Consider the following 116568-nt stretch of genomic DNA (forward strand, 5'->3'; position numbering starts at 1 on the left):
ATGTCCAACAGCACACATTCAATGACCGTGATGCTCGTACATTAGTGCAATATGTAAGGAAACACAAAAACATCAGGTGACAAAGAAAGTCAATGTAGGACAGTCCATTGACAATTACATAGAGAGGGATATTATAATAGGGTTGCAGTGCATAAACCTCTCATTACAAAGATACACATTTAAGACTTCAGTGATGCAAAACCCAAAAGCAGTGGTCCACAGAGATGTGGAAAAAAGTGATACCAGATGAGTCATAATTCACCTTATTCTCAACAAGTGGGTGAGTGCGTATGTGGCATACACAGAGAGAACTGTACAGGCCTGTATGCTTGAACCCCTTTACAGCCCCTTACGTTGCCTCTGTTATGCTGTGGGGGGCATTTTGCTGGCATGGTTTGGGCCCTTAGATGAGAGGGTCACTACAATTAATACAAAGTTGTTCTGAGTGATCACCTTTATCCTATGATGAAACAGTGTTGTCTTTCAGTATGACAATGCCCCCATCCATCCCAAATGAGAGAACATATTTTGGAATAATGGTGTTAATAGCTCCAGTAGAGTTCAGACATTGTACAATCAATACCAAAGTGCATTGAAGCTGTTCTGGCAGCATGTGGCGGCCCAACACCATGCTAAGACACTTTATACTGGTTTTTCCTTTAATTTGTCACCCATCTGTACTATGCACACTACAGGAGAGGACATCCCAAACCTGACATTTAACCACACTATTATTCAGGTCATTGCAGTTTACTAATATTGCTTTGGGATGCTGTACAGATGAATGAATCTGTGGCAATACGTGGAAGCATCAGTTACCCTAATCTGCTGGTATTATGGTGGAAAGATGTTCTACCCAAATAATATTAGCTACTGCTAATAAAATCACTTTTATGAATTGAGTATATCTCCACCAATGCAACAAGAGCTTAGCACAACACACTGAGGCTTTTTATGGTGACCACTGGTATCCCCTCCTCCCTCCACCAGCACACAAGTCCCTACCTCCATCTGTGTATCCATCAATCAAGCCATTCATAAGATTTGCCTTTCCTACTGTCAGGAGCGGTGTGCCCTTCAGTTGAGGTCAGAAAGCCTTTCATTGTCCATCCCGAGCAAGGGATAAAATATGATGTCATATAGGGGACATGATAAAGAAAATGTATGAGGGGCCATTTCATCAGTGCTCACCTACATCATTGCCTTATCCAACTGTTTCACCAACAGAAGGGTCACTATCAGGGAACGGTCTCTGTCCATGGTGCTGAAAAGGCTTGACAGGTTTAGTGCTCTGTCCCAACAGACCAATCACATGCTGCTTCATATGGCCTGAAGGCCACAGCAAGATTGCTGCAATGAAGGTCTGTCTCTTCACTCAGTGTACACATTTTTCCTCACTGTAACATATTAATCTAAGATCCATACAGTAAATCACGTTCAGTTCTCTTTCAGTCCTGAGTGCTGTCCTTGGTATTAAACGCTATCACTCGTGTAGGTTTTATCTTTTTCATTTAAATGATGATGGTTCAACATTATTGGGATTACTGCTCCAGTCCTGGGAATCGCCACTGCATTTTAAGTGGACGATACAGCCCCCAAGGGTCTATGATCCATCCAGTGACCCACTCACAACCCTCTCCCTCTCCACCCATTCACCCACTGTTTCTTTTTCACTCATTCAACCACTAATGTATTAATTAGAGACCTCATTCAGAGACCTCACAATTTAAAGATCCCCTCCAGACATGTTTTAAGATGTATATAAAATAGTCTGCTTTGAATAATAATTTGTGTCTGATGTGGTTTTTTCTGCAAAAAAAAAATCTTTAAAATAACATCAGGTCCTTCTTCCTCATTAAAAAAACAGAATCTAGAAATACACAAAAATATTTCATTTAAGAAGTTTAACTGCTGCCTACTTCACTATAAAGTCTGTGTAATTCTCTGTGTTTCCACATCACACTGGTGTGAGTTGAATATTGGACCAGAATTGACTACAAAACTACTTGTGATGTCACAAATCCTGCTTGTAGGCCCACCCCTTTAAAATCAGATTTTTAATGAGCACAGAGAAACTTTCTACTTTTATCAGATGAATGTGAAAACAGCTTCTAGTGTCAAACTCTGCACATACATCATTCTGCACGGTGAGCCTCAACCATCAAAATGTAGGAGAATAACAACAATAAAAACAGATTTTCTGAGCGGAATGGGACTTTAAGAATTTCCAAATTAGCCATGAAAGCAAATAAATCATTTGTTAGCAATGTGAAAGGGAGTAAAAACTGATTCCTGCTGACTAATCTGAATACGACTGCCATCAATCAGAAGGTCTGTATTATGTAAAGTATCAGCATGGCAGCAGAGTGTTGATGAGGTCACTTGAACTGGCTTCTTATGATACACTTGTTGTTCTCTCTCCCTTGTCTCAGTGGCAAAGTTGTCCTTTTTTAGTGTAAGTTATTATACAGAACGTATTTTTGGAATCTGTTTGAGATGTCTTCTTTAGAGTCATATTTCCCTACATCACCAGCAATACTCGTGACCAAAGTCTGTTCGTTGTACTTTATTGTTTTACAGTCTTCAGTTTGAACACATCCCTAAAAAAGTGTGTAAAAACTACATACAGATGACTTACTGTTTAAAGTTTACACATAAAGCATGGATAGCATTTTCCAGACTTGGTCTTTTGGTAGCAATAATATTCTGAAGCTGTCCAATCCCATTAAGCCCTTATCATATCTAACACCCATCAATTTTCCCACATCATTCTTCTTCTTGAGGTCTGCTCCGCCCCTCTGGGGCTATGAATGCCACTGCTGCTAAAACCTCATAACTTGACCTGAGACATTTGTCATACCTTTAACAGTGAGGCTCAGAAAATCTTCCAAGAAGATGATCAAGTGCTAAAATGATATACATTGGGTAATAGGCAATAATAACTCATGTCACAGGTATTGTAAATTGTATAATTACACCACAAATACATTTCAGTTTCATTCTAATGTTGAAGCCACAATTTGCATGATTTTCTAACACCTATAGATATTCAATGGCTGTATCTCACAAGTCCTAAGATTCACATAGATGTATGTCAAGTTATACATCTTTATCTTCCAGACAAGGTGATGACAATATGAGTTTTCTCGTTAGATAATAAGCTTTTGCTTTACAGTGATTAAGGCCTCAAGGCCATCAACAGCTTCCCATTGAAATGCAAAGACACAAGTAAGTCTAGTCACAAGGTAATGATTCATGATGCTTCACAGTATAGCAGCCCCCTCCCTCAGACTCCCACACAACCATCATCTACTGTTCATTCAGAAATTTCTTTCTAGCCCTGCTCTCTCTGTCTCTCTTCCTGCAGAGGGATGGTCTGGGTTCGCTGTCCATGGTGCTGAAAAACCCAAACAACTGTCCGTGGTGCTGAAAACCCAAAACCCAGTACCTTTCAGGTATGACTTTTGTTCCACTTCTGCCTCTCATTGATTTTAGACAGTGTGCAGAAACGTGTGATTTACTTTATTTAAATATGAAAAACAGCCTATCTATCTATCTATCTATCTATCTATCTATCTATCTATCTATCTATCTATCTGTCTATCTGTCTGTCTATCTGTCTATCTATCTATCCGTCTAACTATCTATCTAGGTTGATTTCAGTACTGCAGTGTTTTATAGGATCACATGGGTGGGGGTTAACTTCCACTTGCAATATACGGATATACTAAGGGGCTGAAGTGAAATTTCTGTGAAACGTTGCAAAAACACTGCGTGCGTCTTGAACGCAGCCTGCTCGGAGTACTACAGTAGCAGCAAACTACAGTTACTTTCATTTTTTCATCCTCTTCTCCTCTCTCGTCTCGCGATAGAGCGGCGGAGTGGTTTGACGGGCAGTCGAGGTTGCAGCAGGCAGAGGGAGACGGTGGAAGGTAAAGCAGGGAGGCAGCATCATGGCGGACAGAGACAGTGGCAGTGACCACGGAGGGCCCACCGCAGGCCCCGGCTCGCTGCCCCCGAGTGCGATGGGTGCCATGTCCCGGCTGCAGCACGACACCGAGGAGCTCGCCTCCAAGCGCGTCGACATCCAGAACAAGCGCTTCTACCTTGACGTGAAGCAGAATGTTAAAGGCCGCTTCCTAAAGATAGCCGAGGTCGGGGCTGGGGGAAACAAGAGCCGCCTCACTCTCTCTATGTCGGTTGCCGTGGAGTTCCGCGATTATCTCGGGGACTTTATCGAACATTACGCCCAGCTGGGCCCGAGCAACCCGGACATGGTGCAGGATGAGCCCCGGCGGGCGCTCAAGAGCGAATTCCTAGTGCGGGAGAATCGGAAATATTACATGGATCTGAAAGAGAACCAGAGGGGGCGGTTCCTGAGGATCCGACAGACCGTTAATCGGGGGCCCGGATTGGGAAGCGCGCAAGGCCAGACCATCGCTCTGCCGGCGCAGGGTCTCATCGAGTTCCGCGACGCTTTGGCCAAACTCATCGACGACTACGGCGTGGACGAGGAGCCGGCGGAGCTCCCGGAGGGCACCTCGCTCACGGTCGACAACAAGCGCTTCTTCTTCGACGTGGGCTCCAATAAGTACGGGGTCTTCATGCGGGTCAGCGAGGTGAAGCCCACTTACCGAAACTCCATCACGGTTCCGTGCAAAGTGTGGTCCAAATTCGGCAACACCTTCTGTAAATACGCGGAGGAGATGAGGAAGATCCAGGAGAGGAGTAGAGAGAAACGGGCCTCCGAACTGCTACCTGAGGGCCCGCACGGCGGAGATGACGGCGACGATGACTGACGCGGATTTTTTGGAGAGCAGAGATGAAACAACCAAGACAAGACTGAACTCTTGAGAGAAAACGAGACTTAACTGTAAAATAGAGAGATAATTTCCAAGGGAATCACCCCACACACACAACCTCCACAGACATGGCAGCACCTCTGCTGTCTCCTCGCTCATTTTACTGGATGTCACCCAACTTACCACCCATGTAACAGTAAGCCGCTGCTATCAAGGATTGAACTGTAAGATATGAACTGTTTCCTACTTGATTTAAATGACAATGAACAGAGTGTTTATATCTCTATCAAACGACAGATTTTGCACACATCAAAGCTATTTCGAAAAAAATGTTTAAATGTTTTCAAACTGGTAATATACTAAGATTTAATCAAAAATAAAACCAGAGGTCTATTATATGAAATGACAGTCTTCATGTAAAACGAATATTTGACATCAGCACAAAGAGAATATATTATGGACTTTATGAAACCAAAATCTGATACCAGATGTATAGTTTATTATAAAGGTACGCAGAATAAATATGAAAGCGCTCTAAAAGTGTATGAATTGCAGAACGCAGCACTACAGGCCTGTAAACACCTGTCAGCATGCGTGTAGGCTCATGTTTCGAAAAGAAGTTTGGCACAGTAGGCTATAGTCTTTAATTTGACCTAAAACGTAGTAGGCTAATGAAAGCATTTCTATCATGCCATTATGGAAAGGTTGAGACTCTAAAATAAATAAAAGCCTATTTTGTGCGATTCAAACAAATAAATGGGAAAAATCTATCTCTAAGCTACTATATTGAATATCAACCCTCTTGCACCATGTCCATATAAACTTAAATGAAAAAAAGTGCTAACTTAGATGTACTAATTATGATTTTGTGAATCAGCTGTAAAAAAAAAAAAAAAATCCTTATTAAGATACCCACGTTTTCTGTGGGTTAATTTTTTCTTTGTTACTTTGTTGTTTTTTCCTCTGGGGGGTGGGGGATGCAAAAGATGAGGTCCACCTGTGGGAGCGCAAGGCGCGAAAAATAAAACAAAAAAGACGCGCCAGCGTGCGGCGAGGCAACACATCCTCTCTGACGTCATTACGACCCGTGCCTTATACACTCCACTCGTTTACGTGTTCTCACGTGGATGGTCTGTGACCTCGACCGCTGTACGTTTTCATTTACGAGTGCTGTTATGTAGGCAGAAATATATATTCTCATCAGGACTGCTGGATTCACACCCCTGCGGTGCATGGAGCATGGGTGGCAACGCCAAGAGAAAGCTGAATGGCTGCTGGGAGCTGGGGGGGGGGCAACAGTGATAGTGGGTAAAAACTGGTGTGGGCCCCTCAGAAAGATGAGGTGCTGCCTGTACTTACACTTTGGAAACAGGGGAGGCCGCAGTGCCTCATAGCACCGTGGAGCCCAGAATCCCTAGCAGCACCCCTGGCTGGGCGGCTTTTCACAGAGTAGAGATGTGTCTCCCGAGAACAGGGAAGCCATCCAGGATGTACCGCCTGTGGCAGCACTGGGTGTCAGCAGAGAGATTCATATGGAGATGTTACGGGTGGCTTTGCACACCATATGCACCATGATGTTTAAAAAAAACAGCAGCAACAAAAAACAGAATCAGGAGCGGCTGGATGAGGCTATTCGTCAGAGCTGAGGTGGATGGTGTTAAAGAGCCAGGCAGTCAGCCAGCCTGGCAGGCCAGCCGGCCAGTCCCATGCAGTCATTCTGAGTGCAGTCCAGTGGATGTAGAGGCCTATCAGTGCAGGGCCGAGGCAGTATCTATCTCTTTATGGTGCTATAGCCCCTCGATCGCTCTTTAGGAGCCTCGCCGCTCAGAATATGTCACTTTTGCATTATTGTTATTCTGATGCTCTTTTTTTTTCTTCAAAGTTCTTTTCTTCACATTATGTTGTCCGAACCGTGTCAGGTTTCTCCCTCCCAGGCAGAGAGAAAGCCACTGACTAGTGTAGGACATTTCATATTAGTGTGCAATATTGTGTACGTGCCAATCGCGGCATTGTATCACGTGTATAGACTATTAAAAGACGAAAAAAATGTATAGGCTATGTGATCAGTAGATATTTGAAAGCATGACGATGAGGTTACTGAATCTGCATTATATTTCCAAAATGTGAAGTCTTTCTTCTCAAGCACTTGCTCAAAGTGAAAAAAAAAAAAAAAAGTCAGACTCGTAGTGAGCTATTTTTTCTGTCACGTTCTGTAAACCAGTAGGCTGCCTTGTCCGTCTATCAGTGCGCGTAGACTAGTCCGGGTGTTTTACGTCCCCCCACAGAGTCACCCCAGAGAAAACCCTCTCCCTGCTTGTTCCCCGCAAACACAAACTCAGACAGTCACCAACCTCTGACTGTCTCCATGTCAGCCTCTCTGCAGTGGCCTACACTCGAGTTGAATAGTATCTTGGGGATTTGGTCCAGGGGTGGCTAACACACACACACACACACACACACACACACACACACACACACACACACACATACACACAGTCTCCCCCTGGTGAGGCCTCTTGTTGCTATCTGAGTGTTCGGGAGGCCTCTAAAGTATTTGAATGGTGTCTAGAACTGCACAAGGCCTCCTGTCATTGGAAGCCAGGAAACTGTGTGTTTGGAGCCTGAGCGCGACCCCTCTCTCACCTGGGACCGCCGCTCACAGGACAGGTGAACTACGATTCGTCTTGTCTGCGGTTTCATTTGAGCTGGGTGAAAGTGATCGGTCGCAGCAGACCCACAGGACAGAGGAGTTTGTTATTGTTTTTACATTGAGGATCAGGATCCTCTCTGATATGAGCAGACTTTGATGCCAGGTCTGCTCCTCTTTCCCAGCTTGGGATTCAAAGCATTGAAAAAGAAAAAAAAAGACGCCCTGGCTTATTGTTGGTGGAACAAAATTGACCAAACACCCAAACCTGCTCTTTCAGACACACAGTCCATTCCTTCTTTTTGATCCGATCGACCTCTAAGCTTACATTGAAGTGCTAGTTAACAATCAATACGCTCAGTTCACCCATCAGCTTTATTTAAAGCAGGTTGGCCTTGAAGAGCTTACATGACTGAGCCTGGTCGCAGGCCCCGTCAGCACGGCGTGCCACCTAGCTGGCATGAAGGGGAAACACAGACTGCATGGATTGCAGCTTTAGAGGCCTCAGCTGGATAAAAAGCTGCTAATGTAGTTAGAGGCCAGGCCTGTCAGCCATGTGGGATAGCTGAGGCTAGACTGAAGCAGATTTGCCCCACAGCACACCTGGGCTGAAAAGGTTATGAGGAGAAATCCTGTTGAATCCCTGCTTTAAAAATGTCAATCTGTGTTTGATTGGTCATGCCTGTTGCAATAGAGACGAGAAAGGTTTTTCATCTGTTCCACGCGGGAGTTTGTCTCTGAGTGTTGGTGAAAGGCCCGATGAAGCCTGGCACCACACTGTAGGAGCTTACCGACAGTAGCCTACCGTGACCTACTGACCTGGCTGTCAGACAGAGCCAGTTAGGACTTCTCTCTCTGGTTCAGAGAAGAACAGGAAATCTCTTTCCCTTCTTGCAGAGATGACCACATTTCCTCAAGCTTCTTATTTACAAGCCACCTATGACTATGTGCCGAGCAAAGCACATGTGAGGTCAACGTGAGTTCAACATGAGTGCAAATTCTCTGTTGTGATACAGCACTTATTCCCCAGTGTTCTAGCTTTAGCTTGATCGAATTTAGGCCTCCAGGAGGCTCACGCTCCATGAAGACTGGAAATGCAACACTTCCTTTCTCTCTTTTTGTCTTTCTCTAATGGCCAAATATATATAAGGAGAGCTTGAACCTGCTCAAAGAGTTCACTTTGTGAATGCCTCATTCTGAGAAACGCACACATTATTTTAAAAGACGCATTGTCTTGTTTTGTTACAGACTATAAACTCCAGGTGCTACTGGGTCGGTTGTGTCTCTGGTGCGAGCTCAGTTGCAGTTAGAGAGGAAGGGAGGCACAGCACGGGTGCTTTTGCTGAAAAACAGTGCAATCAAATGTGATTTCTCCGTTTATGAGAGCTCAGCCAGTGTCACAGCAAAACCTGGAGTGACCTTGCAGCCATGTTGTGCCCACATTGCACGGTCATCCATTTCTGGGACTCAACTGCAAAATGGTATACAGATGTTTTGTTGTGTTGTTTTCTGTAAAGCGTCGGTGGTCAAGCTGCGTGCTGTCGTAGTGGCTCCGGCTACATTCAGCGAGCAGAGGCGATGGTGCACTGAAGCTTTTAGCATTGATGAGGTTATGGTTTGGTTTATTACACAGCGATTGTAGTCATTGTAGCAATCCCTGATGATATTGTTATCCTGCCTTTTGTCTGTTATAACCACAGTGATCTTTTTTTTAACCTTTTGTTTGAAAGAGCTCTGTTTTAATTCTATTTGTTGTTATTTGCTCTAACAGGTGACCAGATCATTCCTTATACATTTCAACTGATGGAAATAGACAAAAAAAATGTATATGTAATATAAAAGTGCAGCAGTAACTACTTGCATGTAACTCAAAGCTGGATTGCTACAATGGCTACAGATGTAAGTCTGCTTGTTCCTCCTGTTTTGAACAGGGGGAGATTGTTCATGTTTCTGACTGCATTCAAATAGCCACATGTACATGACTTAAAAACAGCAAACTTCCACAAAAATTAAATGTGGGTGGTTGCTATACGCGCCTCCACCAAACCTGTACAAGGACTTATATTAACAAAAAAACAAAAAAAACAGCGAACTTCCACAAAGGTGTTCCAGACAACAAATCTGCTCCACGTCTGGTTTTCAGTGTTGTAGTCTTTCATTGGCCATTCAGAGTTCCTGGTTAAATTACAGCCAATCACAGCCTCTGGTCAAAGCCAAGCACTATATGACTCACCACAAACCATTGACAGAGGAGCTCATTCAGCACGTCTTCTGTTTGCACACGCACCGAGCAGTAGGGTCCATCATGTTTGCAAACTGTATAGGCTACTGTTGTGTATAGTTATAAAAGACATTCTTTCAAAACGTTTTGAAGATGTTTGGGAAATGGATCCTGGATTTTAAGGGGTGGGGGTCAATGCACAATGAACATATCCCATGTCACCGTTTGGTCTAAATCCCTTTACCATCCCCATATGAGATAATATGTTGTATCTTTCAAAAATATTTTATCTGTGGCGTGTGTGTGTATATATATATATAAATATATATATATGGTTTGTTATATATGATGCTCCTCCTTTCAGAAAAATATAACATGTAAACAGGAAAAACACATTGCTGTTTTTTTTCCTTTGTATTTTATACTTACAGAAAGCATTGAATAAAAATGGATAAATACTTGCACTTTAGATATATTAAGAAAGATAAAAATCTGCATATTATTTTTGATAGGGATCTCACATTCAAAGAGTATAAATTACAGGCTTTGTGACTATTGCTGGACAGAGATGTATTGAGTTCTACTTATTGAAGTATATTTTGTCTGTGTGTCAGAAGGTTTACTAAAGTAAATTGCATGATAAAGTAGTGCTACACCGATATTGTTCTTTTTTTTTTTTAGTTGGTAAAAATGTCTGAAAACTGTGATAACAACCCTCTTGTATCATGTTTAACCTCTCCTCACCCCTTCTAGACTATTTCTTACTGAAATATGGCCTTTCCTGACTACATGACGATGGTGCTTACTTTGGCTTTGACATCAAGCTCATCCTATACATCTCAACATCATCATAACTCGCGTCCTTACACTTCATTACTTTCTGTTATGTACTCTCACTACCTTATTAAATTTCCGTTGATGGCAAAAAAAAAAAAAGGTGTGCTGTTTTGTACATTGCTGTCGGTTTTAATGTGTGGGAGGGGGGAGGGCCTTGTTGTCTGAAAAATGACTAATCGCGCAATAAAAAGTCATTCCACGTGTCCACATGTCCATATGTCCCTGTCTCTGCACAACTGTCTCAACATTTAAGTCTTTGATTTTAGCAGGGCCCTGTAGGTACAATTTTAAATATCCATTATATAAAGACTCAACTAGACTACTACAAGCTGTTGCAATTGCTATTGGTAACCATATTCTGATACATATAAACATTAACATTACATACACATTAAAGACAATAAGTATAAATAGGATGGTAACAATACGTTTTCATTTTTCAGCTCTGCTATCTATGGACTCATATAAAGCTGTAGAGGAAGTACATGATGTCAGCTGTCCTTGCAAGGCTTTTTTATGCTTTAATAAATAAATAATGCTCAAGCATAAGAGGTGGGTAACTACAATAGAGTCATAAAAAAGATTACATTTTATACAGTGCGCCACACATCTGCTTTTGACTTCCACATGGAAATGAAAGGTTGAGTGCCAGATTGTTGCCACTGTATGAGAGATGTTATTAACAGTATTAACTATCATCAGCCGGGTGAGGATGTTTCAGGCTGCTATGGGCAACCAGTCAGTGAGCGGAAAAACTGATTGAACTTCACATTATATTCTCACGTATCACAAACCAAACCTTATTATCAGCAAGTGGCAGTGATGTGAGGAACAAATTGGGTTTTTTTGGAAGATGAAGGGGAATTTTAATTATTTCATTTTATTAACACTACCCTACTCAGTAACAAACAGAGGTGTCTTGTGGGAATCTATTTGTTGAAGAACTTAAAAACATAGAGGCACTCACGCTGACTAGCTGATTTGAATTTGAGGCTTACATCAGTATTGCAATAGCTTAGTAGCAATATACAGCAGCTTTGAAGTTCAATCTTTCTCAGGGAATATTATTCAATTTGAAAAACACAGCCCATTTTTTATATGTGTCCTTCTTTATGCATGCTATGTCAACTCAGTGCAGTTATTGTACAGTCTAACAGGAGTTTGGCCTTTCAGTTATAAATCACAGAAACATACTATGTTCACCTTTATGTTAACCCTATTAACTGGGATACCATAGACCTCTGACATATCAGGGTTTTTTTATTTGTAAGATGGCATTAATTACATAACAACATAATTACATAATATTTTGAAAGGAAATAAATTAACATTTTGTTCTGATGGTTGTTTATTATTGAACCGTAGTTTATTCTTGGGGGCCCCAGGGACCCCAGTCGGTCGTCCTTGCATGTTAAATATGTTGCTAGGAGGAGGATTAAATGTAGTGATAGCTATCCAATATTAATTTTTGAGCAGGTACTGTAGCTGAATACAGAATGTCACAAAAAGAATGAAACAGTCTGTAAGTCTTTGTTCAATTGAATAAAGTATTTGTTCAAAGTTACTTCAGAACTTTACTGATAAGCCCGTAAAACTAGCAAGCTAGCAAACTAGCTAACAGCAAATTACTATATGGAAAAAAATATAAACCAATACAAATTATAACACAAAACCACTTATGAACATCTGTTTTTAGACAGACTTTTTGAGGATAGACTACATAAGACAAGCTACTGTAGGAGTTTCACCATACTGTGTATCACATTTACGTTAGCTAAAAGAACTGCTAATTGTACTAAATAGCTCAAATAAACACAAAACATTTTTTTATAAATATATTTTTACAAATATTTCACCTTTTGTCATGTGAAAGAAGCAGTGGTACATACGTGATACGTCTGTTGAATAAACTGAATATCGGCTTTCCTTGTAGGCCTTTGTCATGGCAGACATTTTGTCAAAGTGAAGCATAACATACATTTTACCTTTGTGTAGCATCCCTGTGGTTCATACTCACACACCTCTGCCAGCCGTTTCAGGAGCACAGACTCTTCTTTCAGACCTTCTTTTTGAGCTCGCCATCTTCTAAAATGACATCCAGAGATACAATATTTTGTTGCCATTTGACGACACAACTGCTTGTTTGGGTAAGGACTGTGGAATAATCATTAGAAATCTCTAAGTTACAGCAAAACTAACAACAAAAAGATGCTAAAAACTTTTGTAGCAACATTACAACTATATTCTGGCCAATATGGCAGAATGATACTCTTAGGTTTTTTGGTTCGTCTTTTTAGGATATGTTGTTTACTCACCCAAACACACACACACACACACGATGTGTGTCCATGTGGGGACACTCATTGACATAATGTATTCCTTAGGCCCTTACCATAACCTTATCCATCAAAACTAAATGCCTAAACACAACCCTCACCCTAAACTGAACTTAAACACAATTCTAACATTATCCCTAAAATCACGTTTTAACCCTATAATTGCCATTTGAAATGGTCAGCACTGGCCAAAATGTCCTCCCAATGCTGGTTTTCAATTGAAATTGGTTATCTCAAAGAAAGACATGCACACACTCACGTTTGCCTTTATATCCATGTGGGGACACTCATTGACATAATGTATTCCTTAGGCCCTTACCTTAACCTTATCCATCAAAACTAAATGCCTAAACACAACCCTCACCCTAAACTGAACTTAAACATAATTCTAACCTTAACCCTAAAATCATGTTTTAACCCTATAATTGCCATTTAAATGGTCAGCACTAGCCAAAATGTCCTCCAAATGCTGGTTTTCAATTGAAATTTGTTCTCTCAAAGAAAGACATGCACACACACACACACAAACATAAACACACACACACACACACACACACACACACACACACACACACACACACACACACACACACACGTCAGATCACGCTCACTTTTGGGGACATTTAATTAATTTTCTTAACCCTAACTATCACCACTACTTGCCTAACCAAAACCATTGAAAATAGGCTTTTTCACTTATTGGGGACTCAACTTTTGTATCCAATTGGACAAACTGTCCCAAATTAACTGGTCCTAAGTCTGAAAAATGGCCCCAAAAGTAGTCTGTGACAGACCAGACACACACACACACACACACACAGGTCGCTCCATTATTGTCATCATTGTGTGAAATTTGGACCACTGCTAATTCAAAGAATGTTCATGCAATCATAAGTCACAATGAAGTACAAGTCCAGAGTGAATCATATTAAGCAGGACAGTATCTTATAGTACACTAAGAGCTTTTTTTTTTTGCAAATGAATGTTAGCAAGAAACATTCAATAAATATGTATTTTTGCAGGGAAAGTATTGAGAAAGACATTTTTATTTTCTAACATGCACAAATTATATTGATCTTCTTTCCCTCCCCAAAAAAACATGTTTTACAATGGTATTGAGTAATGATGTCTTGCTATATACTAGTATGTTTTTCCAACAGTTGAACATACCTGTCATTAGATAAAAAGATATATATTTTAACCTTCTATCTTATTAGCACCCTACAGAGTGGCTGTTATTTTCTGAACGGAGGATTTGCAGCTCCGTCAGAAAGCTCGAGCCACAGCAGATATGATAAACAAATGTTGCTAAATATACAACTGGGCCACAAGGAGAGAGGGAAGACGTGAGCGTGGATCCACAGTGGCTTCGTGCTAAAAATGAACTGTTTATCTTGTGCACCAACTCTTCAAAAATATACACTGAGAAGTCGGCTCCGTTAGCTGTAACAAAAGGTGTTTCAGGATTTGGGTGTTTAACATGTAATTATAAGACACTAACTGAATGGATGCATTAATGATCTGTCATTTTAAAGTCAAAACAGCTCATAATCTATTTGACAATCCATTTGATCATTCATCAGTCTACACATCATGACAGCAGATTACAAATGTAGTCAGTTTCTCAGATTCTGTAGCTTCTCCAACATGTTTGCTGATGCAGGAGAAATACCGCAAACACCTGAGGGAAGGATTTAAGTGGTTGGTGCCGTTAAAGTTTAGATTTGATGCCTTAACTGTAGTTAAGAAGTGAACATGGAGATGATACACAGGATTTAATTGGATGCTGCTTGATGCACATCCACCAAGGTGCGATTGGTGGTATGATGTCAATGCAGAGGCGATCATAGTGCCTGTTTGAGGCCTCTAGCTGTCCCCATATGAAATACATACTGTATAATACCATAATACTTAGTTTACGCAGACCTAAAGTTACACAGACCTAACTTTACTAGTTCTATGCCTCTAAATAAAAATGTGTTCAAGATATTATACGACGTGATATCTACAGAGCAAACTGCTGCACATTTGTTAGGTGCAGATCTAAATAAATCACAACTACAAGCATCTGTATAAAAGCTTACTTTATGAAGCACAGACTAAATATTCAGTAAATATGTCCTTTACATAGTATGAGCATCCTGTCAAAAACAGTTCAGATATACAAACAAAACAAACAAAAAGACAGATCCAATGCTGACATCAAAGTGCCGAAGTTGTCATCTTTTTTTTTTTTTTTTTTAAATAAAACATAACAATCAACAAATATGTTTTGTCACAATCCTATATTACAGCACAGGCCTACCCTAGAACATTGGGAAACAATGGTTAGCACAACAGCCAAAGTGACTATAAGGGGGAAGTCTCCCTGTAAGAAAGCAGTTATTTATCCTAACAATACAGCTTTATAAAATGGTACTTCCTCTCTGAAAACTCAGCTCTGTTTCATTTCATTTTGGTCTGTACAAGGATCCAGGTCCAGGATTCCAGCTGTGATTCCAGGTTTCCAGCCATGTCCCGAAAGGATCTCAGATCCCGTCAGTCACAATTCATACGATATATATGAAGCAGCAGAAGCGTTGTGTCCAGAGCCACAGATAATACGATTGTTCATACTGTAGATATTCACAGCTCTGGTAATGTCGACATGCTTCTGTGCCACACTGAGGCTGAGTAAGGGGGCACTACGCTCACTGATCTACAGTTGTGTCATAAGCAAATTACATAGAAAGAGGAAAGGTGTGTGTATTTGGGTGGGTTGGGATCAATTAAGGTGCTCACAAACAGCAGTACCACTACCCCTCGCACAACATCCCCATTACACAAATCATCCTCTGAAGAGAAATAGGCTTAATATGTTGTTTTTGGAAAATGTGTGCTGGATGTCCTTTTTTCTTGTTCTTGGTGGGCAGAGACGTTCTTTCTTAGAAGACCAAACCAGCCTCTTCTTAGAAAAGCAGTCTTTCCTCCCGCTCGTCCTCGGTGGAGGATGTTTTGATGGCTACTCTGCTGGTGGAGTTGTTTTGCTGTTGTTCCCCTCTCTGTTTCCAGTATGCTGCTGACAGTTTTCTTGACTTTAGCACGCTAAGCTGGAGCAGTCCTGCTGCTACACTCACCAAATCAGCCAGTCTCTGTCTAAGATAAACCAGGGCCTGCTTTCCCAAAAACATCTCCGTCTGTTAGGAATGATGGCAGTGGTAGGATACACCGATACAACAAGCTATGATAGGTCCATGTAACATGTTACAGAGCAAAGATTGGTTACATTTTCTGTTTTCAAGAGGTAAACGTACATCTTTTGTCACAAGGATGGTGGATGCCTTTGTGCAGAAGATGTTTTTGAGAGACCTAGGCCTGATTGCGACGGCAGTCTTATTGAGCAGAAGGCCGTTGGATTGTCTCTCAACGTCAAACAAGCCCGATAGCACTTTGAAAATCTTCATACAAAACATGACCCTGCTATATTTACTTCTTCCTGTTGCGTACAGCTTTCGACATCTTAACTGGAGTCACTTTAAAAAAGCATGCCAATGCACACACCACATGCACACGCGCACTCACACACACACACACACACACACACACACACACACACACACGCTATCTGACCCATTCTTATGCCACCCACCCACACTTTCCTGTTCTTCCCTTCATTTCAGCCTTCAGAAACCTCACACCAAACCATACAGTATATTGTTATATATCAGCTCAATGCGCTCTGTCATGACATAAGAAGAGCAGTCGGGCGGATAAAACAGAACATGGCACAGTGCTTCCATTCAGTCACATACTGTTATCTTCTTTGAGTCGTTAAAAACAAACAGAATTATTAAATACATGTCAGGATTTAGGGTAGCGGCATCAAAACAAAACAAAAAAATCACAGAAAGAGACTTGTGATCTCTCGGATTCAAGTCTTTCTTTCACTTGTTGGGGAAAATCTGACAAGTGACAACTAACACTCGCTCGTGTCGAGGTGCCCTTGAGTAAGGCACTCCACCTGCAGTTCCTCTGGTGAACAGTTAAAACCATGTCTCCACCGTGCGGTTCCTGTACAAGTTTGAATGTATGTAAATGTGTGAATGTCAAGAAGGTCATTATTGGGAACGAGCAAGCACACTCTGTGTAAACCCTTCCTGCTGCGAATAAAGGTTTGGAGAGTTAAATAAATAAATAAATATGCTATACACGGGAAGGACTTGATCCTTCTGAGAAGTTCTTTTTGAGTTTGTATTTGTGTGAGTTTTCTGTAACTCAGGGACAGATATGTTGATGTCTCCACACGCCACACTCCACCCTTACTGTAGGTCCATACACACACCTGTGAGTGGCTGCGTGTGTAAAGGTGAGTGGGAGGGGGGAGAGAAAAAAAAGGCCAAAATGCTACAGTAGTACCATGTCCACCATCTCCATCTCCATCCCTGCCTGGTGAGGACAGGAAAGAGAGGAAACCAGACCTGTTGAACGTGAGTGACGACAGCTGTGAAGAATCTGGTGAGGATCTTTCAGGAGTCGCACGCTCCCTCGTGTCAGGTCTCTCTTTCTCTGTCCGGCCTTTAAAACTAACACTTTATAAATTATTCAAAGTTCTGCTTAAAACTAAAAACACAGTTCAACTAAAAGACATCTGCAAAATAATACTGATGATGTTATAAATAGTGATCACATTTATGATCTTTTTTTTTTTAATGTGCAATAATTAAAGTTCAAAGAACTGAGGTTTTGGCAGGGTCAGTCAGTTTCTGGGTATCAAAGGCGAGCTCTTCATCTTCGTCATCTATTGCTCTAGGATAAAAACTTATCACTGGGGTTGATAGATTCTGGGAAGGATAGAGATGCACATTTCTCCTGTTGCTGCCCACTCTGTTATTGTGAGTGGAGGAAAGGAGGAGCCTTAAACACAAAAACAAACTAAAAACAAACTGAAAAACACATTGTAGGATTACGCTAGTTTGGCTCGGAGGGATGTTGTTTTGTGGTCTGTGGTCTCTCGTCCTCCTTTCCCCCACTCAGCACCTCTGTCCAGCGGCCCTCCCATTTAACCCGCTTTGAGCCTGACTGATGGACGGGGAGGACTGTGTCTTGCGGAGGAGGCACTCGCGGCCGGCCAGCCCTCCCTCCATGATCAGGCCTCCCATCACGCTGGCTTCAATCTTCTCTAAGTCGTCCGTCTCTGCTCGGAGTTTGGCCTGCAGGAGACTGATATACGTCTCATAACGAGTCTTCTGCTCACAGAGAAGGGAGGAGGAGAGAAAGAGAAGAGGGAAAGATGGGTGTGTTAAGGCAAGGAGACCAGAAGGTGAGCAGTGGCCTTGATATATTTAGACAGTGTCATCTCAAAGCAGCTTTTACTTACTTTACAAACACATTCATTTAAGGGACTGAAAGTTTAAGACCCTTAAAACATTAAAAACATGGAGGCTGGAAATGATTGTCATTTGCAGTATTAAAAATGCTTTTATATGCTACATGTTTTAGTCTGTACCTCGTACGTGAGGTAGTGCTCTTTGAGGCGGTACTCCTCCCAGTCGCGGCTTTTGGGGTCGGATGAGGGTAGGTTTTTCCGGTGCTCCTCCAGCTCCAGGCTCATCTGCTTCAGCTTGCTCTCATGACTCAGCAGCTGCTCCTCCTGCACCAATCACAGCCCAGACAGACACAGGAAGACCCCCAAACCAACCAATCAGATACAAGGGAAGGCTAATTAAATATATATAAAGATGTAACGTGATGAGATGTAAAGGTTTTTATTGAGGGAGAACCGTGGGTGCTGCTGTGCTACAGAGCATGCATGGGAACATGGTGGTTTCTAATCATATATGTGTGTGTGTGTGTGGGTGTATGTGTGTGTGTGTACCTGCTTGAGTCTGGTAGATGAAGACGGCAGGATGGGCCGACAGAATTTCTTCATGGAGCCGATGGCAGCAGGGAAGGCCGGGGCAGAGAACAGCGCTGCTACCAGATTTATTCGGAAGATCCAAGACATCATTTCCTCCTCACTCCTGAAGAGAGAGAGAGAGAGAGAGAGAGAGAGAGCGAGAGAGAGAGAGAGAGAGAGAGAGAGAGAGAGAGAGAATGAGGAGGTTAGTTTTGTTGTAAAGCCACATTCACGCAGGTTTGTCTTACAGATAATGCCGGAAATATTTTAAATCTACTCAGTTTTTGATTAAAGAATCAGATTTCATTTCAGTTTTGCTTGTTACTTGTTCACAGCAGCACAGTGCTGCAGATTCAGCCTCAGTATCAGGTTACATACAGTATCACCTGTACCTGCCGAACCCTCCACACAGATGAGAGGAGCGTGCATGACCTTCAACAGGAGATTGATTCATACTCTGTGATTTATAAGGTAGTTTATATTAAAAAAAAACAGACAAACCTTTTACACACCACTGAGACATTTTTGATGTCAACACAGTGATATTTTTATCCTGTTGACGCAACATACATTCCAGTGTTGAAATTAAAATGCTGCATCACAACTCAAATGCCTGTTTAATTAGTTCATTATCAGGGTCTTGGGGAAAGTGTTTTGCTAACATTTTGCATCAAACTAAATACCCTCATTAAAAAGTATGTTATAAACTTTAAGAGACACATAATATAGAAGCAGTTTATCTGTATTAACACCTGCAGGTCTCTTTCAGGGCATTGTTACAAGATTGGCTGCAAATGTGACAAATGGGGGGGGGGGGGTATAAAATGTATAAATATATCTGTATAAAGGGAAAATTCCACTGTCTTAATTCCTGAGTGTGATTTTTTTTCCCAAGTGAAATGGAAAATTGTACAGGGTGACTCACGGGGCCTGCAGCAGAAAAACTCTCCAGTCTGAGGTTTTGAGCTTCAGTACGTTGGCCCTCTTGCTGTAGTCTGTGGCACGAGTGGCTAAAGCGTGGTGGATCCGCACTGCATTCTTCAGGTCCACCTCTGAAATGTCGGCGTCAGGCTTGTACTCATCCTGGGTGGGTAACAGAAAAAAAAGCATATGTGATCATATGTTTTAGAGCCTATACATGTTGTCATGTTTCAGTCAGTTTAATGATTTCGTAAAATGTCTAAATTGAGGTGAACGTTCAAGGGCAACTTCACCCTGAGGTAAACTCCTGATTTAATTATATAGAAAACTTAACTCTTTTATACAAATGTCCATACTAATGTCATGAAGTGAGTGAAAAATATTACAATGCTTGTGATAGAAAGAAGAAGCTAATTTTCATTGCATTTCATTCAGATTGAACATTTAACCTTTCATGTGGTCAGTACAGCCTTTCTCCCAGCAGGGGGAGACAAACATGCACCACAGCGGCCATGCCTCATTTCCTCTCCTAATGCTCTCTCTATCTCACTCTCTCCCTCTAAAGCACACACACACATCCAAGCACACACACACACACACACACACGCAGAGCAGAGCAGCTAGCAGCATCCACCACCGCAGTGACAGCCGTGGTAGATGTGTGTTTCTATGGCAACGGAGCAGAGGGTGAGATGCGGTACCTTCTGGAGATACAAGATCATCCCCTTCAGAACCGCATAGAACTTCTTCCAACCACGGCGGCCCCTCGGTGCTGGGGGGGACAAAGAAAAAAAAACTTTTCTTAAACATTTTATTCACAACATAATATAAAGATTTTTTGGTGACGTCACTCTTGAACGTGTGTGTGTGCGTGCGTGAGTTTGTGTGTACGTGTCACTCACTGCGTTTGCCGTCCATGTCGGCGTGGCTCTTGCGGGTCAGCACTCCGTGTTTGTAGGTGACGGCATTGAGGAGGATGGGGATGGCGATGAAAGGGTTACTGCCGTCCGTTACCCTAGCAACACGTTTACTCCCGCCCTCACACTGCTCCTCCACCAGCTCTGAGAGACTCTTCCTCAGCTCCTCCTCCTCACTGCACACACACACACATTCAGATGAACCTGAGCAGCAGATATTCAAGTGTACTTGCTTCTAAAAAAACTTGCATACCCCAAATACTTTTCCTATTGACCAACACAAAATGCGTACTCACACTGCCCACTCGAGCTTCTCATTCTTGATTGAGTTATACAGGACCTGTGTAGGCAAGGCAGTAAGAGAGGAACTTTTTGAGGTACTGTAATTTGACTACAGGGTTGAAATGTGAAGACAAATCTCCATTCTGGCATTAAGAGAAAATAAAGACCACGCTGACAAATCAGTAGGAATTTTGTGGTAGGTCTCAGGAGCAGATATGTACCTTTAATAACTCTTTGGGGAAGTCTTTGCCATTGTTGAGGCCGTCTAGATTACTGATAAACTGTTGGCACGACATCTTCTTCCCAATATTCTGAGGAGAGGAGAACAAGCAGACACACAGAAACACAAAACAAGTTAACAATTTCGCCTTTCTAAAATATTTTGCATTCATTTCTAGGCATGTGAGTGAAGCAGAATGTGTGAATCTTGCTCAGCTCAGTATCAATAGTTGACACTACTAAAATAGCTGATGATTTCACACCCTTTGCATCTGCTCCGATCCAAATCAGTTGTGCAGTTGTGTCCACTGGGTGGCAATGTAATGCTGCTCAAGTTCTGCAGGTGGTGGTAGAGATAGAAAGTCTCCATTTACAAGCTAATCAAGTGTCGTCTTAGAGAACCTTCCCCACTGTTTAACCTCTTGAACATCACTAGATGGATTGGAAGAACACACTGGTGTGATGGAGCCCATTTTCTTTCTGATTCATGCCTGTAACCTAAGATGCAGATGTGGAACTGAAACTAATTTGAATCAGCACTGTTATAAAAAGAATCTGCTTTGTGGTGGGTTTTTTTTTTATATTTTCCTTTATAACAGGCAACGCTTCATTATAGTTTTTGTGGTTTATCATCACAAAAAGGTAACATGGTGTAATTCACTACCCTACTACTTATGCTAAGGTTGCCATTTATTTAAATTATAGTTATTTAAAGAAGGAATTATATAGCCTAACCTAAAATTAATCTGATCTTCACTAGCCATAATGATGCAGGAATCCTTTCTTAGTACATTTTAATTCAAGCAGCCAGATTTTGTCACTGAATAACAATGATTAATCATTAGTATACCACTGTGGGAGCATCCTTTATTAGGAGTCTAAAATAACATCAGTTCTAAACTTCTGGCTGAAATTATGTTGTTAGCTGACAAAAGAAGAAACAGATGTTAATTAGGAACAGGGCTCTTGTTAGTTCTATAAGCATACTTACCACCTGCAGGGGCAGAGAGAGACCAGGGAACCAGATGTGGTTAGCGGGGGAGGGATTTTGAAAAGGAGGAAAGAGGAATTGAAAAGAGAGAAAGATTATTAGTCACAGGAGGGATATTCACTCAGAGTGTTTTTTAGCAGGGAACTGAGTTGAGTTGAGTTGAGCGGCGGGGTCGAGGAAAGGCAAAAAGCACAGGACCTCAGATACTGATTGTGTTACGTGACCCAGACCAGTGCTCCAGTTTAAAACTGAGCACAAGAGACTATTCGAGGAGAGGCGAGACAGAAACAGGTCAGAAAGTAGGCTGGGGAGGAGAATGACACGGAGAGAAAGAGAGAGGGAGCGAGAGAGAGAGAAAGAGAGAGAGAGATAACAGTAGACAGCGAGACAAAGAAAAAGGAAAGAAATACTGTAGATTGAAAATAAGATGAAAAGATTTATGTTTTGTTTTCCAGCTATGCAGGAGGATTAGAGGAGTGGGACTCCAGCGGAACCCGTGTGATAAAGAGTACATACATGTCCGTGCAGATCAGTGTTGAGTAGCATCAGGGCGCAGGTTAATGTGTGAGCTCCATCTGCAATGGGACAATACAGAAAGCTGAGGTCAACTAAATGTCATATCACTCCTGTGCACACGTGCATGTGATGCAGCACATTCCCATTGTAAGTCCTACACTGTAAATGTACCCAAAGTCCTTGTTATCACTGGTAGCCTCAATGTTAAAATAACCTTAGCTGATGCTGTAAGCTGAATGTGCTCTGTATTTACATTATGACACTCATATTTTAAGATTTGTGCAAATAGCTCCAGCTGTCTCTAGCACAGCTGTGGTTATGTTTGGTCAGCAGGGATCAATATGAAAATCAGCAACAGCAATGTAAAATGAATTGAACACTCAAGTTAAAATACTTTATCGCATGTTATTTTGTATAATTCGGTTCCTCTTTACCATCTTTTTCAGCATCAGCATCATCATCATCATCGTCGTCATGGCTCTGACCTTCAGAGGTGGGCGTTTGTGGGTTGCAGTGGCAAAAGCGTCTTGAAAAATGCACAAGGACCCTTTCTCTCTCTTGAGTCTCCCCCATTAGTGGAAAGGCCTTTAAGAAGTTTCTGTCACACATAAATGACACTACAAGTTCAACAGGAGGTCAAATGTTTCCTTAAGACTCATCTCTGCAAAACATATGATTTAATCACTCTTGACAGTAAACAGAGTTGTGTGGGAATGCAGCTGACAGCTCTGATGGAAACATTATAAAACATTTTAATGGTGAAACATAGACAAGCTTGCTTTTTTAAACTTGGACAAGTGTTCATGCATGCTGTAGTTTGCTTCCATAAGGACTCATCTTTCTGTCTCTGTATGGTCTGATGTGGACAACTGGTTGCATTTTTACACTGCAGATACATGGATGTATTTTCAAACTATAGGTTACAATCAACAGACTTACTATAGCTCTCATTCTACTTTTAATATTCTACATTTTTAAATGACACAATGTTGAGCAGCTGAAACGATCTATGAATGAATCAACTAAAAATATTTTTTGGTTAATGAGTTTAGTACATTTTTCAAGCAAAAGCATCAAAAATCTATTGGTTCCAACTTCAACTACAGTGACTAAACAATTTAAGTTTTTTCCTGATTAGTAAGGCTTGCTTTTTTTATAGCGAACTAATGAGAAATTAAATTGACATACAGGAATATCGGAATTAATGCAGGACCATATGTATGTGAGATGTTACTTTTTAAAAAGCAAATCAGTCTGAAGTGCACTCATGAGGCCTCTTAGTTGAGGTCCCGGGGCTGAAGACAGCAGCTTGAGACAGCAGCATGACAGCTACACCGGCTAACTGTACTCAACATGACGGCTTCATTAGCACAAAGCTAATGTCTTGTGAAGAGGCAATGTGAGGAATATACACACACGTACACGCACACACAGACACATGTACCAACATCTATCATCGCACACTCATCACTTCCAAATGCTGACTTTGCATTACCTCAGGGCTCGATCCAGCGACAGGCCGGAGAAATCAAAGAAACTCAGGTACTCTGATGCCACCAACTGGCTGAATTCATTACTGCAGAGAGACAGAAAGACAGAGCATCAGCACAACAACGTGGCACTGAACAGGAATGGATGTGTTATATATATGTTGTCTTCATGCCACTATATTACCAAATACTCCACTAATAACATTATATTAATATTTGTATACTTTTAAGTGACCTTTTGACTGATTATGTGTGTTTTTCATCAGTGTGTACTTTGTGTCTTAATAGTGTGCGTGACTGCAGCCATGTAATCATGTTTCCCACTGTTTCTGGTGATTTATCAGTCTGCATGTGTTACTGTGTGTCTGTGCATGCTCACTTCTTGCCCAGGTGTCTGGCCACATCACAGCGCTTGAATCCCTCGAGGTGATAGAGGCGCTTAGCCAGCCTTTTGGCGGCCTCACAGTCGGCTCGGCAGCCATTGGCCAAAGTGTCGGTGCTGCCGCGCTCCAAACGCTCCAGACTGCCCAAATCGCACTCCTCTGAGTCAGACAGTGCGTCTGTGAGGTTTGCATCGCTGGGGAGGACAACATGCGCACAAAACCAGACACACACAGAGACACACAGGCAGGTTCTCAGGTTAATGAATGGAGCACATGTTCATCGCTGGACGCCTACTCACTTAGAACATAACAGCGGAAAAAAGCTACTGGGCATAAAACTCAATTACATAAACATATGTTCACATACACACAAACAAAAAAATCAAATGATGTTTAAATGACTTGCTATGACCCAGTTTCTCTGTCACTTAATGCCCTACTTTAATGGAGTGGCTCCGAAAGGCTGATTATAAAGCTGAGGCAGATTTCACCTGCTCCAATCTCTTCCAAAAAGCTCCACTAATCTCAGACGACTGACATCATTCAAATTCAAGTACTGTGATGTAAAAACTAATACCTCGGTTTTATTCTTCACCTCCTCTATTTCAGGCCTAAAAGTTTGAAAAGTTTCATTTTTAAAAAAGGTGTCTGAAGTAGTAGTAGTGAACCAGGCCTTAACAACTCCCATCGAATTGCTCTCAACTGGTGAACTGTCTATCTTCTGTTCATTGTTTATCACTGAACTGTCTACCCCAGCTGTGAATGGATGTAACTGTGTGACTGTGATGCAGGGCGTTTCTACTGAGTACTGAATGTACTCTAATATCCCAGCAGGAGTAGTTAAGGTTAAGAAAAAAATCAAATCAGTTGCCAAGCAGTTTAAGACACGAGAGCGAACACGCACAAGCTTCCATTGCTCTGTAACGACTTGCACAGTCATTACAGACATATGAATGGCAGATGTTCCTGAACCACACTCCCTTGTTTACAGCTATAATTTGACACGTTTGAGGCATTGTCTCAAAATGAAAAGTTGTTCAAATTCTACCACATTAAAAAGTGATGGTGATCATTATGAAACCGACTTCAAACCGAGCTCTTTTTTTTATTCACTGGATTTCAATTGACTGCCTTCTATTGTTATTTACAGACTCCTTTTTTAACACCAGGGGAAAGAATTTCAAACCACTTGCAATGTTATTGAGTAAGAATAATGTTTGCAGAAGCAATATAAAGCTTACACAACTGCATGAATCGCAGTTCAAACTAAGAAGAAAAGAATACGTGAAGATTAAACAAAGAGGAAAAAGGCGAGCACTGCTGACTACAGTGCAGTGCGCTACTAGAGGACACAGGGCAGGGCTGGGCCATATAACAAACACAAGTATCACCATATTTTTAGCCAAATACCTCAATATCGATATATTCGAGAGATGATTCTTGATGCTTTCACAGAATATTTACACTATGTGTGAATGTTTGGTCAATAGTAATCATTGGTAACGTGGAAATAATGACAAAGTGGGCAAAAGGTTAAAAAAAAAATAGAGCTAAGTGTCTTTCTCAACTGTTAAGTTGAGAAAATTACATCGTTTTACAGTAATGAAGCATGTATAAGCAGGAAAAGACAACACTGATCACGATATTACGATATCCAAAATCTAAGAAGATATCTAGTCTCATATCACAATATCGATATATGGATATATTGCCCAGCCCTAACATGGGGTTAGATAAACTGTCGAGTCAGGCCAAAGCCTCTCACTTCCTATAACATGTTCAAGTGTCATCAGGAGAATGGAAACAAAAATCAATGCGGTGTATTAATTAGAGCTCTACTTATTTATTTATGACTTAGTGAGGTAGTCTGATTAAGACATTGAGCTGCACTGTATACATGGCAAACTGCTGCACAGTTCATCAATGACAAGTTAATTAGCCTTTTTTATTAGACTTTAAATACTCAGTGCAGATGGGTTCTTTTAGATTGGATGTGTTACTTAAACTAGCGCTTCTTTAATACTTCATTGACATTTCTAATGAAAGAATATCCCCCACGTCTCTATACCACATTCATCCCATTCAAGCACTAGACATAAATCATCTAATGCGCACGCAAAACAGCACAACATTTAATAATGAGTAACACACATGAATCGCACATTGTTCTAGTATTTATTAGCGAATCAAACCAAGAGACCAACGCTGTCTCCGTGCCATTTCTCCACATAGAGTTCACATTCACCTCCGTCGGGCTAAATGGCATTTCCTCATTTCCTGCCAGTGTGTGCGCCTGTGTGGCACCGTCAGCATTCGCCAGATGATTCGGTTTTTTTGCATAATCTGATCAGCCAAATTGCATTACCCTCACAAATTCAATACATTACGTGCTGTTGTCATAAGGGATTTACTGGTTACTATGGATACAGCGGAAGCCAAGAGTGCTGTGCTAGAGGAAAGAGAAGAAGAAGAAGTAGAAGTAGAAGAAGAAGAAGTGGTAGAAGAGGCTGCCTATCACAGTTTGGCTGTGAGGCACAAACTGCCATCAAAGTACAGAAGATAAAAGTAGAGATAAATACACACACACACAACAAACAGCTTCTATAGCCAGAGGTCAATCCCCTGCCATCACATGCTGACTACAGTTGCTGACTACACACTACACCCCCTTCAGCTGACCCCTACAAATGACCCTGATTTCCCTGCTACAGGCAAGGTTACACTTCCCTGTCTGGACTGATTCATTAAGTCCTTTAAATTACCCCTAATCACGCCCCTGACCTTTGACCAATTTGCTCTGGGACACCATACAAGGAGCTACTACCCTCAACACCACAGCTCCCAGGGTCACAAGGACACATAAACCTATCCACCACAAGGAGGTGAGACAAGCAAACTCTACCATCCACCTAATCGTGGTGGAGAATCAGCACCCAGAATAAGATCGCAGATGCTATCGACTGAAAGCCGTTTGGTTCGCAGGGTGTCTGGGCTCGTCCTTTGGGACAGGGTGGGTAGCCTGTGTATCCGGGAGGAGTGAAACCAATGGAACGCTGTTGTTGTGTTCAGATGGAGCCAATTGACGTGGTTTGGGGATCTGATTAAGACGCTTCCTGTACAGCCCCCCTCTAGAGGTATTCTGAACACAGGGAGGACACCCCTGAGTAAACCCCACTTGCAGTACTACATATCCCGCCAAAAACCTTTGGGAACACCTTGAAGTCGCCCTCCAGACCCAGACAATTGCTTTAAAATTGAAAAATGGATGGATGGGTGTGTACGTATTATGTAAATGCCCGCATACACACACACACACACACACAAAGACACAAATGGACTCACAATAAAATGAGTGTGTGGTAAACCATCAATACAATATCTAGCTGTGTGTTAGCAGTGAAATTACTTTCGCTTGTCTGACCATATTAATTCACTCGACTCAGAGAGAGCTCATAAATCATTCACAGCTCATATCAGTCATGGGGCTAAAATGATGCTGGGCTGCCCTGATGCAACGCCGTCTGGCAATAACAGAGGCAACACACACACACACACACACACACACACACACACACACACACACACACACACACACAAACACACAATAAGGCAGAGAGAGAGAGACACACACACACAATATATAGTGTCACATATGTAGTGCAGGCCCTTTGTGCCAAGATATTTAGTGCTACTCTGAGCCAAGTGGCACACAGTAAACCTATTTGTCCATCTAAAAGGCACAAGTCTGTATCTCCAGGCCACACATAGTCACTATAACCACTACTCTAAGTGTGTGTGTGTGAGTGAGTGTGTGTGTCAGCAAGAGAGCAATAAAGCATGATGGTGCATGCCAGTGACTCACATGATAATCTTTTTGGTTCTGCACTGCCTGCACCCACCTAAAAGGCGTGTCTGCATGCAATGTGTGTGCGTGTGTGTGTTGGTTGGAGGTGTGTGTGTGTGTGTGTTTGACTGGGGTCAGGGGAGGTTTTAGTGGCATCCTCTCTGAGAGTAATCAACAATTATGGGATTATAGGATTCTGTATTCTTTTCTTTCATTTTCATGTACATTCATTGATGGTTAGCTGAGGTACTCCAATGGGAGAAACACACATACAACAACTCTTTGTGTGTGTATTTTTGTGCCAGCCAGGTCATCTGCTGGGGCGTGTAGATACAATCACTGCAACAAAATAAAACAACTCTGTTGCAATATTGGAATGTCTGTTTAAATGTAAAACATGCGACAAAAGCACCAAGAGCCAGCCATGAAAACTCACATCCATTCATTCCATTCAACTTTTCACGGTCAACAAACACTGAAAGGAACACATTACTACACATGTTGTTTGAGTACTGTTGACAGTGATGGGCCATCAGCTGAGGCCATGATGGGTATGGAGTTGGCTCATATTGATCTTTTAAAAATGCTGGTCACAGTTCAAAATACAAGTCAATCAGTTTAGAGAAGTTAGGCATCCATCAAGTACACTACACCTAAAAGTCCTCATGTAATATCTCATTATCTAAAGGAAGACCAATGAAAGATAACTAGAGTCATCTTTTTTATTTTAAGTAGAAATATTTCATTATCTCATTATATATTGATTGGCACACACTTTATTTCCCTATAGGAATACTTCAAGATTGAAACATACTTTTAAAGCAACCTCTGTGCATTTTTAAAGCCCTGGATTAATCGGTGTAGGATTATTATACGAGCACCACAGTGATTTTTCGTCCTACCTCACTATTTTCCATTTGCCACGCAGCATAATGTTAATGTTCCCACCCATTCGCACGTCAAAAAAACTTCCAAACCTCACAGGTCTGAGGGAAAAATTAAACAACTTACAGGAGCTGCAGCAAAAAGTCGAAGTGAACATCATATTCCTCTTTCCACATCGTCTCTCTGATCTTGGAAATCAGCGGTTGAAGGCGCGCTACGGTCCGACCGCCTCATCATCCACTAGTCGGTAAAAATCTTCATCGGCCCGGTTTGTCTATTTAACTCCAAAGCCCCAAAATCATATTCTCCATTTACCTCAGCGGAAGTGGGCTCGTATCTCCTAATGATAGGCTGCTAGGAGTCGATCAATTAGCCTGATGCGTTATTCCAACAGTGTCAACAGGCGGTGAATGTGTTTGGGCTTTTTTTTCTTTCCTTGAAGTTTCTTGGCCGTCTGTGCGCTCTACAGAGGAGAGGATGTTGGGGGGCGGAGCGAAGCGACTGGAGAGACTTTTTCCTGATGAATTGGCTGTTCCTAGTGGTGGCTTTACAATGGCTCTGTGTGTCCCCGGCCAACACTACTTCCTCTGCACTAAAGTGAAGGGCTCTGAGCCAGCAGATCGGTTCAATAACAGCGGGACGTCCTGTATTTTGGACTCTTATAAAGTTCACTAAGCAGGCTGCTTTCCAGAGTCTAGTCGATGCATGTGGTTATTTCTGTACATTCCTGCAGTGTATTGCTTCAATATGGCTCAACAAGCACAGATGCAAGGCAGATTGAAGCCACTTGATTTTATTTTTTGAAAGTGTTGAACCCTATTTTGCAAGAGTTTATCACTGATTTGGAAAAATAATCTATATTTTACTGTAAAATGAGGGTAATAAATAGGATATTGATCTATTATGTTATAGAGAAAGACATAAAGAAGCATATATGTACCTACAGTATTTCTTTTATTAAGGACTACTGCACTAGAGGTTATGATGTACTATTATGTATTATGTTATTATGTACTTCTATAGATAATGTACAGTATGACACACTGACACATCCCTGCATGTCAACCTCACTGTCTCAATTCCTCCTTCCTCTTTCTAATTTGAAAAAAAAAAGAACAATAGTAGAAGGCAGCCGACAGACAGGCAGCTGTAAGGTCAAAAGTACAACATTTGGGGGATGAGATGGAAGACGAGAATGCGATGAGACAAAACCCTGCAGGATGTTTGATTGGTATTTGTACAGACCAGCATGAAGAGAATCACTGCCACCTGGTTTAAGATGAAAACTACTCAGAAATTCAGTCAGCATTGGGACAAGAATACTTTTTTTTTTTTGGGCTGGGCAGCGGTCACATGTCAGTCTGACTCATGGATAACCTTTGTCATTTATACACTATGGGTTTTTCACAGACAGCAGTTTATATAAACCTGTTGGAGCACAGATGTGATCCTTTCATTGCAGTGAAAACAGGAGAAGAACTGATTTAGAGTTGTGAGCCAGTTAGCCAATGATGAGCAGGAGATAAACGCTCCTCAGTAACATATTCAGCATATTAGAGCCAGTCCTTCAAATGTCAAAGTAAAAGTGAAAAAGCCAAAGAGGAGGTTGTATAATTATGATTCATTTAGGTGTGTCCAAAACACTCATAACTTAACATGGAAAAAGGAAGGCTTGACAATTAATTACATCATCAGCCACATTTATATCAATACGTAATGGAAAGGTTAAAAGTTCTTAATAGTGATTATGTAATGAGCTACATCTGTAAATCCTGAAAATGTTTCTAACTTTAATAATAAATGATCTGAGCTTATTTTTTATTTAGTGTTTCCTCTTAATCCATTTAAAGTTGTTTTCAAGATCTCTTCAGAACTTGATCAGTCGTATAAACTACTGAAATACTCAAACTCAGTAACTGAAAGTCCCCTTCCACTCAAATATGTGTTTTTCTTCTTACATCAGTCGGATGTTTGAGCTTCACTGTGCAGAATGATGTATGTACAGTTTGACACTTGAAGGCTGTTTTCACTTTAATCTGCTGAGAGGGAAAAGTTTCTCTGTACTCACTGAAAGTCTGAGTTTAAGACATGAAGCTACAAGCGTGGTTTCTAACATCACAGCTAGTATTTTGTCAATGAGGGAGAAAGAGGAGATAACTACTGATTTTAACAAGGTATTGAGCTTTTTTTGTGGAAAAACAATATCAGACCCATTATTGCTTCAATATATCTTTAAATATATCTGGAGGGTTTCTACAAGTAATCCAACTAATTTAATGAATAACACAAGAATATGATCCATCCTAAGTTTTAACGACACTCAAACAATCATCCAGGCTTTTATGTCCTCATGATTAGATTGCTGTAATGGTCTTCTAACAGGTATAAGTCAGAAATCAATAAATGGACTCCAGAGTGAGCAGAATGCAGCAGCAGGATAACTGCCGAAAAGTAGGAAAAGAGAAGACATCAGTCCAGTTTTAATGACCTTACTTTGGCTGCCCATTGGTTTAATATTGATTTAAGATTTGACTCATTATATTTAAGGCTCTTCATGAATATATATCTAGACTGCGCAGCCTGAGATCTTCAGGCAGGAACCTGATGACTGTTTCCATCTCGCTCTCTACAACTAAAAGTGTAATCCTCAGGTCTGGAACTACCTGCCTGAGGATCTCCAAATTCCTACATCAGTATCTTCTTGAAGACATACCTTTATCGGAAGGCTTTTATATAATTTATCTTGTATCTTTTACTTTTGTTAGCCTTGTTCTGAAATATTATGATGCACTGTTTTATATTATTGATATTGCACTTGCATTGCTTTAGTGTAAATCTAGTTTGTTATTCCTCTTTTGGCCTGCCTGTCCTCAAACGTCACAATATTTTTTACTGTGATTAATGTGGTTGCTGTAATGCACTTGGTAATGTGCCTTTTTGCTAAGTGCTATACAAATGAACTATTATTACACTTAATTATAATTTGGGTAAATAGTCAAATCAAATTTAAATGTCAAAATGTTTTGGTTATATTGTATTGTAATTCTGTTACTGCATATCTGTAGTCAGTACCAACTGCTCATGATGTCCAAAATGTCTACAAAGATAAAATATGTTACACTATGACACATTTTAAATGGACAATAGCATCTGTTGTAGAGTCTGCAGACTTAATGTGGATTTAAAATTTGATTACATAATGTTAACGCAATTACTGTAGCTTGAAATGAAAGAAAGAAGATTCCAAAAGATTATATGTTAAAAGCATCCATATTTCCCACATGATCCTGAGATGTTAAACCCAAGACAAGAAACACATCAAAAGCAGTATTTCATAAGAAACACAAATATCTTACTAAACTCACTAACCCCAAAATAAATACTCAACAGGCCTTTTTCACAGCAGACATTTAGACTTGTCGTAGCAGAAGAGGCACATGTGTTACTAATAACATTAACAATGTTATATTCTGTTATACTCAGACAATGTGACAGTGAGCCAGCATGAACAATGTCAGGACCTCAAACTGAAGTCGCTAAATGGAATTCAGCCATCATGGTTATTAATGATTTTATGTATTATGTATTATTAAAGGCTATAACATTCAATCAGATAACAATAATCTCATTAAATGTGATCTCTTACTTCACAGCACTGGTAACAATATTGTAATATGGTCTCTCTCTCTCTCTCTCTCTCTCTCCCTCTCTCTCTCTCTCTCTCTCTCTCTCTCTCTCTCTCTCTCTCTCTCCTCTCTCTCTCTCTCTCTCTCTCACACACACACACACACACACAAACACAAGACACCTACTTAGTCTCACACAATGGACAATGGTGACCTCTTTCGGCTGGGTGAGACTAATTGTGGTCAGGTGTGGGATTGTGTTTGGTGAAACACTGACAACAAGAGGAGAGAGAGGATCTTCTGCCTTAAAAAAAAATCAGCTACAGATTCAAACAGGAGGGGGAAACAGAAAATGCCAAAAAACCAGTCACAAAATGTTTTGTAGAGTCTGGCTCGACTTCCACTCGGCGCTATAGGAAGTGTTGACAGACGCCTCAGAGGAGAGAGGCCCCGCGCTAAGAAGAACAACCTCCTTCCGCCAAAGCAGTGGTTGGTACAGTAGGATTGTGGGATGTGTCATAAAACATAGAGTCGAGCTATAAATAGACGGGGATAAATCTATCGGTGCTGAAATGATGCAGTTAGTGTGGTGAGAGGGTGAAAACGAGAATTTGTGTGTATGTGTGTGTGTGTCCATATCACTGGTTGACTGAAAGCCAGGAGAGGATAATCTGCAGGATGTTTCAGCTGCGCTATAGAACCACACTAAGGGTTTTATTCCCAATGTGACACCCTGATAGATGCATGTGTGTGTGTGTGTGTGTGTGTGTGTGTGTGTAGTAGAGAAACAGAGAGATAGATCCATAGAAAGACAGCTACGAGGATCTCCCATATCTGTGTCACCGAGCGAGCATTAAGATGTACGAGCATTGTGCACATTTTTGTTTATGCATGCATGCTGCCGGCCCGTGTCCCTTTTATGTGTGTGCGCGTGTGTGCGGGTTTCTGCGTTTGACAGTGTATATGAAAGAGATTAGTTCACGAGGCAGAGCTGCTTCTCTGATATGGAAACAAACTGCGCCCGGCTTTTATCTGCTGTGCTTGGGCTTAGATCTGGTAGGCTCGCGAGCTAGGGGGTAGGAACACATACTCGCAGCATGTTTCCCTGCACATTTACACACACACACACACACACACAGGAGTACACGCATGCATGCAAATGTGCAGACATAGATACTGCACGCACACATGAAACTACACACACATACTTCCAATGCCATGATATTTTTATATTAGTTTGTGCTTTGATGTGTTTCTGTGCATAATGGTTTATAGTGGTGTATCCATGACCACGTGTCTCTTTTCTCTTAATGTGTGTGTGTGTGTGTGTGTGTGTGCGTGAGTATGCTAAACAACAAGTCACGTTATCACATAAGCATTCAACTGGTTGTCTCCATCATGTAGATGCAGTAAGCTGTTAGACACACATAGAGAGTGTGTTTTCATGCTGCTTTTAGCAGCCTCTATGGATTAAGGTTAAGCTTTAACCTCAGCGATGCTTCCCAGAGGGCAGAAAAGGTCACAACTCATGTAAATTAACACACTGACTGACTAACCAACATGTGACAGTGTGATTGACAGTCTAATCTAAACCACAGGCTGCCAACTGACTGACAAATAAACTCTGCGACGTCCCGACTGAAATGCCTGAGAACTAACAAGCCACTTTGCTAACACACTGGTGCTGCAGCATCACTGACTGCTTCTTTCAAAGGAACCCTTCACTTCTTATTTCCACGTGTCGGACGGCCTGTCTGCAGCCTCTGCAGTACTTGCCAGTGTTTAGTGTATCCCTGTAGCCAGCTGTCTGCTTTACTTCCTTCATGTACTGATGTCAGAATAACCAGTAGTAGCAGGAAGAGGATCTACAAGGGGAGTTTGGCTGAGGTAAGATTAGGTTTCTTCTCTCCTCCTGGGGCGTTATCAAAGCTGTCAGTTATGAGAGCTGAAGGCTGGATTTTGGACAGTGTAAGCACTAAATACTGTAAAAAAAATTTAAAAGCAGTGATGAAAGTTATGAAAGACATCTGAATTGATTAGAAAATGATGAATCAATGAGTCAAAGGTGTTTCTTTTCATTAATTAATTCCATACACTGTTTATACAGTAAAATAAATGTAATATCTGTAATAAATAAGATCATAGTGATATTAAGAATATTCCTTTTGCATACAGGAACAGCATTTTTGACATGTGTACTGTACAACTGATTTATGACTCACTTACATTACATTTCTGCAGTATTTTTAGACATGCATGGTGAACCAGCTGCTTCATACTGCTTTCCGATGTTATGCTGAAAAGACACGCCGCTCTCCGCCTCTTCACCGCATGTTTACTGCGTGCAACCAACAGTTACAAGCACAGTCTTACAGGTAAACAAGCGTGGTCCAAACATCTGTATATCCAGTAAAGGTAATAGCCATCCAAAGTGAATAAATGATTGCACAGCGGTAAAAATTGAGACAAATAGAAGGACAAACAGTATTTTGTAATTGTGACAAAAAGGAAAACTCATTGACTGTGTGACCCATAAAATAAATCAACATCTGCCAAGTTGACTGACTGACTGCCACGTTTATCCACTGCTTTGCAGCTGCTCCGTCCTGCAGTGAAAAAGACTAGTTGTCCACGACGCCCAGGGTGCCAAAATGCGTAACCGTGCCAATTCTGTGGTTACCCACTGAGAAGAATGGAGGGAGGGTAGAGGAGGAGGAGAGGAATGAAAGATAAGAAGCAGTAGCAGCAAGGCAGCCCTGTAGGGGAAGTGGAAGAGGAGGTGATGCAAAGAAGAAATGAGGAGCACGACGGGGGCTGGCAGGAGATAGAGGGAGATACGATGGATAAAATGGAGGGGTGAATAAAGAGATAGGAGACGCAGCAAACAAAAAGATGGAGTGAAGGTGAGAAATAGAGCTGAAATGGAGGGAAAAAAATGAATGCGATAATGTCTGTTTATAGCAGACATTTGGATGAGTAGGTAGATGGTATTTAGTTTCTTTAATAGTAGTTTTGGGCAAAAGTCAGAAAAAAGACTAGCACACTGTACTGATAGTTTATACATTTAACGAGACGCTTCCATCTCACAAAGACCTTTGTCAGGTATAGTTTAATAATATTATTAACAGTATTTTAAACCATTCTTCTACAAGCTACTTCAAAATCAATTGAGCTGAAAAGCACTACTTTTAAAATGATGCTCCCTCAAGAGAACGTTACAGTAAAACAAACTTTGGCTGCACTGTAACGGTGATTTATTACAGTGATGGCTTTTTTAGCTCCATGGACGTGCCACAGAATTGCTAATGCTCGCAACATCTCTTAATATTTCAAAAGCTTAAGTTAAATGGACATCAAGGACTTCTAGATGATAAATAAGATACTCTGAGTGTCTTTATAACGTAAACTATCCCTTTAAAAACCCACCAGCAGATGTATCCACTCTAGATTTAAGTGCTCAAATGTCTGGCAAGCTGGCTAGCATAGGAGAGCAATAATCACTCACTTACACAGACACCCACACACACACACACACACACACACACAAACACGCACACACACACACACACACACACACACTCTCACACACTTTAAGACCCTGCTGGGTAGAGGAAAGCTGAAGACGATGATGTCATGACATAAACAATAGCTCATTCAGCTTGGCGCTGGTGGTCAGGAAGCGAGTCCGTGCTTGAAGGACAACATCTGTAGATGGGGAGAGAGAGCGAGAGAGAGAGCAAGAGAGAGAGAGAGAGCGGGAGAGGGGAGGAGAACTACAGCCGACATCCAAAATCCTCGGTTCATCCTATAACTTATACTGAGCTGTGGAAGAGCACCGGTAGAGTCAGACGAACAAATCCCACCAGTTAGCTTAGCAGATCATGTCGGAGGTCCGTGTGCATCTTATTTGGCGTTGCTGTAGGTTTGTATTGTCACTGTAGAAATTGAGGAGAAGGGTGTGTGTGTGTGGGGGGGGGGGGGGGGGGGGGGGGGGTTGGAGAACAAGCCACAAGGATTGTATACTGGCAAACCAAACATGCCTATAGCCATAGTTCAGGTTACATGGCTTTTCCCATATGGTTCCTGTTACCACCCCCACCCCCTTTCAGTGGCTCTCATCTGTCTTCCTCAACCCTCTTTTGTGCTATTGAGGTAATTAAGAGTAAGAAAATAGTGTCAGCTGGTGCCGCCCACAGTCCCCTTCACAGAGTGGATGAGTTGGTGATAATAATGTAAAATCTCAGCTGGATTTTTTTGAGCTGCAGTGCTGCTGCTGAGTTCACCCAAGTGATCCAAGCACCTTATACCACTGTGTTAATCTCTCACATGAAACCACGACTCAAGTCCTATAAATTCTGTATACTATCATATATTAATCCAGTCAGGAGCTCCAGGTCTGTTTCACACGCTGTGCTGTCTGGATTTAGCATGCTCTGTCAGTACTAACAGGGAAAGAGGGTATTTCATTTCAAGTTCAACAACTTCTGCTTAAACAGTCCCACTGACTGTATAAAAATGTAAAAGCTCTCCTTCTGCAACTATGATTTTTTTTTTTAGTGCTGCCTTTTTGTTTGCTTGTTGCAGTTGAATTATGTTGTGTGAATCTGGCGCTACGCTGAAATGCACAAATCTATCCAACTGTTGCAAGACAGATGCAGACTAACCTACATTTGCTCCATGTGCTGTATATTGGTTGATTGGTCGGGTCGACAGGCAGCATTTGTTTGTCAAATGAGTGTCGTTGTTGTATGTATGAACAAAATACTTCCTTTATCCCAACCAGTCACTCCATCCTCCATCCCCAAAAACCAAACCACCCTGCCCCCTCTCAAGGGCTCACAGCTGGGTCTCACTAGGCTCACGCCACCTGCTGGTTAAGCCAAGGTCACAGCACATTCATTACTCTAGGATTACATTGCGATATCTACACAAAGCTCCCATTGCTGCTGGCTGCTATTGGACACACTGAAATCTGTCGTCTGTAATCTACATTTTCATCCAGATGTGTTTGACGTGCACCAAGTCAACAGCCTGGTCCTGTTTGTGTTGTACGTTGTTATTACACAGAAATGGCCTTTAGACTGTGGCAGATGTTACGTACATGTTTGTTGATGTTCTCTCCAATTTGAGTGTTGATAGAGGATAAACGTTACTCGATGTGTGATCCTTATGTTTTAGACTTAAAAAAACACCTTTCAAACTGTGTTGCTGAAGTCACTCACTCTCAGGTCTTACATCATTCACAATATATTAAAATAAAATAAAACTAATAATATCAGATGATAAGTTATGGATGTTGACACATTGCGAAAACCCTTCTATTACCAGAACACATATATTTAAAGCCAAACTCCTGTCAGATGCCTCACAATGTGCCTGAGAACAATTGATGTTATTTCAATCTCGACACTAGTTGCAAAATGTTTGGAGGTATAATTTACAGACCCTATTAGAAAAGGCTTTCACCCCTGATAGATCCAACCAAATAAAGAATGAAGGGCTGAAAGGAATGACATTATCTGCCATTATAACATAAAGATCCCAACATAAGGGATTAAAAGACATCTAAACCAGGACTCTTCCTTACCTGACGGAGTTGAGCAATGCTCCACACCCCTCCATGGCTCCTTGGGAGTCTGTATGGTATCCATTAGGGATGGCCCAGCGTCCAGGTTGACTCAGCACAAACTCTGACCTGCTCCCTGGGATGGTGGTCCTCAAGGGGCTTCCTCCTACTCCAGCCACAGCTCCGGCTCCACGCTCCACATCACTGCCTGGGGCGTCCGGTCCAGCCTCGGCCCCTTCTTGCTCCTCAACAGTTGCCAGCTCCAGCTCCAGAGGTTCAGGGCCCTGTAACAGCGCCCTCTGTTGGATGAGCGGCGTCAGTGGCGCCTCGAAGCTGACGCAGCTGTCCGTCTCGTCTGTGAGTGACAGCACGTCCAGAGAGTCCAGGCTGCTGTAGCAGGTCCCTCCCCTCAGTAGAGCGGACTCAACGATGCGCTCGAACGTGGAGCTGAAACCATCTTTGTTATCCACCCTGCTTTTCTCTCTCTCCTCTTCCAGCTCCCTATCGTCTTCATCATCTTCGTCCTCCTGCGCGTCGACCTGCTCAACAATCTGCTCGAACGCCGAGCTGAAACTGTCCTGGTTTTCTTTCCCATCTCCCTCCTTCTGGACTTCCTCCTCCTCCTCCTCCTCCTCCTCCTCTTCCTCCACTTCTGTGTCGGCCTGCTCTACAGTAGTCTCAAAGTTAGAGCTGAAAGTGTCAAAGTGTGTCTGAGTCCCCCCCTCATCCCTTCCTTCATCTTCCTCACCAGCCCCATCATCGTCTTCATTCCCACCTATACCGTTCGCCAGTCTGTATCAACACAGAGAAAGACAGAAGAGAAAGGTGTGAAAAATCTTCGGCATATGACTTAAACATACAGCAGGTTCTTTGTTGTGATTTGCATACAGGCAAAGCAGATCATTCATATTCACTGCTGAAATAATTCTTCATTCAGGAGAAGTACACTCAATGGGCAAATATTTCAGCTTGAATAGTCACACTGACAATTGAAGCAGGATGAAAGATGAAAAAGCGCAGTCCAATTTGCTGCTTTGTGAATAGCTGGAAGCACATCTCCCCTCGTCTGTCACAGCTCCACTATTTCATTCCTTTTATTTAATGGAATATAAACTACTGTACTTCTGCTGTGCTGTACTGTACTAATATCTACTGTAGTGCTCTGAGTTTGCTGCTAATGGACGGAAATGAGTCATTAATTAGTTTCATCACAGACTGATAAAGCAGCTTCATGTAAGTGTATAAACTGAATCTTTCTATCAGTGCCTGTTTGTTCTTTTGTGTACTTCATAACACAAGAATCACATCAGGTCATAAACTTTGAACATTTTCATCAAATTTCAAATCTTTTGCTCAAACAGAAAACCACTAATTAGAGACTACCATATTTTGAACTTTTCACCTACCGACCTCCACCTTCTTCTGTTGTTTGTTCTTTTTTAGAAAATCTTGCCCTTTAAAAATTAGACAATTTTCTCTCTCTCTCTCTCTCTCTCTCTCTCTCTCTCCCTCTCTCTCTGTTTGTTTTCCTCTCCGCTCATTTAGTTGAGGCTTTTTTTTTGCCTATTCATTGTTTTTAATGCAAGTGAAGCACATTAGGCTAATTATGTACCACAGAACCACACTGGGAAAACAATCTGCCATTACAAATATTCAGCATGGCAGTGGCACTCTATCGCGGTCTGCCCAACCATAAAAACTCAGAAACACAGTGTTTGGTTACTATAAAAAAAGGCCTAACTGTGTCAGTCTGTTTATCGACATGAAAGCTGATAAAAAGTTGATAAACAGCTTATGAGATACTGAGTGCTGCCTCAAAACTGCTCCAGTTTTGATGATTTTTGTCATAGTCACACCATAAAACAGCATGTATGAAAATATAATTTAGCATACTTTAATATCTAAAGGTCAAAAAATGTGTCAGCAGCACAGTATCCCAACAGAGTGATGAATTAGTGAACTAACCGCCCAGCTTGTTGACGATGAGTTGCCTCCTCCTCCGTACACGGTTGCATCTCTTCATTCTCTTTCCCCTCCTCTTCTTCTTTCATCTCCTCCGCTGCGTGTGCTTCCTCCTCCCCCGTTGAGCTCACCTCTACATTTCTACATCCCTCCTCTCTCGTCCCCTCCCTCACTTCCCCCGCCCCTCCTTCTGTCTGTTGATCCTCATCGCCGCTGCTGCCTACCTTCTCTTCTTTCGACTCACCCTTTCCTCCCTCATCCTTTATTTCTACCCTCCCCTCTATGTCCCCGCGCCTCTCCCCCTGTGCCTCCTCCTCGCCCTCTCTGATCTCCGTTTGTTGTTTCCCCTCCTCTATCTCGTCCTTCGCCCCGGCCCCCGGCTTGTCCTGCTCTGCCTGGTTGTGAGTATCTGTGGGCGGGTCGGTGGTGGAGGCGCTGGTTGTGTTAGGCTCCACTGGGCTCTCTGGTGGGGTGGGAGAGGGCAGAGCCTGCCCCTCCTGGGTCATGGTGCTCCTCACTAAAGGGGGCGGCTGTCCACTCAGGCCAGAGATGAGGACCAGAGCTTCAGATCAGCAACCAGGGAGGACCGTCTGAGGAGAAAAAGAAGTAGACAGGAAAACGGAGGAGAAAATGAGCAATGTTAATAAAAATAATAATAAAGGAGGAGTGTGTCAGTGTCAGGAAATGAATAAAATATCAGACGTTTGCTTATTTCTAGTTCTTGATGCTAACCACCGAGGTCACCTTCAAAAAAAAAGGGATCAGCTGTTTATATGTGTATTACAAGGTGTGTTTAGGTGTGTGTGTGTTAGACAGAGAGAGATGCATATGTCTGGAACACTTTGTCCTCTGCACCAGATGATCCCAAAACAGCTCTGGAAGGAGGACAGGAAAAGGTAGAAAAAAGTAGAAAGCAGAGGGATAGAGACAGACATGCAGCGTGGCACAGAGAGAGATTTGTTTAATAAAGCCCAGCTGATTCCTGTCAAAATCATCCCGCAAGCTCATCCCGCTCCCTCTGTCTATGTGGATATTTCACAGCTGAATAACTATCTGTTTCCATCGCTGCTGCTTTGCCTTGTGTGTGTGCTATATAAACGCGTGATAGCACCCTGAGATTTGAACATGTATCCTAATGGTCCACTGTTACTCTCTCTTGTACTGTTGGCTGAGCAGTCGAGACCTCCGCAGGTCTTCTTCTATCATTACTGAGGCTCAAGGGCAAATGCTAATGAGCAGTTCCTAATTACAGCTCTGCACAGCTAGTTATGTGTGACTTAACGCTGGCTTTTGATATATTATTCTTTCACTGAGAAATAATTGATTTATGTTGTGGAGTGTAAAAAAAAGTCAAATTGGTCTTTTTTCGATACACTTGTGGATTGTGTAAGGACTTTTATGAGTGATGAAATGATTAGCCGAGCCGATAAATGAACTGACTAAAAGTAAATCCTCACTGATTTGTATTGCTGATTAATCAGTGAAGTCTTTGTTAAGTAAAAAAAAACCAAATGTGAGGATTCACTGCTTTTCTCTGTTTTATATCATTAAGTATTGGAATACTTTGGGCTTTGGACTGGTGATGAAACATGAAAAGCTTTTGAAGACTTTGAATTATGATCAAAACTTTTTTTAGAAAGTATTTTCTGTCTTCAATCAAATCATCAAACAAATAACGAATGAAAAAAGTTGATTAGTTGCAGATCTACATTTAATAGAGTGTGTGATATGATTTAAATCATCGTTATTAATGGTATAATATAATAACAATAGCTTTATGATACTGTTATGTAGCACAAACATGTCAAATCAAATAGAAAACACACCAACTGTCTGAGATTGAAAGTTGGCAACAATGTCAACACGAGGCCCATTAGTCTCTTTTTCTGGAGCTTTCTAACATATCACATGATCTTCGAGCTCAAGAATGAACTTTCGGTCTCAAATTGGACGAGAACTGACAACTGGGCGAATTTCATCTGCCGAGGAACATTTTGTGATACAGTATAAACCCCCAGAGCCGCTAATAACGGACCACGCAGTGAGATTGTTTTGACAGCTCCGGTTGACGTTGATTGGGAACGATGTGTGTGCTCTACCGTCCGCTGCGTTACATCACACCTCCACAACTTAAATAAGTATTAGGAAGGACACCATTTTTGTAAAACAATACCAATATCATGACACAGGAGTGGAAGTCCGTTTTGAATTACATCCCAGCTCTATTGTTACATATTTCCCTTTTCACAACTGGACCCTGTATGATGTAATGGTGCAGGATAACGGACAGAAGACTATTTTACCACTGTAAGAATAACATGTAAATAATCTGTGTATGTGTGTAACTATTACTGCACTTTATTTTACTATAGCACCGATCAAGCCAAAAAGCAATTACCAAAACCGGTGACGCACATTTCATTAAAGCCCAAACCTGCAGCGAGGTGAAGTGTTTGGATTGTGTTTTTGTTGCAGAGTGCAGCCAGGAAGCGGCTCTGTCTGCCTGATATAAACACAGTCCAGAGACACACTGGATGCTCTGCTGAATCATCCGCAGCAGGGGATTCGCAGCACAACTGCAGTAAAATATTTACTGGGATTCAAGGCTTTTCTGATGGCTTGCAGATGCAGGTAAAGAGCTAGTTAGGCTGAAATAAAACCATGAACCCTGCCAGCGAACCTCTGTGGTTTCTCAGGAGGGAAATTTCAGGCATTTCTGCTGTATTTTGATATCAATCATAAATCATGGTAGAGAGGAAAGATTTGTGGCAGACTAGGACGGGAGCCAAATTTGTATCTGTGATGTTGGAAGTGCTTTGGCGTCGCCCCCGAGCACAAGGACTCCACAGGCCCCACACTAAATGTTTCATCAGAGCTGCAAAAGTATGATGCAAATGATGTAGAGAACCCCGAAAAGAAAGCGGTGTAAATTGCTCCCTTATTTCAAGCTCGCCTCCTTAATCGCAGCAGACCGCTCACTATTCCTTCCAGCTTTACCTTGTCACCTAAAACGGCCAAGTTCTCAATCCCGATCCCTGTGGGACGCTCTCAAAGCCAAGAATAGGAGATTAAGTGAATAACTCAAGAATGACTAAAAAACTTCTGTCAGGTTGAGACAATGCAGAACAAGTTTTAAAAATACAGCAAAAAACATTCCTTGTTTATGTTTTTGTTTTTTTGTTTTTTTAAAACAAAGTGCTACGTGTCTCTGCTGGCATCTTCTGATTCTTCTCACGCTGACTGCTGTGTGTAACCATCTCAAAGGACGCTATGACTGATCCCCCAACAAATTCTTTCTGAATATGTGATCAGCGATTGGCCGACTCATTCTTCTTTTTTTTTTCTTCTTTTTTGGCAAGAAGGAGCATGGGAATCATTGGCATTATCCAGTCACCGAGCTGCTCGAGTCTATTAAATCTGCAGAAACATCACATGGCACTTTAAAGTCACGGATCACATGTATTAACTGCATTATGACTAAGAAAGATGCACCTTAAAAAAGAAAAGAAAAACTCCTCTAATAAATCTATTTTCATGACTGACTCATTCTTGGATTAGTAAGTGCTGCTTAATTAGAATGAGCTCAAACAATCCGAAACCCAGATGCTGAATATTTCAAACACATTTTCGACTCTCTGTTTACCGGAGCTCATATTCATGCACGCGTACGAGCCGTAATGCAAACAAGCACGATTTGCATCCGTTTATGTGATTACACATTACGTGTATTTGCACATATTAACACACAGTCAAATGTGCTCTCACAAACACACACCAAAACAGTAACACATCTCCATAAATGGAAACAGTGAACAGTTATGAAACCAGACATGGAAAGTGTGAATTCTCTGTGTGTGTGTGTGTGTGTGTGTGTGTGTGTGTGTGTGTCTCCAGTGTCCTGTTTCTCTCCCACTCTCTCCTCTTCATCTGTTCCACATTATGTTTTGTGCTATCTCGCAGTCTAACTCTCTCTCTCTCTCTCTCTCTCCCCCTCTCTGCTCTGTCTCAACCTCTCATTTTGCAATAATTGAGGTAAATGGGTCTTAGCCAGCAGAAAACGAGGTCTGTAGAAGTGAGCAGCTGCTGAGGAGAGAGTGAGTGTGTGAGTAGATGTGCTCAGACACCTCGTATGGATGGATGGAGAAAACACAGCCGACGACAGTGAGAGGTGTCTGAGTGTGTGTCTGTGTGTGTGTGTGTGTGTGTGTATGTGTATGTCTGTGTGTGTGTGTGTGTGTGTGTGTGTGTGTGTGTGTGTGTATGTCTGTGTCTGTGTATATACAATAGCGATCAGGAGAGACTTATTGCATTCCACTTTTGTCAGCAGAACACTGGGACTCTTAAGCCTTATCAATTTCCTTTAATTGCGATCTGACCATCTGCCAATCATGTGGACGACATACACACACATACACACACACACACACACACACACACACACACACTAAACATATAAGCCACCGCTCCAGCGACGATGACGACGGATAAAAGGCTGTCTCTTGTGCCTTTTATTTATTTATCTCGATCTGTCTGCCTGTCTTTCTGTCTCGCCCAGACACACACACACACACACACACACACACACACACACACACACACCTACACACACTCTGATGTGCGCACAAACACACGCAACAAAGTACGCAATTGACACAGACCATGGCGTAATTTATTGATCCCTGAGACACAGAGCCGCAGTCCTCTGGGAGTCTCTGGCGATAAGCTTGACTGGTTTCTATAGGCGGAGAGAAGCCAAAGAAACAACTAAGGTGATCAAACTGGAGGCTTTTTAAATTAAAGGGACACAACTTCTCCACAGTGAGGCCAGTCAGAGGTGGTGCTGAAGCTGAAGCTGAAGCTGAAGCCGAAGCTGAAGCTGCGTAACATCCTCGACTTCAGTCAGATTCAACTTCAGATTTAGTTATTTGAGTTTTTATTAAAAATACTGTTTTAGTTGTAATGATCAACTGCAGCTAAACAAATACCTTTGGATTATTAAAGGAGCAGTATGACACTTTCATGAAGTTTGGGGTTACAGATGTAAACAAGACTGACTAAAATCAAAGCAATATAGGCTGAGATATTCTGACTTTTTGTCACTGGTAAGCTTTAAAAAGGCTTGCTCTTACATGTTGCTGAGTTGCTGAAGCTGTAATGATATCCTTTACACAGAAGTGTCAACACACCAGTGGCAAGATGGCTGCAAATTCATCATTCCTGGCAATAACATTTAAAGGAGAAAGATGTGACACTGACAGAATGTGTTTAAAATGGTTACTGCAGTCTAAATTCTAAATATTGGAGAGAGTTTTCCCCCTCTGTTCCCTCCGCTTCAAACTCAAAGCTCAGGTGTGTTTTTAAGGCCAGGTTGAATCTACATCAGCTGATCCACTTTGTTTGCTTCCATTGTTTCGCAACCCCGGGGTGCCGAAATGGGCGTCAACCTCCTCTCACATAAATACATGAAATGAACTCGACCTCTTAACACCACATTAACATTACGTTGATGGCACGTAATGTGTTAAAATGACGTGACAGCAGCACGATCAGGTTGAATGGGCTGAATCACGCAGAACAAAACAAAAACAGACGTTCAGCACCGGGATGGAAATTTCAAAGGAGGCCGTACATATTTTATGAGTTAGTACAGTAAATAAATGACATAATGGTCCTTTAATTGAAACATTAACACTACAATCGAGTTCAGCTGATTTAAAAGGCTGCTTTGTTTGTTTGTATATCTGCAACGTGTTAGCTAAATGCTCCAAATGAACAACAGCAGGAGTATTGAGGCTGTTTAGACTGTTTGACTGCGAGCTTATCAAGTGATGTCAGCATCTTCAATAATGAATGAATGAACACCAGTCGGAATAACAGTCTGCTTACATTACCTGAACACATTAGACTTAACCTGTCTGGTTGATACCGACGCCCTTCAAAAACTCCACGTCTCCTGTTCTTCACGTCAGCTTTCTATTAAACATCTGTAGCACCTCGAACCCTGATGAAATCATCAGGGGTCATTTTTCTCCGTGTTAACAGAGCTCCTCCTGTTTTACACAGGCTGAGTAATCCTCGCCGCCACTTGTAAACATCGTGTGTAAAATCAGCAGGGTTTCCATTTAAGCATTTAATAAAAATATAACAACTGCCTTTAAGCGGGGCACTTATCGACCCGCTACTCAAGCAGACCGTGAGCAGATGTTACCGGCGGTGACTGAATCTAACTAAGGGGGCGAGATGGAGAGAGGAGTACCTGGGATTATCTGAGAGTTAAACAAATGATAAAGAGACACAATAGAGAAGTAAACCATGTGGCACAATATGATTCAACTTACAGCACTGAAAAATGGACTAATGTAACATTATATTAGAGGAACTCACATTCTGCTTTGTAAAATCTTTATCTGCTTAATCCTGAATATCTATCTATCTATCTATCTATCTATCTATCTATCTATCTATCTATCTTTCTATCTATCTATCTATCTATCTATCTATCTTTCTATCTATCTATCTATCTATCTATCTATCTATCTGCGGACTCTCCTGTTGGACATCACTGCAGCACTTTTTACTTTTCACTGAGTTTAATGGTGGAACAAGCAGCCAACTGACAATTTTTTTTACTTGTCTGACCTCATTTACCTTTGTAGCGCTGCCCGCATTCATTTTAAACAAAAACACTTGTGCAGCTCTTTTGTCTGAGCTGCGTGCCACTGTGAGGGTTTCTTACCAAGTGGCAGCACCACAATATTGACAAGTGGTGTCAAGGACACGATGTTGGTGCTTGACTGCAGTCACTGGCACTGAGTTAATTATATCATCTTCTAAAATGTAGATAATAAGATAAAAAATAGTTAGGAAACAGTACGGGGCAATGCAGCAATGGAGTTGTGTAACTGCTGCATGTGAAGTAGTCACTATCCCTTTTTTTGGTTAATGTTTTGCAGCATTTCAGCTTTTTATGAGGCAGTTTACAGCAGTGGAAGATAGTCAAGAGAAAGAGAAAAAGAGATAAAACACAGCGAAGATCATAGTGAAAACTAGACCTTCAGGACATCCTTATAAATACATCCATCAGGTGATAATTAGCTCTCTGAATTAATACGCTATCAGCTGACTGGATGATAATCACATCTGAATGTTGAGGATGCAGATGGGAAACCTTCCAAGTAAACGTATACATCCTCTCCCCCTCTCCTCCTCTGTCAGCGCTGCAGTCTCATACTATAAGTGACCCACTGACCCTGATCATAATATGCAGGCTGGATGCAGCATTGGCACTGCAGCACACACACACACACACACACACACACACACACACACACACACACACTCAGGCAGAGATTTACAGTCACCTTTTAAAAATGCTGTTGTGTTAAAAGCACACATGCAGACAGACAGAGGGGGGAAAAAATCATTTCCTGGTTGTTAGCCTGGGACGGGAAAGCAGGAAAATACGGACTTGGAAGTGGTCCAGGGGTGTTTCCTCGCCTGCCTGCCTGCCTACACGTCACACCAGCATGACCACAGACCCTTCAACTAGCCACACCAGCCCAGCGGAGCGTGACAGCCAGCCAGCATCCCCCAAATCACCCCAATATGTCACTTCTGTGCCGTCAAGGTCAACCGTCCGCTCACATTTTGTCAGTGTAAACGCTTACATCTAAATACACACTCACAGTAATGTGGTGATTTATCTTCTTTTGGGGCAAATTCCCCAGGGTGCTTCTATTTTGACATGCAAATCCTCTCTTTTTATACATGCACACCAGGCAACATGACATTGTTGCTTTTGAGAAAATGGATTTTGGGAAAAGTGCAGGGGTTTTCAATTTTGGGGGATTTCTATGTAAATAAAAAATTAATAATTTATATCACAATGTTGCAGCTCATATAATATATTCTCTCAGTATGGTTTGAAAGTGTGAAATGTTTTATTTTGTTGGGTTTTTCAAAAATGTTGCATCCTGATTACGGTGTCTTGGGTATTGATCCGGATCGCAACTCGTGCCAATAAAGTCATTAGAGTGATTAAGAGAAGAGAAAGACAGCAGGAGAGAAAAAAAGGAAGAGATAAACAGTTTGGGCTGGAGCTTTCTGCTGCTGCTGCTGCTACTGCTGGTGCGTCTGGATGTCTGACACCTTGAGTTCAAGATGAATACATCGGAGAGAAAGCTGCACTTGCCTGGGAGAGCCCACAGTTGTGTCGGGAGGGGAATGAATTACAATGGATCTAGACCAGACATGTAAATGTCTATAATTAAGATAATAGCGACTTTGCTTTCGCTATAAGAAATAAGCTGCTATCAAACACCTGTTTTAAAGAAGCCACCCACATCCTGAAGAAGCAGAGATAGTCCTAGGCCGATAGCTCTGTCTAACACTGCCAGAAATCTCTCCATTTTTCCTCTATGCCCCCCTCTATCTTTGCCTGTGTTCATCTATGGTGAGTTTATACTGCTCTTAATGTTCATTATAGCATTTTTCATCTAATATGTTATTAGTATAGTATCCTAGTTGGAGCTTACTATAGTTTTGCCTTTAAATGTGCACTGGCTAGCTTTAAATATGGCTCCTGTGTTCTTTATCCAAAGTGTCTCCAGATACACTTAAAAAGACATAAACAAACACCAGATAGAGAGGGCTTATTGTCTCCCTCCTCTCCCAGTGTGTGTGTTTGTGTGTGTGTGTGTGTGCGTGAGAGAGAGAGAGAGAGAGAGAGAGAGAGAGAGAACGAGAGCCATGTTCTCCCAGCCTCCTCGAGCCAGTAACCATGACAACAGGATGGCTGGGAGACACGGTTCAAGCTCAATTGAGGCCGGTGTCTTTCTTTTCCTCCAAAATAGACCTTGGTCGCGTTTCAAGACCGACTTGTCCTCTTAAAAGCGGGAAAGGAAACGCTTTTCTCTTCCTCTTCTCAGGGGACAGGAAGAGAGAGAGAGAGAGAGAAAGAGAGAGAGAGAGAAGGGATATAAAAACACACCTCTATAAATCCCACGGCCCGTACGGTGCATATATATTTCAGCCTGTATTAGCCCCAACAAACACTGCTGTCCTGAAAGCCCTCCTCTGTGTGCAGTTTTTTTTGGTCACATTACTAAGAAAAAAAACCCACACAGCCTCCACGAGAAATATGCCTCAGAGAAGTAAAATACGTGATATCCAGCATGGACTCCGTTAGACGTGTGAGATATTTAGCGCTACCAGAGACAGACTAGCTGTAAAAAAGAAAAACACTTTAACAGAATAACGGCTACACTCACCGGTACAAACACGTCCTGTCCCAGCCCGAAAAGGAGAGTTTAGCGACGGGCAGTGGTGGTGGTCCTCTCCTCTCTTCTCTCCCTCTCCCTCTCGTCTCTGTACATCCACACCGGGGGGAATAACACTGACAGACGGGCTCTTTTTTTTTTCTTCCTCCCCAGCTGCCCCCCTCTCTCACCGGTGTGCGCGCGAGACCGTCGTTAACGGCCGCCACAGACCGCAGGCAGCTCGAGGTGAGGTGTAGTCTCGCGCCTCCGCTCGGGCTGGTGGCGGCGGGGAACGATTACCGAGCCGGACTGATGAATGGATGGATGAACGGAGGCGTCCTCCCCGTCTCCTCCTCCTCTCTATGGAACCTCCGTGTGTTTGACTGGCAGCTGAGAAATAACTCCGCTCCTCCGGCTGCTGCTCGAGGTTGAGCCGTGTGAGCGGGACGTGTCTGGAGGGGCCTGTTGATATCAGACACAGCCCGCAGTGAACATTAGCACGTATTGACACAAGTCCCTTTTGCTCTCTTACCACTGCTGATATAACAGTCCACACTTGAAATGTAGTAAAATACCATTAAAATCCCCCCCCCTCCAGACAAGCTTTGAGATGCATATACTCTTTGAATAATAATTTGTGTCTAACATATATATATATTTTTCCATTTAAATGAACTTGTTTAAAGTCCATGAAATTACATCTCCTTATTCACCCTCATTAAAAACTCCAGAATCTATGAATATGCAAATTCATTTCACAAGTTTTCCTGCTTGTGCACTGGAGGATTCAAGTTTCCACATCTCACTTGTGGTAGGCCTAGTTGAATATTGCATCAGAATTGGCTCCAAACTAGTTGTGATATAACAAATCATGCCCGTAGATCCACCACTTTAACTTAGATTCTCTGAGCACAGAGAAACTTTCTACTTTCTGCAGATGAATGTGAAAACAGGCTTCTAGTGTCAAACTCTGCACATCCATCATTCTGCACAGTGAAGCTCAAACATCCAAATGAAGGAACAAGAAGAAAAACATGTTTTTTGATTGGACTTAACTTTATTAGAGCCGAAAGGGCAATTGGGTCCAGTACTGAGGTCCAGAGATGCCCACAGGACATTGGGAGCGTTCCAGGATATCCTTTGAAAGATGTCTTATTCAATACATTTATTTATTTCATGGGACATTAGCATGAGAGGAGTCTTGACTGCATTGGGGAAACGGTTCGGGAACTGACCATAAAAAAAGACAACATGCAGATGATTTACAGACCGTCAAATAATGCTGTCCAAGGTCTAAAGTCCTGCAGCTGTCATATCCAGGATATTGGTCATGCTGTAGTTTGGTTTAGATAGGAATGTGTTGTCTGTGAGAGAAAACATGACCTATGAAACAGTCAATAGCCTGCTTTTATAGATTGTCAGTTAACCATGGTACTCAATAAAACAACACATTTAAACTCTTTAAATCCTGAATAATCCCTGACAAGTGATGATTCTGTTGGCATGATGAACTGTCTATAAAATTTTAAATGTATGTTGTCATCCTATATTTTATTACTTTGTCATTCTATAGAGGACTGCACTGTTGGCATGCTGGGAATTAAATGCTCTACAGCCTCAGTCGGAATAGCAGCATTAGCAGAATATCTACAATAGAGTTTTTCTCCATGCTAATCATATGCAGGCTCGTGCAGGACTGGAGCCTTTGCACACATTGGATGAGACGGAGGATACACTCTGTTCAGGTTTTCAGACACGGAAAATATCTTAATGAAATTCTTGCCATTTAAACATACCCTTTACAGTTGCTCTGGCCACTCATTACTTATGGTATTTGCAGTATTTTCTGCTGATCTTTGAAAGTTCCTTCTTCTCTAAAGGTGCATGTTATTCTGTTGAAGACTGTCAACACTCCTTCTTTTGTGGTGGGACTGTAATTACAGCCTACCCAAAAGAGAAATGCTACTAATTAAACCATTGCGAAGAAGACAATCGTTTATGTGGGCTGGAGAACAAAGATGAATAAGCTTTCAGTGCCAGCTGACACTTTTAGAAAAAAAATTTGATTTATTATTAATAGACTTAACATGTTTTTGTCTTTCTATATATGCATCATATGTGTTTGCACTCACTTGCATCTGTCAAGATGAGGAATTGACTGGGTGTCTGATTTTCACTCATGTATAAGAGACAGAGAATCATAGAGAAGGTGTGGTTTGAAATCTGTAAGATCGTGCTGTCAACAGTCAATTGATGTCTGCTGTGAGTCTGTGATGATGGGGTGATATTCTGTTTGCTGGACATAAGAGGAATAACACAAAATGTTAAAATCCTTAGATTTACTGACGGCTGGCACATGTTATAAATGATCTTCTGTCCATTCTGCCCTTGACAAAGCATAGAGGACATTTCATCCACTGTACCCAAATATGCCCCCCACACATATTTCACTCCCTTTCAACCTGCTCTTTTCACTCTCCTTTATCTCCCACGTGTACAACCTGCATTGTTAAATTAACCAGAGCCAGCTCAAGCCATTTGTATTGTCTTTATAAGGTACAGTGTTTTGACAGTACCCTCTTGTTGGGGCAATTCAAGGTCATAAACAGAAGCACAGCAGTAGTATACAATCAGACATATGGCATCGTCTGCTGCCAAAATTTTACAATGTTTTTCATCTGGGATCTTGAACACAAGCCCCTTCAGATGCAAAGAGAGTGCCAAGCTTTAATGTGTTGTTTGCATGGTTTGAGAACCTCAGCCTACCAATCTAGTGATCTCCAATGATCAATAGCAGGACGCATGGAGTGGGTGAAAAGATAGGATTAAGAAGAAGAGAGAGATGTGGAAAGAAATAGCGAGGACGTGGACAGAACAAAAGAACCTGGTGTGTGTTTGAAGACAAGGGGAGGAGAAGGTTAGAGAGGCGAGGCCCACAGTGAGACAGGTAGGGGGCAGGGAGGGAGGGAGGGAGGCAGCGATGGAGGGAGGGAGGGAGGGGGTTATGCAAGGAGAGAGATGGAGAGGAGGGGCGGGGGGGATGAAGATGACAAAGAGGATGCACAGATGACCGGAGAGAGAGAGAGGGAGAGTGGTGGAAATAGTTTGGGGGAAACCCACTGCAGACGCAATGTCAATCCTAATTACTAATTCATTAACCTGCCGGGCTCCCCTCCCCCTCCTGCATCCACACACACACACACACACATCCACAGACACACACACACACATACACCCACATGAACTCGCTGCTCCCTGTTCTGTCCCTCATCTGTGTCCCAAGAGAGGCTGAAGGATGGATGGAGAAATGAAGAGGTGTGTCTGCAGCTAAGTGACATCTGCAGGGCCGTGATGGCGGCAACGTGTTGGGAACACTGGAAGTCCCTGATGTGACAATGGGAGGGAGGGGAGTGTGGGAGGGGAGGGGAGTAGGGGGAGGTAACTGGTGAGGAGAAAAGCTAACAGCTTGCATTTTGGTTTGCTGGGGTGGGTGGTCTGCTGTGATGGTGCACATAAGTGTGTTAATGTGTGTGTGGCTGGGGTGTCAGAGTATGTATATGTATGTGTGTCATCATGCATGCTCTGACGTGTGTGTGTGTGTGTATGGATGTGTGTGTGTTTGCAATTATAAGGTTTGCTGGCATGAGGGTGTGTGTGCATGTGTGTTAGCATATTAAACGAAAGCAGGAAGTGTGGAATATAAATCAATATGCTGATGTTGGTGTGCTCAAGTAATAACATTGTGAGTGTAATCAAAGCAAGGGGGAGGTGCCAGACAGACTGATGGTGTGTCTTAAGTCTCCATTGCAGAACTCCTTGCTCTTTGTGTGTGTGTGTGTGTGTGTGTGTGTGTGTGTGTGTGTGTGTGTAGGCGACAAAAGTGCGTACATGTATTTCAGTGTTCACACACACCAAGACCTCCTGCAGCATTCCTCTGCACATGCTCACACGTACAACTCAATATGAAGATAGAGATGCAACTGTGCACCCACAAGGACACATATTCATGCACCTGAGCGTATGCGCACACATACACACACACCTAGAAAGGGATGCAGTCCTGCTGACTGAGGTGGATTTAAAGGGAGAAATCCTCTAAACGAGCATCGATCCACAGAGTTTACAGCGCCGGCTCCGTCTGCCACGGCAGGCCAAACAACAGGGAGCTCTGTGAGACAGCTGGAGCGCACACACACAGGCAGGAGGCACTGCAGGCACACATACAACACACACACACATCGCAATATGTGTGTGCACATGGTGTAGGTCTTTGATTCTGATCACAGGACTTCACAGCAGACTGTGCTTTAGAGTGTAAAAGTGTGTGTGCATCTCTGATATTTGATATTAAATTCACATGCATGTGTATGTGTGTGCAGATTCACTGCTGAAGATGAACACAAGAGTTGCTTCAGAATCTTTACAAGCTGGTTTGACTGATCATGAGCCAAACCTCTCATGGCAACATTTAAGAAGTTGTGTCCTATATGAAAAAATGGAATAAATAATTTCCGTATCCTGTTTTGCAGGAGAGATAAAAGCTGTTTGTGCAGTGTTTATTGAAAGTAAACAGGAGGCCCAGATAAGCTGTTTTTAGCTTAATACTCTGCAATAAGAGCAGTTTTTAGCAGATATATCTATATGGACTGCAGAGAAATAGATATTTCTGGGATCATTTTCACTTGCTGCACTAAAAGGAATTTCTTTCGACATTTATTACCACTTGTCCTAGATAAGAAGATCAATACCACTCTCATGTTATTGCATGAAGTATGGAGGAGAAGATGATAAACAAGTAAAAGGCCTGCATGAAAAATCCTACCTAAAGTACTCAAGTAATAATAATATTTAAATGTACCTAAATATTACAGTAGTGGTTTGGTCCCTCTGATGCATTACTATATATGACATCATTAGATTATTAATAGTGAAGCATCAGTGTTAGAGTAGCATGTTACTGTTGTAGCTGCTGGAGGTGGAGCTAGTTTACAATAGCTGTAGTTTAGTTCAGTGGTTCTCAACATAGGTGTCTGGCCCCTCCAAAGGGTCACCAAATAAATCTGAAGGATCGTGAGATGATTAATGGGAGAGGAAAGAAGAAAATACAAATGATGGACTTTTTAACCTTTGAACATTTACTGAACTGAAACCATTTGAGAAGTTTAGAGGGAAATAATCACTATTTGGTGGAGCTGTTAACAACTCATAGACATCTGAAATGTGAGGCCAAAGACAAATTGCTTTTTGTAAGACATCAAAAGCCAAAAAGGTTGGAAACCACTGATTTTATCTTTAAAATGTGTTGTTGTTTTTTGGTTATTCATTGTATATTGTTGTTTTACGTTATCCACTGTGTCAAACCTTCATCTGAAAAGTAATTCGTAACTAAAGCTGTCATATAAATGCAGAGGATAAGACAGTGCAATATTTTCCTCTGAAATATAGCGGTATAAAATGTCACATTAGACAGTATATTAATTAATTAATTAGCTTTACTGGTGTTAGTAAGCACATTTTAGAACACTGGACAGAGCCAGGCTAGCAGTTTCCTCAAGCCACCAGTGTTTATGCTAAGCTAATCGTCTCCTACCTCCAGCTCTGTACTGGATGCACAGAGATGACAGTGGTATCCACCTTCTCATCGAACTCTGACACACAGCACATATGCATATTTACCAAAATGTCAAATTATTACTTTAAATCTAACAGTAGATAGATATCAATTTTTAAAATAAAAACCTGTGGATGTTACAAGGTCACTAGTGCTTTTCTAAAAGTGAGCAGCTAAAGATAAATATGTTTGTCTGCATCACTGGGTATCATCAGTATTACAATGACCTTGTTCTACAACACTTACAACACTCTGGCCTCCCCTAAATTTAACAATTTTAGCCCTTTTCTTTTTTACATGGCCACTTGTCCATGGTAGGAGTCCTACCTTTAGCTTCATTACATAGCTGCATGGCTTTGTGTCGGCCTCCAGTGATTCCCTTGACAACCTCATCAGCATTCATTACCAGTGAAGAGGAGGGGGACATGGCGTGTCAGCACATGTGTGTGTGTGAGTGGGTATCTAAGTGTGTGGCTCTCATCTGGGTCATTATATCCACAGGCATGAAAAAGCGGGATACAATGACACACATCTCTCCACGTGACAGAGGCAAATAGAACAGGGAGGAGGAGGGTCTTCACTTAAGCATCAGTCACTTCCACCTGTGACCACTTGTCCTTAAGACTGAGCTGAAAGATGGAAGCAATGAAAAAGAGACTGCAGGTGTGTGTTTATGTGAGACAGATTGAGGGAAAACAGCAAAATGACAGTATATCTATGTATGTATATATCTATACATACATACATACATCATGAAGAGCTGCCTGTTCATTTATGGAAAAACCCATTCTTTGTTTATTTGTGTTCACACATGTGTGCGTAAGTGTTTGAGAGAGTGTGAGGGAAAGACAGCCAGACAGACAAAAAAGGAAAACACTGGCGACCCTGCCAACGTGGTGACAGAATGTGCCATTTGTGTTAGAGATGCTGTGTGTGTGTGTGCGTGCCAACTACGAGTCTGCTGGGCAGCCAGGTCAACAGACAGACCAGTCACCATAGCAACAGTGCCACACTTGGGGCCCTCTGTGCCAAGTTGTAAATATGAAAGTCATATAAAAATATGAAAGTCTGGCTGTCTGGGGGCAGAAAAGTTTCACATTGACAACATGTTGATACACAGGAGGAGTTAGTCTCATGTGTCATTAACCTCATAAGGTGGTCTGTCTGAGTGTTTTCCTCCAGTGGGTTATTTGTAATATACTTTTATGTGAACCACCTAATAGCAGAATTGCATACAATGTGTGTGTATGTATAGAAGTATTAAACACTTACCAGTGCAACATTTAGTTGGGTTAAAGGAGCACGTACACTATAACTGGTGCACAGGAAACGGACAGCAGTCTCACCTACCTCTCCGCTAGAAAAGAAGCCAACACACACTTACTATTTTAAATGTCAAAAGGAAACTCGCTCGTGGTTTCTCTTCACTTTATAATACAGGGAGATGGTCTCAGCTGCTGTACAAATGTGGTTTGTACAGCTATTCTTCAGTCGCTGTTCAAACTCTGGAGCGTTATTGTCAGCATTCCTCTTCAGGCCTGTTACTAACCAGTAATCAAGCTACAGGCTAGCCGTGACTATCAGCTGCATACTGATAGCAATGAGAATTCCAATTCATATCAGCACATTATTTCCAAAATGTTCCCAGATTTTGTGTTGGGAACACTTATTTCAAACAATAGATCAAATGACTATTTGTAGTGTAGAAGAATCATCTGGAGTAGCAAACTCACAAATCATCTGGTCTGCAGCTCCCCTCAGTGCCAAAGAACATTTCAGTGTCAGTTTCACAGCTGTTGTGTCAGCCCACAACTTTCATTCTGACTGCTCTCATCAACCTAGTTCCAGCAGTATGTAGTATGTACAATATGTAATATAGAAGCATGTGTGTTTTCAGGGAGAATGCTCTGATAAACCTATACTTTACACTTCCTGCCGACCAGCACCAAACAGCAGACAGACTAGTTGATTTGAGATAGTGGAGCATTCAGTGAACCAGATGTTTCCCAAAGACCAAAATAGAATATTGGACGTAGATTCATGAGGTAGACAGAGACATAACTCCAAATTAATACTAATGTTGCTACGTGTCTGCTGGATGTTTAAACAAGCAACTGTTTGCTAATGTGTTAGCCTCATCAACTTTTTAAGCTAATACTATGTCAGTGTTGTGTTTAGAGTTACCCCCAAGTGGTCCAACGCCCCCCCCCCCCCCCAAAAAAGGAACAACAACAAATGCTGTGGTAACTGTTATTAGCTGCCTTTTATTTTTAATTTGACCATATTTATCCCAAACACCCCATATGACTTAATTTCCTATCCACACAAAACCTGATTACAATAAAGTGTTGTGAGTATGTGTGTGGAATGTAGGCATGTTACATTAATATCTACAGTGGATGTGGATAAAGTCTATTGAACAATACATTATGCAAATGATGCAGAAAGAGTCAACACATGTTGTTACCATTGCAGTTACAGTAGTCAGTTATAGTCATTGTTATATAGACCACCCAAGGGTAGTTGCTCCAGCACAGCTTGTTATGCTGGCTAAATTACTTTGGGGACTAAAGCAATATTACTTTGTGGTGTGTTTAACCATAAACATCTCTCATGTGAATCCATGCTAATGCACATCCTCTTCACTGAGCAGGCTCTATGTCAGTGGGGTCCATGCATTAAACATGGAGAGGTTGAGAGGAGAACATGTTGGAATACCAATAAGTTTGCCACAGAAACTCTGCCTGACCATGTTGCTGTATAAGGCTCCCAAAAACATGATGGGAAGTGTAAAGTGGCTTAAAGAGAAAATTGCCATCCCGAGCATGTACTGTTAAAGTCAATTGAGACATATTGTAATTCTAGTCTTTGTGTTGTATTTAGATGAGAATGAAAGACAGTATAAAGAGATGCTGGAACAAGATAGATTATGTAGATTCAGTCTCGACAGAGAATGAAGACTTATTGGCAGAATCTGCTTTATTTCTGTCTTACGATGCATGTTCGATTTTAGGGGTCAAAGGTCATGGGGAATGTTCTTGACTGTATAGTCTTGGTGACTGCCTCCCCAAAAGGACTGGAGCAGGCCAGGATTATGCCTCTAGTGGAACCCAGGGCAAACATCTCCAATACTGGCCAGAATTCCCCCCTAATCCTGTTCCCCATATTGTAAGTTGATTAAACGTCCATTTATTTAAGAATCTGCACCATATTAGCATAAAATCAATAGAAAACTGATTAAAACTTGTGAAAATGCAAAGAAGCTTTTCACACAATGAGTACAGCAGAGGAAAAGTTGCCAACAATGACATGATGAACGTATAATCAATTGGTGATCACCCAGATCATTTATCATTTATATCAAATTTGTAATACAATTTGATTTTCATGAATTAAAAGTAGATTTTGACACATATCCCCAATACACTTCAAGATTGTGTAAAAATGCACTTAAAGTTATTAAAGTCTCTTAAACATCTGATTACCCCTGCAGCATCATGTAATCTGTAATATGACAATGAGGAAAATATTTGTGTGGAAAAGTTTTGGAATTTTCATTGTTACCCATTTCTTTAAGTTATGATGTAGGCCTACTTTCATTCACAATACATAGATAAAGCAGGATCATTTACAAAAGTATTAATTTCTGTTCAAAAATGCTCAGAATTTAATACAATAGGTAATAAAATACTTTGATTTGTTTATGTAGTATGAGCACAGACATCTGTTGTTTTACCACTACCTAATTACGTTTTATTATACTATGTGCTCTTCTGTGGCCAAGCCGCATTTGGTATCCCTTCATGAATTATTGGCGTGCTATTTTCACTTTTGTCCAGCAGAGGGTAGTGTTCGTGCAGAATTACCATTTGAATGTGACCACATGGCTGAATCCCACCACGTGTGTTCACATGCATTGTGATTCAGTGTTGATCAATGTTGGGACTTTCCCAAGGTGTGCCATGCCAAGGAAATACAAAGGTAAATACAGGGACTGACAAGGATTAATGACTTGTTTCCAGTGGAATAATATTTTTTTTTTTTTAGTACTGAGTAATTCCTGGTAGTACCATCAGGTAATAAAAGGAGTGGCCTGGTTGATTAGGATAATGTGCATGATTAAGATCATTATAGATTAATAATACAAAGAGCCGCTCAGCTGTTACCGGGAAAGTCTCATGTTGGTATATGATTGATGCATTTATGTTTTTCTCCAGTCTTCTAGCAAGTGCAGCTGGCCTCACCTTGACCCCAAAGGGAAAAGGGAAAGAAGTCTCTGTGTGTTTTTGTGTGCATTCTCTTCCTTTTATCTTTTAAAAAAAAACTATGAACAATATTATGAAAGGGAAAAGTGTGAGAGTGAACAAACTAAGATTTAGCTAAGTAATGGTGGGTTATTCCAGAGGAAATAAATTAAGATTAGGTCTAGTTTTAAATGTACACGTTAAGATAGGGTTGGGGGTCAATATAAAATAAATTTAAGCTGTTTTTTTTAATTATTATTTAGTAGGATTGATTTTATGAATGGGAAATAACTGAGGAATACAGCTGAGTGTATTCATGTGTCTGTGTGCAGACCTTGAGCTCTCTGTCCTGATACCAGGGACAAACTGAGAGACAAACAAACTGGTGTCTGGTATCACTGCAGCACTGGTTTGGGGGGAAACCTGACTGGTCATAGTTGCAGTTTCACTTTGCGCAATTCCTTGTGTACTTGAAAGTTGGGGTAATTCTCACTGTGATACTGTTTTCACTTGAAGTCTGCATTTGAAGTGTTCAGATGATACTGTAGGTGTATGAGCTTTGACACTTCTGAAATGTACTTTTATAGCTAATGTAGTATAAAGGCTTAAGCTAATCCTCGCTGAAGAAAATCATGTCTGGCCCCATAATATTTTCACGGTGTGCAGGATCATTTGGACAAGCTCGCAATAAAGATCATGATCCTTAAAGTGAGACTATGTAAGGTTTAAAAGATAAACTGTGCTCTTAAAAATGAAAAGTTGAATCCATTAGGAATACATTGCAAGCTTGCTCAATTTAGTACACTTAGAAGAATGAATTTTGTCTACAGGCAAGCATACAATTAAACAAAATTGGAAATAATGGATAATAATAATGGAGATAATGGATGCATATAAAGGGAAAAAAACATTTTTCACTATAGATTCTCAATTTTACTCTATTTGTGCTACTTTGATGCTACGTTTTGGCTTTTACCAGAAGTTATTGGCTTACTTCAAGTGAAATGATCACTTTCACCTGACATCTGTACAGCAAGCACACTGAACCACTGAACCAACAGAAAACACAAGGTAAGTGAAGAAGGTTGAAACTAATATTTATAGAAAGATTTACTGTAAACAGCCTGCATTGGTCATACCTGCATAACCCTGAGTCAGTAAAAATCAGGCAACACGTTAGTCATCGAAAAACAGACAACACTTGTGTCATATTAAAAGTCATAATAACTCAGAGGCATTTAGCTGACATTTACACCATCTAGCTGGACACACAAAACAATAACTGCTGGCTACAGAAGTGTGTCAACAACCTGTTGACAGAAACGTCCAGTGGAATAAATACCCAGATTCCTTCCTGCACATGTGGTGTTGTGATTAATGGTTTCATACAAAGCTGGCAGGACTTCCTAAAGGAAGAGAGACGGAGAAGGGTTTAAATAGCTCAGCCAGATAAAATTGAAACAGTGAATACAGGAGGAAAAAAAACAGTCTGAGAATGACTCCTATTTCCTGCTCTACATGAGGAAAGGTTACAGAGCCTGTCAGGCAAAATTAAAGTCCATGTGTCCTTGCATGTAGCTAAATGTCACAAGGGGGTGTATAAGAAACCGTTTTTTATAATGGCAGATACACTGTGTAATAGCATGTGATAATCTACTGATGTCATTTCTTTTCTTGTTATTGGAAGCACTGCAGGAATGTAAATGGGAGAAGGAAGAAGGAAGGAGGAGAGAAAAAACATGAATGCTCCTATGTCAGCCCGTCCCACTCCTATTCAGTACAAATGCAGCAGTGCAGAGCTGAGCCTGCATTCCACCGCTGCTGACGACTGATCTGACCCCACACAAACACACACACACACACACAAAGGCGCAATTACATGCTCTCACGTCACACACACACACACTCATACCGCACTCACAGAGGCACTGAAACTCATACTGGAGATGCTACCGGCTGCCGACCACTGAGTAAGTCCACTCTTCTTCCTCTGCTCTCTCTCATTCTCTTTCTTCTTTTATTTCTTTCTCCTTCCTTCTTTGCTGTGATTGCCATTCTATGACCTGTCTGAGTTCATTTATCTCTCACACTCTCCTCTGTCACTGGGAAACGGCCGGTGTTTTTCTCAGACGGGAGAGACTTTTCAAACTTTTCTCTCAGTATGCGACGCACACACCTTTCTCTGCTCTCCTCTCCTCTCCTCTGCCTTGCTTTTCTTGTTTCTTTCTTCTCTTTTCTCTGCATGTGAGCGGAGGCAGAAGCAAATCCCGGACCTATTTGCATGTTGGAGCAGAGCCAGAGTTGGATGCTTTGTCTACATATGTGAATAACAGAGTCGAGTGTATGGATGTTGATCAGCCGTACGCTTAATTTAGTTGTCCTTGCTGTGTATGAGTCGCTTGTTATTCTCTGTGATCATTTTGGCATGTTTATGTCTCGATTTAAATCATTCTTCTAAGTTCCAATGTGTACAGTTAATTATAGGAGCTGTGATGCAGGTATAAGTGATTCTTGTATGGAAAACTTGAGCAATTTGACACACAAATCTTCAAGTCAAGCCCAGTTTGAATTGTTCTTAAACACAGCTAATCTCAGAGGGCTTCAATTAATGAAAGCACCCTTCACTCAATAGACACTCACTGAGATATTCACTAGTACTGAAAGAGAGTCTCAGTGTGGCATTCAACGGGACAAACAGTCAGATTAATGAATGGATGCTGGTTCTTAGACTTAACAAGGAAGCTAATTATTCATAATTATAATGAATTCATCGAAACACCAACAGTTGAATGACAATGAGGTCTTAAAATAAGCTTTAAAAGTTGGGTTGAAAGTTTTGCCTCGTGGAGGAGGAGTGGATTAAGGATTGAGAACCTGGTTGCTACAGATTTACCTGATTATGTGTGAAGGGATTAATTCACTGCATGGATCCTGGTAATTTGGATTTAAAGTAAGATGCTCCCTTCATGTTTTTTTGCCTCTTTAAAAGAATATTTCAAGTTGCTGACATGGCTGCTAGCTGGAGTTTCATATACAGACACGAGACACTAAATTTAACTCACTGCAAGAATGCAAATAAGAGTAAAATCTAGCTACTCCACTCAGAAGAGAACCGGCACAGTCAGAAGTTTTGAATATTTTCAATTGATTTAGTCCTGCATCAGCTTTTAGAGGCAGAACATAATAGTCACAATACAATGTGCAATTATACAAAGTGTGATGTGAGGTTTAGTATAATTCTGTGGTTCAAACCGTCAATTTTGGCACACGTGGTCACATTTGAAACACTGACACGAGGGGTAATGTTTTACCTGAGTCACCTTTTACAATAATATCAGACTGACCTCACGCAGAGACCGGTGAACCGTTATCACACACACAATCCTATTGGCTCCCACTCAGCAACTCAGTGTTTCAAATCTATCCAATGTGTACATTAGGCGGTGGCTGTTGCTTTTATATGGCATGTTTACTCATAGTTTAATATGAAGAGTGGGTTTCTGGGATTTTCCTCTTGAGCATTTCCTGGCTGACTTCTTGCTATACTGGGCAGGGTGATGATGGTTATCAGTGTCACGTGTGGTAATAAGGTACTAAAAACATTAGGACTGTATTGTGTGTGTGTGTGTGTGTGTGTGTGTCTGTGTGTGTGTGTATTAGTAATGTTATGGGACAGTCACATTATGGGTACTTGCCTCAAAACACAAGTCCCAATAAGGTAAATCCTTACATTTAAGGGTAAAGGCTTGGTTTAAGGTTAAGGTAAAGTTAGGGTTAGTTTTGGGGGCAGGGGGGGGGTCTCGAGGAGATAAATATAAGTCAGTGTCCTCTGTGTGTGTGTGTGTGTGTGTATGAGAGAGAATGTGGGCCACTGTCCATGCTGAAATTCCAGTGAACTATTGCTGCTTTTTACTCTCTATCTCTGTCTGTTACCCCCAGATAGCACACAGCCATTAACACCCCACCCGAGTGTTTGTGTGTGTGTGTGTGTGTGTGTGCGTGTGTGTGTTGACATACTGAACCTGGCCCTGTTTGCCTTTCAATGTTTGAAAGCACAGTAGCATTCTCGTTGTCTACTGTAATGTAGAGTAAACACTGCACACACACACACACACACACACACACACACACACACACACACACACACATTACATTTGGCATTGTGGCTTATTTGCTTTGGGCCTATTGTGTTCTGCCAGTCAGAACAGGACTGAATGAAGGGGAAGGGAACAAAACACTAGATATAATCTCTCCCTCTCTCTCTCTCTCCCTCCCTCCCTCTCTTTCCCTCCCTCTCTCTCTCTCTCTCTCTCTCTCTCTCTTTAAAAAACACAACAGCAACCTTCAGAGCTCAGTTGATCCAGACATACGTGCACCTTCACCTCCAGAGAGCCTGACACACTTCCACTGCATCGAGGAAGACAAGAGCACTTGACAAAGGACACTACAGTGACCTCTAGCAGTTCACGCTATACCTGATCCCAGACTCCTTCAAAGAAAAAGGGAACCCGACTCTTGAGCAGAGCAGGAAAAGGAGCAATCGTACCCCACCGCTGAAACACAACCCGCCAGGGCAGAGACACACAGAGGGGCTGACGGACATCTCTAATACCCGAGGAACAGAGGCAGGATGCTGGCAAAAATCCTAGAGGACATGTGGGTAGAACCGGAGGTGCTGGAGGCCCTCAGTGAGGAGCAGAAGAGGATCCTGTTCCTCAAGATGAGAGAGGAGCAGGTACGGCGGTGGAGAGAGAGGGAAGAGAGGGAGGAGAGGGAAGGACAGATCAACAACAACACCAGACCAAAGAAAGGTGAGAGCGTAACACTGGCTTTACTGTACTGGTTAAACTGGTAGGATGACGTGCTACATAGAGAACACATACATCTCATTCATTACTCTACAGTAGGATATCCAGTAACACTCAGACTGAAGTAGCAACATATTTCTGTACAATAACAGGAAGGAACAAGGTAATGAGATGTGGTAACAAAACAATAGCATCTCTTATTTATTTACAGTAAACAGGGTTTTTTCACAAAGATGAATTAACAAAATTATTATAAATTCACAGAGCGAAGTGCATTTATTTTCTGTCTGTTAAATATAAGGTTACACTACTACTACAGCTGATTAGCTTAGCTTATCATTATAAAGACTGCAAACAGTTTGGCTCTGTAGGAAGGTGACAAAACCCAACTAGCATCTTCGCTAAAGCTCACTAATTAACACATTTGACATCTACTTTGTCATTTGTTGAATTGATATAGTTGTGGTTTGATAGGAGGTTATGAGGTAGACTTTTTGTTTTTCCCACACATAGTACCTTCCTGTCACAGTCAGGTTAGCTGTTTCCCCCCCCCCATTTTTAGTCTTCATGCCAAGCTAAACTAACCGGCTGCACCCTGTGACCTTTCATTTAACCGACAGATATGAGGACTTTGAAACTGCATTAAGGGCAATAAATGAAGCTGAAAGTATGATAGAACTAGACAATGAATGAATGAAATGAAGAATACATAGATTGAAATAAGGTTATCCCATACGTTTTGGTGGTTAATCAACAATTTCTTCACGGCCTGGAGGTGGTGCTGAAGGAATTTGGATTGATCATGTGACGTTTTGTATTTGTATAATCCCACACACGGCCCCAGTTAGTTGTCGAATAATATTCTGAAAAGAATCTATATGTAGATTTACTGTAACTGTAATTAATGACTATTTATTTGCATTGTTGTTTGCACCTAACTGTCGTCTCATGTAGTCCATCATCTCCTCTGTACTGTTCATTTAAAGAAGGATGAAGACAACCCCTTTAGGTGCTACAAACACACACTTGTGTTATCATATATTATTTATACATACTTTGTTACATGTGGCACATTTTTCAGTTTTTGTAAAATTGTCCATCTGAGCTCCCTTTACTAGCTGATGTTGATCAGTAAGTCATCTCAGCCCTGAGTGCACATGAGTAATGAAACACAGACACACAGGTTGTGTAGTCACACTCTCAGGTTACCATTCTGATTAATGTGTTTAGATTACATCCAAAGAAATATGGCCTTGACTCTTTACATTGCTGTCTCAGTAGCCCACTTCTCCCTCTGCTCTGCTCTACCTTTCTTACTCATTTAATCCACCCTTCCTACATTTAAGATGTTTATCTGACTCACGAGACCCTATCACCTCCACTGGCTGAGCTGCACAATGAGTGAGTGTTTGTGTGTGTGTGTGTGTGTGTGTGTGTGTGTGTGTGACAGATAGCCTGTATCACCACTAGTCAAATCTTTTTACCAGCTGAAATCTGAATAAGATTGAGTAAGCCCCTGTGGTTTTGGGCGTCGCCACGCTTTAAACCACATATTAAATGACTGTCTTTGTTTACCCAATCTCTGCCATGTCACCTGAGAGATGGTCGAGTATGTGTTTGTGTGTTTTTGTTACACAACATACAATCCAGCTTGTCGCTTTTCACTCTTTGTTCTCTGTGCTGCAGGCAGGAAAGACAATCCTTACCTGTCAAACAGGTAACTGTTACATGAACGCACAATTAGTCCTTCCTTGCAATTGAGTATTTCCAGTATGTGCAACATTTCTGGTTAATTTGTGGGTGCGGTTGCAATGAATAAAGAAACCTCAGAGTGAGTGTGATAATCAAAGCTCTTAAAGTGGCTGTGAAGAAAAAAGGTGTGTTACACAGACAGACTATGACTTATATCAGAGATGGTCTTTGTTCAGGTGACCTCAGACTGAGACGTTTACACAATGTACCCTTATGTGCTGTGTAACATTATACAAATACAAGTCAGCTCCCCAAATATGAACAGAAACAGTCAGTTCACTGTTAGGAGGTGATTGTTTTAACTCCTTGTATCTATTTATTGAGCTCACTGTCACTGGTAAAGAGTTAATCCATATTGATTTAAAAAAAGGCCGAAAACAAACAGCTGCTGCTCTGCAAATCTCTGAGGATTTGCAATTTCAAACCACACCCCAATCAGTGATGTCATAGCAGGTGTTTTACCTTTGACTACAGGCGCTGTAATGGAAAACACCTGTTATCACACATGGAGGTGTGGGGTCTATTTCTGCCTACTGTGTCACAGTGAGGTAACAACTAAAAATACTCCTGTTTCCATGATGGAAAAGTAATGGCACAAGAACAGTCATTGATAACTTTTTATTATATGTTGTGACATGCAACATTACCTAACAAAAAATATATTACTTGTTCAATTATCACTAAATTAAATTAGTAAATGTATTAATTTATAACAAATCAAATTGGATGAAAATACAGTAAAGTAGAATTAATGATTAAATGGATGTCCTGCTCAGCTGAGTCATTGCACTGTGTTGCAAAGCTAAACATTGGCAACATGTGGGCTGTTTCCCATTCAAACTTTAGAGCGAGTTTCATGTAGATCTGCTTACTCACTGATAGGGGGAGGGGGTATCTGGTGTTTACTAAATCCCCCATTGCAAAGCTCTAATCAAATAATGTATTGCAGTGACACATGATGAGGTTTTTCTTTCTTGAAAGGACACACAGAGAAAAAGATGCAAAATTAAAGAGAAAGAAAGAAGAAAAGAGTGCAAATGAAGAGCATAAAAGACAGAGTTTAACAGCGAGAGAGGACAGTCCATTGCTCTTTGTGTGATTCTCTCTGAGCTTTAAACTTATCGCACAGCACCACCTTCTGGATAAAAGCCAGAATAACAACCCATGAGGCAGCCGCATCCATCAAACATATAAAAAATAAGGAGACACATGCTTATATTTTTCTTTTCTTTTCTTGTCCTCTGTTCTCAGCTTCTACTAAACACGTGAGATGGCTGCTGGGTCGGGATGGAGACGTGAGCGTCATCGTGATCGGAGAAGTGGACGAGTTCCGGTCCTCCAAACTCCTTCAGGGTCTCATCAACAACAGGTAGACACACACACACAAAAAGAAAAAAGCCACAAAGGACTCTTAGAAATGTCATGATGTCTCTGTTTGGCTGACTCAAATGTGATCAGGATGGATAAAAGCAGACTCTGTAACAACAGGATGTGTTTTGTTACTGGAGAAGTGAAGCAACACAGACCTGCTTTGTTTTGCGGCTAGAAAGAGAGAAATGTGTTATCTTTTAATTAATTATTGTATAAAAAAAAACTCACCGATATAAAGATAAATGACAAGAAAACTACTCCTTACTTATTTAAGATAAAAGGAAAATCATCACATAAGAAGCTTTCTGCACCTTAATGAAGCCCTCAGTCTCTGCCACACATTACATAACTCTGATTGTCTATGATAAGATGAACAGTGAACTAAAGAGTTTCAGTCAGCGAGCCGCCTCCTCGTCCCAATTTGATTATAGAAGTTATTTGCCAAATGACTAACTGGAGGATTGATTCAAAGGTTGGGACGACTGTCTGCCCGGGACTTAAAATGGACGTCTTTGTCTTCCAGACTCCACAGTGATAATATGAATGGCATCCAGACAGCGGACTTGCTGCCAGGAAGAGAGGCCCAGCAGCTCGGCTTTAAAGAAGACATTCAGCTGCCCCTCACAGATGTTAGTGTGAGTTCATGTGTTTGAATGTGGGTTTGAAAGTCGGGGATGGTAAGATGAATATAAACCGAAGAATTCCGGAGTCTTATCATCATCAAATCATGTCCCGCATACACAGGATGACCGAGCTTCACCGAACGCTCAGCTGTCTGAAGACGAGATGGACTCCTGCGGCGCCGACGACGACCTGAAAGACCCCGCTGAGGACAGCGACAGTGAGTCAGGCGGAAGCTCGGACAACCTCAGCGACTGGGCTCCTCTCTACAGGCCACATTTTAGTAGCCATGGCAACCAGCCGCCACTCAAGGCCCAGCTGTCAGACGCAGAGAGGGACGACCCACAGGACAGAGGTGAGAAAACAAGAGGGGAGGAAAGCGTAGAGACAGAAATGATACAGATTCATGTGTTTTTATGATGGTCGTAAAAAGTAAAAATAATAGTTTTAATCGTTAAATGAAAGCTGCAGGTTGTGTATTGTTTGGTGTGGCACTCAACATACACAGGAAGTGTGTGTCTAAATCATTCTTTAATGTAAAATAATAGGACTAATAAGAGTAAACAAAAATTACTATTTCTCTGTTATCTTATCAAACAATGTATCATAACTCAGTTAAGTAACACAAAGCCTCACTAGCTTCCATCATAAATCATTTGGAAGCAATTTGTTATCTGCTTATAAAGACTACTGTTAGATTATGCAAGGAAGTACAGATGTTAACTGGAAGGATATTAGCAATGAGTAAAACTAACTTATAAAATGCCGAATTTTCAGCTCAGACAAAGCATAGAACCTGAATAACACAGTTTTTTTTTTTAAAAAAGCTCAGATAAAGTCACTGTACATTACCTGCACAGCACCAAACAGCAGACAGACCAAGTTAGCAACTAGCTGGTGAACAAAGTAGAACATTTAGCATCTATTGAGCCTGATATTTCCTCCAGGTGAACAAAATGCAACAGTGAATATTAGATTTACATTCATCAGGTCACCAGTCACACAACTCCTAATGAATGCTAATAATGCTCTGTGTCTGCTGGATGTTTAAACAGTATTTGCATACTCTATCTACTTCATGAGGTGAGATGTCAGTGTTGTGTTCACAGCTTGTTCCACTGCCCCTATGTGGCCCAAATAGTCCTGCTGTAGGTTAATGTGTGATCCAGCCTCAGTCATCCACACATTGCTGATACTCGTGCTCCTGATCATTTATCACACTGTGCAAACGGTAGCTTGTCATTTAGTCATTGGTGGACTCTCTCCCTCAAATCTAGTGGATATCAGCAGGTTGATAACAGATGGATAAAATCAGGGATTTTGGAAATTCACTTAACTCCTTTCTCTCCGTCACAGATATTGTGTGCCTTGAAGAGCAGAAGTCACAATATGGAGGTCGCGTGGCGCAGCTCAAGAAAGCTTTCGCGGACGATCCTCACAGCACACGACCTGCCTACACCAAGCCTCCCATACCTGCCAAGCCTGCTCATCTACAGGGAAGAAGCACACCTTTGATCCATTAGGACTTAAGGCGTATCCAGCGTGCTTTGAGACAACACGGTGACCCCAGAGAGCCAGAGCTTACTGTACTGAGTGTAACAAGCGCTGCACAGAAAATAATGACTCCGTTACACACAGTTGATCCAAGCCGCGGCCACATACAGTTCCTTAACAGGATCCTTACTTTAACCTGGGCGGTGAACTGAAATATACTTTGTTAGGCGTCAATTCGAGGACGGACCGACAGACAGAGAAGCGTCTGGGGGTGGAGTGAGTGAAAGACTTGAAAGCTTTTGAACTGAGGTCAACCTGAATGATAAAAAGTAGCAGCTTTGATGTCGCTGAGTTCAAATAACGCTCACGCAGTTTCTGTGATTGACAGACAGACACAGAGAGATGTCCAGAGAGACGCTCACAGAGACTTCTGACTACAGATGAAAAAGCACCTGTATGGCGGTTTACTTGTTAAATAAGTGTTAACAATGTATTATTATTATTATTAAGATGTCATAAGAAGAGGTTTTTGGGAACTGAAAAACATATATATGATAAACTATTGTGTACTGATCAAAAAGTGCATGTAATGTGTCTTTGTACTGCTTTAACTCCACTGACTTCCAGCAGCATTAACACTATCTTCATCCAGTGTATCTACAACTATCACATTGGTGCAAGGGTTTTTTTATGTTAAGTAAAAGGACTGAATTTATCCTATCTGGCTGAGTCTTTATTCTGACGGTGATTATAAAACATTTTACAATCTCTCATGTTTGCATTTGAACACACACACTCCCTCACACCTGCAAAAAAAAGTTTGAGGTTCAGTTTTATGCTCAATAAATCTTTTTGGCTGCTGTTTATGAAGGAAATCAATCCACCAACCCTGCAACTAGTGGCTGACCTGCTTCACCACCTGAGCTACTGTCACCTCATTATGTGCCTCCTGAAACATGAACCACCCCTTAATCAGGCTGATGACGATAAAAGTGGTGTTCTCATGTGATTGAGCAGGATATAATGACATAATGACAACAATTATAATTAACCAAGAAGCATAACAAGTGTGGAGTATTCAGATGTTATAACTCCAGAACATTAGATATGACATGAAACTTAACTACGAGGTTAAAGACCTGAGTTGTAACTTAAAATGTGAATTTTAGTCAGTGTTAGTGGACCAAAGGTCATTTGACGAATTAAGGTAGATTTTAACAAATCTATTATATTTAATTGAGCTTGAAGGTTAATTCTCGACAGTTTGCGAATTTACAAATTATGATCTTTTACCACGTGAAAATCTATATTAGCACTTTCATATTTTTCATACATTTTTAGGTTAATTAACTAACACAACTAAAACATTTCCATGGCAAATGAGCTAACTCCAACCATAGATGAAGTCCATGATACATGGCTGACAGCTTTGTAAAGTGAATGGACCATATGATAATATTATTATCATTAGAGCCTGACTGATACTGGATTATTGGGGTCGATGCCGATACCAATATTAGGAAATGAAAAAATTCCTTGTATCCTATATATTTATCGGCCAATAATTTTATATATACAGAATATATACATAAACACAATATATGTAATGGAGGCATGATATTTTACAGTTTAAGAATAAACTTAATTTTTATAATGTGGCCTATATATCTTCTAAAAAAATATCGGCACATATCGGACAGGATAAACACCAACACCGATATATATGTGATATCGATCAATAATATCGGTTGACCGATACATCAGTCGGTTTGGTTGGTTGGTTGCACATTCTTTGTAGGCGCTCAAAATCTTAAGACAACAAAGTTTGCTATTCTCCATAAAAAAATCTTGACCTCTTACTTGTTTTGGGGCTTTTTTTGCCTGAAGTCTGGTCTTCAGGAAAGGAAACACATGATCTGAAGGGCGGAGGTCAGTCGATGTCATGGTCAGGTGACTGACTTGACAAGGCAGGAAAATAAATTACACACAAAACATGTTTTTGTTTGCTTCACTTTCATGTTAAGCATCACTGATTCTGCCATGTTGTCGTAAAATTGGAGAGAATATGTATAAAAAATTGCTATTCTGGTCACTCACTATGAATCTCAACGCCTTAAAAGCTGAATCACCACTTTAATCTCAAGATCATTGTTTCATTTCAGTCCTAGTGGCAAATATTAACTGTCTATAAATATCAGATGCAAGTAACTACAGAAAAACACTGAATCACCCTGGTACTAACAGGAAATATGACATCAGTGTTTTACAATGAGAGATGCAACAGTGCTTCATTTTTAGACTGGGACATTAGAGCCGTGGTTACTACCTAACTATTTGGTCACATGCTCTCTTTACTTGGTCACTAATTCCTTGCTAAGATTCTGCCCCCGCTGACCCTTTGAGTTTAGTAGGTTATTTTACCTCCTATTTCTATTAAGTATTCACCTAATGAGTTTATAGATCTGCTGTTGGCGTGAAAAAAGAAGAAATTAATGACACTTTAACGACTTCTTTATTTTGTTCTTGCATTTGAACAGAGTCGTGTCTGTTCGTATGGTTATAGCAGGCACTCAGTTTTCTGCTGGGGGGGGGGGGGGTTGAACAGGAGAGACACAGAGAAGTTGTTGATAGTGGCCGCTTACACAATGATTATCTATTCAGCGGGATGCATCAGAAAACAGCCCATCAGAGATCAAACACAGAGCACGGAGAGCTGATTAGCATGTGGTTAAGACTGAGAGACAGAGGGCGAGACGGTCGGGGAGACAGAGCAAATGGGAGTCAGGTCACGGGGAAGCAACACGTCAGAGCCAACTCAATAAAGCTCCTCGCATTCCCTCACCACCTCCACGCCTTCAGCCTCAGGATTCGGCCTCTGTGTATGTGCTTCTGTATGGGAGTGGAGTGTGTGCGTGTGTGTCCACCCCATATATCTTGAATCATGTGACTAGACTTGACACAACAGTCATGCACACTGTGTGAAAAGCCCCGCTATATATAGTCAGGCAGTGTTGGGTTTCCCAGCAAAGCATTGTAGGAGTCCGGTCATCTTTGTCCCATAAGAAAGTGGGTGTCATTGACTTGTAATGCTTCTACTTAAACCTATCTGCTGTAGCTGCTAAGAGTCTGCTGGTGCTCCTGTTTATGTACAGCTCAGGAGGTGAAATTAGGACACTCTTCATGTGTTGACTAAGCACCTGTATGAGGGTACGCTTCAAGGATTACACCAAGCAAGACGAGATACTGTATGTCTGAAACCGTTGCCCTGGGAACAATAAAACATATCTGATTTTTTGAATTAAGTCATTGTGGAGAGTGGAGAGATCAGACGCTCAGTTAATGGTTCTGTGCTCACTGTATAATTTCCAAACATAACAGAATTTTACACTGTAAAATATGCTCTCTCACTCTGGCCTGATTTCATAAGACATTCATACATGTTTTTACCAAAATACATCATGGTTTATGTTTTAAGCACAAAATAGTTGCACATCATGGACTAAACTGGTGTTTTACTACAGAAAAGAAAGTGGAGACATGATCAATCTTACCCTAATCTTAACCAACATGACAAAACAACAACTTAAAGGGGCACTACAGTGATTTAGTTTTGCACTTCATAAGATTAATGCTAATGTGAGAAACAGATTATAAAAAGAGCGATCAAAATCAATGCGACTGAAGCCGAGATATCCTGACTTTTAGTCCTGAGTATGAGCCGAACATTGGATACTACATTTCCCACAATGCACTATTTTGTAGCCCCTCCTGGTTAATGTCCATGTCTTGCAAACTCCACGCCCACAAACATTTACTGCCTCAAAATAACCCTGATGAGAAGATCAGACACAATGGGAAAAAGTGATGACTAGTAAACTGACCTTTCTATGTAAAATTGGCAGAGCTCCCCTTGATCCCTGGAAACTAAACCAAAACTTAATAGAAGCAGCATCATTTTTGGATGGCTTAGTTACTTAAAGGGGCACTGCAGTGATTTAGTTTTGCACTTCCAAAAGATAAATACTAATGTGAGAAACAGATTAAAAAAAGAACAATCGAAATCGATGCGACTGAAGCCGAGATATCCTGACTTTTAGTCCTGAGTATGAGCCGAACACTGGATACTACATTTCCCACAATGCACCATTTTAGACCCTCCTTGTTAATGTCCATGTCTTGCAAACTCCATGCCCACAAACATTTACTGACTCAAAATAACCCTGATGACAACACTGGACTCAGAGGGAAAAACTAATGACCAGTAAACTGACCTTTGTGTGTAAAATTGGCGGAGCTCCCCTTTAATCCATGGAAACTGAACCAAAACATAATAGAATCATTTTTGGAAGAGTTAGCTACTTAAAGGGGCACTACAGTGATTTAGTTTTGTACTTCCATAAGATTGATACTAATGTGAGAAACAGATTTGAAAAAGAATGATCGAAATCCTGCTGAAGCCGAGATATCCTGACTTTTAGTCCTGAGCATGAACCAAACACTGGATTCTACATTTCCCATAATGCACCATTTTGTTAGACACTCATGGTTTATGCCTATGTCTTGCAAAATCCACACCCACAAAAATTTACTGCCTCGAAATAACTCTGATGACAAAATTGGACACAATGGGAAAAAATGATGACGAGTAAACTTACCTTAGTGTGTAAAATTGGCAGAGTTCCCCTTTAATCCATGATCCATGGAAATTGAACCAAAACTTAATAGATGTAGCATCATTTTTGGATGGGTTAGATGAAAATACATTTAAGTAGTTAAAAATACAATACACTATAAACAGTAGTTGTGAAAAAGGAAATATCATGTCAACGAACATAGGTTGGATTTATAATAATTGGAGCTATTAAAAATTAGCAGCTGTGATGGGATGAGTAGAAATCCAATGAGAAAAAAAAGATTTTCTTGGAAGATTAGATAATAGATTATAAAATGACAGAGGTATTTTATTGTAAAAGCCTGTATCAAAGCTTCTCTCAGTATCCTGCATTATGAATCAGGGTCTGCTGTCACTTTAGCTGTTTTTTGGATGATCTTGAAATTACGAGGCAAACGGACCTTACATGACTTATCTCCTAAATCCCAAGTAACAATCACAGACCGCACTATAAAAATCACAGTTAAAGACCTCATGTAACTGACATCACAGCCCTGTTCGTGATTTACTTCCCCGTTAAAAAAAAAAGAAGAGGAAAACGCTGTTGGGAATCATGCAAATTGAAGAAGAGCGAGCGACTTCAAGCTCAACACTCGATGGCAACAATCAATTCCACATCACGAGGTGGCGTGAAAAGAAGCCGTGATGAAATATCACTGCAGGCAGGCAGACAGACTTTATCAGCATGCTTTGCTTAACTTCCTGGAACCACTGTGCCTCTTTTTTTTTCTTCTTTTTTTTTAAAATCAGCAGCAAGCTAAAGATTAACAGAATTTTGTGTACACATTACCTCCTGAAATGGACACCATGTGAACTTGCCTGAGGATGTTGATCAAATTGTGTTTTGAGAATTAATTTCTTTTGGATCTGATTTTCCGTTTATGTTTGTATATGAGCCGTTGTCATTTTTAATGTCACAGGGACTGAAATACATATGTTTCAGTTTGATTTGAAAGCTATTTAATGTGTTTTTCGGTGTTTTTCATAGGCAGCGTAAGCAGGCAATGTAGGAAACTGTTTATAGAAGTTGGTCTATTTTGAATCCACCTTTAACAGCTTAAAGGGTCAAAGGTCAAGAGTCCCCTTTGACCCCCTAGTGTCACCAAAATATGACCTTAGGGGCAGATGAGCCGGAGCTTTTCAAGGATGTAAGAAACCTTTTGTGTTTTCTGTTGAGGAGTGACACGGACTTCTTATAAAAGTGGAAAACACACATGGATAACAGAGGAGTGATCTCAGAAAGATGCTGTTTCTGCAAAGCTGTTACACATTTTCTAACGCTGGGGATACAGCCAATGGAGTGGGGGTGTGCGGGGAGGTGGGGGTGGTGGTGGTGGTGGGTGGAGGGGGTGTTCACAATGAGACACAGTGTCTCCAAGCAGACGCAGTGGCCAAAATTTCAAAGGTCTGGCTCGTGAGTGAGGGTCCGCCCAGCTCCAGTGCAGGTTGCCTTGGGCTGGCAGGTTGTTCCACTGCAGTGTAGAGAGGAGTTTTTTTTTTTCCTCCAGAGTGGGAAGGGCCGCTGGTGCTAACATATGTAAGCTCCGCAGGGGTCTGTGACGGCACACACGGGCTATCTGGACAATGCATCCGTCATTAACCCCCGCTCTGCATCTACCTGCGTCCCCGTCTCGCTGCATTTCAATCGGCCTCCATCACTCCGCTCGCTGGCTCTCACACTCATCTCTCCCCTCTCTCTTTGTTTGGCCCACGTTATCTTTATCCCCTGCTGTCCATCTCCCCCCCCCTACCCCCCCTTCCCGTCCTCCTCCCTGCATATCTCTCCCGTTTTTCTTTTTTCTCCCCCTGTGGCCTGCTTTTCATCTCTCCCAGTTTCACCCACTCTCTCTCTCTCTCTCTCTCTATTTCTTTCTCTTACCCCCCTTCCCCTCCCCTTCTCCCTCTCTGCCCTTCAACCACGTCTCTTTCTACCCTCCTTCACCCCTCCACCTTCTCTCTCTCTCTCTCTCTCTCTCTCTCTCTCCCCTCTCCCTGGATCCGCTTTCGACCCCCCTCTCCTCTCCCCTCCTCTTCCTCCACCTCCTCCCCCACTCCCCCAACTCTCTCTCAATCCCCACCACCCCCTCACCCTTCCACCCCTCCCTGTCCTCCGTTCAATCCTTCCACCACCCCCCCCCCACACTCCCCCACTCCCCCCTCCTCTTCCCTTTCTCTCCTGCCATCTTGCAGGCCAGTGGAGCCAGACTGCAGGCGTTCAGGGAGTCACTGGACCTGCTGGGCAGCGGGTGACACAGATTTCCGGTGTCTGTGTGTGTGTGTGTGTGTGTGTGTGTGTGTATGTGTGTGTGTGTGTGTGTGTGTGCATGCGTGACGAGAACAGGGAGGGGGGATTAAGCTCCAAATCACTAGAAAGGCACCGAAGAGTGGGAGAGAAAAAAAAGCTGCAGATCCAAGAATTTGAAATTCCCCTTTTGTCTGGGAGATGAAGAAACACTAGACTGTGGACTTTACTAAAAGACTGTGTGTTTCTCATTCAGTGGGAGCGTTGTAATAGCGTGATGTTGGAGCTCACTGCTTTTCTCCATGAGTTGGCAGTGTCCTGCGTTGGCTGGCGTGCTGCGCTTTCTCTCTCTCTCTCTCTCTGCCTGACAAACACACACACACACACACACACACACGCACACACATACACACACAACCCCCCCACCCCCACAGATGCACGCACACACACGCACACACACACACACAGTCCCTCTGCGATCCCCCTGACTGAAGGCGCACAGGAAGTGCAGCCGTGGCCCAATTATAGCGTGACACCTCGGGCCGGCCGTTGCCATGGTTACGTCTTCCCTGCGGTCCCCTGGAGTGTGGCGCCGAGGAAGAAGGTCTTATCACATCAGCCATCGTTACGGCAACAAGCAAAAAAAAAAAAAAAAAACCCACCCTGTAGCCTCGGTCCAGCTGGCTCTGCATTTGGTTTATTATGTGTGTTTGTGTGTTTATATGTGTGTGTGGATGATCTATACTTGTGAATAAAAGGGAAATTGCATCAGTGTGTGAATGGAGAAGAAGAGAGTATCTGTGATTGTGCGTGCATGTCAGGTTAGGTGTGTTTGAGTGCATGCGCTGGACTCACCGAGGCAGCGTGTAGGTGTGTTTGTGTGTCTGTGGGGTTGCGATAAGGCTCTCAGCCACACCATTAGGTGACTCATAATCCACACAACCTCATACACACACATGAACACACACACACACACACACACACATATATACACAAACACACGTGTGCGCGCGTGTACAAGCCGAAACACGGTGGCAAACAGACACATACACCCAATTAAATATGAACACACGCACACCCACACATACACATGTAGCATAAACCCAGCCTGTAGACAAGTGCACATGGCCAATTTCTTTTATTTCAAAAGGGCAAACAGACAGTACAAGTTGCACATGAAATAATTTAGCCTAAGCTGAACTCATTCATTTCTTACTGATGCAGTGACGTCAGAACAACAGAATCAAAACTCCCCCATTAGAAACAAAACATTTGGCTCCTTCTTTAAATGTCGAAACACAATACATCCAAACTGGAAAGGGATGTAAAAAAAGACATAATGTTTTCCAGATATTTACAGTCTATTTACAGCATTTTTGTCATCATCTAAATATTGACACACATTGGTATCCTTCTTTCTCTCCTCTCCAATTCACTGATTGTCAAAAGAAAGGATGGGAACGAGTGTGAACATTCTGAAAAACGGAGCTGCAGCCCCGCGCTAAACACAAAGATCTGGAGATCTTTCCGCCACAGTCCGAGCGTGTTAACATGGTGTCCTGTGTGTTTTTTTAAACTGCAGCCCCTCAACAATCATCCAACCGGGATCCTCTGACAAATGCTGCCACCAACAAACATTACTATCCATCCAAGGCTCCGTTGCTTCTCTCCTGCGCCAGACCCAAAGTAAAGTCGGACCCCCTTAGATCAAACGCGGACACTCTGCTCTCAAACCCAGGGCCTCCAGGCTTCCTCTTCAGCTCCTCGCACTTCCTGTATTTACAGATCTGGTGTCCCCTCTTGCGATTGCGGCAGCTGCTGCACTGTTCGCAGTTCGTCTGACGCCGGCACGGTACGCACTCTCCGCACCTCTTCCTCTTCCTCCTCCCCCCGCCGCCCCCGCCCAGAGAACCGGGAGAGTAGCCCTCGGCCACCAGCCCCTCTATGCCCTCGGCTCCCATGGTCGCGCTCCTCCAGTGGCCTCCCCCCATCTGAAAACCCGCCAAAGGAAACAGAGCGGGGCTGAAGGGTAACCAGGCGCCCAAGAAGGGTTGGAAGTCGGTCCCGCACCCAGGAGAGTCTTCTTCCTCCTCCTCGGGCCCGAATCCGCTTCCCTCCCCATCTCCCTTCCCACCCTTCGCTTCCGCAGCCTCCCTTTTAGCTGGTTGGCTGCTCTGCGCACCCAGGCCGGCCTGCTCTGTGGTGGCGGGGGTCAGAGCCAGCAGCCCGGCGCGCATCAGCAGCTCTGCAGCATGGGCCAGGTGGAGCCCGCTAGGTGACTCCCACATGTCAGGCCAGGAGGGGGCCCGGCGGGGCTTAGTGTGCCCGGGTTGGGCAGCCCGTTGCTGGGCCGGAGAGGGCTGGATCAGGCCTTTGACGTCCACGGCTGGGGAAGGGGTGGAGATGTAATGGGAGAGGCTGTAGGGGTGGCTGGAACGCTTAAGGCTGGGTCTCAGTGGCTCGTTGGGAATTTTAGCGCTGCTGTGGGCTTGATCTGGGGAGGAAGGGCCAGCGATGTCTACGGCGGTGGACATAGCAGTGGCTGTGTGTGGGAGTGTCTATCCTTGTGTATGTGTGTGTGTGTGTGTGTGTGTGTGTGTATGTGTGGGAGGAGAGGTGAGGGAAAAGGGGATTGAAGCCGATGCGGGGTTGACAACCGTCCTGCTGTTACTTCAGCCAAAATGGCAAGCCTTGGCCTGTGTCCCTATTCCCATTCTCTGCAGCAGCCTCAGAGTCCTGGAGAGCTAGAAATGAATAGGGGATGAAGAGAGGAAGGTTAAGAATAGAAATGTTGAAGAGACGAATACAGAGGGAGAGTAAACAGAGGAGATGAGACTAGAAGATATTTCTCCACCATGGCCACTAAACACAGTGTGAGAGAATCAGTGTAAAGAAAAATAAAAAGAGAAATGTAACATATATGTAGATATGAGTAGAAAAACAAAACTCCCTGAGCACAGATGAGCAGGCCCCTGTAGGAGACACAGTGCATGCTTTGCCAATGATTTCCGCATACAGGAGGCAGTATCCCTTTAAGAATTTCACGGTATATCAATGCAATCAATAACAGAGCGACAACAATATGCAAAGATATGCGCATATGCGCAGGTCAAATGTGGAGCGCGCTTTTCAAATACATTTTGACGACTGCTGTTATGTGTGCCAGCCAAAGCTTAAGCTCTGAAAGAAAGGAAGACTAAATAGTGAAGCGTAGAAAAACAGGCTGTCTTTTGTCTGCTATCGGCGACGAGGAGCGAGGTGCGCAACGATGCGGTTGCTGTGGATAAAAAAAGACCAGGCTATATTCCGTGTCCACATTAGTAGAAAAAACTATTGTGGGGATTAAACCCGGGACATAAACGTTTTATACATGACAAGTGTGTAAACCGTTCGATGGGTCGATCAAGGAGCCCGATCGATCATTTGACCGTAATTAAGGTTACCTAAGAAGACGGTGCTCGGCCGACGCCACGGAGAGCTGACCACAGTCCGAGTGGTCGCTGCGACACGGCGCAGCACGCAGGAAAAAGGCGACCAAACAAAAACAGCGAAAATCAATGAGGAAGTATGGAGGGAAAAAACGTCTCGTCTTACCTTCTTAAAATCCGTCCGAACTCTCCTGTCAAAGATAGGATGAAGTCATGAACTAATGGCGTGGTGATTGTAGTGTATATGGACGGCGGAGCTGCCGATTCCTCCTCCACCTCTCCGTCCCGGAGGGTCTGCAAACACTCTGCACGGAATTTGGGGGCGTCGCTCAAAATGCGAAGTGGACTCTGCAGCCCGAAACCGTGGTCAGAGCGACCCCGTCATGTCCACAGGAAGAGTCCCAACATGCACAGACAGCTGATAGCCTTAACACTGGAGCATTTAAAGCAGACACATTACATATCCAACACACACACATAAACAAACAAACACACACACACACACACACACACACACACACACACACACACACACACACACACACACAATCAATGAGCATGTTATTATCAATGAACACCATTTATCCTTATGTCATAATCATATCAACAACACAGGCAAATTAACATCACCCATTATTATACACCTAAACTATACAATTCAATTAATATGACAGAATATGACACAGTCCAGCGGTGCAGCCCAGATGTTTGTCCATCAGGACATACATTACATGCATTATTTATGACGACACACTAAATATACAGCAGCGCTCATTAAAATCAATCTCAATAAACTGCCACTAATGCTGTGTGAATGAAGCTAATTCATTCATGATTGTAGTCAATGACAGCGGTTAAGCGTGTGTAAATTTAGCATATGTATGTGTAGGAAGAGGAGGAGGGGGAGGAGGAGGGGTCTGCTGGCTGTGAGGTAATGTCATGTAATGTGTCAATCAATTCAATTAAAACAGCTGGATAATTAGTGATGTATTGAATTATTCATACTACTACTATAATAATGATAACAATAATAATAACAATATAATGATAATAATAATAATAATAATGTGATATTAAAGTAAACATAATATTACAGCACACGTGTGGGTATAATAAAGCCATCAGTGATATCTACACGTTTTGCGTAATAACCTCCATAAAGAGCACGTGCTGGTGTAGACGTCACTTATAGTAAACAATATAAAGCAGCCTGCGTTTAAAAACAAACAATGAATAATTAAACAGTTTACAAACATCCAGAACAGATAGAGTGTGTCTGCAGTTTATCATGAATCCATGTTGATGTTACATGCTGAACTCTCTGCACTCAGCATTGTGGAGCGGTGTGTGTATATGTGTGTGTGTGTGTGTGTGTAGCCTATATGTGTGTGTGTTTTAAGGTGACTCCTCACACAGGGATGCAGGAGTCCACTCCACCTCTTGTGAGAGTCCTCCGTTGCATCTGGCACGCAGCCAGATACCTCGTGCGTGCGTGTGTGTGTCTACGTGCGTGCGTGTCACTATGGGAGCAGGGGCCCACCGTGTGCTCGCGTACACTGTTGTTGGCCGCGACCATCCGTGCACACACAGCGTCGTCTAGCGGTCACCACTAATAACTGCCACATCTTAAAATGGCCACTGGTGCTGGTGGACACTGCAGCACGACGATGCCCCCCCACCCAAAACCCCCTCCACCCTTTACCTCCAGCCACTGCCGGGTTCAGCGGTTTTTTTGGGGGGGGGGGGACACAGGCAAACTCTGTCTGGGTTTATTTTCGTTTATGTCTCAAAAGTGTTTTTCATAAGTAAAACTATTAATATCACACATTAAAAATACAGTGTAAAGTCTGGTTAAAGTAACTTCAAAGTGAAGATTTAAATAGAGCAAAGTCTACTTATACATCAAAGTTACTAGTTTATATAATGTTGTATAGTTTAATTCATAATAATGCATCATATTTTATTTGTAGTAGTTACCAGTAACATGTATCTGTTAAGTAAATGTAGTAGAGCAGTGTTTTCCTCTGCAGTAGATGTACTTGGTTGTATTTTTGGCCTTTTGTAACTTATTTCAAACTTAAATTTCATTTATAGCACATTTCTTTCCTTATTGGCCATTAAAAGTGCTTTACACCCTCATCCATTCACACACACACATTCATAGACTGATGGCTGAGGTTGCCATGCAGGGTGCCAACTATGCATCCCGCGCTTCCCCCATTATGTTTCTATGCTCACCCATTCACTCACATACCAGCTGATGGTATCATAATTCAATATATTTCATATCTAAACATCATAATAAATCTACAGTCATTTGTGGCTCTTCTACCTGAGGGCCCCAGTAGTTGCGAACCTTTCCTAATGGTAAACTCCACCAGCCGAGGCCTCTCCCCTCCACACACACACACACACTGCAGTTGGCCCACAGAGCTGTTAACTCATTATCTGTGCTACACTGTTAATCCATAAGCACACCGCTCTGCCTCGCAGTGGTTAAGTGGAGTGTTTTAGGGTCCGGAGGTTAAAACATAAAACCAATGTAGGAGTTTGACCCCTGGCTCCCACAGTGCCAACAAAGCCTCCTAAAAAAAAAAAAAAAAAAATGCACGAGATCGTCATATCAGATCACTCAAGTTTTTATTCACAATATATAGAACAATGATTCAAGTCAGACACACCGCAGCCAGTACAAAATAAATCTGATGAAAAAGCAAAATATATCCTTTATAAGCTGAGTTTTCAACACTTTACAGATTAAATACATCAGTTTCCTCAGATAACAGTAACTGGTTACACACAGCAGAGTGTTTCAACAGTTGGACATATGAGGTTTTCATTTCATTTGACACAGACAGGACTTCTACCTCTGACTAAGCAGCTTGTAGTGCAAAAATCAACACGTGTAACATTCATATGGGTTGAGTATGTTCTGACTTTAGATTATAATGTAAGGCCTGTGCTGCATTCAGATGCAGAAAAGAAAAAAAAAAAAAGAAAAAGAAAAACTAGTCTTAGGCAAAGATATGCCTGGCTCGTCGTGTTTCCACCACCTGTTCCACACCTGGACGAGAGGAGACAGAAAAAGGGGGACTCCGGACGTGAAGGTCTGATGCCCGCGCGGTGGAATTTTGACCCGAACGCTTCACGTTAAGTGGGTCAAAAAGGCGACTGCACATGTCATAACACCTTAACATCAGAGTGTGTGGATTGTCAAAGTCTCTTTATTATCTCTGCGCAATAAAAATGACCTTTGATTTTAAAGTTGTGGGGTTAGTGTAGGAACAGAGCGGGAATGTAAGAAACTCACTCTCTATTCTGGGCCATGAAGAAGACTGTGTCATACTGTAACCGTCAATGTTGCACTGTAATGAGGAGAACTGGCTGGACAAACTGGGGAGGGGTTGGGGGGGGGGGGGGGCACGCAGTTCTGATAGGTCGGCTTTAGGCGTCCCTCTTTTTGATGATGAGCGGTCCGACATTGTCCCCGGTCTCCTCGTTGTGTTTGGTGTGGGCGCCGTCGCAGTAAGGGAACTGGAAGGAAGACGAAGAGAGTTTAGAGGGAAACAAAAGCGGCTCTTATCAAGTTCAAGACCTTTGTACTCTGATTAATAGAGCTGTGACAGAACCATGACTTTAATATGGATCCAGAGTGGCTTGAAAAACACATTATTAGGAGTAAATAAGACATTTCTGAGCAGCTGAGTGGATGACTGATGACAACGTCCACATAATTCAACAGTTATATTGTTATGATGAAGAGAAAATACACACAGTGGTTATAAATGACCACAACATTTGTGTTTATTATATGTCCATAAAGCAAATAGTGGATCTTGATTATTGCAAATGAGTTCTGTGTCAGCCAGGTCTATCATTTTAAAACATGACACCCCCCCCCCCCCCCCACACACACACACACACAAAGCAATTAATGGCCACTTAGTTAAATTAAGATGTCTCCAAGTGTTCAATTCTCAATGTAACACTGCTGAGATCACACTTTCATTTCCATGAAGCAGAAAACAGTGAAAAATGGTTTGTCAGTGCTGGAGCAGATGGGGCTCGCTCACTTTTTGATGCGATCGGTTTTTTTTTGACTCTTGAGATTCTTCTTATGAGTTCAGTCGATCGTAAGATGGCAAAACTTACAGAATAGTTGTTCTCCTGACTCGCAGCAGTCTCTGGATACTGCTCTGCTCTAAATTTAGCTGTTAGTGTTGAATTCCTCAGTTTTTTTGGCTGACTTAGCCGTCTCAGGGGGTCTCTTCTCAACATGACTGTGTGTGTATGTGTGTGTGTGTGTGTGCGTGCGTGTGTGGGGAGGAGAACGTTTTTTCCTCATTCATCATGTGATGAAAGCTGAAACAGGAGTGTTTTCTCTGACCACTGAAGCCATTCCTTTGATTAAAAACAGTGCAGTGTTGCATTACTTCAAATTCATTAGTATTCCTTACATTTGAAATATTTTCTTATTGAACTGTTGAAATTGTAATTCATCCACCACATGATTCGACACTTTCTGGTGACACAGTGTGCTCAAACTGTAAAACACAGAATTCAGGACAAGCGAAACGGAAAACATGGAATTTGGGAATAATTAAATGGAATCTGGATTTCATTTTAGCTCTACATGCTGTCGGTAGCTGATACTCTGCATGTTGCATTTTTGTCATCTAAGCTGCAGTCGGAAAGTAAAACACCTGGCTGTGACATCACCGACTTCCCAAAAGTGCAACAAGTGTGAAAGTGTGACCACGCAGAGAGCCGACGGACCTTTGAACCACATTTTGGAGACCTCACCGGACTTAACTGTACTGACTGGCAGAAACTCAAAAAGTAAACTGACCTTCTTTGACTTCCAGCAGCGGCAGTACACAGCTTTGGTGCCGATGTCCTCCATGTCAAAGCTGTGCACCACTTTGGGACTGTCTTTGCTGATGCATGTGTTCACCTGGGACTTCTTGCAGCCTCGCCCCTTCAGGTAATGGCTGACTAGAAAACCTCCTGCAGCTGCGACCACGGCCACCGGCACCGCAACCAACAGGTGCTCTGGAGAGAAAAATATGTATTTGAGGGTTAACAAAAACTGACTTTATACCCTTTTACAGGAGGGAGTCAGTGCTTTTGCTGCTTTTGTTGTTTACAGACAGGTGACACAGAGCTATCTCAGTGTTTGTTTAATGTGAACATAAAAACTTCATGGGTGACTTGACTGACTTGTGTTAGATAATGACGTCATTTAGATTTGTGACCAAAGGAGCCTCTCTGTCAGTAAACAGCTTTGTGGCATTTCAGTCCACTTTAAGTCCTCTTGAACTGGCTTCATGCATTTTCTAAAGTGAACTTATTTAAATAAACTTCCCACACAAGCACTCAGGCAGCTTTCCTAATGAGACGTCAAAGGAGACATAAAGAGGTGGAAGTGCTTATCATCTTTAAAGAAAAAAAAATTTAATATAGCTTAAGTGAGCTTTAATAGGCTCATAAAGTCTAGTAGCAATCAGATTGTTTTTCTTTAATATCCTGAACACTTGATTCAATATGAGCTTGAAACTAAAGGACAAAGTTCATGTTGTCATACAAAGTACCAAACATTAAGCTACCACTTTATCAAAGATTGAAGGTGAGTTGATTTGGTGTGTGTTCAGATATGTAGACACTGACACTGAACAAACACTGTAGTCCTGTTACACGGTCTCATAAATAAGCACCTTTGTGTACACTGAGTGACTTGCAGGCATTCAGGGTGACCAATTAGTACTATTTGCATGTAAGGTTTTAACCACAAAGAATTGTTCTCTGCATGTTTCTGCTATGAGCCTTCAAGCCACTCCATAATGTTTAAAAATCCTGGATTTGCTGCACTCTTTAGGTCTGCTGTAACACTGAAAGGACAAGCCAGTAGTGTTACATAGAACTGTCAGGGTTATTATGTGTTTTTATGATTGTGCTGGAAGAGGAGGCGAACACTTGAACCTTTCAACTGTACTATTTCCAAATTCACCTGACACCAGTCAAACAGTAACAAAATGCTTGGAAGGCCTAACAGCTAGTTCAGATGATGACTTAACATCTACCTCTCCTCCTGCTACATCATCTGAGGTAGAATTAGATTCATATAGAAAAACTTAAGAGTAATGTGCTGTGGCTTTTCATTTTAAATCGGGGATTGTGAATTGCACTGTTCTCCAGTTTTGTTGAGGCTGAGCAGGATTAGGCAGCATCACATGATGCAGGGACATCAGGAAGGAGAAGGGGCCCTGCCACCAGCCTGGGTCAGCTGGATCAGTGATTAGCTGCAACCAAACATTCAGATACTCCTGCTGTAGATAGTGGGATCACCTCCAAGTATGACTCGAGCTCATGGGCCAAAACTGAGAGAGTGTCTAAAGTTGGAAACATAACCTGTGGCTGTATTTACTCTGCTCACTGCCAGCTAAGTGTTTGCTAGCCAGCCGAGGAGCGGTTAGGTCACTGACATTGCGGTAAAAGAAAAGTTACTTCAACCTTAAATGATCGATATTTTAAGATAAAAGAGCCTATTTTACCAGAAGTAATCTCCACACACCGAGAAGTAGCCCGACAAGCAAGTGTGCAGTACCGATGGTCACAGAGATATCACGTTTATGCTGAGCGGCAGGCGAAAACACTCGTTACAAGCTAGCATGCTATTAGCTGGCGTTAATACTTTACCTTTTGACAACCTTAATCCCGAGTAGGGTAATGCGGGCATAGCAGGTAAACTCGGGGCTGTCATATTTTCTCTGGACGGTGTGTGTTGTTTGTAGTCAGCTCACAACAGCAAGGTCAACCGAGGAGTCTTATCCGCGCTCCGTTAGCTACACCAGCGGTGTATCTGCACCGTCGACTGACGTCACTGCGCTACACCCAATCAGAGCCGAGGAGGGAGAGTGATGTTCCGCCAAGGCAAGAGGATTCACTCCACAGCTCAAACCTACTTTGCTTTATTTAACTGAACTGTTATATGACGGATTGGGTTCTTTCGTCAGTCTTTATTTATTGAAACCTTCATTTAGGCCTCGAAAGTCATTGAGGTTTCCTTCATTTGCAAAGATGTCGAGACAGAGAGATCAAAAAAGGGCAATACTCAATGACACTGTGCAGAAGACTGTTTATGAAAGTCTCATTAACATGGAAGATATCTAAATGAGAAATGTATATTGTGAAAGTTGATGTCTTGACAATTGAGAACACTAGATATTTGATTTATAACAGCTATGCTGTACATATCATTTCGGAGTTATTACAATAACCAGACTTGATGTATGAATAATGCTCTAAAGTCATTATTACGGCTGGGAAACTTGGATATTTCCGAAAAGACACTGAATAGTCCAGCACACAAGTGCCGGAAAATCTAACAAATATCCTACAGATGCTCCCCGCCAAACACGGTCTCTGCCATCGTCTGTAATAAATAAATTTCCAGTGTTGTATCGGCAATACACCGTATTTTACTGCTCACATCTACAAGCCTATATCCAAACAATCCTCTGGATGAAGTAAAACACTCGTGAGTCGTTCAGCCCTCATGACGTATACGGAGCGCAGAGTCTTGCTACTGCGGATAACTAACTTGATTGCTGCGCTCTTTGTTACCTAACCCTGTTGCCTTTCAGGAAAAGCTTCTCTTAGAATAAGTAAATACTTTACTGAACCATGATAACCGCCCCTGGTTAAACTTTAACAGCTAACAATAGCTGAAAATACACGATTCTATTTTCATCAACATAAACACAGAATAGCCATCAGTTAAAATGTAATATATACACATATATATAGTTTAAAAAGTTGCTTAAAAGCACCACCAGAGGTCGACAAAACAACCTATACTTAAAAACTAAACTGTAGTATGTATAAGTATTATGACATGCGTTGAATCTAAAGCTATTTTATTGTTCTGTTAATATATTTTTACAAGTGTATTTTAAAGTTCAGCTTCTCACTAAAAGAATAAACCAGTGATAGTGACTGCATCTCCAGACCACTTATATTTATTCTAAGAACAATTTTAAATTATGTAAAGTTTCAGTCATGTTTCACTTAGTAAACAGAAATAATCTGTTAACTGTTATAATAATCCGTTAATAACTTATATAGCTATAAGATATTAATGATACAGTGTGGTACTAGCAGATGTTCCTCTATCACAGGTTCTGTAGAACTGGGTCATGAATTTGACCCCGTCCTACCTCTGCATGTCGTCCAAAAGGGCCCGAGAATGAGTCAACACAGGAGTCACGGGTTTTTATTACACAGTTTAATCAACACACAAAGCTCAACGAGCCTCTCAGGTAATTCAATATACAGAGGTTTTGTGCAAGAAGAGTGGGTTCTCCTCGCACCCAGAGCCCAAGCCAGTCCCATAGCCATTTAAGATGTTAGCCTCTAATTTAACAATAGCAAAAAACAAAAAAAGAAAAGAAAAAAAAGCAACCTAAAGAGTTATGGGGGGGAGGGGGAAAGGGGGGGATAAAAAACACAGGTTGAACTAAGAAAAATAAATTGCTTAAATACCTGGTCCAGAACCTCCACTTTGTGTATAAAGAAAAGTGGTAGTGGTGGGTGGGGGGAGGGGTGTGTGACATGGGGTTACAGTTGTGCGTGCATGTGTGTGTGTGTGTGTGTTTGTGTGTGTGTGTGTACAAAGGGGTCAACTTGGGTAAGGTGAAGGTGGGAGAGGGAGGTGTGGGGATAAATTCAAGTCCGTTCGTAGAATCCAACAGAAGACCAAAATCGGCCATGTGCATCTTTTCTTTTTTTTCTTTTTTTCATAGCCTGCGATGATTTCTTTTAAGTATTCGTTGTATAAAATACAGAGTGCCCTTCGACTCGCGTGCCAAACTGCTTTCTTGAATTGTCACCTCGGCTGATGGGAATTATAAGGACAACAAAACAAGAAAGGGTGCAGAGTGTAAAAATCCCTCCATATTACTGTCCCCCCCCCCTCCCCCCTAAAAAAGGGAAATCAAGGAAGAAAAATAAAAGGTCCCCTCAAAAGTTTTACAGATGCTCAAAGGAATGCTTTTAGTAATTAACATGGGGGGAGGTAAAGGGGCGAGGATGCAGGACGAAAGGGGGGAGGGGGGAGGCTGCGACAGCCCAACCTGCATGGTGACATAATGTAACGTAATACAGAGTTCAGGGATGGAGGAGGAGGAGGAGAAGGGGGGGCAGAGGTCACAAGGGAGGAGTGAGGTGGAAAAAGGAGCAGGGAGAGACGGGTGTAACCATTATAAGGTGACAAAATTTACACTGGAGGGTGGGCAGGTGAGCTGAGAGGTGTGAGAGGAGGAAGAAGGGGGAGAGACAGAGTCAAACAGAGAGAGAGAAAGATAGAGATAGATAGAGAGAGAGGGGGAGAGAGAGAGAGAGGGTGGGGCAGAGGGAGTTTTACAGGTACTCTGGTGAAGGGGAGGCGTGGCTCAAAGAAAGCACTCCAATGGAAACCAACAAGATCTTGTTTTAAACTTTTCATTTGTTTGTATGGTTTTTTGTTTGTTTTCTCTTTACGTCTGAAGCTCCCCTAACCTTATGTCGTAGAGGTGGTTGGCCATGATTCTACCCCAACACTACATTGCATACTTTTGTGTCCATTCCCGAGCTATTTTGTTGTACCTGCAAACAAACAGAGGGAGAAACAGAGAGAGAGAGAGGGAGAGAGAGAGAGAGAGAGAGGAGCGTTAGTTGTTTAGTCTCGTAATCCAGCATGTTACAAACTTCCATATGCATATCATTCAGTATCACTGAAGCAGAGAGGCCAGCTGGCTGACACACACACACAGCTCTGCCATCTTGTGCCGAAATTCAGGTTATTTTATTTCCTCTTTAACACTGCAGCAGCCAGAAATCACTGCAGATGGCTGATCAGTACAAAAACTCCACCAAAACAGCACTATGTTTACTGTATATGCAATATTTCATAATATGTTCCTCTTATTTCTTTCTGTGGGTTTGTAAAAAAAAAAAAAAAAAACACAGATGACAGTGCAAACCTGTGACTGGTCAGTGTGGGCTGCCAGCATTCACTTAACCAGTAACTGATAAATGTACAGAACTGGACAGAACAACTTTAGTAATGACAGATTCATTTTTGAAGGAGCTAAATATCAACTTTATTTAAAAATGATTACTTTTAATGGAGATGCACTGTGATGCGACTTGTGCTGCAACAAGTGTGCAGGTGTATTCTACTGCATACAGCCAAAAAACATAGTGATACCAGCTGAAATGAAATATTATGACTGCAAAATGTTCTGAAATGAATGTTAAAAAAAAGGTGTTTGTTCATTCATTCATTCAGAGCAGCGGCAGAGGAGGAAAACCTAAAAAACAAAATTGCACATTTTAGGAAACTGGCTGAACGGCAACCAGTCAGCATTTATTTTTAAGGCCAGTTCCCATAAATTTAACATGTGATGACTGAAACTTGATATTCCTTGTGTGCTTTTAGCTTTCGAACAATGTAAACAAAAAAACCCAAAAAAGAATATTGTGAAATCTTAAAAACAGAAATTGCAGCTAAATGATGTGAATTTTTGTTCGGTTGTGTGGTTCTGGTATTACGATGGAGAGCTTGTCTTAGTCTTAGCAAAGCTTCGCCTGGTATATAGGAGACGTGATCAGTTCAGGTTATAAAAGGCTGGTGACCCAAAGTGTTTAATGTTGACAACAAACCCATCCAAATGATGAAATGACTTACTTTTCCCTGTCCGTCTTGTAGATGCGGGCGATCTCGGGTACTAAGGGGTCATCCGGGTTTGGGTCGCACAGCAGAGAGCAGATGGACAGGAGAACTGGGATGTGTGTAGCGGAGGATGAGTGTTCACCAGTTGAGCATTTGTGTAAAAAGAAAAGAAACAAAACAAACAAACCTTAACAATTTGGACCGCTTGGCTTCAAGATTAACCACAGATGCAAATGTTTTTTACTCAAAGCTATAGAATTATTGATAGAGCACGCAACTGGGGTTTTTAACAAATGTAGAGAATGCCTGAGAGACATCATTTGTAACCATGTCTGTTAGTAATCATCCATCACAAAAGAGCCACGCTGACATTTACAGAGATACTACTCATGTTCTACACGAGGACCTCTGCGTGACAAATGTGAGAATGTATTATATTGTGGGATGCATTTTTTATTCAAAACCACTGTTTATGAAAGCATCTGAAACGACCATGTGTGCAGCTTAGCGCCTGAAGGCCCGACGAGAGATGGGCCTTACCTTTGGAGATGGTGAGAGCTGGAGACCACTGTGATCGCAGGATGTCAAGACAAATGCTGCCGTTGCTGTTTATATTTGGGTGGTAGATTCTTGTGGTAAACGCAACCTGAAGACAGACAGACAGGCAAAAGAAATGCAAGGGGGAGCGGAGGAGGAGGAGGGAGGAAGGGGGTTGGTGGTGGTGAGAGAGAGAAAGAGAAACAACAGGAAACTGAATGATGTAAAGCTGTGGCATTCTTTAGGAGGGAACACACACATACATACACACTGGTGCTTTTTAGATTTGGGCAACGCTCTCTCTATAGTCAGGTTGTCATATTGTCACCCTGTGAGACTGCTAACGTGATCACCCCGAGAGAGGAGGAGGAGGAGGAGGAGGAGGAGGAGGGTCCACTTTAAGTGAGCCTGGGCCCATGTTGAAGTCGCTAACTTCAGGGCTAAGCTTGGGTCTTGAGGAGTCGTAGCATTTAATCACTGACAAAAAAAAAAAAAAAAACGCAAACTGTGAACTCATTGCATTGCTAACTTCACACTATCTCACTCTCTCTCTCGACCACACACTCACTACTCACACAGCCTACACGCTGAGCTATGCCGTAAAAGAAGCACATGTAAAACCCATTTTAAGCTCTGATAGTAAATTAGTTCAAATCACCTTGGACATACTTTTCAAGTTAGGAATAAAAAGCCTTCCTGTTTGTATTGGATTGTTTAAATGAAGAGAGGGAGATTATAATTTAAGAGGGTTGTTTATCTGTGAAATGTGTAAAGTGAGAACAAATCTAAGTGTTATAGCAGTCTATGGAGTTGAAACTATGTAATTCTCTGTTGAGCTTCAAGAAAGCCTTGAAGTGTAAAATTATGAAGGATTATGATGCAAAATGATTAAAATTTACAAGATTAGGATTATAATTTAGAGTACATTTTCTTTCTTTTGGATTTGCTGATATTATGGGTCATTTTATAGATTCTATGGGATAGGCAAAAATCAGTCATTATATATATTTTATTGTGTGAAATAGAATGGTGTAAACATATATGATGATGTTTTGTCAGTTGTTTCTTATAATGTATGACTGAAATAAAATATTCATTCATTCATAAGTATCAGTGCAGGGAAAACCAATCGCTGATCATCCCTTTAATCGTAGATGTAGGATCTACCAATCAGCACAAGTCTAGTTACTCTGTTTATGTTGCTGCTTCTTTGTGTGTTTGTGTGTGTTTGTGTGTGTTTGTGTGTGTTTGTGTGTCGGTGTCTTGCTTACCTTTGGCGGTTTGAAGGGGTAGTCTGTGGGGAAGTGTATGGTCAAGAAGAAAACCCCGCTCTGGTAAGGACTGTCATTCTAACAGAGAGAAAACAAAAACAAAAACACACATTCATGTCATTAGTGAGTGAACTATACATGCAAAATGGAATATAAAGTTAAATGCTCAACCATGAATCTTCTGTTTGAGCTGACAAATAGCTGACATCTAATTGATAAAGTACAAAGTTGAGTCTAATGAGGAACATTTTAACACATTTTAGAGTAAAAACGAGCAGAACACTCTGTCGTTTGCATGAATGTTGATTCCCGTCAGAAAGCGAAGACTCTAAATGAATACTTACAGGTCCCATTATTGTGGCTTGCCAGTGAAACACTGAAACAAAAAGAACAGAGAAATCGGTTATGAAACGCTAAACACAAAACGTGGCTGACAAGTGTTGGAATAAATGATGCCACATGAAGGGTGCGTGTTTATTTGTACAGTTGAGTAACAGACTCAGAGAGCAATATACAACATTTCGCTCTGAATCGTGACTGTACAGGGTCAGATTATTACAGTAAACTCACATTTACGCTAGTAGAGAAAACACTGCTTATGTGCATTTCTGAAGAGGAAATTGTTATCTAATGTAATATGAGGATTTTTTTTTTCTTTTAGAGAAAACAAATAGTGGGAATTGATTTCCGAGCATTTGAACCTGTCCGAGTCAGGCATCCGGTCGAGGTCTGAAGATAAATGTCACGGTGAAAAGTCGACCACAGCAATTACATGTTCCTACAACTTTTGTGCAGTTTATAGAAGAGTGGTTTATTTGATGTTGGGTGGCAGGAAGCAAGACGTACAGAAAAACACTGCTGCTACTTTTTTTTCCCACAGAGCTGCAGAGTCAAAAGTTCCTCTGATAAGTATGAAAAAGAAATCAAGAGTATGGACGATGTTTAGTCGTTAAACCATAAGTTAAACCATAAAAACACACCTCTATATGCTGCACAATGACTGACTGTTTTCACGGAGCACATCTTAACAGTATGAAGTTAAAACAAATTCAAATATGGCAAGAACGGATGCTAATAGCGCCAATATGTATAAACAATTGGTAAAACCTACTGAAATACACAATATCTGTTTGTGACAGTTTATAAAATAGTTTAATACCTCTATATAAATAGTATTTAGACAATTAGTCAATTAAGTTAGTCAGTTTACCAAGAAATTATAGATCAGCCATCATCAATGAATTTATAAGACTGTTTATCCATGTTAGTCCCTTTTTTTCTTATCTCAGAGATTTCTATCTGTAAATGTACCTTTCAATAAAAATACACCACGATATAATATTTTTCTACTAAAATAAAAAATACCCTGATGAGCCTCCATACATCACAAACCTCAGTGAAGAGATAAAGGAGTGGGCGTTGTTCCCAGGTGTTTCAGTAGTGATTAGCATCTACCACAGTGCTTTACTGTCTGTTTATTTATGTCAACCCGCATCTGTCTGTGTCACATATGTGAATGAAGATCCAGCTGACTGTGTTTATGCTACTTGCAATTTGAAGTCATTGGAACGAGCTTGTGGGACGAATCAATTGATAGTGCAACATAACGTGATCGTTGACCATTTATAAATATGAACGACGTGTCTGCGCCTCCTACTCCTGTGCAAAAGTGAAGCCAGAATATCTCCTTTCTGGAAGCGGCCATCTTGCTTGTGCGACATCATTTGGAGCCGTAGGAGATGGTGGAGACATCAGTTTGATATGAGCTACCTAAAATGTCAGAAACCATCTTTGGGAAAAATGTATTTGATAATGTACTTTGATATTTTAGTTTGGGTCACATCCCATCTGCCAAAATGGAGGTGGAAGGACTTAAGACCTATACTGCAGCCAGCCACCGAGGTAGGGTCGAGATAGTTTGGCTCCACACACGGTCAACGATTGCGATATTTCCATTTGCGATACGTTCTTGATACATTGACACCAAGTATGGATACACTTTTAAACCCAATGCCTCTCAGAATTGATTTGGCTACTTTGGCTTCCCACAACCCTCCACTGTAGCATGCTGTATAGACTGCCCACCGTCACATGAGCAACAATTGTGGGTGACAACAAAGACGAAATGCAAGCAAATTGAGCAGCTGCTGTCAGAAAAGAGTTCGCAGGAGCTTTGACAGTCACAACGAGCACATTCATGGCCCTTTGTAAAACTTTCCGTGTGGTACCTGACTTGTAGGGAGTGTCAGTAAGTGGCTGCTGCTGTTCATCAGCTCTAAATATAGTCCAGTTAGTTATTGGTTGGTTGTGTTTACTGCCGTGGAAAAGCAATACAAGTTTTTGGGTTATTAATTTATCTTTTGTGTCTTTTTTCTCAGACTTGCTGACTCTACCAGCAGCTCTGTGACGGGCACAAACAGTCAGTGTTGTGATATTTGTACTTTCTTTTCTGTGAAATGAATGTACAGGAATTGTGATACCATAGATTTCATCATTTTGGTATTTTGTGTATGGCAGAATAACCTTTCTTGTGATAAATCGTTATCGTGGGAAGGATATAGTGAAAGTATTGTGTCATGATCTGTGATTCCCAACCCTGCTGCTGGGAACACAGGTGTTTACTAATTATTGTGATGAAACAGTTATTTCTATGGCTAATTACAGTCAGATGAACCAGTTTTACATTACCTAATTATAGTAAAATAATATCTGATATGGATCCTAATAACATGCTAAATGTTGACAAATAACCAAAGGTAAGCCAATCAGTAGCACCTTTAAATTGGAGGAAAGCTCTTGTTGTCACTATATTAGCTAAAGAGCACAAGACAAATACTTAAATGCATTAATTACACAGCCCAGATATGGCAGAACAGGACCTACACAATTCTTACATGGAGATATGATACTTTGCATCACCTGATTATTTCTTTGTGAATCAACTCAACTGCAGAATCTCTTAAATGTCTCCATCTCAGCTGTGTGACCACAAATGAGGAAGTGATCCTGTTGTATCTAACACAACAAGACCGTGTCATCATCAACATAAAACTTTAATGCTGTGTTGTTTTGATTTCTAAATAATGATAAAATACTTTAAAGTAACTCACTGAACTGGACTGTGATTATTTCAGGTAGTTTTACGTCTGATTACTGTAGCTACATGAGGTGAGTTAGCTTCACTGCTGTCAAGTTAGCAGCAGAAAGCGTTTGGCCTCGTGTATACACAGTGGACACAGTCAGTACAAGGGTTCATGTTTACGTTATTTAAGAAACAATGAAGGGTATAAAAAGCAGTGTAGGGCATTGCACCTGTCACTATAAACACCAACTCGCTGATAGTTTACTGCTTGTCGTGCAACATCAGAGCAGAACAATAGTCTCAAAAATATTCATAAATAGGACAAAGCTATATCTGAATTAAAACATATGGGTTATTCTACTCACAAATCAAAATAAGAGCTGTAAAGAGTGTAATATAACTACTAGACCTGATCAATGTGCATTGTTTTATTAACATGGTTCACACAAGATAGATAGAAATCAAGTCTGTGTTTGTCTTGCATTAAATTAGTAAAATGTATCAAATCTCAAATGTTAATTCTTCAGCCTGAAGCCAATTCAAGTCGTAACAGTAACAGATACGGATCGTTCTCTCAATCGACAGTAGTGACACATCACCACAGTAATAATTGTTCTGGCATGCACGCAGGATTGACACAACACCCCGAAAACTGATATTTTATCCTCTCTGTGTACGATAAACATAACAGGTGAGGTTTGAGAGATATTAAATATGGGTACGTATTAATGTCATTAATGTAATGTAATCCAATAAGACACCAGACGTGTTTGCATAATATAGTCTCCCTGTATGTGCAAACACTAACAAACAAACATACTGTAACCTTAACTACCAATTACATCTCGTAAATATGTTTGTATATGTAATGTGAGTTTATATTGTACACACACACACACACACACACACACACACAAATTCCAGATGGATACTGGAACATAAATAACATGCACTTAGTGTGGTATACACATGCAGATAATGTATTTTCTTTTACTTCTACAATGTAACCGATCTGATAACACAAAAAGGTGTTTACATACTTCTCTGGGGTGCGGCTATCTTACAAACTGTAATGCAGCTGATTAAAAGATGTCTACAGCCATCGTTTAGTGTTTCAGCTACGTCATCACTAACAGCTCAAATCTAAAGGTGACGGGCACCTGTGTTTCCTTACTGTAAAACTCCACAGTGGAAAAAAAACTGTCTGACAGTAATTTGCCTCCATAAAACAATTAAGCCGTATCAACGGTGACAAACAGGTGATTCTGATAAATGTTCAATCCTTCAATATCAGCTGCCAACACTATTATTCACCAACTAGATTTCCTTGTGATAAAATACATAAATGCTATTACTTAAACTCAAAAATGAACCCCACACGCCATCAAAAGGGTGTGAAATTCAAACTGTAGCAGCCGACCTGACAAGTAAATGTCAGTCATTGAAGGTCAGAGTTTTTGAGCGTCTGAATTTTGTGATTTCAGCTAAGACATAGCGTTGTGGAGGAGGACAAACTGCTCTGAACAACTGTTGAAATGAGTAAAGAAGGCGAGAGCGGTCTCAGAGACAGATTAGAGACTTCACAGACAGCATCAGTTATTCTACTGACACAGATTTTTAAGAAAAGAGCACTATTCCCTTTTATTCACTACAGACACGCAGTAATATTAGTAATTGTTCTGTATTTGAAGAAAGAGGTTTTATAACCTATAATACTTTCAGTGGATCATCTGTCAAAAATACAATGATGAGTTTAGAAGACAACTTGTAGTTTTGAATTTGTAACCATCAGGTTAAGATACTCTTACTTTTTTCAGTCTTACAAATTCAATTGTAAAATTCTACTATGTTGACAATTTTTTGGAAACCATCATAAATGACCAACCAACGACACTGGTCAAATAAATAAACTTGCTTTCCATGACATCAGTTTGCTGAGAACAGACAGATATGCGTTTCCATGGACACATCGACAATATAAAATATATTTCATGTGACGTAATTCACAGAAAAACTGACTTCATCAATATTTATTTAGCTCCAATTTGGACCCAATTTCTATAGTATAAAAATCTCCATTTAGTTCTATATTACATAAGACTATAATACTAGCTGGAAGCAAAAATTAAACTGACATGAAGCAACAGAGGTGAGAATATTATGCTTTTATAATGAATGAGTATGCTCAAATCGGTTTGCTCAAAAAACAGAGGTGCTTCCTTAATCTTAATATTTTTAAAAATACAATTTATTTGAATTTTAAGGACACAGAGAGCATTTTACGCGCCATGTCAACACGGCTGGATTAGTGCAAAAGCCTGAACCAAAAAACCCAACTGATCAACTCCAGACTGCACAGAACTTAGCTGCCAGGCTTTTAACCAGAACCAAGAGATGTGATCACATCACTGCTGCGGTAGCCTCTTTACGCCGTCTCCCAGTACGTTCTAGAAGAGTTTAAAAGATCTTACAGACTGCGTTTAAGGCTGTTCATGGCCTTTCTCCCTGCTACACATCTGACCTCTTAGTGCTGTATGCACTGGTACGTACTTTGAGATCCTCAGGCAGAGGTCTTTTATCTGCTCTGAGGAAATGAAGTTGGCTGAGTCAGTGATTTTGTCTCTTCGTAAAACAAACTTTTATTGGAGAGCCTTTCCTTATTTGTCTAATTTTTCATTTTGTTTGACTGTCTTTTAGAAATGTTTTTTTATTCTTGCTTTTCATACACCAAATTGTTTTATACACAAAATTTTCTTTTTAAAACCTGATGATTTTATGACATGTCGGTTTTATTTTGCTGCCTTTATGAAGCACTTTGTAACAGGTAAGGTGAATTTTCGCGCTACAAATAAAGATTATTATTATTGTTATTATTATTAGTTGTTGTTAATTTACCTAAACGCACTAGACTCCACACATTAAAAAGTCAGCACCTTCACCTGCTTGTATTTTGCTTTCCAAGTTACAATATTCAGTCTGACAAAATATGACATCCAAACATGTCATAATATTCATTTTTAATTAATAATTCATTTTAAGCTCCAGGCACAAACACACAGCTGTCTAGGACAGTGTTGGTTTTGACAGTGAACTTACTGTCATCTCCTACTGGTCCCGCAGAACACTGGGCTGGTGGGTCCCGTGCCAAATCATTCAACTCCTGTGAAAACAACAAGGGGGAAAAAGAGACAGATCAGGTCAGGCTATCAGTTCCTGCAATGAGCTATGTCTCAAAGATTAATGACAATACAATCAACATTGCACAAAAGAAACTCCTGATAATATAATAGTTTTAATATACAACTCAAGCATCCACATGTGAGCCCTGTGTACAGTTGATTTAAAAATCACTTGTTGTGCCTCTGCAGTAGCTACAAAGTTTTCCCTGCAGGTGAAACATTTCCTACATTCATTTCCTACAAAAACAACAACACTACTGTACCACCGTGAGCTTTGACGATTGGTTGTTACATAATAGTATTTCTGCAGGTGGGGCAGGTAGCGCTTGTGACAGCCAAACACGGATCACGACTATATCACAACACACACTCACAAACAGTCTGGTAAACGGGTTTAAGTGTAACGTTGCAACGTAAACGCTCCGGTTCAACAGTGGACGATGTGTGTGTGTGTGTAGGGGGGGAACATTATGCTGGCTGCTCGTTCACATTATGACATGGGCTTACGTTACCGGAGGAATTGACAACACGAAGACAAAGCACAACATTGAGCTAACGGAGTGATAATGATGTGCTGCTCGGCTGCTGTCAGCAACATGACATCAAAGGCGAACAACGCGTGGGGCCTGTTTTTACGCCGCTAACACTATCACCAGCTTTTCCCCATATGTATCTCCTGTTTGTCGGTTACAAACAACAACACTAATAATAATAATAATGATAACGTCAAACACGAACAATGGCAAGCTTTTTTTCTCACGACTACGTCAAATCTCTAACATGCTGTGCGTTACGGAGACAACATCTTTAAAAAAACAACGGATATAAGCTAGCTTGGGTTACATCCATCCTCAACTACGGACTAATGCGAGTCTTATTAGCGTTAAATATATCCACACATGTAAGAAATTTTAAAACAATGTGAGGTACAAAACAAAGGAAATACGGAAAACTCTAAAAACGCTAAATTATGAAATAAAGTATCCGCGCTAATGTTAGCTTAAAACGCTAACTGGATAACTTAGCTGTCAAACGAAGCAGCGAGTAAAGCTTCAGTAACCGTAATAAATAACGTTAGCTACCTTCACTAAGGTGTTTGGGGACTACTAAAGACAGAGCTGGCAGCAGATAAGCATTAAAGTGTGGCAGCTGCCGCTCCTGTACTATAAATGTTAATATAGCAGCTCGCTGGCTCACAGGAAACCTTTAGCTCACCCCTGTTAGCCCACCACCGGGCACAGATAGCCACAAAACAGCTAACGGGGTTAACACACAGCTAATATCATTCACATGTAACCGTGACACATAGCTTTAACATCACGTTATAGCCATTATTAAACATAATAATTGGTAAACCGACGTGTCGAAACCAAGAAAGGCTAATGTAGCGGTGGCTAATAAGTGAAGGGTCGAGTTGGCCCGTGTGAAGCAGCTCTGGTGGATAGACAAGCGGCGCATTGCTGCTCTCACTGTCCCCACTCGCTGTTCACACACGGTTAGTTGAAACATACTTATTCGGTCAACATGTTTACATTCATCTCAGTGTGTTAAACCCTCAGACGAGCTTCGGCTGGGCAACCTTGGGACTAAATCCCCGACGAAACTGCGAAATCCCGGGCCTTGCCGTTCACTTCCTTACCTTGTGAATTCTTTTCAGAGCCATTGTTGTGCTAGCGCTTCTGTCAGGGAAAACGTGCGGTTAAAATGGCGATGGATATCACTGTCCGTGGATAATACTACGACTTATTTATCATAGAGCACCGTTACAGTACACTCTAATGACTGGTCGCTACTAGAAAGGAAACACCGATAGAAATTCGAGGCGAAACTGAAAGATAGAAGGGTAGACCCGCGGTCCTTCCTCCTACTGCAGCGGCTACCAAATCACTGCGGCCTGTGTTCCGCCAGCAGCAGCGCCGACACCACGTCCGGCCCCTGCCCTTCACAATACAAGCACAGGCTCCACCACCTTAAAGCCACTAACATGGTGGTCCCCAAAACTGGGAGCCCGGTGGTCCTAAGGTTATTGTGAACCTTTTTTTTTTTTTTAAATAGAAAAGTTAGAATTAAGTGGTGGTAGGTTAGTGGTTGTCAAAGTGGGGTCCCCTTGGAGTCCTTAAGGAGGTTCCAGGGGGTTCCCAGAAAAAACAGGAATAATCTGTTTTCACTGTAATTCCATCCATAAGTAACACAATGACAGAATGAGTGACTGTGTTGGTCATGGGTTTCATACACTTTCTGTAATAAAACATCGAAAAGCATAAATCTTATCAGATGGGGATCTGTGGGGTAATTTAGGGGCCTTTTTGTGAAAAAGTGTGAGAACCACTGAATTAAAACATGAACTTCATAAATAGCCCATATTTTATGCTCACATCATTAAACTGCACCTGCTTTTAAATATACTGACCCTCCTTTCATTACTCTTGTTTGGTGGTTGTTGTTATTGTTATATTGGTTGGGCATAAATAATTATGAAAATATAAGTATTTTGTAGTAGGGAAGAGAGTGTATGTGTTTGGTTATAGGAGGAGTGTGTAGGAGATAGAGAAATATAGTAATACACACTTTCTGTGTAAAAATAATTTTCCTGGCCTGTAGAAGTTGTGTTACATGTCATATTAACACTAACAACCATATAAGAATGGAACGGTGTCTGCTTTGAAACACAGCTGTGAGTGGCCAACCGAAAGATGCTGATCTGATTAATTTGCTGGTTATTGTCTCGATTTGTTTGGTCATTTAAATACAGACAGAAAACTTCCTCAGACTGCTTGTTTTGCTAGACTAATAGTTCAAACCAAAAAACATTACATTTGCAATCATATGAAACAGAGAAAACCAACAAATCCATACATTTGAAATTACATAACCATAGAATGTTTGGGAGTTTTGCCTTTAGAATAATTCATGTAATCATTGATTAACAAAAACATACTGAAAATGTGATTAAACTAAATATCTTTATTTTCTTGAACCAGTAGGTCTAAATTAAGTGTGAGTGCCTTACTGCACCTCCAAGCCATAAAAAAAGACCCCCTGTTTTATTGTAAAGGCCAGGCGGAAGTCGTGTTGGTGGAAAGCATCTATGACTGCGCTGCAGCCAGAAAGCCCTCCGCCGACATGCGCACAGGGCGCACAGCGCACGCTGGCGACGGAGTGCTGCAACTCACATCATTTTGGCTCTGGGTATGCGAGTGATAGGCTGCGTGTTCACATGGTGAGCACGGAGCCAAAATGTCTGCCCAGCACGTATTTTGCATGAGGTAAACTCCTGAGAACCGGTGCCAAAATGGTTTACTAGTACATATACAGTGCCGTAGTCATATGTAGAGACGGCGGATACGGTTGTAGATAGATCTTTCAGTCCTGTGGTCGTGTCTTCCAAAATGAAGGGGTAGTATTACATAGATGAACTACACTCAGCGCGGAGTGATATTAATACGACTGTTAGGCTGTTTTGAGGAAGTGTCATGGTGCCATGTGTGAGCTAGATTTAACACAACTACAAGTTGTATGCATGATTTATTCGTAAGTTTTGAATAATTTAAAATAGATTTCTCCTTATCCTCTTTACAGTGTGGATCACTGGGTGCCATGATGATATAACTTGCTCTATTTTTTTCCAGTTGCCAGTGTTCAGTGGAGTCGAGGGATGGTCAGCACACTATTTCAGGTAAAGGTATGTGTAGGTGGGTTGATAGTAGTAACAGAAAACTGATGGTTAAGTTTTTCAATCAACCTCCAGTGACCTCAGAATAACACTTCTTTTGTTTATTATAGTGATGGACAAGCAACAAGTTGTTGCAAGTAACACAAACACAACAGGGGTAGTATAAAGTTCAGTCTTCTGACCTTTACCAGCATCTATCCATGTGCTCATGTCTGCTCACTTGCAACTCTGTAGGCACTTGTGCAGCCTGCAGCAGGCAAGTACACTAACAATACTGTCCTTTTAAACTTGCAAACACAACACATCTTCCACATAGGCAGAAAACACCCAAGAACCCACTAGTTATACAGCACTAGTACTTCACTGAATGTATGTGAAAATCTGCTTGTCATTTTTAAAACATATGATAAGTTGATATAAATAAATATAAATGCATAAATAATACAGTAGAGTAGTGATATAAAAAGTTATTTCATGTATATTCTTGAAACTGATATAAAACACAATGGCCCAAATGCAAGCTGGACATATTTTCATCATTACACATTTAATTCCATGATAAGGCATATAAAAATAATTGAATCTATATTTCAAGAAAATCCTTAAGCCACATAAATGCAGTATAACGTTTGTCATTATATTATGCAGTCTATAAAATGTTAAGGCCACAACAATGTTTTCTTCCATTTCATAATTGGTCTTAATGCCAGTTAAATGTTGTCAGATGAAGCAAAGGAGAGAAAAAAAGTTGAAAAATGCCATACTGCATTAACAAAGAAGCAGGAGGGCGTGGAGTGTGAAACCACTGCAGCACTGGTTAGAATTGAATCAGGAACTGACATGATGATTTTTGACAGTGAATGAATTCATCTTTTTGAGGAAATGCTGACATTGTCAAGTTGTGTCATGACTTTAAATACTGATCCAGAAATTCCAGCTTCTTACTGTGGAAGATCATAGTAGACGTTCACAGCAGTGCTGAACATCTGTTTCTTTACCTGATTTTTCAGTGTCAGAAGACTCAATGCTCAGAGTGTGACTGGTTTTATTAGTAGACAAGAAGTCATGTCACCCTAATCAATAACATCCCTCTTACATTAAGTCCCAGTGACTTTGGTGACTTCTCTTCCTAAGTGGCACCTGGTGATCAAATAGTTATATCACTCAAAAACCTTCTACAGAATTCTGTTAAGCTTCATAAAATTTGATCTGAACATCTGATCTTTTAAATGATTTGGATGCCAGAGGTTATTATTCACAAAAAAATTAAACAATTTTCATTCTTCACACAACTCTCTCTTTCACTTTTTGTGTTTTATAACTGAGAGCAACAGTATAAATGCCTCTCAAGAATCTGGGAGTTCTTTCTTTAACCAAAATAAGAACACAAAAGCCTGTGTATATTTAATAGATTATTGCATCTCACTCATCTCAGTGAAGGCCAGCTTTTCACCCCACTTGTGAGTGTGGCTGTACAGGCAACATGTTGTAGGAACTCTTCTCCAGCATGTTCCTGTCTTATCACTAAGAGCTGCAAAAGTCTGAAATATTCAAATGGTAAATGTAGGGCACTTAAGGGTAAGGCAAGGCAAGGCAGCTTTATTTATATAGGCATTTCATACAAAGGGGCAACTCAATATGCTTTACATCAAAACGAAATATTAACATCAAAACATACAATTAAAGAAAAACAAGAAAAGCCAATTATAATAAAAATAAAAAGAGAGCAAGAAAACAAAAAGTTAGTAGAGGATCACCCTGACAAAGTACAGTGTGAGGGTCAGATGGAATCCAAGATACAGACAGTTGACATGGTTTTGTGTTTTGGTGGCTACATATTGGCAAACATGTTCATAGGTGCAGCTGGTAATACAGTCCCAGTATCACCAACTTTGGTCCTCTAGAACAGTTTTTTTCCTATGGTGTGCTGAGCATCTCTCTCTCTCTCTCTCTCTCTCTCTCTCTCTCTCTCTCTCTCTCTCTCTCTCTCTCTCTCTCTCACTCTCTCTCACTCTCACTCTGTTATTACTATGATTTTACATACTGTGTCTGTTTAGATACAACATCCAACTTTTTAATGATGTGTAAATACCAAACACACACTGTTCTATATGTCACTTTGTCCCAAGTGACACTACATGAGCCCTTACATTTGCGATAGCCTGGCTTAATTAGAATCACATCATCTAAAGGGCCACACTAACTGGCCCATAGACCACGTGACCATCTGTCAAATAGCCTACTGTACACTTACAGGCACACAAACACACACACTCCTCACTCAGAGCTTGTTGTTAAGAGGGGAAGCCCTGTAATCAATGCCTCCACAGGATGGCAGTATGAGTCTGGAGTGTGTGTGCCTGTGTGTGTGTGTGTGTGTGTTTGTCTGTGTGTTCCCGCGTGTGTGAGCGAATCTGCGTGGGAGTTCCTTCTTTCGCCATTCCGGGGTGTTGCCAGCTGCACGGCACCGTTTGCAGAGGCGTCCTGGAGAGGTAGAGCCTGCTTCGCTCTCTCCAAGGCGTCTCTTCGCCCTCTAACCTCCAGAGTCCACCCCTCCTTCAGCCCCCTCTACTCCACCACCACCACCACCCCCAACCACACATACATACATACACACACACCCACAAGCACACACACCCCACACACACCTCCAACTAACAAATTCGGGATCCAAGCATGCCACAACAGCATCTAGGTACCCGCCTATCCTCCCCCAGAGTCACCGCAGGCGCAGCAGCAGGCTTCCCCCGTCCAAGAGAGCACGGAGACTCCACCGAGTGATGCCACTGCTGCAGCAAGAAAGGCACCCAGCAACCGCGCATATTCTCGACGCCTGCCGGAGGACCCGACACCACAGTCTCGGCCCTTGACAGAAGAAGAGAGGAGAAGCCACCCCCCCTTCCCTGCCCCCCCCTCGGCTCCGTTCCCGTCCCGACTCCAGGATGTCCGACAGCACCGCAAGTCCCACCGACCGGGTGATCAAATGTAGGCATGCCAACAATCCTGCACGGCCAGTGAGAGTTATACCTCTGTGCCAATAATACTGCTCATACTCATCTTTTTTTCTTCTCTTTTTTTCTGTTTGCATCCCTGTCGTTGCACCAGTGTCTCTTATTCGCACGTTTGTTTTTTTTTAGTTGCTGTTTTGGAGTCCACCCCTCTTTATTATTATTATTATTATAGCACCTTATAATAAATTAAGCCTAAGCTGGCTGGAGAGTCACCATGCATGTGCTTCTGAACCTTTTTAAGGGAGGGAGGTGGTGGTGATGGAGGGGAGAAAGGGGGTGGAGGTGGAAAGGGGTGGGGGGGTATCCGGCACGATACGCCATAATCAGGGTCTTCCCTCGTTATTCTATTAGAATTCACCCCCTCGCCGAGCGGAGGCATTACCCCATTTTCTAACGGAGGGGATGTCTCTCCCTCTATGTATAGCCAAAGCTATTGTGCGACACCCTGTGTGCTGCATGAGCTCCATTTACGCGCTCCACTCCTAGCGGTGGTTTCGTGTTACTGAATAATACCCTACAGAGAAAAAGCCGAGAGAGTGATAGAGGAGAGGAAAAAGGCAGGGAAGGAGAGAGGGAGATGAGCGTCTTGTTCCAATGAAACATCAAGCAGTGTGACGATGACAGCGAAAGGCAGACATAAAGGTAAATACATTTTACGCATGACCGGCTATCGCTTTTGGTGTTTTTTGGGGGTGTTTTTTTTCTTTTTATTAAGGTGCTGCTGTGGATGATGTGGATGGAGGTGTCACGGGGATGATGTTGCATGTAGGCGCCGTTGTAAAGGAGAGAGAGGGAGGGTAGGATGCTATGGGGGGGACTTGTCACTCGGAGACTCTGAAGGATTTTTTGGAGCTTTCTGTCTCGGTGACTTCATTTACTGTATCTCTTGCAGCGCGTCATAGTAATGCCTCTGTGCTGGATGTGCCGACTACCTCCATACGGTGGCCTACATAGGCGATCTAGTTTTATTTTAAGCCAAATCTGAACCAGAGTCAGGTAATCGATTGGGTTTAGCCAAATGGCAGGTAGAGTGACAAGTTGGATAAGCCGAGTGCGCATCTGAGTGTGAGTTTGGTTGTAATTATATATTTATGTATATATATATAGGCCCATAGCTTGAAATCAGCCTGATGTTTGCTGATGTGACGTTTAAAAAGCCACGAGTGCACACAACGGGGTCCACAAGTCGTTTGAAACCGACGTTTTCTTCTTTAAGGCCTAAATGTCAGCGGGTGATAGTGCTTCTCCCGTGCGTAACGTTCTCCCACGTCTCCGTAAAGGTCTCCCTGGCTTCCCCCTCTTGTTTCCCCGAGTGTCAAACGAGAGACAAAATGGAGTTTAGGGATGCTGGGCTGCGCATCCGAGCCTATATTTTCCCGACGATGGTTGATGCGTGCCGCCCTAATTGGTGTTATTGCATCATTGGATTATGGAATATTTAATGTATTTATGAGAGCGTCTGTTTCAGCTTTACGCGTGGGCGGCTATAGGCTGTAAGGGGAGGCGAGGAGGGGGCTCCGCTCGGGTTACGATCCACGGAAGCTTGCACAGATTGTCGTGCTTATCGGGTCACAACAAGGCTGGCGTGGCAGCAGCGCTTCCACTCACACACAAGGCTGTCACATGCGAAGATGCCTGGATGCCCGTCTCTCCCACTGGCTCCCCTTAATAAACTCACAAGGTCTCTCTGCCGGAAGAAGCGGAGCTGACAGTTGGATGCGTCGCTCGGGCATGCCCCGGTATTCCGTGCGTGTACGTCGTGCTTAGGAAGGGGGGTGGGGTGGGCCGGGGGGCGTAGGGGGGCACTTGCAGTTTTTGCACGTAGGACTTCAGGACTGCATGTGCATATGCCTACAGTATGGCTGAGTGTGTGTGTGTGTGTGTGTGTGTGTGTGTGTGTGTACTTAGCTACATGGATGCAGATGTGCATGGGCGGTGCTAGGGAAACAATACTGTATTAAAAGGGACCACCCCCAAACCCCCACCCACTCCCCTTCGCCTCCAAACAAGTATGCCTTTGTGTATTTTTACATCTTCATTACTGTTTGCATGTGTGTTGTAATGCAGCTGGGCTACAGGAGCTCAGCTGCCTCAACACTGTAACAAACTAAGCAGCCTACATGCATCATCCATCACACACACACACACAGAGAGAAACACACACACATATATAAATGCACATTCTCATGCAGCAGAACAGTAAAGCAATTCATCAGTCAGGTGAGAATGATTTAACGTGTAAACGGACGAGAGAGAGAGATGGGAGCATCAGTCAAAGAGACATCACGCCTGCCGGATAGACTGGGCTCAGTAGTTCCCCCGCGTTTATGGATTTTTAGCGATGTTCAAGCGGATAGAAGCGCACAGAGATGGAGCCAAAGGACAAAGCATACCGAGAGGAACGGACAGAGAGGCAGAGAGTGTGGGGGCGAGGTGAGGGAGAGAGGGAAGGAGAGAATGTGACAAGGCCACAGAGGAGGTGAAGTAGCTGGAGCGAAAGAGAGAGAGAGAGAGAGAGAGAGCGATAAAAAGAAAAAAGGAGTAAGATAAAGGAAGAGGTGTTTCACACTGTGGCATCCTCTGACTTAACCAAAGGACTTCTCACACCCTTTTTGAATCACTCATCATACTACCAGTGTGTGTGCGTGCGTAAAAAAAAAACAGAACATTTGAGAATGTGGTTCATATTTGAAAGTTTAGTCATTGCAAAGTTGTCCACCTCAATAACAAATTACTCCACCAACTGTACATAATAAGGCAAGCTCAAGTATACTGTATCTACAACAGGACTTTATGGATCCTAAAGGTATTCTATCATATCTGGAGAAACCTTGATTTACAAAATTTGAACTTCATGTTATCTGTCAATAAACGGCCCAATTAGTCCCGTCAGCAAAAACATGTCAGCCAATTGATGCGTGCGGGTCGGTACATGAGCTTTGTAAGCCTTAATCTCACTGTCACTTGTCCAAGAATACTGAAGTGAGGGTCAAAGCAGGGTGCACTACAGATCGACCTGCAGAACAGAGTCAAAAGAGTACAGAAACAATCCATTGATCCCACTAAAAATGAATCAATGGCAATGTTGATTATCAATTAAATGTTAAACTTCGAGCTCCTGTTTTGCCAATAAAGTCGACTCAGCCTCGGTGTAAAACCTAGACCTTATTTTTAAACATTTCAGCAGATAGCGTGAAGGGAAATAACATCTCTAGCTGTCACGCTGCTCGTGGCGCATCAGAAGGTGGAAAAACAGGTGAGGAAACCAACCAGGTGGAACACATGTTTCGTGTCATATCGTGTCTACTAAACACGGTGAACACCCCATGTATGTGAATGTGCAATACTGCAATCCAACAGACATTTATAATGGTGAACATTATGGCTTGTAAAACACTGGTGTGACTAATATTATTAACTACAGGTGCTCCAGTGTCAGAGCTGTGGAAATGTGTATGTCGCTCCTTCACCTAAATGGAGTGGAGCCATTATCGGTGTTATTAGTGACACCTGCGCTTTATACTGTGACAAGTCAAACTGTAAATAACATAAATCACAGGGTTGAATGACTCAGTGCCAGCAAAAAGGGTACACAATGAGCTTCATAAAGAGGATTTAGGATTTACTGCAGGGCTGTTGCGTTGCATCAGATTGTACAGGTGTCTGTGATGTGGGTACTGGCACCTGCATTATGACTTAGGTTTGAGTAAATAATAAACTGGTTCTATTTGAATGTGCTAACCATCATCCAAAATAGAAAGAAAAAAATATCACTCATTAAAGTGTCCATACCTTCCCATTATGTTGAAACACAGGTTACACTTAAAGCATTGTAATCAGAATCAGGTTTATTGCCAAGCAGGTTTACACATACAAGGAATCTGCTTTGGTGTTGTGGTGCATTAATATCTATTTTCTAAGTTTAAATTTTAATTGAAGTGATTGAGATGACAATCAATAATAATAATAGTTGTTGTTTAACCATGTTAAATCAGAGATCACTAATGTGCAAATATAAGATAATGGGGGTTTTACATTAACGCAATGTGTTGTGTCAATGGTGGGGATAGAGTCCGGGTCAGTAGGAGCCTTAATGATAAGGCTGCAGATAGGAAGAAACTGTTCATATGGTGTGAGGATTTGGTTTTGACAAGCTTCAGCCTCTTGCTGGAGTGTATCATTGTTTCCCAATAACAGTGTATTCATTTTGCATTTGAGTTTTTTGTTGTTATTCCAGAAACAATTCAGAATGATTTAAAACTAACGAACCATCCATCATCAGCCACTACACTCGTCACTTTTAGTATATTTTAATTTGATTACTTAGTATATTGTATGCATGTTAGCATATGCTCAGTAAACAGCTATATGATTTTGCCAAATGATTGCATAAGGCAGCAATGTGTCAAACTGCCTTGAAGTCTTTGTAGTCATGGCCTGATTTAGAAAGAGCAAAAACTGTGTGATCATTTTAAATGTGTCCTCACATATTATCGTGTCCTCAAATAACAAGCATCATTAGAATTCCTCCATCAGAGCAAAGGCCGAGCACCCGCGCCTCACATTGAGAAAGTAGCTCCTATTAAAAAATACAGTTTTAGTGTGAAAAAAGTTGTATTTATCTTTTATTAAGGTTAGACCTTTTAAACATATCAATGAGTGTGTGAAGAGCATTCACCATAGCTGAGTGGAGCCATTTCCAATATGCACACATGCACATATGCGTTCATGCATCCACAAATACATACACACACACAGGCGCGCACACACACACACACACACACACACACCACCTCTGGCAAGGCTCCGGGCACACTGGGCATATTTCCTTTTAGTGTAACATGCTGTCCCATTCCCTCTTGGTTCCCTCAGAGCCCTGTATGTGTGTGTGCGGGTGTGTGTGTGTATGTGTGTGTGTGTGTTGGATTTTGGTGTTGTCTCATGAGCCAGGGGTCCCACCTTGACAGGTCTCTGTGTGCCCTGTGGGGAGGGTGGCAGGGCACGGGATATTTATAGAGGAGGTACTCCAGAGAGAGAGAGAGCAAGAGAGAGAGTGAGAGAGAGAGAGAGAGGGGGATTGTCTAATGAGGACAGGCTGTTAGGGGATGGGCCGTTGTTTCTGTTCGCGCGTGTGTGTGTCTGTGTTCACAGATGGTCCTTCATGTGTGTAGTGTGCATTAATTGAACGACTTCAAACGCATCTTTAGTTGTCCCCCCACCACCACCTTCAAAGACCCATGGATCTGTGTTAGCTGATCTGGGTCAAAGATGGTAGATAAACACAGACGCACACACACACACACACACACACACACACACACATAATACGCATGCGAACATTCACATCCCTCCTCTCCCATCCATATACACCCCAATTTTTGCTCTCCCTCTCTTCTCATCCGCTGCTCTCATTCTTTCATCCTACAGTTTCCCCCTTCCTTCCTTTATTCATGCAGAGACAGGCAGCAGGATGAACTGATCTCGGGAGGGGTGTGTGTGTGATCACTTTAGATGAGGTCCTGTAGAGGGCAACATATCTAACATACAAACACACACACACACACTCACACACACGTGCAGGCGTTCCATCAGTTCTGGTCGATGTCACTGGATGAACACTAGACAGATACAGTCTGTGCAGGCATAATGTTGCTCTGTAGTGAATTGATTCACTGCTTGTATGTTGTACACATAGGTGCCATTACTGTATATACTTCGTTAAGCACTGCTCTTTATTGCAGTGTGCCGCCCCAAAAGATGATTTTTTTCAATTATCCGACAACCAGTTGATTAAGGATCACAATATATTCCTCTGTAGTTACATCTTGCAACATTTGGAAGAAAGGCACAAATGAGGACAGATGGATCACGGGTGACTTCTACAGTCATTTCTGCAATCTGTCTGTTCTCCTGTCACTTCCTCTATCCTGCAGCAGCCCCCTCTGATTGTGAATGGCGTCCCCGTGTTATTAAAACTGATGAAATACCCCCCTCCCCTCCCCATAATTAACTTTAGCCATTAGGAGAAGGGTGCACAAAATAATGAGATGATTCTGATCAGATTCTGCTCCAGTTAGGCTATTAGGCCAGCCCAAACAAATTTAGGAGATTTGGTTGAAAGCTATGTCATAGATTTTCTCCCCCCTCACACTCTGTGATGTGGAGATTTTTGGCTGAGCTGGCAGCTTTGGCGCTTAATAAATTCCACACTGGGGAGTTCAGCTGTGGAGAGTGGGCCAGAGGACAAAAACAGTCTAAAGTACATTAGGAAGTAGCTGAAAACGCCTTCACCTCTTTGCTAATCTTGAACCTCTCGGTCCATCTCACCCCACACGCACGCACGCCACGCATCATGTGATAGGTAGCTTGAGCGAAAAGGACAGTTCTGGATGAATTGCATACTTCTCACTTCACTTGCTTCCACTACACAGAGAAAAGTTGATGTTCCTAACACAGGACAGCTTTGACTTGCACCTTGCGCCTTCAGAAAGCAAGTTCCCCTCCTAAAGGTGACATAAAGTGTTAAAAATGCCCCAGAGAAGCAATTGAGAGAAATATTGCCACCATCACTTTACTCAGAAGGTGTAGCGTTTATGGCCTGAGCTTGCTGTATATCAGATTGAAACCATATCTACACTGCTGACGCTGCTAAAACTGCCACATCTCAGCAGGATAAATGATGTTAAACTTATTCTGACACCATTGTACCACTTTTTAGCCAGTATATGATTTTCACACAGCTCAGCATGGATGACTCCACAAAAAACTTCATAGTTCTAATTCATATTTCATCCACAGGTAACCTATAGAGAGCCAGAGTAATGATGTCAAGTTCCAGCTATAGCCTCTACTCTATAGCCTCTACTCTCTAACTTCTATAACTCAATGAAATCTCTCAATAAGCAAAACTTTCATTGATCTTTCTGAAAAAAATAAAGCATATATATATATATATATATGGTTTACTTTTCATATTCTAAGACAGTTTGATATCCGCTACAGCACTTGCTTTTGGAAATGTAAACCTTGTTGATTTTATAAGTACACAGCTCTAGAAAACTACAGCTCTAGATATTTGCATCATCATAACTTCACCATCATAACCTGCTTTACTCTTCTAAAGATATTTTGCCAACTACGTTAGCTGTGATATCTGCTATCTGAAAATGTCCACACCATTCAGCCCTTTAGGTCCAGCTGATATTACAGATCTGTAATATCAGCTGTAATGAAGCTCACACACAAAACGTACGCCTACTGTCGATTCAGGTTATTTTCCCAGGCTGGATTTGTATCCCCATTATTACAAATGTCAATGTGATTTTGAAGTTTTTTAACTTCTGGAGCAGAGATGGGAAGTTCGGATGTCACTGCGACTCTGTATTAGCCTTTAGCTATTAGCTGGCCATGCTGATTTTTAGTGCATGTGAGTTCTTCTTTGTTTGATTTAATGTTGCTACATTTACAAGATTCTGCACTTCTATAATTCCACAACATCAACAATAAAGCACAGGCCCTGTTTTATGCCAACATCATTTGTTTGTTGTTTGTTAGCTTAAGAGGTTAAAGGTCAAACTAAGACAGGACAGATAAGTTTGGGGTCAAGTCTCTTATATGCTCAAAAAAGATAATTCAGTGTGATATGTTTCAAGCAGAAAGGTTTTCCATGCCTTCTGATGACGATATCTGGTAAAACAGCGTTTGTGTGTTAGTGCTAGCCTGAGTGTGTGTATCAAGCTTGCAGGATTAGTCGTCCCATTAGTCTCTGTAAGCACAGCACAGTGTTTTCAAGGCAAAAAAGGGACAGCCACTCGCGCTTACGTTGATGTTGACGCAACTGAAAATGTTATTTCGGCGACACACATCTGTGATGAGAAGTAAGAACTCCAATGACCTGCCTGCCCAAAGACTCCTTGTTCTGATTAGTAGTTTGCCGTAGCAGCACCAGGCTGAGTTACATACAGCAAATGTTCTCTGAGACAAAAGTCAAACAAAAATAGTAGAAGTTGGAGCGCTACAGAGGGGAATTCCTCCTGGAGGGGTTTTTGACTTTGTAAGCTACAGAAGATATTGCAGTGTTGGGAAAGACTGCAGAGTAACTGGGTGGAAGGTTTGTTTTGAGCGGCTGTACTAATGGTCTGTTAATATATGAATATGAATGTAGGAAGGACTTCTTTCAGGGTGATAATGTCGAAGTCCTATGTGAATTTTGACAGATTTACTAGTAACTACACCCAGAAAAACACAATTACACAACTCTACTAATAACTGTGCACCAGATTAAAAACATTTCTGTCTGGATGCAAAGTACAAAGCACAAGATGATTTAAATATATACAATAATAGTAACAGTGCATCTGATAATAATATGAGCAACTACTTATCTGAAAACTATCCAAAAATGATCCCTGCAGTTTGTCTTCTAGCTGCTTAGCTTGCATCATTTCTCGTGCAGCAAGAAACTACCCAGACCACTGATAGCTCTCTGCTCTCACACAGCTACTGTAAATAGGCCCGTCGGTCCAGACCACTTGAAACTACTCAGTGTATTGTAACAGCAGTGGATGCAATTAGTTCAACACAAGCTCTAGAACCATATTTTTTACAGTCTGTACTTGTTGCTTCTACATGACTCATAATAAATCATCTTTTTCTTTCTGTGGTTTCCTTTTCCTTCTTTTTTTTAAGATGATAAAGTCATAATCGTGTGTGTATGTGTGTGTGTCTTTTTTTTTTTTTAAGTTCACTGCAGTTTGAATGAAATCATTGAATTATTACTAGACATCCAATGTGATAAAAAAAAATGTTGCTAGTGAAAGTAAAAGCTCTACAGTTAGCCATGAACTGTAACTATTTATATTTGAAAGTGACAGTCAATGTGAGTGTAAAAAATGTTTCTGTCTCCCTTTATCATGCTAGATGTGCTCCAAACGTCCTTTACACATTCATTTAATCACAAAAGGGTTTCAGCAAGGAAATACCAAGATACAAAAAGTCAAATGACTCATTGATATGTAGTCAGGGCAGTCTGTGTCATCATCAACCATTTTTTATCAAATAAATCATCATTTGCTTTATTCATTTCCTTCTAATTGGAGTAATAAGAGACACAGACCTTCAGATGGCCCACAAAATGGTTCAAATATGATTATCAGTTGTACTATTGAATACATTTCATATATTGTACCTCTGATTATAAATGTGGGTGCTGTACTGTATTTCTTGTTAATGGATATTTTCTGCACTGATGTTGAGCTCCAAGCCTACATATTCAGTGTGCATGAGCATCTGAATCTTACAAACATTACTTTGATGAAGAAAGGGCAGAACCGAAATGTTTCACAAGTTTATATCAGGGTTGAAATATTAAATTAATATGAGGGTTCTTACAACCACAGAAAGCTGTCAGTCCTCAACCTTTTCTCCAATGTTTCCCTCTCTAGCGGTATTTGTGCTCTTATCAAGCGGTCCGTCGTCAGGTGCGAAACACTTCTTTGGGCTTGACTGTGTTGCTTCTGAACTTCTCCTCTTTCCATTCCCTATCTGCCAAGTATAGTTTTCCCAAGTATAGTTCCTTTCCCCAAGCTCTGTGTCTCTGCTGCTCTCCACTCTCTCATACCTGCCCTACTTTCACACTGCTCTCACAATTTACGAGTTTCACACTCCTTCCCTCCTGCTTGTCCCCGTCTCTCTCTCTCTCTCTTTCTCTCTCTCTCTCTCTCTCTCTCTCTCTCTCTCTCTCTCTGTCTCTCTCTCTCTTTCACACACGCACCAGAAGCCTCAGTTTTACCTCAAACCAGAAATATACTGTACGTACACACAATGAGTTCATGTGTGTGTGCTAGCTTCAGCATAGAGCTGTAGCTTCTTTTATACTTTGCATGCAGTTTCTTGTGATTTGTACCAGCATCCTTCCAGTTTGTTGCACAGTTCGGCACAGTGTGGTGCTCTACAGTAGTACAGGACAGTACATTACAGTATAATGAAGAGGATAGGGTTTAACTGTTTTGTTCATTTTATAAATAAATATGAAGTCATACAAATACCTACATGCATGAGTCATTTTTTTCTGGCTTATGTTCTCTGACAGCCTGGGGCGCACAAACCTCTTAAAATATTAATCAGTCCTAACCTGAAAGGCAAAACTGGTTTTAACATGTTGAACCGCTGCCCTGAAGAGATGGAAAACAGACTCCTCATCTTGGCAGCTCGTGGTGTCCTGGGATGTCTCATCGCGCTTGTGTGTGTTGTATTCGGTCTCAAGGTGTGTGAAAGCGTGGAAGGGGTTACACTTATTGAGACCTAAGGTGCGAGCGGGGTGTCCTTTTATGTCTTTGTGTGTCACAGAGGCCTCAGGGTGAGATGCATTTCGGTGATGGTGATACAGGATGTTCAGGGGTGTCTAATAAGTTCTGCTCTTGTTCGGTTTGTTCCAGGATTTACTACCAACAAAAAGCTTAGTACAAATCCTCCCCCCGCTTTTTTTAACATGTGAGATCCAAATGCTAGATGGTCTGAGAATAGCTCAAAATGAGGCAAGCATAAATGTCTGGTTTGTTAGAAGCCAAGAAGATTTTAACTGATTTGCTCAACATTTATTATGCTCCTCATGATGGTTTATTTAGCATCACCGGCTAAACGTTGGTGATGTTTCTGTGGTGATTACATAAAACAATCTGGATCCATGCGATTGTTGAGCACATAGTTTTACTGTAAAAAAAAAGGAAAGAAAAGAAACATGAATATCAAGTTAAACTGTAATGATGGACATTAGTGTGAATGTTCACAGAGGAGACTGTGGCAGGACGAGAGAGAAGCAGCATGAGAGAAAGAGGAGCGAAAAACAGAAAAAACAGAGAGGGGGCAAGAGGAGAGAGTGCAAAACAGAGACAAAGTGACAGAGGGTGAAAGTGTGTGTGTGTGTGTGTGTGTGTGTGTGTGTATGTGTGTGTGTGTGTGTGTGTGTGTGTTAGAGAGAGAGCCAGGCCTAGTTTTTAGTGTGTGATCTAGGCCATTATCTGTGTTAGCACTGGTGGGGCTCCAACAGGCTCTGTGGATCCTACATAACAATACCTTTTATGAGCTTGTGTGTGTGTGTGTGTGTGAGTGTGTGTGTGTGTGTGTGTGTACCACTGTGGGTTCACACACACATGCAATCATGCGTGTTAACGCCATTGTGCCGTACATGATGTACGCATGCGCCCCTGTGCCTCTGCCTTTTGTTTCTTGCCACCGAGTTTGTGCCTGTTTGTTAAGAATGCCCGTGTATGTGTCTGCGTTTTGT

General features: G+C 41.7%; 6 protein-coding genes across 9 annotated transcripts; 2 read left to right on the forward strand and 4 right to left on the reverse strand.

The window, feature by feature from the left end:
* The first annotated feature begins 3894 nt into the window (after positions 1 to 3894).
* Positions 3895 to 10561, forward strand: purab (purine-rich element binding protein Ab). The gene is made up of 2 exons (XM_053323731.1): positions 3895 to 5026; positions 10424 to 10561. The coding sequence occupies exon 1, from the start codon at positions 3954 to 3956 to the stop codon at positions 4797 to 4799; it is 846 nt and encodes a 281-aa protein (XP_053179706.1). The 5' UTR covers positions 3895 to 3953; the 3' UTR covers positions 4800 to 5026; positions 10424 to 10561.
* Positions 10562 to 14912: 4351 nt separating this feature from the next.
* psd2 (pleckstrin and Sec7 domain containing 2) lies at positions 14913 to 50157 on the reverse strand. Its single transcript, XM_053324361.1, has 15 exons — positions 49590 to 50157; positions 40324 to 40910; positions 38380 to 39150; positions 24434 to 24631; positions 24060 to 24140; positions 22999 to 23162; positions 22565 to 22623; positions 21060 to 21149; positions 20853 to 20896; positions 20542 to 20732; positions 20341 to 20411; positions 19644 to 19801; positions 18698 to 18842; positions 18329 to 18472; positions 14913 to 18068 (listed from the first exon to the last, which is right to left on the reverse strand). The coding sequence occupies exons 2-15, from the start codon at positions 40824 to 40826 to the stop codon at positions 17853 to 17855; spliced, it is 2835 nt and encodes a 944-aa protein (XP_053180336.1). The 5' UTR covers positions 40827 to 40910; positions 49590 to 50157; the 3' UTR covers positions 14913 to 17852.
* An 8854-nt stretch (positions 50158 to 59011) lies between these two features.
* Positions 59012 to 70156, forward strand: zgc:92242 (uncharacterized protein LOC436899 homolog). 4 transcript variants are annotated; one of them, XM_053324385.1, is made up of 8 exons: positions 59012 to 59169; positions 60412 to 60503; positions 61120 to 61402; positions 63771 to 64243; positions 67244 to 67361; positions 67887 to 67998; positions 68108 to 68339; positions 69341 to 70156. In XM_053324385.1, exons 4-8 carry the CDS (start codon positions 64063 to 64065, stop codon positions 69505 to 69507), a joined length of 810 nt encoding a protein of 269 aa, XP_053180360.1. In that variant the 5' UTR covers positions 59012 to 59169; positions 60412 to 60503; positions 61120 to 61402; positions 63771 to 64062; the 3' UTR covers positions 69508 to 70156. The 4 variants fall into 4 exon arrangements, with proteins under 4 accessions (XP_053180360.1, XP_053180359.1, XP_053180361.1 ...); XM_053324384.1 differs by lacking the exon at positions 59012 to 59169 and having other exon boundaries at positions 60377 to 60503; XM_053324386.1 differs by lacking the exons at positions 59012 to 59169; positions 60412 to 60503 and having other exon boundaries at positions 60984 to 61402; positions 67887 to 67992.
* Positions 70157 to 77517: 7361 nt separating this feature from the next.
* Positions 77518 to 80230, reverse strand: cxxc5b (CXXC finger protein 5b). Its single transcript, XM_053324377.1, has 2 exons — positions 79987 to 80230; positions 77518 to 79136 (listed from the first exon to the last, which is right to left on the reverse strand). The coding sequence occupies exon 2, from the start codon at positions 78924 to 78926 to the stop codon at positions 78033 to 78035; it is 894 nt and encodes a 297-aa protein (XP_053180352.1). The 5' UTR covers positions 78927 to 79136; positions 79987 to 80230; the 3' UTR covers positions 77518 to 78032.
* Positions 80231 to 82443: 2213 nt separating this feature from the next.
* zgc:110843 (uncharacterized protein LOC541492 homolog) lies at positions 82444 to 86678 on the reverse strand. The gene is made up of 3 exons (XM_053324396.1): positions 86517 to 86678; positions 84670 to 84872; positions 82444 to 83354 (listed from the first exon to the last, which is right to left on the reverse strand). The coding sequence occupies exons 1-3, from the start codon at positions 86578 to 86580 to the stop codon at positions 83265 to 83267; spliced, it is 357 nt and encodes a 118-aa protein (XP_053180371.1). The 5' UTR covers positions 86581 to 86678; the 3' UTR covers positions 82444 to 83264.
* Positions 86679 to 88595: 1917 nt separating this feature from the next.
* ube2d2 (ubiquitin-conjugating enzyme E2D 2 (UBC4/5 homolog, yeast)) lies at positions 88596 to 100493 on the reverse strand. Its single transcript, XM_053324393.1, has 7 exons — positions 100240 to 100493; positions 98518 to 98581; positions 92684 to 92715; positions 92340 to 92417; positions 91072 to 91177; positions 90547 to 90640; positions 88596 to 89462 (listed from the first exon to the last, which is right to left on the reverse strand). The coding sequence occupies exons 1-7, from the start codon at positions 100261 to 100263 to the stop codon at positions 89417 to 89419; spliced, it is 444 nt and encodes a 147-aa protein (XP_053180368.1). The 5' UTR covers positions 100264 to 100493; the 3' UTR covers positions 88596 to 89416.
* Between the last annotated feature and the right edge of the window lie 16075 nt (positions 100494 to 116568).

Source organism: Scomber japonicus, chromosome 8 (assembly GCF_027409825.1).
Source record: "Scomber japonicus isolate fScoJap1 chromosome 8, fScoJap1.pri, whole genome shotgun sequence".
Taxonomy (NCBI): domain Eukaryota; kingdom Metazoa; phylum Chordata; class Actinopteri; order Scombriformes; family Scombridae; genus Scomber; species Scomber japonicus.

What these genes read in the sequence shown, in the direction of transcription:
- cxxc5b (XM_053324377.1), bottom strand. Translation starts at nt 78,926, where the DNA reads ATGTCCACCGCCGTAGACATCGCTGGCCCTTCCTCCCCAGATCAAGCC.
- ube2d2 (XM_053324393.1), bottom strand. Translation starts at nt 100,263, where the DNA reads ATGGCTCTGAAAAGAATTCACAAG. An exon ending in AAGCCACAATAATGGGACCT is followed by an intron (nt 92,418 to 92,683) that starts GTAAGTATTCAT and finishes TCTCTCTGTTAG; the next exon opens with AATGACAGTCCTTACCAGAG. An exon ending in AGCTCTCACCATCTCCAAAG is followed by an intron (nt 90,641 to 91,071) that starts GTAAGGCCCATC and finishes CACACATCCCAG; the next exon opens with TTCTCCTGTCCATCTGCTCT.
- psd2 (XM_053324361.1), bottom strand. Translation starts at nt 40,826, where the DNA reads ATGACCCAGGAGGGGCAGGCTCTGCCCTCTCCCACCCCACCAGAGAGC. An exon ending in GCCAGACACCTGGGCAAGAA is followed by an intron (nt 24,141 to 24,433) that starts GTGAGCATGCAC and finishes GTCTCTCTGCAG; the next exon opens with TAATGAATTCAGCCAGTTGG. An exon ending in TCGCTGGATCGAGCCCTGAG is followed by an intron (nt 23,163 to 24,059) that starts GTAATGCAAAGT and finishes TATGTGTGACAG; the next exon opens with AAACTTCTTAAAGGCCTTTC.
- zgc:92242 (XM_053324385.1), top strand. Translation starts at nt 64,063, where the DNA reads ATGCTGGCAAAAATCCTAGAGGACATGTGGGTAGAACCGGAGGTGCTG. An exon ending in CAACACCAGACCAAAGAAAG is followed by an intron (nt 64,244 to 67,243) that starts GTGAGAGCGTAA and finishes CTCTGTTCTCAG; the next exon opens with CTTCTACTAAACACGTGAGA. An exon ending in CAGGGTCTCATCAACAACAG is followed by an intron (nt 67,362 to 67,886) that starts GTAGACACACAC and finishes TTTGTCTTCCAG; the next exon opens with ACTCCACAGTGATAATATGA.
- purab (XM_053323731.1), top strand. Translation starts at nt 3,954, where the DNA reads ATGGCGGACAGAGACAGTGGCAGTGACCACGGAGGGCCCACCGCAGGC.
- zgc:110843 (XM_053324396.1), bottom strand. Translation starts at nt 86,580, where the DNA reads ATGACAGCCCCGAGTTTACCTGCTATGCCCGCATTACCCTACTCGGGA. An exon ending in GGGATTAAGGTTGTCAAAAG is followed by an intron (nt 84,873 to 86,516) that starts GTAAAGTATTAA and finishes TTTTCTCTCCAG; the next exon opens with AGCACCTGTTGGTTGCGGTG. An exon ending in GCTGCTGGAAGTCAAAGAAG is followed by an intron (nt 83,355 to 84,669) that starts GTCAGTTTACTT and finishes TCTTCCTTCCAG; the next exon opens with TTCCCTTACTGCGACGGCGC.